This window comes from Mixophyes fleayi, chromosome 1 (assembly GCF_038048845.1).
Source record: "Mixophyes fleayi isolate aMixFle1 chromosome 1, aMixFle1.hap1, whole genome shotgun sequence".
Lineage (NCBI taxonomy): Eukaryota > Metazoa > Chordata > Amphibia > Anura > Limnodynastidae > Mixophyes > Mixophyes fleayi.
This window is the reverse complement of record NC_134402.1, coordinates 237,678,830-237,823,008: the sequence shown is the minus strand read 5'-3', so window position 1 is coordinate 237,823,008 and position 144,179 is coordinate 237,678,830.

Below are 144,179 nucleotides of genomic sequence, written 5' to 3'. Positions count from 1 at the left end.
CTTAAATAAACTGGAGGATTGGGCGGCTAAATGGAATATGAGGTTTAACACAGATAAATGTAAGGTTATGCATTCAGGGATCAAAAACAAGAACGCAATCTATAAATTAAATGGAATTAATTTAGGAGAATCTATAATGGAAAAGGATTTGGGAGTGCTCGTAGACAGTAGACTTAGCAATAGTGCTCAATGTCAAGCAGCAGCTGCAAGGGCAAACAAAGTATTGGCATGCATAAAAAGGGGCATGGATGCAAGGGAAGACAGTGTAATTTTGCCACTGTATAAATCGTTTGTAAGACCTCATCTTGAATATGCAGTACAGTTCTGGGCACCACTCTATAAAAAAGATAATTTGGAACTAGAAAGGGTTCAGAGAAGGGCGACAAAATTGATAAAAGGTATGGAGTCATTAAGTTATGAGGAAAGGTTAGCCAGTTTAGGCATGTTTACTTTAGAAAAGAGGCGTCTAAGGGGAGATATGATTACTATGTACAAATACATTAGGGGTCAATACGGAGAGCTTTCATGGGAACTTTTTACCCCAAGGACCATACACAGGACAGGTGGTCATCCCCTAAGGTTAGAGGAGAGGAAATTTCACAACCAGCAAAGGAAGGGGTTCTTTACAGTAAGGGCAGTCAAGATATGGAATTCATTGCCAGGGAAGGTTGTGATGGCAGATTCAATAGATATGTTTAAGAAAGGGTTAGACAAATTTTTAGCGGAAAGGTATATCCAGGGATACGACCGTTAATTTAAAATAAAGGATAGTAGTGGATATAGAGTAAAAATTGGATTGCAATATTGAGTCTGGGGGGATTTTCAAAATTGAAACAGATTGGCGGTTGCTTACTCTGGATTAATTTCAAATATAAGTGCAGGATCGCAGGAGATCCAAAATAGGTTGAACTTGATCGACTGGTGTCTTTTTTCAACCTCATCAACTATGTTAACTATGTTAATAGAAAGGTAAGTAAAGGGGGACAAAAAGAAGAATAATGGAGGGCACAGGCACAGTATTTTATACAGGGGTGGGAGGGGGGGACCAGAGGCACATGTTAAGGTGTGCAAATAATGGAGGGCACAGTGTCTGATACAGGGGCAGACCAGAAGCATGACAAAGGGGGACAAACAGGAGCATAATGGAGGGCACAATGTCTGATACGGGGCAGACCAGAAGCATGATGAAGGGGGACAAACAGGAGCATAATGGAGGGCACAATGTCTGATACTAGGGGAGACCAGAAGCATGATGAAGGGGGACAAACAGGAGCATGATGGAGGACACAGTGCGTGAAATAGGGGAGACACAATGGGGGACAAAAGCAGCTGATGTGGATGTAAGGGGCATATGGAGAGATCTGATGGGCATGCAAGGGGCATTTAGTTAGGTTTGATGGCATGTAGAGTGGTGTGATGGGTATGTTGGCCATTTATGACTTTTTTTTATCCCCACTTCAACAGTGCCCTCCACAGTGATTGTGAAGTACTGTGAAGAGACTATATGTAGCCCGTTGAACCCGCTTCTGCTGGATACAGCAGTGAGGTAAGAATTGTACAGCAAGATTTTTTAATGTTTAAACACTGATTTTGTTGCAGGTAACAATAAATATAAGCCTAATTTTATCCATAATGTACATTTTTATTCCTGTGAATGGTTGTGTAGGTAGGGCCCCGGGGACCGTAATGCTGTTAAGATGGCCCTGACTGCAGTGGAGGGGTCCTGTAGAGCTGCAATCTGGTTCCCACCACCCCTTATTAAGGTCTATATATTGGAAGAGGGGAGTTTAAATGACACTGTCAGTGTGCAGTCATGGCTCATATATGGTTGTTTATTCAGAGAATGTTTTTCTCTCCTGTTTTTTTTTAATCTAAGCCCTTCGCAGCCATGGTTGTAGAAAAGGAGGTTTCATAAAAAGTGGATTTTTAAAATCAAGGTTAGGTGGTCCTCCACTATTGAAAACATTACTGACATCAATTTAAATTTCAACCAATAAATGGGATATATGAAAGCTTAATTCTTGTAGCTCACTCTTCTATTTACCCCAAAGTCATCAAAGTAATTAGTTTATGATTAAATGTCATTGATCATAAAATGCCTTCTAGTTTACCAGCAAACTTCTTTCTGCTGCCGTAGACTAACAAATTACTTAGGGGTGCTACTCTGCACTAAAACAACTGGGTATGTGCACATAATTTTAAGTGCACTTATTTATTGTATATATTTTAATCATTAACACATATTAGTACAAAGTCACTCAGAGATTATTCAGAATTTATTTTATGGATTTAAAAAAGTTATATTAAAATTAGATTTGTAAATTCAACATTATTTATAAACTCTGTAGCTATATTTCGCTTCAAGACACTAACTAGTTCCAGACATTCATTTATGACCTAATTTGAAGCCTGTGGTAAAAAATATAATGAACTTCTAATGAGCTTATTAAAAAACAGCTTATTAAAAACACAGGCAAATGTTGTTTTTTTCTTATGATTGAGTAAATTTAATTTGTACACTGTTCATTTGCTGTTTATAACTTTATAGATCACATTGTTATTTTACACAAGCAAATCAATAATTCAACGTAATGAATTCATCAGTTATATGCCAAATTGGGGCTCAGATGAAAATTTCTTAGACTATATAGAGTTAGCATGTGATATGCAGCAGTAGCTTTAGAACTCAGCATCTCCCTTTATTAGAGATAATTGAAAAAGTGTGCCTCAAAGACTGTAATAATGTCTGTGTTGGGGCTTATATTCTGATTGCTAAACTATTATTGTGTTTTCCAAGCTACAGTATGTTCTCCTTTTAGTTTGTATATGTTTACTGCATTTAAGGGGTGAAAGGTTTATAGCTGCATATAATTTATGTACCTCTATTTCAAGGAAGTAGCAAAATAGTTTTAAAACAAAAAGAATACTGCAACCTCAACTTCTGAATTATATTCAAGTAAAAAGCAGATGTTTATGTGTATTTCATCCTCCCTCACTATCATTTGTAAAAAGAATATTCATGTATACTAGAAATACCAGTTTTAACATATACTTAGTGTATAGTAATTAAAGATTATGTTAAATATTTGGTAGAATTTTTTAAACATGGTTCTTTAATATAATTTATGTAATTTCAAAATACTAAATACATACAGAAAGAGCAACCCTGCAGTGCGAGCAAGTGGCAAGTGGGCCCAGTGAAACAGGGAAATGTTACATGTAGGCTAGGACCAAATATACCCATCCCTGAAAAGACATGACAGCATGACTAGAGAGACATTATTGAGCAAAGGACATCTTCTGGGTACTAAAATTCTGCTCTAGAAATTATCAAAGATCAGGCGGACTCCTCATGCCAGAGCCATTGGCTTATACAACACTTCAGGTCTTCACTTGTTGCTTAGTAACAGTAAAGTAGGCAGAGCATAAAGGAAACAGCAACTCAGAATTATTTGTTTAGGTAATTAGGAAATATATTGTGAGTATATAATGGTGTTTGGAGAACAGAATCTGAAAAAGTAGGTCATACTGCTTTGTTAAGACTTTTACTGTGTACAGGCTAGTTCAGCCATTTGAAATATATAGCTGCCAGCGATGAGCACCATGCTTGTATGCTTCTATGGGATCAAGCTCAGTGCTGGAGGCCCACAATCCTCTGCAATGTCTACTTTCTCACATTAATCCAATTTACATTTTGTAGTGTTGTTAATGTATTGTGTACCTCCGGCCAGATCTTTTTCCATGTTTTTTTTTTGTTTGCCAGTGTTAGCAACATTCAGTTCAGTAAGTCACTTTTTTGCCATGTCATGAAGTCATGTCGGATACAGGAAACATTTTCATTTATTTATTTATTTTTATAAACAATTATTTAACTATTATTTATAGCATTGAACTATGTTAAAAAAGAAGGATGGCATCAAGAAAATACATATTATGGGCCAGTGTTGTAAATTTGCATATGTTTCGCTGGGAAGGTAAGATGTACTAAACAGTAATTCTTTTAGCTGACATATCTATTCTATAAAATATTTATAGATGACACACTTGTGGTGTAGAATGAATGTGGATCCACTACAATTCCAGTTACAGATGACAAATGGGCAGTGCACAATCAACACTGAAAATTGCACATACCTATTCACTTATTGCAATCAGCACTTTGCTAAAGGTCAAATAATTTAGGATTAAGAGACCTCACCAGTATGCAACCTATATAAAAGCTTCACTCCTACCAATCTTTGCACAAGCAAAGATGGAATTTTGTTTCTTTGCTGGTACATGAAGAGTATTGTTTTGTTTGCCTGTTTATTTATTGTCTTTGGCTTCATCCCTTACAATTCTACATGATCTAACCCAATTAATTCAGCTTCTTCCATCATGATTCTACTCTCTCCATCCCACCAAAATCAGCTTTGTCTCTCTTGACCTGTCCTAATAGGATAAAGAGGCTTCCAAAGTCATGGTGTTTTTCTTATAACTACCTCAGCCAAGTGGCTCTCTCCTTGGAGTACCCAGCACCATCACAGAATAGTTCCTAACAAGAATTTGCGAATTCTATTCAGGAGAATAATACAGTCATGGTCAAACGTTTTGAGAATGACACTAATATTATTTTTCACAAAGTCTGCTGCCTCAGTTTTTATGATGACAATTTGCATACACTCCAGAATGTCATGAATAGTGACCAGATGAATTGCAATTAATTTCAAAGTTCCTCTTTGCCATGACAAAGAACTTTATCCAAAAACAACATTTCCACTGCATTTCAGCCCTGACACAAAAGGACTAGCTGACATCAGGTAAGTGATTCTCTCGTTAACACAGGTGAGAGTGTTGATGAGGACAAGGCTGGAGATCCCTCTGTCATGCTGATTGAGTTAGAATAAAAGACTGGAAGCTTTAAAAGGAGGGTGGTGCTTGAAATCATTGTTCTTCCTCTGTTAACCATGGTAATCTGCAGGGAAACACGTGCAATCATCATTGCTTTGCACAAAAAGGGCTTCACAGGCAAGGATATTGATGCTAGTAAGATTGCACCTAAATTAACCATTTATCGGATCATCAAGAACTTCAAAGAAAGAGGTTCAATAGTTGGGAAGAAGGCTTCAGGGAGCCCAAGAATGTCCAGCAAGTGCCACGACCATCTCCTAAAGTTGATTCAGCTGTGGGATTGAGGCACCACCAGTGCAGAGCTTGCTCAGAAAGGTCAGCAGGCAGGTGTAAGTGCATCTGCACGCACAGTGAGGCGAAGATTTTTGGAGGCTGTCCTGTTGTCAAGAAGGCCAGCAAAGAAGCCACTTCTCTCCAGGAAAAACACCAGGGACAGACTGATAGTCTGCAAAAGGTACAGGGATTGGACTGCTGAGGACTGGGGTAAAGTCTGTTTCTCTGATGAATCCCCTTTCAGATTGTTTGGGGCATCTGGAAAAATGCTTGTCCGTAGAAGGAAATTCGACCACTTCCATTAGTCCTGTGTCAAGCCAAAAGTAAAGCATTCTGAGACCATTCATTTGTGGGGTAGCTTCTCAGCCAAGTGAGTGGGCTCCATCACAATTTTGTTTAAGAACACAGCCATGAATAAAGAATGGTACTAAAACATCCTCCAAGAGCAACTTCTCCCAATCATCCAAGAACAATTTGGTGATGAACAATGCCTTTTTCAGCATGATAGAGCACCTTGCCATAAGACAAAAGTGATAACTAAGTGGCTCAGGATTCAAAACATCGAAATTTTGGGTCCATGGCTAGGAAACTCCCCAGAACTTGTGGTCAATCCTCAAGAGGTGGATGGACAAGCAAAAACCCACAAATCCTGACAAACTCCAAGCATTGATTAGGCAAAAATGCCATCAGTCAGTATGTGGCCCAGAAGTTGATTGACAGCATGCCAGGGCGAAGTTCTTCAAAAAGAAGGGTCAACACTGCAAATATTGACTCTTTGCATAAACTTAATGTAATTGTCAAGAAAAGCCTTTGACACTTATGAAATTGTGTAATTTTACTTCAGTATAATATAGCAACATCTGACAAAAAGGTATAAAACACTGAAGCGGCACACTTTGTGAAAACCAATACTTGTGTCATTCTCAAAACTTTTGGCCATGAATGTACTACTACATTTAATTTATAATGTACTTTTAATCATGGAGAAGATAAAATAGAATTGTTTGATTTAGTATTGGACACTACTTATTTTACTTTTCTCAGAAAGGAAAATTGATACATATAGTCATTTAACAGTGGTAATAGATAACTACAGTATTTGAGCTACCATCTAGGCAGCTGGAAAAATAATATTCCATTTTCTCAGTTCAGTAGATCGAAGCGAAAGTATGCCAGAGACCCAACACATTATATTCATGTAGAAAGACCATAGTGTTCAACTGAATAGCTATCCTTGTAACTAATGCAACATGTGTAAGTACTGTCTTATGAATGTAAAAACCTTTGCAGAGTCTGGTCATTTAAGAATGAAAGATATTAAATCCTTAATGGACTGTAATTTTGACATTTACATGATTGAATGCAAATGTGACTTTAAACACATTGGTAACATTAAAAAAATCTCTTAAAATACAAATTTAAGAGCATGCACCGAAGTTTAAAATAAAGTAGATAATCATTGCATACCAAGGAATAATAAGAAAATATAAATTTTACATGAAAAATCTCTAAAGTTTAAGGCATTCAAACATTAAAACAAGAAAAAAGAGGAGGTATATTGCAAAAAATAACAAAAAGAGAAACTTTTGGTATACTAAACCTAACCATTACATCCAAAAGGATTAATTGAGGGCTATGAAGGTAACCTATTATTAAAAATATTTGTCAGTGCTTGTCATTAACACTGGATATGTTGGTATATCTAGCACAAATGCCACTAAATTGTTAATATACAGTTTAGGGCATCTGATTTTAACTGCATTTCAATGGTGTTTGAATGCATATAGTTCACACTGAGATGCAGGCTTAAATGTTTTGATCAAAATATGAACCAAAACCTCATATCTTCATTTTGCTAGATACACACATATATGCATATATGCAGTGTTAAGGACAAGCGCTGTCACCAATTGTCTTTTTGCTTTTTTAAACATATAGGACATTAATATTGCCAAGCAGCTGGTACCATGTATAATATGGGATAAACGAATGCAGGCTTATTTCTTCTCTGATATTATCTTAAAAATATTTATTTATATATTTTAAATATTAAATATTCCCTCTTTTTTAGTTAATGTGCTTTAATATAAGTTAATCAGGTAATCAAAATTTGTATTTTATGTAGGTATTTTAGAAGTATTTTAAACATGTATTAAGACATTTATTAAAAAAATGCTTTGAGTTATTTACTTATATTTTTTGACTGGTATTAAAACTGCTAGTCTTGTACATTTGATTTTTTTATACCCTGAATAAAGTGTCATTTTTTTTAAACATTTATTTATTGAGTTAGTAAATAACAAGCATAATAACAATGGTAAAAGGGACTTATCGACAAGGGAATACATATAAAAAAAAACACCTTATTAAATTGAACATTATATAACAGAGGGGAAAATGGAAGAGAAGGTGGGGGAATCATGTGGCTAGACCATTAAAGAGTCAGGAGTGGAAAAGGAAGATGAATCAGAAGGAATGAAAATTGAAAGTTTGGACTCATAGAGATGGAGAGCGTGACTGGTAAAAGGACAGCCATGGCCCTCATGTCTTGTCAAGAGTTTTAGTTAAGTTTTTGACAATGCTAGCCATAAATTCCATAAACTGCATAACCTGGATGCTCTCTTGCTCTTTACTATAACCTTCTAATGTCATACTACATTTAATTTAACTTAACTAATAATAAAGGCATAGAGACTTATATAAATGGGCAGCACGGTGGCTAAGTGGTAAGCACTTCTGCCTTACAGCAGAAGTTCAAGAAGGTCATGAGTTCAATTCCCGACCATGACCTTATCTGTGTGGAGTTTGTATGTTCTCTCCGTTTTTGCGTGGGTTTCCCCTGAGTGCTCCGGTTTCCTCCCACACTCCAAAAAAAACCCATATTGGTAGGTTAATTGGCTGCTAACAAATTGACCCTAGTCTGTGTGTGTGTGTGTTAGGGAATTTAGACTGTAAGCCCCAATGGGGCAGGGACTGATGTGAGTGAGTTCTCTGTGCAGCACTGCGGAATTAGTTGAGCTATATAAATAAATGGTGATGATGATAAATGACTAAAGAAGATCAGAGTTTATTAATATTATTTTAGCGGTGGAGAAAGTGCACTGCGCGACAACTAAACCAAAGTGATTGCTGAACCAAGCATGGATGGCTAACAGGCCTGAATGTACCTGAAAACAGAAACAAATCCTTAACTGCTTGGCTGGCGCTAAATCTGGCGTCAGGGTGACTACACCCCCTCTCGACTAACAATGGCGATCCCTCACAAGCAAGCCAAGGGATCCTCCACACAGAGGACCACGAGTCACGTTCCTCGAAGGTGGAAGTGACCTGTGGCCAATCAGCAATAGCGCCGTATGAACCAGCCGCTGATCACAGTGAATTCCTACCAACTGTTTTTGCTCTGTGGCAATAGGAAAGAATCTGGTTAAAACACGTAAAGGCACAGAAGCAAGTGGTCCATCAACAGTTGCGGGTGGGTAGGATGTTGTGAAGAGAATGAGGCAGAACAGGTCCCTTTGTGTCACATGTTCTGCCTCATTAGATCCCCCTCCCAGGCTAGTTTGTGTGGATTGTCTGGCACAAAATCTGAGATTGTAAGCTCTGACGTCCACAAATGGAGAGATCAGTCCATTTGTGGATGTTTGCCAGAGGCAAAGCGCTTTAACAGTGTTTAAAGGTGAAGAAGAGAGACATTTTCTAACTTTACTGTGGAAGTGTCTTAATTGTTAATACTGATAAAAGTTTTAGGTGGGAATATTATTTTTTGTTTTGATATTTGTAAATACGAGGAAAGTATTGTTTCAGGATAGATTGTTCATATATCTTATCCCACTTGTCAGCCATGGGCCAAGTGAAGATGGTACAAGGCCTGTGGTCAATTCTGGCTTGTTGTAAAGCAAAATCCCTAGAGAAGGTTGGCGGGAAAAAACAAATCTATAATTAACATAGCTCCAGATCGCTACAGAGTGAGAATAAATGCTTGTTTGGAGCGATGGGCCTATGGGAACCAGAGAATGGAGGCAGGTGAAAGAATTCACAAACATTTGGCTTCCATGAAACGCCATATTCTGAATAAAAAAGGAAGAGTGGTCCATGTGCAGCGGTCACATTTCTTAGAAACTCTCTGCTTTCCTCCTCAGAATTCCTCCGCTCGAGAGGAGGTATAGGAGGACGCGATTCAGAGTTAGAGGCAGAGAAGAGGCAGTAAAAGAATATGCCAGGGTTCTCTGCCATACTTTTTCACCATTAAGCCACTAACTAGTAGTCGTTCCTTGCTTTTTTCCAGCTTGTTCCTGGTATTTGTTGGTTGTATCCGACAGCGTGTGAGGCGATAACAAATAGACATGCTCACTGTGCTTACCTGCGGTGCCCGTTTGTCATGTATGCTTTGGAAGCAGCAGTTTTGGTGCTGGGAGTTGGAACTTGAAAGGCTTGAAAAATCACTGAACGATGTTGTAAGGCGGTCAGCAGATTGAAATCATTAATGTTGTTATGTTGTGTCGCTGGAGGTCGAAAGAAAGCTGTGCTGAAATTAGTGGGTACTGTGGCTATACGCTTTGTTCCTGACTGTAAGAAATATTAATCCCAGCAAACCAATCCAAACAAACTCTGCAGTATGGCAGTTTTATACTCCAGTTACTCCCTAGTGAATCCAGTGTGTTATAGAGTATTTTTTTTTTTATAAATATATTTCTCTTTTTTTATATTTATCTTTTTATATTTCTCTTTTTAATCTTTTTTTGCCTTTTTTTCCTCTTTTTTATAACTATATATTTCCCTTTTCAGTGGTTTGTGTCAGATATATGACAACATTACCACTTGTGTTTTATCTCCAGTTTAATAGTTATTTTAATCAAGCAATTAAACAATTAAGAAGAAAGCCCTTCTAACAATGCAGCAGTATTCTTGACAAAGTCCCTAGTGGATGAAATGCGTTGAACTGACTGCATCTTTTGACCTATCCAGCACATCATAGTAGCAAGAACCACCGCTGAGAGAAGCTGCACAAACATTGTCGGAAACATACAGGAGACGTGTGTGCTGTTAAGCTCTGGAGGAACAACCTGGACACATCACCTACTGGCCTCACGGAAACATCAAGAGGTAGAGGAAGCAGTAGTGAGGTTGAGGGAGAGGTTTACTGGACACACGCGCTGGACTGCTCACAATTTCAAAGGAGTGTAAACATTGCCACTTTTCATCTATGTTTTTCTCTCCTTTGTTTGCCATTATATCCGCAGCTATTTGCGCTCCTTTTTCTGCCTTTATATTTGCCATCTAATATAGGAGCTGCAGTGCTATTGGAGAGAGCGATTACCTTTAACATTTTATCTCATCCTGTAAGTCTGGGAGTTGGAATTTTGGATTATTATTATTATTATTATTAATTTTTATTTATGGATCTGATGGAGATGATGCTGGGGCAGACTCCCGCGAGACTCAGCAATTCTGATGGGCCTTAGTGTTGCGACATTGTGTTGGTGATATAGGTGGTCACTCCACTGCCACATCTCAACTGTTTTACAACTCCAGGGGAAGGACTCTATCTGCTTAGGATCAGCTAAGAACAGCTAAGGATGCTTGTGGTAACAATTAAACGAATTGTATCATCACTCAGAGTTTTGGCTGACTAACCTATTATCCAGCTAGCTAATACTATTATATATAAGTTGCTGGCATATTGTACCATTATATATCACCAATATCAGGAACAAGAACAATATTCTTAAGGATCCAAATGCAACTTGGCAGTTTATCATTGGCTACCATTAAGTTGTTGGCTTTGTTAGCAAAAGTTGAAAGGAGAAAGGGAAACAAAGGAAAAAAATTCTTTATATAGCTTTATTTCTATTTCTTTCTTTCTTTTTTTATGTTTTTTTTTCTTTTTTTTGGATGCATTTGGAATATGTTTATTAATTCCCATGTACTTTCCTATTCGCTATTTATACTCTCTAAATGGGCATTGTGTGTTTGGAAGTATGTTGGTGATAGGCTTACAGCATGCTGACATTCTATTTTGAAGCTATAATTTGATATATGTTATTACCATTGCGATTGGAGGAAAGATGAGGGAGAAAAAGGAAAGGAAAGAGAAAGAAAAAGAGAGAGAAATACTTTTTTTGTTTTTTAATGTTTATGATTTGAATATCTTAAATTTAAGTGTTTATTTATTGTCTATTTCTTGTTGGATGAAACGTTATTTACAGAAGCCTGCTATTGTAAAAATGATCAAATCTAAACAGACCCAGTCTAATTCTCACTCATGTAAAAGTAATTCACCCTCTCCTATGCCCCCTTCTGAGAGAGAAGATACTACATCTGCCTCTGCATCTGCCTTATTGGCTGCTCCTTCAGCTTCTGAGATGTCACTAATTATTATGCCATTGCTCGAAACTTGGAGAGATTCAAGCCACGGTATCTAACTAAAAAAACGTCTCTGAATTTAATAATTGCTCGCTTAGACTCTAACGACAAACGTATGTCAGCTTTAGAACGTTGTTAGCGATGTAGAGGACTCTCATACAGACATCCTTGATGTCTCTTTGTCTCAAAAACAAGCTATACAATCTTTAACAGACAAGTTTGAAGACCTTGAAAATCACCATAGGCAAAACAATTTACATTTTATTGGCCTATCTGAGTCGTTAAAAAGCTCTGATCTTATGGACTTACCGCAGAAAATAAAATTCCTGAAATTTTGGGGATTAAAAAAGTTGACATCATTGTGGAACAAGCTCATAGAATTCAGCCCGATAGGGGAACTGAGGGAGTGAGGCCAAAGGTGGTTATTGCAAAATATCTGAACTTTTGCGATAAAGATGACATATTAAGAGCTTTTAGAAAGAGTGGACGTCTCACTTTAAAGAATGATAAAATCCTGATTTTTCAAGATTTCTCCATACAAGTTTCTCAAAGGAGCAGAGAATTTACTCCATTATGTAAACTTCTCTCTGATAATCATATTCGCTTTGCTTTATTGTTTCCAGAGAAAGTTAAAATTATACATGCAGGTCAAACATCTTTGATGATGTAAATAAAGCTAAGGAGTTTATTCAAAATCTGATCTTAGATGATTGACACATTAGATCATCATCTAATGTATATTATTTTGGTTATTGTTTTTTGACTTTTCCTTACCTTTTTACTTATCTTTTTGGTATTTATACCTAATATGGGCAAGACACTGCTAAGATATTTGCTGCGATCTACAACTTGTTTAATTTTTTTTTGTTGCAATACCTGGAGGGAAATTTGAAACATGTGATTCATGTTGGATTATTACTGATTTGTTTGTCTATTACTTTACCACTACTACTATTAGATTGGTGTTCTGGGCATTGCACTATGTATGGGATTTTTTTTTTTTGAGGACACTGTATTAGCTTGGTCTGCTGGCTGAGTGTAAATCCATTTATTTAGATTGATGTTTAATAATAATATGTTAAATATATCTCAGGCATCTACAATTTCAACTTTGTTTCGCATGGTTTCATGGAATGTTGGAGGATTCAATAGCCCATTGAAAAAACGCCGGGTCTCCTCCCATCTTAAATCTATTAAGCCAGATAAAGTATTTCTTCAAGAGACGCATTGGTTGATTAACCAGAGAGTTTCTATGCAAGACTCCTGGATTGATGATTGTATTTTGGCTTCTTATTCGCACAAAAAGCGAGGAGTGGCAATTATTCCTCGAAAAACCTCCAGTACAATATTTTGGATCGTTTTTGAGGATCCTGGTGGTAGATTTCACTATTTGGATATTAAAATTAATTCAGAGAAGGTTTACCTTTCAGTGTGGTTTGCAAAAGAAGTAGCAAGTATTGTGAAAGAAAAAAATATGGCCTTTAGGAAGACTCAGGATAATGAAGACAAAGAGGTGTATCTTGCTAGACAGAAGGAGGCTAAGAAGGTAATCAGGTGTGCAAAGGCACAAGCTAAGGAGAATGTGGCCCAGTTAGTAGGTAAAGGGGGCAAAACTTTTTTTGGGGTATAAAAGTGAAAGAAGAAAAACAAAAGGAGGAATAAAAAGACTAAAGACAGTGAAAGTCTTGTTGAGGGAGACAAGGTAATAGCAGTTCATCTTAATAATTATTTTTGCTCAGTGTTCACTTCAGAAAGAGCGGGGAAGGGACCACAGTTAAGTTGCAAGTATACTCATAAAAATGAGGTAAATACAAGTACATTTACAGAGAAGAAGGTCCTAACAGAGCTCTCAAAGTTGAAAGTGGGTAAATCAATGAGGCGAGATGGGATACATCCAAGGATACTAAAAGAGCTCAAAGGGGTGCTGGTAACACAATTAACATAATTATTTAATCAGTCACTAGCTACAGGAGTAATTCCAGAGGACTGGAAAAGAGTGAATGTAGTCCCAATACACAAAAGTGGAAGCAAGGAAGAGGCGAGAAACTACAGACCATTGAGCCTTACATCAGTAGTAGGAAAATTGATGGAAACACTCTTAAAATAAAGAATTGTAGAATATCTCAAATCCATTAACTTACAGGATCCTAAACAGCATGGATTTACTGAGGGGAGATCAGGTCAAACAAATTTTATTGACTTTTTTTACAGGGTGACTAAAGTAATAGATCAAGGAGTGGCTGTAGATATAGCTTATTGAGATTTTAGTAAGGCTTTTGACACTCTCCCACATCGCAGACTGTTAAATAAACTTGAAAGCTTGGGATTGGATTCAAAGATGATGGAATGGATAAGATCTTGGTTGCGAGATAGAAAACAAAGTTATAGTGGAGTACATTCACAGAAGGGAAAAGTTACCAGTGGATTACCCCAAGGATCGGTACTTGGACCAGTGCTTTTTAATATCTCTATTGGAGACATTGTAAATGGTATTGGAGGGAAAGTATGCCTTTTTGCAGATGACACAAATACATGCAACAGGGTAGACACACCAGGAGGGGTAAAACAAATGGTTGGTGATCTAAGTAGGCTAGAGGAGTGGTCAAGAGAGTGGAAACTACAGTTTAATGCCAAAAAATGCAAAATCATGCACTTGGGTCTCAAAAACCCAAAGGCTAAATATAATATTAATGGTACTATAATGGAAACTACTGAGGAGAAAAGGGATATAGGAGTCACTATTTCATGTGACTTAAAGGCAGGTAAGCAACGCAACAAAGCAATGAGGAAGACACGTCAGATACTTGGCTGCATAGGGAGAGGAATCAATAGCAGAAAGAAATAATTAATACTGCCACTGTATAGATCATTGATACGGCCTCATCTAGAATACTGTGTTCAATTCTGGAGGCCATATCTCCAGAAGGATATAAATACATTGGAAACTGTACAAAGAAGGGCCACTAAAATGGTGCATGGCCTACAGCACAAAACTTACCCGGAAAGAATAAAAAAACTTAATATGTATCATTTGACGCAGAGAAGGGAAAGGGGGGACATGATAGAAACTTTCAAATATAGCAAGCGTTTCAACAAGGTACATGAGGGAAACATTCTTCAAAGGAAAAGAAGTACTAGCTAGTAAAAGCTAATACATTAGAGCAGTTTAAACATGCTTGGGATATACATAAGAATATCCTTATAAAGCATAAGGGATCAAGTAAGGTTTAAGGTTACCATAGATTAATAAAACAATGGGCAGACTAGATGGGCCAAGCGGTTCTTATCTGCCATCAAATGCTATGTTTCTATGAATCTCTGTCCCAAACACTCCAATTCGGGATTTCCATGTATCTTTATCAGGTCTTTTGTTACAGCGTGATACTCCAAATCTTATAATTGGGTGGAGATTTCAATGCTGTTGCTGATTTGAATTTAGATAAATCTTATACTCCATCATATGCATCTAGTTCACAATGGTAACAGATTCAGGGCTTAAAACATAGACATTCTCTGACTGATCCATGGAGATTGCATAATCCTACGGATATGACATATACATACTATTCATCTGTTCACCGCACTTTTTTGAAGCTTGATTATTTTTCAGAGGCTGACCATCTATTGCCTAGGATACATTCTACTAATATTAATAGTATTTTGATTTCAGATCATGCCCCTATATCAGTTTCAGTATAGGCTTGCACTCATATTTATGGGAAAAGCTGGTGGAAATTCCCTTTTTATCTTTATCATTCGGAGGATTTTTGTAACTTTTTGACTACCAGGTGGTCTGAGTATGTAGATGATAATTTATCTCATTGGGATGATCCTATTTTATTTTGGGAAACTGCTAAAGCAGTGTTTAGAGGTCATGTTATTTCTTATTTGGCCAAGGGGAAGTGAGAGTATTGCGAAAAATACAACACTCTACATATGGCAATGCCTAATGCTTTTAATATCTATTTAAATAGTCCCTCGGAGGAGACTCTTTCTGTTTACAATTCAAAATGACAACCTTGAAAGTTTCTTAATTTCTAATGCTCATTTTAGATTGGACTATTCTAAGAATAAGTTTTATAGATGGGGCAATAAAGCTGGTAAACTTTTGGCACCTATGGTAAAATCAAAAGCAAAGAGCAATCAGATATCTGCAGTTAAAAATCTTGATACAGGGACTAGATACACAACGGACAAGATTATATCAGCCTTTCATTCATATTATGTACAATTCTATTCAGTCACTCCGACTGATTTAGTTTTTCATTCTAAGTTGATAGAGGCTGCCAATCTCCCAGAGCTTACAACAGAACAAAGAGAATTTTTAAATGCAGCTATTACTGAAGAGGAGATTAGTGACATTAATAAATCTCTAAATAATAATAAATCGTTGGGTCCTGACAGAGACACTGCAGAATTTTATAAAATGCTATGTTTACAGATTTACCCCTTTTCTAGGCACACTATTTTGAAAGCTTCACCGCACATAGAGAACTTGCAGTTATTTATAAGGGTTAACCTATCACATAATTGTGGGGAATAAGGCCGAAATCATAACTGAAGTGTAAATACGGTATATCAAATGAATCCATTTATAAATTGAGCTACTAAAGTGTAAAATGTGAAGCCAGAGAGTCTGTTGTGTGTGTATTTGGTGGCTCTGCACATCCCAATGTTAGAAGATAGCAGTGTCACCTGTAGCAGCTTCAAAGGCCCCTGCTGTGAGCTATATCCTGACACAAGTTAGTTTTTTGGACACCTGAATAGACTTTGTGCAGCCATTCACAGCTTGACATCTTTACAAACAAAGGCAGCATTTGAAAGCTGCCTATACAGGTATATAGAAATGTGTCTTCTTAGTTCATATTTTGGGAAATCTGTGTCCCACTCCCTACTAAGGAGCCGAAATCACACCAGAGTTGTGAATGACAGGTACTGGCAGTATCCAGGAACAACTATAATCACATGTCTTTGGGAAAGGTATGTCACATTATCATAATTCCATCATGTTTGGTATTTAAATGTGCGGGAGATTATGACCGGTTTATTGAAGGGGGAGTTATGACTCTAGGATATATCTGTAAAGCATGACCAAAGGTCAAAACTTTTGGAATATTTGTGAGCAAACTATAGTGACACCCAGGGGACATCCCTGCCCCCCTTTTAGCATTAACATTGCTCCTGTGAAGGCAGTCCCACTTCATTTTGCTTAAAAAACCTGTGTTGGGAATGGACAAATTGTCAGTCTTTTGGGAAAATCAATCCACATTGATAAGCTGTCCATCTTCCAAGCCAATTGCCCATGGCAAAGATTATACAACTCATGTAAGTTATACTCTGATTGTAATCCCTTTTATTTTCAACTGTTTTGCTTGTGTGTGTTATGCCAATTGTTTATTAATTGTTTTTTTTATATCTGAATGCCCTGTACCTATGTATATTAAATCTATAAATTGAATAAGGGGAGTCATTTATACTCTAACAAATCCATTAGCCTGTTAAGAAGAATATAGCTGGACCAAGTTAACACTTTGAATGCCGGTGTGATTTCTTAATGTGTGCTTGCAATTACATTTGTGTAACAGTCTGGAGGTGTGTCCAGTTAATCCTTTGATTGCTGGGGTGGGCCTTGGTAACCTGTGGGTAGCCAGAAGCTTTGAGTGCCAGTGTGGGACAGTATATCGGGGTCCTATTGCCCGTATTCAATAGGTGGTGGCAAACCTGAAATATGTGAGGGTGTGAGAGCGCTGTTGTGGGGCGATTCAGAAGGTCTATAAAGAGTGTGATAAGTAGAGAGAGACTTGAGTGCTGGAATCATGTGTAACCTAATACTGTAAACACCCAAAGTCCCGAAAGCTGGGAGCATGTTCGTGACACCCTGATTTAGTTACGTTTTCCAGACCTATTACTTTACTAAACCAGGATTATAAGATGTTGTCAAAAGTCATTACAAATAGGTTACAATTAATTCTTCTGCAAATCATTACATCTCATCAATTAGGTTTCACGAATGGCCAACACTGTGTTAAAGGAGTCAGGACCGCTATTTCGACTATTGTGGCGTTATCTCAAAGAGGTTGGGATAGTATTGCTGGAGATATGCTTTTGAGTATTGATACTGTGAAAGCATTCAATACTGTTTCTTGGACTCATCTTCAACAAGTATTTACACATCGGGCTTTTGGTTCTACATTCTCTCAATTTATTTGTTTTTTATATGATAAGCCGATCACTTTTTGCATCAATGGCCAGAGAAGTGCGCCTATAACTATGACAAGAGGAAACCACCAGGGGAGTCCATTATCTCCGTTATTATTTCATTTTGCCCTTGATTCCTTGCTATGTATTTAAGATGCTATGCCTAGATTTAAGGTAATTCAGTCTGGTACATCTGAAATCAAGATTACTGCATTTGCAGATGATTTAATGCTTTATATATCAAACCCATTAAGTTCCTTTAATTATGTCTTGGATACTATTACAGATTTTGGCTATGTATCTGACTTTAATATTAATAAAGACAAATCGATGGGTATGATTATTAATTCATTGTCAGGTCATCATTGTCTTAAAAAAAATGAAGCTCTGTTGGGCTGATGCAGCTATATTAAGGGGTAAACTTCCCAAAAATATTCAGCAATTATAATTTCTCAATATGAAACCACTTATCAAGCGAGTTTTGGATGAAATTCATAGTTGGTTGAAATTCCCTTTGTCATATTTGGGTCAAATTAATTTGTTAAAGATGATTGCTCTTCCCAAATAACTCTATCCCCTTCAAATTTTTCCTATAGTTTTGACTTCTTCTGATGAAACGCTTTTAAATAGGGAATTTCGGAAATTTATTTGGCAGAATAAACATTCACGAATTAGCTTTGTCAAACTTCAACAAAGCCTATCCATTGGGGGTGTTAACCTCCTGAATTTGAAATGATATAATCAGACTAGTATTATCTGCATTATTCGAGACTGGCTCCATTCTACAAATCTATATACTGATGCTCAATTAGAAAACTACTTTATGGTTAACGTTGATTTAATTCCATTTTTGCATTTACATAAAGCTGATTTATCTCAGGATATTCTAGATAATCTTCTACTGATGTCTACTTGGGTAACTTGGAAGGCAGTATGGAAATTTTTTACTTCAATAGTTCTAAATCGTTATTTTTTGCCATTTTTGAGGAATCCTGCCTTTCAACATGATAAAGCCTCTTACCCTTTTTCTTTGTGTAATAATTTGGAAATTTGCAATGTTCGATCTTTAATGAACTTATCAGAGTATAAACCCATGACGGTTACTCAGTGCAGATTTAAATATGGGATAATAATGACACATTGGTTTGCTATTTATCAAGCTCAACATTATGTCTCTACAATTGGGGCGCAATTATCATTACGTAATTAGTCTAACGAACTTGATGTATTGTTACAGCCTTTGGCTGTTCGTGGGGCTGTTTCTTTGCATTATCGACTTCTTCGTAAACCATTTGATGATATGGAAGCGCCCTCTGGTTTATCTGGATGGCATATGATATTCCTGGAACTTTCTATGGAGTGCCTTCTTAAAACTCTATTTTACTCTTATACTACAGTTTCAGCTAGTTCATATAGAGAGATGTTCCTAAATATCTTTCACCAGGGTTACTTATAGCCTAAACGTCAGTGCAGATCTCCTGGGAATTCTTTCGTGTGTGGGAATGTTCTCAAATTATTTCTCAAATTATTTATTTTTGGAGACAGGTTCATCAGTATGTTTTGGAATATCTTTTGAATTATAGCCCATTTACTGCAGAATGGGCGATACTTGGCGTGGTTGATTCTACTTTAAAAATGTCTTTAGGGAGCAGAAAGCTACTTATTACTATTTCAGCGGAAGCTAGAAAGTATATATTGATCAGCCCCTTTCTCTTACTTTATTTAAGATCAAATTTTTTTTGTGTTTAGGATGGACTGGCTGGAGACATCATTACATACAGGCCTGCTATAAAACTTTTGCTGTATTAGTTATGTTAGATGATTACTGCATGCCTAGAATCTAATTATTTTGTGGTATGTGTTTACTGTATTGTGGTAATATGTTATTCCAACAATAAAGAGAAATATGACAGAAAATCTATACTCTAGAGAATCTAGGGTTGTTCTAAATCATGCATTGAGCAAGTTGAGCTGTAGGTAGAATCATTTGAAATTTGAGATGCCCATACCACCACCTTGGGATGGTCTTTGTAAAACGTGGAACTTCACCGATCGGCGCTTGCCTGTCCATATAAAATGCCAAGTGTAATAATGTAGAAATTTGAAAATATATGGAGAGGGTTTGAGAAAGATCTAAAAGACTGGGTAAAATATTAATTTTAGTGGTGGTGATATAACCAGGAGATGAAGCAAGGATACCAAGAAGCACTTAATTTGAGAATGTAGGTGGGAGGAGTTGGAAAAGCTGATGATAGTGTTTTGTTATGTTCACTCCAAGGTACTTGGTTTTTTTGTAACTGCCAATTAAATGTCTATGTTTGTTCTAGGGAAACCTTCTGCTTTTTGGGGTGTATTTTATAAACTATAATATGACTAGATCAGTCAATTTATGGAAGTAGGGGAGAGACTGCCACTGTCAATATGACATCATCAGCATAGAGGGCCATTTTGTGTTCTGTAGTTCCCACCTGAATACCAGTTACCTCCCTATTTACATATATCCTAGCTGTAAGAGGTTCAATAACAAGTGCAAAAATAAGCAAACACTGAGGGCAACGCTGTTTCGTGCCATTGGCAAGCTCTAATGGTATCAAGTTTATTCCACATGCTGATACAGTAGCAGTGGCTATAGGGCCGATATCCCTTTCAGAAACTTCACGGAAAGTCCATCCACCCAAGCACTTTAAACATGAATGACCATTATGTACAGTTGAATGCTTTTCCAGCATCCAGGCCAATTCTATGCTAATAACCACTGGGGGGCAGCAGCATATCCAAATTACAGCAAGCAACATATGTAGAGGGATAACCATATCTGGCTATAAGAGAATTCATTAAAAGTCTATCGAAGGTAATTAACTCTCTGCAGGTAACTTCAAGTTTGTTACCCACATATGGTATAGAAAGAGGGGTCACACAGTCAAATCTACTGTGTACAAGTCAGGAGAAAAACTGAGTTATAGATTAACTGTTACTACACCTCTTTTCCCCATTTGGATCAATATACCTATAGCTCAGCAGTGTGTTCTTGGTTTCTGAAAATAGGGTGAAAACCGAAGCTGGTCCCTTGGAGTGGGTAGACTAGAATTCTTCTGAATAGGTCACATCCTGGTTAAACCCAGAGCAGCAGTTATGTAAGTTGCAAGATCAATTATCAGTACAAGCGCAGACTGTGTGAGACAGATTAGCTTCTTCTTATCCAGCCGATGCAGCAGACTGTGTTCTATTCTGGGGTCCGGTAAATAGATTATCATGGTTTTTTCTCAGGCCTGGTCTGGGTCTAGTGAGCCAGATGTTTCACCCCTCTTGATGATTGTGGGTGGCTCAGGTAGCCCAGAGATAATTAACCCAGCCACTCATGGTATATTCGATCCAGCATGCTGTGTAGCTTGCATAAAATTCGAACTGTTAGTTTCTGGTGTGTCAGATGCACAATTTTAAGTGTGGGAATGGGGCCCTTCTCACTAATGAAGAGTTTAAAAGTGGAAGATAATTGTTTGTTTGATCTAACTGCTTAAAGGGAAAAAAAATACATTTATTAGTTTAAGATTGATTACGCGACACAGATAACATGTTAGCTTGGAGTTTCATTACTGAACCCTCTGACCATAGTCAGCAGAGGGAAGTTTTTATACCATTTGAACAATGGAAACAGTTCACAAACATGCAGTGTTAAACAATGTTCCAAAAAGAAGTTAATTATAATATGCAATAACTTCTGTCTTTCTCTGGGCAGATGGAATGGTGTTTTTGCTTTTGGTCCTTCAGGCAATGTTGACATCTGGATCTTTGGTCAATTAATTACAGGTAAGTAGAAATATTACAATTAGTGAAGTCATATTTAGTCTTAAATTAATAAGGGCTTCACAACAGATCTGATAATTATATTTTCCTAGTCTCTTATACTTAATACTTATCTTAATATTAAGTTATTGAAGTAGATTTACAGTTAAAAATTACTTTTCACACATATGTGTTTATGTATGACTCGTGAATACAACAAAAGACTGTGTTTATACAAACTATATGTGCAAACCTAGTTTTTTATATATAAATTAAGAGTCACAAGTTTCATATGAGGCTCTAGTAACATTCAGAGTAGCTTAGGTGGTATTTATCTTACTTATTAAAGACAAAATATAGTGTCACAGTAAAATACAATGAACAGACAATTAAAGATACAATCATATCAATTCAATAAAAATGACACTTTAACAAGGATCAGTAGGCTTGATAGCCATTGGTGGGGTTTTAGAACCAGGGAAATGCCCTTTGTTTGCTGGTCGCAAGGGCTGTGCTCTGTTCCTACCTGCACTGGGTCCCAATCAAAGCAGCAGCTGGGATTCCTTGGTGGCTGTGGTTTGAAGAGAGTGTCCTGACAAGAATGGCTGTCATGAGCTGCTGGGTGGGTGGTCTCAAATATGGGTGGTACATATAATAAACAAATTTTGGGAGGCGATCTGACCTCCAGCAGCAGATATAAGTCCCTTGTTGTAGCACCAAAGTGGTAAGCAGTGGCGTACTGGGCTTCTCAGCAGGGTTATGAAGGTGGACAGTGGTTTAGTGCCATCCCTGGGCTCTGGGCAGGTCGCAGTATCTCTTGTGGGTTCCTTCTGCTCATAAAGATGGTCAGGAGCAGGTATTTTCATGTATTCTTGCTGGGACTGCAATTGGTAATGATGTTTGTGAAAGATATGAGTGGATGGCATGGCAAAGAATACAGCTCTCCCTAAAAGCACCTCGCAATATTGGCTCAATATAGAACAATAATTAATTATTGATCCATATTTTTATTTGGTGGATAACTACTCTGCCTTAAATATTTTAGTCTGTATTATATGTATCTCCTACAATTTCTTACTTTTTAATGACTAAAACTTATCTTTTTAATTGGCAGCAAATTTTATTGTTGACTGATTGGTCCATTTTTTGCAATAGACTGTTGGTAGTTGCATCTATATTGGGAGCTTTGTGATCTTTTACAGGTGATATGATACATCATTTATAGAATTTATTTGAAATTATTTTATACACTTGTGATTCTTTGTTCTGCATATATTTCAATAATAAATTGTTGATGTGTGTACTCTGAGTAATTGCATTTGTTATGAAGTGAATAGTGATCCTTATGAAATAATGTTCTCAACATTCATCAGCCGAGGAATGCATGCACAGGCGATGAGTTTCAGAACTGCAGACCCAATAGCAGTCCCGATATTTCTAATATATTTCCAAGTATAGTAAATCTTATTAATTTTCGTAGATTCACTCGTACATTGCACATACACTATATGAACAAAAGTATTTGTACGCTAGACCATTACACCAATAGGGACTGTAATGGCATTGTATTCAAATACATATATTTTATTATGGAAATGGTCCCCCTTTTGCAGCGATAACAGCTTCCACTCTTCTTGGAAGGCTTTCCACAAGATGTTGCTGTGTTTCTGTGGGAAATTGTGCCCATTCATTTTGTAGAGCATTTATGAGGTCAGGTCCTGATGTTGGACTAGAAAGCCTGGCTCGCAATCTCTGCTCCAGTTCATCCCAAAGTTGTTCGATGGGTTTGAGGTCAGGGCTCTGTGTGGGCCAGTCAAGTTCTTCCACACTGAACTCATCAAACCATGTCTTTGTAGTACTTGCTTTGTGCACTGGGGCACAGTCCTGTTGGAATAGAAAAGGGCCTTCCCTAAACTGTTGCCACAAACGTACTCCCAACATCCGCCAAACAGAGAATCGCCCATCTGACTGCCAAACAGAGAAGCGGGATTCGTCACTCCACAGAACACATTTCCATTGCTTCACACTCCAGTGTTGGTGTGCTTTACACCACTCCATCTGACTATTGCCATTGATCTTGGTGATGTGAGGTTCGCATGCACTTGCTTGGCCATGGAAATCCATTCCATTAAGCTCCAGCCGCACAGTTTTTTGTACTTACAATGCCAATGGAAGTTCAGAACTCTTCAGCTATGGAATCAGCAGAGCGTTGGTGACTTTTACGTACCATGCACATTAGCAGTCGTTGAACCCAGTCTGTGATTTTACGTGGTCTTTACGTGGAGTTGCTGTGGTTCCTAAATGGTTCCACCTTCTAATAATATCACTTCCAGTTGACTGTGGAATATCCAGCAGAGATTAAATTACATGAACAGTCTATTTGCAAAGGTGGCATCCTATCACAGTACCACGCTTGAAGTCACTGAGCTCTTCCAAACTACCCATTTTGTATCACAAATGTTGCAAATAAAGACTACATGGCTAGGTGCATGAGTTTATACACCTCTAGCAATGAGTCTCATTGAAACACCTCAATTCAATAATTAACAGGTGTGGCTTAATACTTTTGTCCTTGTAGTGTAGTTGCTTACTCTCCCGGAATGTCTGGAGACTCCCGGGAGAGCAGGGCAACCTCCCAGTTCCTGAACACTTCATTAGTTAATTTTAGTAATATAATTATGTTAAGGAATCCGTGTCTCCTTGCTGGAAATACTATGTAATTTATTGCTTTTCCAATTCTTCTGTTCTATTTCCTCATTACAACACAGTTTAACAGTTGTTGCCTCTTAATATTTCACTACATATTTTGTGTACAGACAATCAAACCTTCTTGACTAAAGCTATTAGGTCATCTCCTGTACACATATAGCAATTCACTAGCAGTCAGTTCATCTCTATCACCACTTCTTTTGTTCCTGGAATAGCCATGATCACATGACAGAGCTGTCTCTGCTTGTGGGGACTGCTGTGTTAAGCATATGCATGTATCTATGTAGGTCTAGAGATACATGCATATGCTGATAAGTTCAAATTAGAGTTACTTTAAAAATTTGACTGTTTTATGCTACAGTAATGTGCTGCCTGCAGAGCTAAACTTAATTTTCCACAAAAAAAAAAAAAAATTGGCGCAGAGTAATTATATAACAGAATAACAGTTAGAAGTCTAGGCAGTTATAATTTAAGGGTGCAAACCTCCACAACTGACAAAATTACGACAGAAAAACAGAAAACAATGCTAAGTCACCAAAATGTACTACAAACGATAAAGCCTCCCACAAATCATCAGTACTTTCTCAGATTCTCTGTTGTAATTTTCCAGAAAGAAGGATATAGATGCTGCTCTTCCACCTACATTGACACTGCCCTTGAAGTAGAATTTATGCATCTTGATTAACAAAATCTATATCTATAAACTAGAGATAAGCAAACCACCCATGTTTTGTTTTTGTTTCCAAAACCATCCCCATGTTTCTATCTATGTATCTAAATATTTATATATATATATATATATATATATATATATATATATATATATATATACTTTAAATTAATTTACACTACTTTACAGGCTCTTTTGTAACCTTACACTTATGAATATTGTGACGCCCAATAAGTAGTTGTGTTTCAGTTTCATGCCCACCCTTATGTTACACATTAAACAAAACATGCATAGTGCAACAAACCTGGCAATTCCGCCACAGGAGAGTTACTTTTTGGCAGAAGTGTTTGGTTTGTTTGGGCCTGCACAAAATGAAAATAGTCCCCAGCACACCAGCAACAGCTCTGCGATGACAATTTCAAGATCATAAACCAATAAAAGCTCATCACCATTGTAATAAACAATTACAAAGCTCAGCATTTCTTACTAGTACAAAGAAAAAATATTGGACCCAAATGAAACAGTGTAGTAAGGCAGCGGTTGGTATGGTGGTAGCTTAATAAAAGACACAAGAGAGCAGAGCCCATTTCTTAATAACATTACAAGGAGATGGCTACCCACTCTTATGATGTAGTCTAAACAGGTTCAGCACAAACAAACCAGGCAATACATATGTAGTGGTTAGATTGTTTGTGTCCCAACAAAATAACATATTATTTTGAACTATGGGTTCAGGATCAAAGCACCCATCCTTTTTCACTTACTCTTCATTCTCATCAGTATCAACACTAATGTCATTATCATGACCTACTATAAGCTCATCCTCACTGGAATGAACCAGTACAAAGTCCAGCATTTCTTACTATTACAAGGAGATGACATTGGAAATGTTTAATTGTAAATGAGACAAAGTCACAGGGCAGCAGCAGACAGTATGATGGTTTACATAACGATACATAAGACAAAAGCTAAGCATTTTATATAGCACAATGAATTAGCATTGTCCTTGAGATCTCCTACCCACACTTAAGTTGTAGATTAACAAGGCATGCACATATCAGGGACTTCAGTGACAGAATGTCTCCTTTGTGTCTAAAGTGCTTGGTTTGTTTGGGCCCCCACGAAACAAAAGATTGTAGATTTTGATCTATGGATTGGAGTTCAGGCTCATAGTAGTCATCCTTTGCTATTCATCCTCATCTTGTCATTGATATCAAGGTAATCACTCAAAAGCTCATCTCCATTGCAATCAACCATTACACATTCTCTCTCAATTTAATGGCAGCAGCACTATTCAAACAAGTTGTAGTTAATTTTGATGAATACCAGTTTTTCAACAATTTGGGAAGTAGCCTTCTGCAACAATCACTTACAATTTGCCACCTGTACTAAACACTCTTTCAGAGTACACACTGAAGGATGGGCAGCTTAGGTAAGCCATAGCTAGTCTGTACTATTGTGCGACAAGGAGACTGAGTGTTTAAAGGGACTGCTTCAGGTGCCAAATTCTACATTAAAATAATCTTCCACCAATTGAGCCAGAAAGAGTGATTCCGTTTGAGACATTATAAAGACATTATAAAGCCAACATGAAATCTACTCTTTTAAGTCTTACCAGATGCTAATATTTGCCATGTGTGAGCTCAGGTGATTCATCCTCAATATGATTATTCTTATTTTAATAAGTCAGTATTTTATTCAGGCAGATGATGAGAAAAGAAAAGACGAGAGGACATTCTCATGTCCTGTGAGGTGGTAGATATTGGATATTGTCCTTCATTTTCATCGGGATGCCTTGTATACATTACAGGATAGTTTTATATGGGAAAGTGTATTTTAGGTGTTGTAAAACCATTCATACATTTCTATTCTCAAGATTAGTTTAGGACTAAATTAGGCTTCATTGCACATAATTTTAGGAGAAAAAATGTAAAAGTGGAAATTGAGGGATTGGTCTTAATGTGGTAATAGCTAAGGCTTTAAAGCAGGGGTGTCCAACCTTTTAGCTTCCCTGGGCCACATTGGAAGACGACGAGTTGGTTTGGGCCGCACATAAGATACACTAACAATAACGATAGCTGATCATCCAAAAAACCATAGAAAACATAGTTAACATATATATGAGAAAAAAAGTGAGATATATATATATATCTTTTTTTTCAAATCCCCCTATACTTACCTTTCGATCGCCCTGTTCAAAAAATCCTCTCTAGTTATTATACTATAATCACTTTTTGTATTGTTTCGATGCAATATCAATAAAGTGCATTTAAGCCAGGCATTGTATATCAGGGTGCCCTGACCAGGCCTGCGGTACCTGACATATACATCACTGTGACCCCAAATTGTCACCTGTTTTGCTAATTACACCACTATGTTAGTTAAGGGATAACAACTTAGAATGGGCCAAAGAGAATAATATATAATGCCCCATTAGTATTACAAGTAGAAGTATGTAGCAGTGAGATAAGGTCCATGATGCTCCAGGACCAGGTGACTTTTATTCACTGGTCAGTGTCCCTTGAAATAATAAAAAAAATCCCCCTTAACTTACCTTTTAATCGGGTTGTTCTCCTGTCCTCTTCTCTTCTTTTCTCCAATTCTGTGCTGCTGATTGTTCTTCTCACGCGGGTGTCTCCTCTGTGCTGCGCTCCGCAATGGATGTTGGGCGTGATGTGACATTCACTGTGAGCACTGCACGGAGGAGGAGACAAGGGAGGGAGCCGGAGTACCAGCTGACGTGACCGTGTGACCGCAAGGTAAGTATTTTCTTTTCTTTTTTTTTGCAGGATTTTTTTTTCCATTAACAGTGCTGCCCCCTTGCCACAACCAAAACTCCTTCTGGGCCACATTTACAGGCGTGCTAGGCCGCATGCGGCCCGCAGGTTGGACACCCCTGCTTTAAAGTGAGGTTTTGTTCTTTTCACAATGCACATGTTCAGGTGGACTGCAAACCCGCAAATGTAGGCTCATTCTCCTTTTATATGGACTGTTCCAAGAACTAGTGAGTTGCCGCGCATTTTGAACTGCACAAAGTGGAAAAATAAGTGCATTTACACAAATAGAAAGCAGTGTTTGCAGTCTTTAAATGACTCTTTGTGGTATATTTACTAAACTGCGGGTTTTAAAAAGTCTATAGCAACCAATAGCAACCAATCAGATTCTAGTTATCATTTATTTAATACATTGGGCAGCACGGTGGCTAAGTGAATAGCACTTCAGCCTTACAGCAATGGGGTCATGAGTTCAATTCCAGACCATGGCCTTATCTGTGAGGAGTTTGTATGTTCTCCCCATGTTTGCGTGGGATTCCTCCGAGTGCTCCGGTTTCCTCTGACTCTCCAAAAACATACTAGTAGGTTAATTGGCTGTTAAAAAAGAATATAAAAAAAATTACCCTAGTCTGTGTGTGTGTGTGTGTGTGTGTGTTAGGGAATTTATGGAATTTAGACCAATTGGGCAGGGACTGATGTGAGTGAGTTCTCTGTACAGCGCTGCAGAATTAGTGGCGTTATATAAATAAATGGTGATGATGATGATGATGATTCTACAAAATAACAGCTATAACCTGATCGGTTGCAATAGGCAACATCTCCACTTTTTCAAACCCTCAATTTAGTAAATCTAGCCCTTAGTGTCCCAATGAAAGTAGCAGATAATAAAACATATCTGCAATGCAATGCAAAATAGGAAACATAGTATATAGCACAATTTAATATTTGCACACATAAATACATTTGTTTTTAACAGTTTAATTTTGCATTTAAGCACATAACTAGACACAGAAATATTGCATAGAATACACCATCATCCAGAGTAAAAAAAATGTCCCTGTGCCATATGTCTATGCAAATCCATAACCAGCAGCAGAATACCCAGCACAATGATCACAAAAGATTTTGTGTGATATCGCAACAAGGTAAAGGTTCCCTTTATTCTCAAAAGCACTGCACAGCCCTGCTATAAATGCACCCAGTGACATTTACTGATGGCTGATTTCTGAAACGTTAGTTTATAGTTTTTGCTGCTGTGGATTTCTGAGAATGACTTGACAGTAAAATAATAAACATTCAAATGTACTGCTTGGAACAAAAATCAAGTGTCAGATATGCCGGTAATATTCACGTAATCTGACAGGTGTTTGTTTAAACTATTAGCTACAAGCTGATTTGAAAGAATTTAACTACTAATACGTTTCTTCTGAACTTCTCTCAAACTGAAATTGTATCATGTTTTGTTCATAAATATAATCTCAATCCCATAAATTCCAACTTTCAATTCTTAAAGCACAAATTCTTCTGCATGTTTAATATGTAAATAAAATTTAATTATATGTTCTTTTATGTTTCACTGTAGTATGCAATGTAAAGGAAATAATTGCATTTCTTTTCTGTTCCCTTCTATTGATAATATGATAAATGGATAAATGTGTGTTGCCCTCACAGCACCCAAATGACAAGATATTTAGAGGACATTGGGCTTTCTAGAGGTATTCCTTGTTAGTGGGAGTTTTTATGGCTGGGACTTTATTAAGATCAATCTATAATGCAGTGGAATTCATAACCACTTAGGGGCCTTTTGGTTGTCGAGGTCACAATATTACGTAGACACTCAAATGATAATATGCCTGAATGGAGCAATGTTTGAAGGGTTTGAAGTGTAAGTATCAGATGCAGCCAGGTTCAGATCATGTATTTTACAGAGTAGCATTTAGAAGAAAGATGAAGAGAAATACGAAAAGAGATCTCATGTTACCAAAATACATTTTTACACTGTTTATGTCAAAGACCAACAATAAAAAGACAAGATGATATCTAAAACATTTGGGATTTGGCTTATTCCTATTTGCATTCACAAGCAGGGTTAAGGAAAATGAAAGCTTAAAGATTTAATTTAATTTTGTTATATTACTGATATATGAACAGTTTGCATTGAAAGGTCATAGATCCCATAGATCGCTGCGGAAATTAGTAGCGCTATATAAATAGCTGGTGAGGATGATGATCCCATAATTCTGAAAGAGAATACCCCAGCACCAATGTGACAAAACATTTCCAACAGAGGATTATCGTGCATCCAACTATTAGATTTATCTATCAAAGACAGAAGACAACATTTCTCACATTTTAATTTCTTTGATGTACGAATGTCAACAAAGGCGTTGGTCAGTGTAATCTTAGACATAGATGTCCAGAATGTATGGTGCTTAGAACTTTTCAAAATATTTCAAGAAAAGGAAATTGATAGCTTAAGATTTGACATTATATTAAATAGGGATGACTACAGTAAAAGTGCTTTATAAAAGAAGCAAAAATGTTTATGATATTACAATAAGAATTATACATTTTTCCTACAATAGTCCCAATGTCCCTTCATTCTCATAACCTATGAAGAATTATACATTTGTGACCCAAAATCTTCCATCCAAACCATACCTTTGATCCACCTGCTTAGATCTGTATACCTTGCCTACATTCCTGCAAAGCCCCACTTACTTCCAACAATGCTAAATTTGTCAAACTTTCAACTAATGGGAGATTTGAAGGATTCCAGATCATTACTATCTATATTATTAATATTTGATGCACAGAGGGCTCCTGAACTTAGTGGGATCAATTATATTAACCAAGTTTGTACAATACGTAAGTTATTGTTTTTGAGCCTTGTTACACTGTTTATTGAAATCTTAAATTGTGATTTTTGTGCTTTTGATTTAAGTATTTAATATTGCAGATGTTAGCATAATGGAGTCTTGCTGCAGCATCTGTAGGATTTTACCTTCATTGTTTAAACTAAACAGAACAGGTCCTGTAAGCAATAAGTATTATTTGGAATACTTGTCTTATCAATACTTTTCTCCAAAAAATCACATACACCTAGTTTAATGTACTGTTTTATAATTTCATACTTAATAAATCTCAATGTTTTATAGCTCAGATATAGAAAATACCTGTTATTGAGTATGACGACAGATCTGTTTACGTTACCACCTCTCATTCTTCCTTTGGTGGTAGATCTTAAAAAGGAGGACAGGCATATAAGTGGTTTTATTATGTTTGAGGAATGGTTATTGGAGCTGTATTTAAAGAGGTCAGTTGACCTTAGGTGTTTAGTGATGGTGAAACTGGTGTTTTTTTGGATTTTTTCAGTATAAAATAACCAGTGTTGTCATGTTACTTGTGGTACTCATTAGGACAATGACCAAGGAGTTGGTAAACATGTTTGTTTGGGACTAATACTTGTCATTTTTTTTTAAAAAACATTTTTATTGAAGATATCCAGTCATCAATTATGCAATACTGTTCGTTTCATAAAAGAAGAGAAAGATTCCATTGTAAATACAATCAATATACATGTACATGAATATTATTACATTTTTTCTGGGTTCCACTTGAGGAGGTTTGATGACACCATAATACAGACATTCTAAAATATGTGTGCCCGATATTAATATATTATAGCTTTGTAATACGAAACAAGGCAAAATTGCAATAATGAAAACATTAGTGGTGGAAATAAATATGCCATCATCTCCCAATGAAAGGAGCAGACATGACTAATACTTGTCATTTAATAAGCTGGAAAACTCAAAACTGGTTAAAACTATTTAGTGAACCTCGTTTGTACAATGCAGAAGCAACTGATTGCTTCTGCATTGCGATGGGAAGTCCAAGTGAAAAGATGTGATATTGCTAGAGGCAGAATCAGCTCATCCATGCAAGTTATAAGTAATAAATCCTTGCAGACATGGAACTTATGTAGTTAATAAAAGACCCATTGGTTATATCAATAATAATAATAATAATAATAATAATAATAATAATAATAATAAAATGAACCTATATGAGTTTCTGATGACTTCTTCCATTGTTAAAACTATAAAAGAAAAGAAGTAAAATTTAAAAATACCCCTAGATTGAAAGTACATGTATTTGGTATTCCAATATTTGGGTGAATTTAAATAAAAAATAGATAGAATTATCTAAGATCTAATTAAGTTAAAATAATCATGGGAAGAATTAAGGAAAAGTGTATTCTTTTTTAACATAGCTACTGCTAAAATTAAGAGCTGTCTGTGTCAATTTACTAGCAGAAAAAAATGTGGGTTGACAAAAAAAGAATACAAAATTATCATGGATAAACAACCAATCATGAAAATGTGTCTGGTTATACAGATAAAATGATCTTAAATGGATTCATATTTCAAATACAAAATGAAACTAGTGATGTGCAAAGTGAGTAGGGTTTCACCCCTATATTTCTATGACTGAGTATATGCGGTCTTTCATATAACTTTGGACCTGTACAACCATCATAAAAGTAAAGATGACAATGCAGCTGTGTTTTAGATAGAGAATGTATTTATATTAGTTATTTTTTGTATTATAACACATGGTCAACTAGATTTACTTTTAGCTTTCAAGAGTAATGTCTCAAGACAAGGTAGATGTGGCTAAGATTTTGTAGCACTTGAGTCCAATACATTTTAAGCAATTTATTTTTATATTTCTCTTTTATAAAGTTTGTAATGCAGATAAAAATGAAGTCTACTCAACTTTTGCTAATAAAACCATTAATTCTATGGATTATATAAAGTGTGGTTTTTGCAACTTTAATTGGTAATCTAAAATCACTAGCACTCTATTATTATTATGCTAGCTATGCAAATGACTCATTACTTAGGACTTTGCAAAGAAAAATCTTGATTGTTTTCAGACTGAAGTTTTAATAAAGCACGTTTTCAATTTAAGAACATTTTGCCTCTTAACTATTAAATAGGGATTGAAATGCAATGCAATTAATTTTTTTTTTTTTAATTTTAGACTTCATTATGTTTTCTGTAACATGTTTTAGCTGTCACACATATTTTCAATTATCATGTACTGTCAATAAATATGTATTGGGGCCAGATTTACTAAAGCTTCTAAAAACAAAAGTAGATGTGTTGCCCATAGCAACCAAATTCTAACTATCATTTTCTAGAATGCACTAGATAATTGATATCTAGAATTTGATGGTTACTAAGGGAAACAAATATTCTTTCCTTTTTAAAAGCTTTAGCAAAAATGCCCCTGGTCTCATTTTAAATTCGTACCAACCAATTAGATCACGAAAGGGTCAAAATGTGTCACATTCTAAAGTGTTGCAGGGCAAAAATTTGAATACTGTTTGTTTAATAACATCGCGCAAGCAGCAATGCTGAGCTGTAGTTCACCTCAACAAATCAGCTATCAGGAAATAACCCTTTTACTAAATGTGATTTAAATATTTTTTATAAATTTGGAAGCCCTCTCTCAAAATACCTGCACTTACACCTGACACCTCAGATTCTTGCCCAACTATTGCTGTTTACAGCACCAATCTCTACCTCTACACTACAAAATTAGAAACCTTTTCCCTTACAGAGGAGTAAAATTGTCAAAACTATGATGTGAAATATTGGCCGTGATATTTTGCATATTTTACTGTCAGGATTTAGTTTTAAGTGTTCCCAGTTCTGCTCCAACACTACCACACAGCATAATGAATTGATTATCATCAGCCTATTTCTGTTTAGAGACTATAAATACAGAATAAATAATTTATATATATATTACAATTGTATAAGGTTCCTTACAGATTAATCCATAAAATGCCATTCAGTACATTTGAGCTATTTTACTTAAACTTTAACATACTTTCCTGCAATCACTTGTATTTATTTATTGCCAGTTAGGATGCCAATTTTAGAAAACAGAAAGAAACTGGTATATGACCAAATTGAGATAATGTGTTTCAACAGGGTTTGTAATAGCCAGGCCAGTCAAAGATACAAAACAAAACTAATCTGAAATAACATCCCATCTGCATGTAGGACTTAAGCTAATTTGCAAGAAAGAGGTGTATTTAACTGGAGAAAGTGATTTTAAGGGGGCTTCATTTAGAAGGTAATAAAACATTCCTTGCACAATACATCATTTCTTTCAGGAGGTCTAATGGTAAGTTTCCCCATTTTTCTTAGGATTCAAACACTAGTTTCAGAAGACAGCTGTCAATAAAACAGTTCACAATGACACTATTAACACATTGCTAAGACCAGCAATATAACTAGTCACCGCACCTGGACTACTGCACAGCTGTCTTTCCTCTGCAATCAGCCCTTCAGTGAAAAGGTCAAGTCAATCAAGTCTTCTTCAAAGCACAAGCAGAAAAATCAAAAACACAATACTTTGCTCCAGCAAAGGTTTGGTAGAACTGAAGGACTTTATAAAGGCTACAAACAGGTAATTTATACTATTTTGCTTGACTGTACATCATGATTCTACCATATTAATTCCTTCATCGACATCATCATCAACATTTATTTATATAGCGCCAGCATATTCCGCAGTGCTTTACAATTGGGAACAAACAGTAATGAAACAATACTGGGTAATGCGTACATACGAAGAGGTAAGAAGGCCCTGCGCAAGCTTACAATCTATGGGACAATGGTTTGATACACAAGGGTAAGTGTTACATGATATTGAATATTTGTCCAGCTAGAATGCAAAGGTTACACAGTATTTAGTGGGGTGTATGCTCAGTCACACAACTATGTTGGTCAGAGGGTTTTTGTGTTGTGTTAGCTGAGTAGATGGTGGTAATGGGGTAACCTAGGGAGATTAAGAGGGTGGTAGAAGAATACCATAAGCTTACCTGAAGAGGTGGGTTTTCAGAGAACACTTGAAGGTTTGATGACTATAGGAAAGTCTTGTGGTGCGAGGGAGTGAATTCCATAAAGTGGGTGCAACCTGAAAAAAATCTTGTAACTGAGAATGGGAGGAAGTGATGAGAGTAGAAGAGAGACACAGATCTTGTGCAGAACGGAGGTGTCGAGTTGGAAGATATTTGGAGACAAGTGAGGAGATGTATGTTGGTGCAATTTTGTTGATGGCCTTGTATGCTAGTAGAAGAATTTTATATTGGATTCACAGCACAACCAATGTAGAGACTGACAGAGTGACTCAGCAGATGTAAAACAGTTTGCAAGGAAAATAAATCTAGCCGCTGCATGCACAATAGATTGTAGGGGCTCGAGTCTGATTTTGGGAAGACCAGTAAAGCGGGAATTACAATAGTCAATGCGGGAGATGATGAGTGCATGAATTCAAGTTTTTGCAGTGTCTTGTGTCAGATAACTACATATTCTGGAAATGTTTTTTAGATGTATGCAGCATGATGTAATAATATAGAGTTGATGTGGGAAACAAAGGATAGTTGCGAGTCAAGGATTACACCTAGACAGCGAGCTTGCGGGGTGGGATTTATGGTCATGTTATCAACAGAAATAGAAATGTCAGGCAGGAAGCTTCTATTGTTGGGTGGGAATATTATTAATTCTGTTTTTGAAATACTGAGTTTGAGTTGGCGAGAGGACATCCAAGATGAAATGGCAGAAAGACAGTCAGTAACGCGACACAACACAGATGGTGAGAGATCAGGAGAGGATAGATAAATTTGTGTATCATCCACATAGAGATGATACTGAAATCCAAAGGAACTTATTAGATTTCCTAGAGAAGTGGTGTAGATAGAGAACAGCATTGGACCTAGGACTGAGCCTTGTGTTACTCCAACTGATAAAGGAAATGGGGTGGAGGGTGTTCCAGAGAAATTAACACTGAACAAGCGATTAGTTAGGTAGAATGAGAACCAGGATAGGACAGTGTCTTGAAGACCTAGGGATTGTAGCGTCTGTATGAGGAGAGAGTGGTCAACAGTGTTGAATGCAGCAGAGAGATCTAGGAGAATTAGAAGACAATAATCACCTTTATTTTTAGCTGTGATAAGATCATTGACAACCTTGTTCAGCGCAGACTCTGTGGAGTGTTGAGAGCTAAAGTCTGATTGAAGAGGATGCAATAGGTTGTTTGCAGAAAGGAAATGTGTGAGGCGAGTGTAGGCTAGAGAAGTTAGAAGGGGCATGAGAGCTGAAAGATGGGGCAGTAATTTGAGGGGGAGTTTGGGTCAGAATTTTGTTTTTTTTAGAATAGGATCACTATTCAAGCACTGCGTGATGAATAGTGATGGAAAGATACCAGTAGAGAGAGATAGATTACAGATTTTAGTTAGTGGTGTTATGAGCACATGAGACAGGAACCTACCAATTTGTGAGGGTATGGGATCAAGAGGACAGGAAGTAGATTAGGAAGGGAAGAAGAAAGTAGAAACTTCCTCTTCATTTGTGAGATCAAATGAAGACACAGTGTCAGAGGATACTGGGAAGGAATTCAGCTGTTTGCTAGACGAGGGAGATGATACCATTTCAAGTCTCATTTTATCAGTCTTGTCCTTAAGATAGGAAGCAAGATCCTGGGCACTAAAGGTAGACTGAGGGTTTGGGGTGGGAGGATTGAGAAGAGATTTATGTTAAAAAGGTATTTGGTGTTAGAAACCTGAGCATAGGGATAAAGTCATGCATTTTGAAAATGATGCACACTTGTTTCAAAAATGAGAGTTCCATTTTAAGTATTGATGCTTCTCTGTTCCTTTCTCATTTTGCACATATTGCCTAATGTACACATATACATATATTGTACCTATGTGTTTTTCTACAGGTTTATTTATTTTTTGTGGATTTTCTGCTTGGTTTTAGTGTTTGTGAGAGATTTTCTGCTGTAAATATTGAGGGTTTTTTTAAATTTTTCTTTTGACTCAAAATATTTTATAGTTTTATAGTTACAATTATGATTAATGTATTCCTATTGAAATCTCTAGGTTGTGTAGAAAAAACAAATGTATGAGCTAGTAACACGAATTTGTTCGTAATTGGAATTTTTTGTTGCTTTCACAGTACATCATTTTTATGTTTACATGTTAAGTACTATTATATTTCAGTGTTGTGTTGGGTATACGCATTGTGGAAGTTGCACATAATGTTCTCTGGTGAGACTAGACTTCTTGCACTTATTGAACATACAAATAAGAGTAGACAAATTTGTTTGTTTTGTTCCTATGCAATAGCATGAAGAACTTGTAAATAAAACTAAATTAAATGTGTTATGCATTAATTATTTTGTTTGCATGCATTGAACAAAGATTTATATCATTGTTTAGAAAAAATAATTCTACCTCAAAAAAGGTGATGCACAATTGTGCGTCTTAATAAACACATGTAATGAAAGGAGGCAGTTGTGTGACATTTTGGCATTATATATTTACATAAGCGGCAGAATTTTAATAATTGTGAAGGAAACAGCACAGCTCACAGCTTTCTCTGACAGATTTCTTTGCACTATGCTTTTAACACTACTACAAAAAGCAATAGAAGGTAACTTTAAAAGTAATACATTTGTTTGTAAAATTACTATACTTTATGAAAATATCAATTTAAAATATTGATATCCCTTAATTTAGGCAACTGTTTTGTATTAAAAATATGTAGTAAGTGTGTTGCAATGTCAGGTGCTGTTTTTGTTTGGACCGCCAGTTGGGAAGTGACTTGGAGAAGCAGGGTCTCTTCACAGTCTTGCTATGGAGCCCAATGTTTTCTGTAAGCTTGAGGAGTAATCCAAGGGTTAATAAATAGTGACATACCAATTTTAGAAACATTCTGTAATGGGGCAATGCCTTTTAAAAGTGTAAATTATAATTACAATACAGCCAATGCCAAGGTTGATTAGGACATCAGAAGATTCTGCACAATGATCTCTTTCGTTGTCCCCATTGTTCCTAGGTGAAATTTTGATGCTGTATGCCAAAATACAGCATCGGGAATCCCTGTTTCTCTGACCAGTAAACACTCAAAAATAACCCCTCCTGCCCTCCAGGAACTCCCAGACATGGGCAATGTAAAGTTGGCAAGTATGATTTACTTCTGTTTTCTGCTTTGCTCCTAACTCAGCATCAGGCCCAAAATGTGTTTTCAAGTTACTAGAAAGCAAGAAAACAGTGTATATTAGGTTATGCTGACTGTTGTTTCATGTAGCACACAAATACTTGATAACTTTATTTGAACACTAAAATTTAAAGAACTAGAACATGCCTTGTCCCAATTACAAATCTGCCATCAATGTTTAAATTTCCCTCCCCCTGCAATGCAACATGGTTTTGCCAAGTTGCAAAGTTACTAATTGTTTTGCTCTCCTTTCCTTAATGAATCAGGCTCAATGTGTTTAGATTGGATACATGTGACTCAAAACAGAAAATGCATGTTTGCAAGACAAAAATATTGCATACAGGTGTGTCAAAGTCAGTTTGGAGGTTTGCATAAGCACGGCTGGAGTTAGCATCCTGAAAACAAAGCAGATTTTTTGCAAGGAGGAGATCTAACATTTATAAAGTACCTGTGTGCTATGACGGAGTAAGATCCTTTAAATGTGATGAGTCCCCAAGTGTTTCAGGGAATGAGACTTTTAAAGGAACATCAATCTAATCTTTGTGGTTAATTCAATAGCGTGGTGCAGGACTATGTGACAAAGGAAAAGTTAGATCATATGAACTGAGCTCCGCATGAAAGACTTATGTGGTATTTGGACGAATATCAAATCCTTGAAAAAGAAATATATGCAGCATTTAGAAAATAAAAATGTTACACAATTTACTGTTTTCCTTTAAAAATGTCATGTGGGCAAGAAGAAGAAATAAAAACACACTTAAAGAGAGTCTCTGGAAGCAAAATAGTGTGAAATTCAAGTTTTTAAAGAACGTGTTTTGCAGAGCCAACAAGAGAAAGAGTCATTGTTTTTAACCAAAAACGAAGAAAATAAATGGTTTAAAAATTGATGAGAAAGCCTGAGAGAAATAAACAAGGATAGCTTCTGAGGCACAGAACAAGTAACAGAATGAGTTTATGCCTCATGTGTTGCACCTGAGAATCTGTCTGTACCCAGACTGGGTGGTGTCTCTGGAGTTAGGCTGGTGACTAGATACACAAAGCTGGGTGGCCTGATTATGTTCCATTGCATGCAGGGCCGGATTAACGGAATGGAGGCCCCTGGGCTAAGGGGGCCCCCATTCCCCCATGAGGCCCCCCCCGTTAGCAGACTAGCCCCCCTGTTAGCTGACCGCCCCCCCCTCCTGTTAGCTGACCGCCCCCCCATTAGCTGACTGCCCCCCTAAGCGCTTACCTTCTCCTGTCACTGCAGTCCTCCTTCCGCAGCGCGCTGTAAGCTGCTTACTGAGGAGATCTCGTGACACTCTAGCGAGATCTCTACAATAAGGAGATTACTAAGCGCTGGAGAAGGAGGACTGCAGTGACAGAGCTCAGCATTGATCGGGCCGGGGGCGTCCCCGCCCCCATCCCGATCAGTAATTCTGCTGAGCTCTTTCAAGGGCCCCCTGGATGCCCGAGGCCCCTGGGCTGTAGCCCAGTTAGACCTCGGGTTAATCCGGCCCTGATTGCATGCAGTTGAAAGGACTGGTACAGGTGGTGATAGACTAGCAGAGGAGACCAGGCAGGAACCGGAATGTTGGAACCGGAATGTAACTAGAATGCTGGAACCGGAATTTAACTAGAATGCTGGAACCGGAATGTAACCGGAGTGATGCTGGAACCAGAATGTTGGAACTCCAAGAAAATTCACTAATCAGTTTAAAATGAAGGAATACTTGTGTCAGTAATTTGGCTCATTTGATGAACTACAGACATGCAAAATTTTTCAAACAAAAGATATACACAGGAACTTGGAAGATGAGATCACCGGAAAATAGAAGAACTTGGATGGTGGAAAAACTCTGAGGAGTTAGTGGTAGACGGACTTCAGTCTAAATGGCCTTGTCCCATAGGTTAAAGATTGTGAGTTGGGGAGGGTGATGTATGATAATTACAGGCTGGGCACTGCTAATTAGCCATCTGTTCAGACTTGGGAAGGTAGGATCCTTCACCACAACGTTTAAAAGAGGCATGACCTCACCTATATGTGGCCCAGAAGAGACCTGCAAGGAGCAGGTAAACAACCATGGGATAAAGCACAGGTGGGGCTCAGGAAACTGAGTACACACCTGCAGGAATAGGGGATCTTGGAAGGCTCAGGAAAGCCAAGTGATGAACCTATGTACTAAAAATGATGTTTGGTGGTGGTTTTAAACCATCACACATCGCCGGCAGTTTAGTGCTCCAAACCTCCACATTTACTATAGAGCTGTTTGAGTCTGCAATATAAAATGCCTGGTGATGTGTGGCGGATTGAAAACAGCTAAATTGCTGGTGGTTTAGTTAAAACCACTGGCATTTTGGTCAAAACCACCATCAAAATCACGATAAAAACCCAATTTTTTTATATCTGCTTCTGAATGGCTTGATAGCTCAAACATGCTGTTTCAGCTATCTTGCCATTGAGGACATAAGAGGAGGCATCATTGACTTATAAATTATAGGGGCAATCTTGCCTCTCACAACCACCTCTTTTTTCTGCCTGTTTTTCAGCCTGTTTTCCAGGCAGTTTGTCAAACAGCAACTTAGTAAATCTTGCTGTTTGTATTTTGATCAAGTTGAAAATCAAGATGGCGATTTATAAAGTGGTGGTTTGTAATACTGCAGTTTTCAGCCGATTACCTACCACTTAATAACGTATACTGTGAATAAATGCTTCTGCACATCTGGATTTAAATATGCCAACCTGCATTTGTTTTTGCAATAAAATTTATTTCCCGTATACATACATGTGTGCCACTGAATTTTATTTGTTTGGTGTAAAACATAACGTGAAAAAAGTAACAGATGAAACCATTGTAAGGAAGAATCAAATAGGAAATTGATGCTGTGAATAAATTACAAAGAATTGGACATGACCATGAAACAATGTTGCAATCTAAATTGGACAAAGGAACAAATTCTAATTCATGTGAAAGGCAATCATGGAAATTACAGTACTATTGTTTTTGTATTCAGGGAGCCTAACCAGCAATATCTATTTATCTTTAATATAAAACATGAGCTACATAATCTTATTCCAGGCAGGAATTGTCATGTCGTACTTCTCATCTCTTTTATAACATGCTGATCTACAAATCTCTGTTTCCTGAAATAATATATAGAGAAATTGCCATAGAAACATGCTGGGTAAATGGATTATACTTCATATAAAGAGAAAAAATATTGCTATAGACAGATCCATAAATATACAGTAAGAACAATTATATGTTGTATTGTGAGGCATAAGGAGTATTCATGTACCTCTTTACAGAAGGTGTGATATCTGTTCACCTTTCCTATTATACCTATGTGTTATTGCACCTTACTCATTCCCTATAGATCAAAAGCTTGATTATCTAATAGACTGGCTAGGCCACAGACTAGGATGCTAGGCTTTTGGTGGGGGAGCAAAATTTTGGGGATGCAATGGGGGAAGTATAAACTGAAATTCATTTTAAAATATAAGAGTCAAGTTGTTTTACAGTAAAAAGAATCATCATCATCATTTATTTATATAGCGCCAGCAGATTCCGTAGCGCTTTACAATTGGGAACAAACATTAATAAGACAATACTGGGTAATACAGAAAGAGAGGTAAGAGAACCCTGCTCGCAAGCTTACAATCTATAGTCTTGACATATTCCCATGGTAAAGGCTGCAGACAATGGGCCTGAGTCATTAAGGTGAGTAAAGCATAAAAAAGGAGTAAATGTTCTCTGGGACAAACCATGTTGCAATGCAAGGGGTGCAAATTAGTTTATTATTTTGCACATAAGATAAATATTGGCTGGTTTTTTTATGTAGCACACAAATACTTGAGAGCTATATTTTTACACTGACATTTAAAGTTGATCTAGGACATGCCTTACCCCAACTATAAATCTCTCCCCATATTTTACAATTACCTCCCCCTCCAATGCAACATGGTTTTGCCCAGGTGCAAAGTTTCAGCACCTTGCACAACACGGAAAGTATTCTCCACTGCGCTGGACTAAGGTACATTCCCCCTAAATTCTATTTTTCTTGCAGCTGCTGCATTCTGCTACATGCTGTTGCAGAATCGCGAAAATGACCCTAAATATTTTGGGACACTGACAGCATCTCCTGCACGTCCCTGTCATTTTTTTTAAAAAGTTCTGTATCACCAAGTTGATTTGTGTGAGCAAAACAGGGAATGTAATGGAATTTCCCCCACTGTAATGCTCTAACATTATTGGGGCGTTATCAGAATCACATATCCTCAGGAGTGTCCAAGCAGGATAAGCCATGTTGCAATGACATCCCTTAGTTTTTCAAACAGGTTGTCAGCGGTATTATCTCTGACCTGCGCCTTGTCTTGTCTCTGATAACCACCTCTCACTCCCGCTTTCAAGACTTCTCCCGTGCTGCTCCCCACTTATGGAATTCCCTACCACACTTTATCAGACTTTCCCACAGCCTTTAAATCTTTAGATGCTCTTTAAAAATCCATCTCTTTTTAGAGGTGACCTTATACTCGATAACACTATTCACACTAATGCACCATCACAACTATCCCAATCTCCACTCTGAGCCACACTTGCTCCTCCTGTTTCAGCTGTGCCCTCTTACCTTTAGAATGTAAGCTCCCTAATGAGCTCCATACCCTTTGTTCATGTCTCCATCCATTTTGTCTGTCTTGTCTGTTCTTTTTTTTACGTATGTCCCGTTTTATGTAGGGATGAGCGCACTCGGATTTATGAAATCCGAGCCCACCCGAACGTTGCGGATCCGAGTCGGATCCGAGACAGATCCGGGTATTGGCGCCAAATTCAAAAGTGAAACTGAGGCTCTGACTCATAATCCCGTTGTCGGATCTCGCGATACTCGGATCCTATAAATTCCCCGCTAGTCGCCGCCATCTTCACTCGGGCATTGATCAGGGTAGAGGGAGGGTGTGTTAGGTGGTCCTCTGTGCTGTTTAGTTCTGTGCTGTTTAGTTCTGTGCTGTTTAGTTCTGTGCTGTGCTGTGCTGTGCAGTGCTGTGCTGTGCTGTGTTCTGCAGTATCAGTCCAGTGGTGCTGTGTGCTGTGCTCTGTCCTTCTGAGGTCAGTGGTGCTGCTGGGTCCTGTGCTGTGTCCTGTTCAGTCCAGTGGTGCTGTGTCCTGTGCTCTGTGCTTCTAAGGGCATAGTTATTTCCCCAATATTCCCCTGTGTTTAAAAAAATAAAAAAAAGTTTTTTTAAAAAATACCAAAAACTACTTTAATATTTTTTAATTACCACAAAATTTGCACAACCAATCCTGCAGTATAAGCCCATTGGTACTGCAATATTACCAAGTTCACACATTCAGCAGTAAAAGTCCAGTGGTACTGCAATATTACAAAGTTTACACATTCTGCAGTATCAGTCCAGTGGTGCTGTGTCCTGTGCTCTGTCCTGCTGAGTTCCGTAGTGCTGCTGGGTCCTGTGCCGTGTCCTGTTCAGTCCAGTGGTGCTGTGTCCTGTGCTCTGTGCTTCTAAGGGCATAGTTATTTCCCCATTATTCCCAAGTTTTTAAAAAATAAAAAAAAAGTAAAAAAAAATAAAAAATTAAAAAAAAAAAAAATATATAATAATTATAACCAAATTTGCAAAACCAATCCAGCAGTATAAGTCCATTGGTACTGCAATATTACCAAGTTCACACATTCTGCAGTATCAGTCCAGTGGTGCTGTGTCCTGTGCTCTGTCCTGCTGAGTTCCGTAGTGCTGCTGGGTCCTGTGCCGTGTCCTGTTCAGTCCAGTGGTGCTGTGTCCTGTGCTCTGTGCTTCTAAGGGCATAGTTATTTCCCCACTATTCGCAAGTTTTTTAAAAATAAAAAAAAAGTAAAAAAAAATAAAAAATTTAAAAAAAAAAAATATATAATAATTATAACCAAATTTGCAAAACCAATCCAGCAGTATAAGTCCATTGGTACTGCAATATTACCAAGTTCACACATTCTGCAGTATCTTGTGCTACATATAATGGAGACCAAAAATTTGGAGGATAAAGTAGGGAAAGATCAAGACCCACTTCCTCCTAATGCTGAAGCTGCTGCCACTAGTCATGACATAGACGATGAAATGCCATCAACGTCGTCTTCCAAGCCCGATGCCCAATCTCGTAGTACCGGGCATGTAAAATCCAAAAAGCCCAAGTTAAGAAAAAGTAGCAAAAAGAGAAACTTAAAATCATCTGAGGAGAAACGTAAAGTTGCCAATATGCCATTTACGACACGGAGTGGCAAGGAACGGCTTAGGCCCTGGCCCGTGTTCATGACTAGTGGTTCAGCTTCACCCACGGATCTTAGCCCTCCTCCTCCTCCCCCCCCCTACAAAAAATTGAAGAGAGTTATGCTGTCAGCAACAAAACAGCAAACAACTCTGCCTTCTAAAGAGAAATTATCACAAATCCCCAAGGCGAGTCCAAGGGTGTTGGTGGTTGTCAAGCCTGACCTTCCCATCACTGTACGGGAAGAGGTGGCTCGGGAGGAGGCTATTGATGATGTAGCTGGCGCTGTGGAGGAACTTGATGATGAGGATGGTGATGTGGTTATTGTAAATGAGGCACCAGGGGGGGAAACAGCTGATGTCCATGGGATGAAAAAGCCCATCGTCATGCCTGGTCAGAAGACCAAAAAATGCACCTCTTCGGTCTGGAGTTATTTTTATCCAAATCCAGACAACCAATGTATGGCAATATGTAGCTTATGTAAAGCTCAAATAAGCAGGGGTAAGGATCTTGCCCACCTAGGAACATCCTCCCTTATACGTCACCTGAATAACCTTCATAGTTCAGTGGTTAGTTCAGGAACTGGGGCTAGGACCCTCATCGGTACAGGGACACCTAAATCCCGTGGTCCAGTTGGATACACACCAGCAACACCCTCCTCGTCAACTTCCTCCACAATCTCCATCAGATTCAGTCCTGCAGCCCAAGTCAGCAGCCAGACTGAGTCCTCCTCAATACGGGATTCATCCGAGGAATCCTGCAGCGGTACGCCTACTACTGCCACTGCTGCTGTTGCTGCTGTTAGTCGGTCATCTTCCCAGAGGGGAAGTCGTAAGACCGCTAAGTCTTTCACAAAACAATTGACCGTCCAACAGTCGTTTGCCATGACCACCAAATACGATAGTAGTCACCCTATTGCAAAGCGTATAACTGCGGCTGTAACTGCAATGTTGGTGTTAGACGTGCGCCCGGTGTCCGCCATCAGTGGAGTGGGATTTAGAGGGTTGATGGAGGTATTGTGTCCCCGGTACCAAATCCCCTCGAGATTCCACTTCACTAGGCAGGCGATACCAAAAATGTACAGAGAAGTACGATCAAGTGTCCTCAGTGCTCTTAAAAATGCGGTTGTACCCACTGTCCACTTAACCACGGACATGTGGACAAGTGGTTCTGGGCAAACGAAGGACTATATGACTGTGACAGCCCACTGGGTAGATGCATCCCCTTCCGCAGCAACAGCAACAGCTGCATCAGTAGCAGCATCTACAAAATGGCTGCTCATGCAAAGGCAGGCAACATTGTGCATTACAGGCTTTAATAAGAGGCACAACGCTGACAACATATTAGAGAAAATGAGGGAAATTATCTCCCAGTGGCTTACCCCACTTAGACTCTCATGGGGATTTGTGGTGTCAGACAATGCCAGTAACATTGTGCGGGCATTAAATATGGGCAATTTCCAGCACGTCCCATGTTTTGCCCACACCATTAATTTGGTGGTGCAGCATTACCTCAAGAGTGACAGGGGTGTGCAGGAGATGCTTGCGGTGGCGCGCAAAATTGCTGGACACTTTCGGCATTCAGCCAGTGCCTACCGCAGACTAGAGGCACATCAAAAAAGCATGAACCTGCCCTGCCATCACCTCAAACAAGAGGTTGTGACGCGCTGGAACTCCACCCTCTATATGCTGCAGAGGATGGAGGAGCAGCAAAAGGCCATTCAGGCCTACACAGCCACCTACGACATAGGCAAAGGAGTGGGGATGCGCCTCAGTCAAGCGCAGTGGAGACTGATTTCCGTGTTGTGCAAGGTTCTGCAGCCATTTGAACTTGCCACACGAGAAGTCAGTTCCGACACTGCCAGCTTGAGTCAGGTCATTCCCCTGATCAGGCTGTTGCAGAAGCAGCTGGAGAAAGTGAGGGAGGAGCTGGTAAGCCATTGCGATTACACCAAGCATGTAGCTCTTGTGGATGTAGCCCTTCGTACGCTTTGCCAGGATCCGAGGGTGGTCACTCTTTTAAAGTCAGAGGAATACATTCTGGCCACCGTGCTCGATCCTCGGTTTAAAGCGTATGTTGTGTCTCTGTTTCCGGCGGACACAAGTCTACAGCGGTGCAAAGACCTGCTGGTCAGGAGATTGTCCTCTGAAGAGGACCGTGACATGCCAACAGCTCCACCCTCATTTTCTTCCACATCTATGGCTGCGAGGAAAAAGCTCAGTTTTCCCAAAAGAGGCACTGGCGGGGATGCTGATAACATCTGGTCCGGACTGAAGGACCTGCCAACCATTGCAGACATGTCTACTCTCGCTGCATTGGATGCTGTCACAATAGAAAAAATTGTGGATGATTACTTTGCTGACACCATCCAAGTAGACATGTCAGACAGTCCATATTGTTACTGGCAGGAAAAAAAGGCAGTTTGGAAGCCCCTGTACAAACTGGCTCTATTTTACCTGAGTTGTCCCCCCTCCAGTGTGTACTCGGAAAGAGTTTTTAGTGCAGCGGGGAACCTGGTCAGTGAGCGGCGAAGGAGGTTGCTTCCTCACAACGTTGAAAAAATGATGTTTATAAAAATGAATAATCAATTCCTCAATGAAGTACAGCACTGCCCTCCAGATACTACAGAGGGACCTGTGGTTGTGGAGTCCAGCGGGGACGAATTGATAATGTGTGATGAGGAGGAAGTACACACTGTAGGGGGAGAGGAATCAGAGGTTGAGGATGAGGACGACATCTTGCCTCAGTAGAGCCTGTTTAGTCTGTACAGGGAGAGATGAATAGCTTTTTTGGTGTGGGGGCCCAAACAAACCAATCATTTCAGCCAAAGTTGTTTGGTAGGCCCTGTCGCTGAAATGATTGGTTTGTTAAAGTGTGCATGTCCTATTTCAACAACATAAGGGTGGGTGTGAGGGCCCAAGGACAATTCCATCTTGGAACTTTTTTTTTTGCATTATATGACCAAGCAACAGTCGTTTGCCATGTTCAAAAAGTAAAACCAAATGTAAAAAAATTCAAGAAATTAAACCAAAAGTAAAATGCCGTGTCATAATTTAAAACAAGAGTTTTTGACGTGCTCTAAAACTACTGTATTGTTGTTTATATTTTATAAACACTACACTTGAAAGCTTGAGTCTTTCAATAGAAAAGTAACTGTCCATTGCACGAATATTTGCAACAGGGACAATTTTAGGGTTAAGAAAGTCAACTAATAATAACACTTCGACGCTGTGTGTCTTTATAAACACTACACTTGGAAGTTGGAGGAGGTATTGTGGCCCCGGCACCAAATTTACTACCGGGGCCACTCCACTGTGCAGTCCATATTTAGGTGTATCAGATATTAAACAACGGTGACAGTTGATGCCCAATTTTTTAATTATATTGTGGCCTCGGTACCAAATTGTGTACCGGGGCCACCCCACTACGCAGTCCAGATACTTGTTTGGTGGAATTCAGACCAGTTGAGGGTTTTATTATTATATTGTGTGGACCACTCTATCTATACCACACTACAACTCTATACCACTCTATTTCCTACTTTAATTCTATTTCATACTTTAATTCTATTTCCTACTTTAATTCTATTACTAATTAATTACCATAAAGAGGAACAAAATAAACCAATTTTACCAAAAGTATAATATGACTTAGACTTACAAACACTACACTTTAAAGATCGTGCCTTTAAATGAAAAAGTCAGTCTTCATTGCACGACTATGTGCAACAGGGACATTTTTTTGGGTTTACAAAGTCAAACAATAACACTTCGACCCTGTCTGTCTGGGGTCTCTCAATGACGAATTGTCTGTACCATGTTTGGAGGAGGTATTGTGGCCCCGGTATCAAATTGGGTACCGGGGCCACCCCACTATGCAGTCCAGATACTTGTTTGGTGGAATTCAGACACGTGGAGGGTTTTTTAATTATATTGTGGCCTCGGTACCAAATTGTGTACCGGGGCCACCCCACTACGCAGTCCAGATACTTGTTTGGTGGAATTCAGACCAGTTGAGGGTTTTATTATTATATTGTGTGGACCACTCTATCTATACCACACTACAACTCTATACCACTCTATTTCCTACTTTAATTCTATTTCATACTTTAATTCTATTTCCTACTTTAATTCTATTACTAATTAATTACCATAAAGAGGAACAAAATAAACCAATTTTACCAAAAGTATAATATGACTTAGACTTACAAACACTACACTTTAAAGATCGTGCCTTTAAATGAAAAAGTCAGTCTTCATTGCACGACTATGTGCAACAGGGACATTTTTTTGGGTTTACAAAGTCAAACAATAACACTTCGACCCTGTCTGTCTGGGGTCTCTCAATGACGAATTGTCTGTACCATGTTTGGAGGAGGTATTGTGGCCCCGGTATCAAATTGGGTACCGGGGCCACCCCACTATGCAGTCCAGATACTTGTTTGGTGGAATTCAGACACGTGGAGGGTTTTTTAATTATATTGTGGCCTCGGTACCAAATTGTGTACCGGGGCCACCCCACTACGCAGTCCAGATACTTGTTTGGTGGAATTCAGACCAGTTGAGGGTTTTATTATTATATTGTGTGGACCACTCTATCTATACCACACTACAACTCTATACCACTCTATTTCCTACTTTAATTCTATTTCATACTTTAATTCTATTTCCTACTTTAATTCTATTACTAATTAATTACCATAAAGAGGAACAAAATAAACCAATTTTACCAAAAGTATAATATGACTTAGACTTACAAACACTACACTTTAAAGATCGTGCCTTTAAATGAAAAAGTCAGTCTTCATTGCACGACTATGTGCAACAGGGACATTTTTTTGGGTTTACAAAGTCAAACAATAACACTTCGACCCTGTCTGTCTGGGGTCTCTCAATGACGAATTGTCTGTACCATGTTTGGAGGAGGTATTGTGGCCCCGGTATCAAATTGGGTACCGGGGCCACCCCACTATGCAGTCCAGATACTTGTTTGGTGGAATTCAGACACGTGGAGGGTTTTTTAATTATATTGTGGCCTCGGTACCAAATTGTGTACCGGGGCCACCCCACTACGCAGTCCAGATACTTGTTTGGTGGAATTCAGACCAGTTGAGGGTTTTATTATTATATTGTGTGGACCACTCTATCTATACCACACTACAACTCTATACCACTCTATTTCCTACTTTAATTCTATTTCATACTTTAATTCTATTTCCTACTTTAATTCTATTACTAATTAATTACCATAAAGAGGAACAAAATAAACCAATTTTACCAAAAGTATAATATGACTTAGACTTACAAACACTACACTTTAAAGATCGTGCCTTTAAATGAAAAAGTCAGTCTTCATTGCACGACTATGTGCAACAGGGACATTTTTTTGGGTTTACAAAGTCAAACAATAACACTTCGACCCTGTCTGTCTGGGGTCTCTCAATGACGAATTGTCTGTACCATGTTTGGAGGAGGTATTGTGGCCCCGGTATCAAATTGGGTACCGGGGCCACCCCACTATGCAGTCCAGATACTTGTTTGGTGGAATTCAGACACGTGGAGGGTTTTTTAATTATATTGTGGCCTCGGTACCAAATTGTGTACCGGGGCCACCCCACTACGCAGTCCAGATACTTGTTTGGTGGAATTCAGACCAGTTGAGGGTTTTATTATTATATTGTGTGGACCACTCTATCTATACCACACTACAACTCTATACCACTCTATTTCCTACTTTAATTCTATTTCATACTTTAATTCTATTTTCTACTTTAATTCTATTACTAATTAATTACCATAAAGAGGAACAAAATAAACCAATTTTACCAAAAGTATAATATGACTTAGACTTACAAACACTACACTTTAAAGATCGTGCCTTTAAATGAAAAAGTCAGTCTTCATTGCACGACTATGTGCAACAGGGACATTTTTTTGGGTTTACAAAGTCAAACAATAACACTTCGACCCTGTCTGTCTGGGGTCTCTCAATGACGAATTGTCTGTACCATGTTTGGAGGAGGTATTGTGGCCCCGGTACCAAATTGTGTACCGGGGCCACCCCACTACGCAGTCCAGATACTTGTTTGGTGGAATTCAGACACGTGGAGGGTTTTTTAATTATATTGTGGCCTCGGTACCAAATTGTGTACCGGGGCCACCACACTACGCAGTCAAGATAGATAGATGCGTATTGCGTATCATAGATAAAGTACATTCAGTGGTGTGGGGCAAATTGAAAAATATTCAAAATGCACTGACATTATCAAAAACAAGAGGTTGTCACACGCTAAAACTCCAACATGTATATGATGGAGAGGATGGAGGAGCAGCCGTATGTGTAGTGTAATGCAGATCTGTTGAAGGTTTTTTATATATTTTATTGTGGTGCCCAGTGCCCACTCCTCTACGCAGTCCAGGTACAATTATTGGTGCGAATCATAAAAGTTCAGGGTTTTTAAGATATTGTGGTGACCCACTCCTCTACGCAGTCCAGGTACAATTATTGGTGCGAATCATAAAAGTTCAGGGTTTTTAAGATATTGTGGTGACCCACTCCTCTACGCAGTCCAGGTACATTTATTGGTGCGATTCATAAAAGTTCAGTGTTTTTAATATATATTGTGGTGACCCACTCCTCTACGCAGTCCAGGTACATTTATTGGTGCGAATCATACAAGTTGATGGTTTTCTTATTATATATATTGTGGGGACCCACTCCTCTATGCAGTCCAGGTACATTTATTGGTGCGAATCATAAAAGTTCAGGGTTTTTAAGATATTGTGGTGACCCACTCCTCTACGCAGTCCAGGTACAATTATTGGTGCGAATCATAAAAGTTCAGGGTTTTTAATATATTGTGGTGACCCACTCCTCTACGCAGTCCAGGTACAATTATTGGTGCGAATCATAAAAGTTCAGGGTTTTTAAGATATTGTGGTGACCCACTCCTCTACGCAGTCCAGGTACAATTATTGGTGCGAATCATAAAAGTTCAGGGTTTTTAATATATTGTGGTGACCCACTCCTCTACGCAGTCCAGGTACAATTATTGGTGCGAATCATAAAAGTTCAGGGTTTTTAATATATTGTGGTGACCCACTCCTCTACGCAGTCCAGGTACAATTATTGGTGCGAATCATAAAAGTTCAGGGTTTTTAATATATTGTGGTGACCCACTCCTCTACGCAGTCCAGGTACATTTATTGGTGCGAATCATAAAAGTTCAGGGTTTTTAAGATATTGTGGTGACCCACTCCTCTACGCAGTCCAGGTACAATTATTGGTGCGAATCATAAAAGTTCAGGGTTTTTAATATATTGTGGTGACCCACTCCTCTACGCAGTCCAGGTACAATTATTGGTGCGAATCATAAAAGTTCAGGGTTTTTAAGATATTGTGGTGACCCACTCCTCTACGCAGTCCAGGTACAATTATTGGTGCGAATCATAAAAGTTCAGGGTTTTTAATATATATTGTGGTGACCCACTCCTCTACGCAGTCCAGGTACAATTATTGGTGCGAATCATAAAAGTTCAGGGTTTATAATATATTGTGGTGACCCACTCCTCTACGCAGTCCAGAAAGATACCTTGTTGCAACGTTTTGGACTAATAACTATATTGTGAGGTGTTCAGAATACACTGTAAATTAGTGGAAATGCTTGTTATTGAATGTTATTGAGGTTAATAATAGCCTAGGAGTGAAAATAAGCCCAAAAACTTGATTTTTAAACTTTTTATGTTTTTTTCAAAAAAAATCCGAATCCAATACCTTAAATCCGAACCGAGACCTTTCGTCAAGTGTTTTGCGAGACAAATCCGAACCTCAAAAATAACGAAAATCCGGATCCAAAACACAAAACACGAGACCTCAAAAGTCGCCGGTGCACATCCCTAGTTTTATGTATGTCCTTGTCTTCCTTACTGTACGGCACTGTGGACCACTGTGGCGCCTTACAAATCTACGATAATAATAATATGCCTCTTAGTGAAGCAGATGATACACAGAGTAGCCGGCCTCTGAAAGATCTGGCGTGGTTTGTTAGATGCTGCTGCTGTTCCTGCTGCTGAAAGCGATTTACCAGCCCAGTGGGCTGTCACAGCCATATAATCTTTGGTGTTGAGATGGAATTTTGTAACGAGGACACAGGACCTCAATTAACTGCAAGAACATGCTGGTAGGTTAATTGGCTGCTAACAAATTGACCCGTGTGTGTTAGGGAATTTAGACTGTAAGCCCCAATGAGGCAGGGAATGATGTGAGTGAGTTCTCTGTACAGCGCTGCGGAATTAGCGGCACTATATAAATTGATGATGATGGTACATTTTGACTAGGAACAGAGTACAATCTTTATCTGCTACACCTATTTGTTTCCACCTTTGAAGTGGGCAGGATGAGAACAATCTCTACCTGATCAGATGATCAGAATATTCACAGCAGCAGAGATTTTCAGGAGATAGATGTATGCACTGATCAGTATTTATGCACTCACTCATTTAGTTTTCATTAAGCAGACCAGAGGTATGAACTAGAGATATTCACTGACTCCCTTGTTCTGGCTTTAGTTTTGGTTTTAGATCTGGATTAATTTCGTGTTTTGGTTTTGGCAAATCTGCTCTTGTGTGTTTTGATTTTGGATCCCTATTTTTTTCTAAAATCCCTATTTTTTTTTTGCTAAAATCACATAATTTTTCTCTTTTTTCCCTACATTATTATTAACCTCAATAACACCAATTTCAAGTCATTTGCAGTCAACTTGACCACCTCACAGGTCACAATATTATTTTTATTCACTTTCAAACAAAGACTGCAGCGACCTGCTGGATGCTAAGTGACAGAGCAATGACACAAACACACACCAGTTCTTAGCACATCTAGGAAACATTTCCACACAGCAGTGACAGAAAAGAAGTCATGCAAGATGGAATTGTCCTTGTGCCCTCCCACCAACCATTATCTAAGATATTGAAAAGGACATGTACAGTTTAACAAAGCAATCACTCCAGCGACAAGCAGTGACATTTTTGTGCCTGACGTGCTTGGTTTGTTTGGGCCCCCACAAAACAAGCTAATAATGGACTTAAAGCACCTAAGCAAACAGTGCTGTTAATGAACAAGTCATGCACCAGTGGAAGCAGTTTTTGCCAGTGATAAGACGAAGGCCATTGTCATGCCTGGGCATAAGAACAGTTGTCTAGCCATTTGTAGCATTGTAAAGCCACAGTCACTAGAGGTAGGGACCTTAACCATCTAGGAACCTCATCCATGTTACGCCATTTAAAGCGAGTTCATGGAAAGCTTTTGTGAAAATCATAAACTTATGCTAAAAAATAACAACAATAAGTCCAGCATCATCTACCTCTCTTCTCTCAGCTAGATCTCAGCACCTGCAATCTACACCCCAACACCTTCATCATCAATATCCTCACAAGTGATCGGAGTTAATCCTGCATCCAAGTTTCTAAGGGGAGATGACACCTCCCCTATCCAGGACTGCTTAGGAAAATCCTTGAGCATTTGGCCCACTGCTGCTGCTGCAGAAGCAGACCAAGAAGAAGACTACTACTAGTTTACAACAATTGACTGTTAAACAATCCTTTGCAAGAGGAAGCAAGTATGGCAACTCTCAACCAGTCGCAGAGTGGATCACAGGCGCCATGGCGACTATGCTAGTATTAGATCTGCGTCCAATATCCACCATTAATGCAGCCACCATGCTGTATCTTAAACACATACATAATCCATGTGAATAACAGTTGGAGTAATATATAGAAAGAGCAAGATTCACATGCCACCATGTATCTTCTTATTATTGTAACAACATATTAGTGCTGAGGGAATTATTATACAAAAAAATAAAAAAATTATACAAAAAAATTACGCACACGCACACACAAAACAATTAATTATTCAGCGCTCTAATCACCAATAAATATAAAACAAAATGTTAAATACATTACTAAAGTTATTAGAATAAAATCAACTAGCTGTGGTTTAATTTCTAAAATGAAATAAGGAACACAAAGGAAAGCGGTCATGTTGTAATATTTTAGAAACACAAAACTTCTGTATAGTACATTAAGACTGTATATTGTTCTACTGTCAATGTATGTCAATATGTTGCACTACTTATTAGGATGTGTAGAGGGTTACTGAGGAGGTGGGTGGATGTTCTTCAAAAGCCTGCCTAAGGCACCTTTCTTTTTTCTCTGTTTCTTAGCAAGACCAACCAAAACAACAGAATTATATTGAAGAATATGGAAGTGCTTTTATTTTAGAGCCTCTAAACTTTGCTTCTCTGAACATATACGGATATATGAAAAGGCTTCAGGAGCCTATCAGTACTATGATATTTGACATACGATTTGATTGTGAAAGAACACACTGCAGATTTGATATCTTTTATTTCCATTGAAGAACACTGCAGCCAGGGTTCCCTAGAGAGGCATATAACTGTAGCCTGCTCGAAAGGTCACCTCTCTACCGATCATGTGAGAAAAAGTCGAGAGGCAGTGATTGGTGCATCTAGACTCCTCTTATTAAGATCTGGAAATATTTCTCTCACATATATTGTTTTTTAAATGATTCCTTATATTTATATATTTTTATTTGTTACAAATCTATGATTAATCACAATTGCTGTTTAGATAACAAGGAAGAACAAGAGACTGTGATAGAAGTACCATGTTTGTAAAAAGTAGAAAAGCAATGTGAAAATTTCCATTTATTTTTTATGTGAGATGCTCAAACTGGCCACATATCATCTCTCAAACTGATTAGTCAAACAGTACAAAAATGTATCTAAAAAAAAGTATCTAAATTCTAAAAAGTTGAACAGGTTCAACAATGGTCAAGCCAATTTGTGTGTACGCGTGCCAGTGACCAATTCGTTTCTGGTTCAATTGGCGATTACAACACAAACATGTTTGTGGTCATCGAATTGGTTCAAAATTTTAACCGATTTAACATGTTCTAGCGCAGTGTTTCTCAAACCTGGTCCTCATGGCCCCATAACAGGGCAGGTTTGCCAATCTCCTTGCTGGAGCACAGGTGTATTCATTACTGATTGACACATTTTGAAAGACCCACAATTGGTAATAACTATTTCACTTGTGACCTGGAAAACCTGCACTGCGGACCATGAGAACTGGATTAGGTAAACATTGTTCTAGCATCTTTAAAGTCTACATATTGCGATTTAGAACTATTATATAGTGCCTGTTAAAAAGTGTTCTATTTCTCGGTGGTGATGTTGAGGGTATAGTAATGAGGCATTTATGCTAAATACGCTAAAGACCATTTAATAACTAATGTCATTAATAATCTCTACAAAAAGTTATTTTCCAGTTCAACCACAAGAAATACAATTCCTTTTCTGCTCCTAATTTGCATGAACAAATTTACTTATTCATATGAAAAAAGTTTGTCCACAATGTAAAACTTTATTTAGGATATTTTGTTTTCTTATTAACATATTCTCATTATAGCAATGTTACACATAATGTAAAACAGTTTAGCACAGATGGTATAAAACATCACCAATTTTTTTTTACTGTAATATATATGCATATATATTGATAGATAGATAGATAGATAGATAGATAGATACATTATATATCTCCACTATATGCACATTCGAACTTCAATATGCACAGTATAACTCCGATATGCACAATATAACTACAGAGTATGCAGTGCTATGTAACCGCATAAGGCCTCATTTAGAGTCAGACGCAAAGTCCGTTTCAGGAGCATCTTGCACGATTACACTGATGCGCATACTCAGTACACACCAATTCCCTCTGTGTTTCCGCCTGAAGTTACACTTGCGAAGGGTGGGACACGGAGTTATGTACCCGTGAACATATAAAATAAAGATACTATGGGCGTCTACTTGCAAAAACAACCCTAGATGCACTAAGACACAGACAAAACACACGTCAAAAAAGAGAGAAAAAGTGAGGCAGGAATGAGGTGCTGCAAGTAGTTAGCTAGCTGCGGGAACTGGCCGCAGCTCGGTAGGGTATTATGAGTAGGACGCAACTTGGATTGCATCCCACTCGTAATACCAGACCGAGCTGTGGCCATTTCCCGAAGCTGCTCCTGTGTTTGTATTTTAGACGAACATTGCATCTGACTCTAAATGAGGCCCATAGTGTGTAGAGCTAGTTTAGCATGCAAAGCAATTAATCCATGATAGTATGCAGAGCTATTAACCTCCAGTAATATGCAAATCCATTAACCCTCAAGTAGTATGTAGAAGCATTATCCACTGTGTGCTATTACTCCTTTGCACAGTGCTCCACAGTGAGGAAAAGGTCGGAGTTTAAAGAGAAAGTGGAAATATGGATGAAGTGGATGCACTGTGGATACCCAGAGAGGACTGGAGATACTTTCTTCCATGAGGATAAGGGAGAGAGAGTAGCTTTTATAAAGCACAGGCTTCCATGATGCTTTTGCGCTCTTATTGTCCAAGCGTGCTGGTCAAACACTCCTGCAATGCCATCATTGCAGGGGATATGTCAAAGCAGTGCCACAGATAAGCAAATATATATCTATGTGTCCAGCTGGCAAGGGAAAAAAAGTTTTGATTTTTGTAGATATTGATCAATTTTTAATGGTGGCTGTAAACTCAGCTACAGCACATCTGCTTGCAAATTTACCTTTAGTTTAGTCCAAGAGAAACACATACACGGAGGGCCTGATTCATTAGGGAACGTAAATGCTTTATGTATTTTGTATTAAATTGCACTGTGGATACCCAGAAACAAACGATACGCCGGAGAATGCAAGAACATCCAATTCATCTTCGAAAATGACACTTACTACTGCCTATGATTTCATGGGCGGAAAAGGGAGGGGAAGGGGTGTATGCATGTAGTCAATGCACAGCAAGGTCGTGCCAAACTCAACTTTGCTTTGAGCATCTTAAGGTGAATGTTTTTCAGTTGTATCACTTGCACCAGCTGCAGGTCAGGTGTTAGTGCTGAGTGATAGTGATGACGGTCGCGTATCGATGCTAGAACATGTGTTTGCAAGTAAGAGCATTTTTGGTTAGACATTAATAACATTCTGTTAAATGTATTTCATAAGGGGGTGGGGCAGATGAAAAAAAAAATCATTTGTTTTAATGTTTTTTCATTAATGACCATATGAACAATATTCCATATATATTGTACGTATCCATCAGAGTGTTGTATCTGCCTGCATATGTCAAGTGCCGTGGAGCCCATGTAACAATGTGTGCAAGCCTCATGGTAGCTCACCGCTGAAGGGGTATCTCCAGCCACCAGAGTGGATTTGGAAAGCCCAAATAGAGGTTAAACCAGCCACAAGAGGGGGCATGGTTAGCCCACGGAATATATTTTCTCTTTTCTACTTGTTAACTATTCTCTCTTCTGATATCTCCAGTATAGCCATGAAAGTGGTGCAGTAAGACCATCCTATAGCCTGGAAAGGGAGAATGGTGGTAGCAGAGGTACAGCAGCCGTGGATATATGGCAAAAGAGAGGAATAAAATATGTTTACAGGCGCAGTGGCAACCTGGGGTTACTGGCAGTGGGGAACAGTGTGGCAGCAGGGAGGGGAATGTGGCAGATGGAGTATCTGGAAGCAGGGAGAGAGAGTGTGGCAATTAGGGTGTCTGAATTGTAGAAGCTCAGCACACTTAGTTCTGAGTGCAGAGGCAGTGCAGACAGTGTATGTACCTACTGTAACATTCACTGGTGGTAGGGAGCAGGGGCCCTGGGTAAGTCACTGTCCCCATCAGTAACTCGCTGTACCAGTCTGACCCTGTGTTGATTATTCTAATGACAGAATTAGTAAACATCTTTAGTGTATGAAAAAAGATTACTTATAAAATAATAAATAAAAATAAATAAATTTAAAAAACAACATGCCTCTCCCCTAAATTAAGAAATCAGCAACAATGCTTTACTCTGACCTGGGTGCTGCTAAAGCATAAGTGTGGGGTCCCGCTACAAAAGTGACAAGCAGCATCATGCTATGCCAAGCTGGACTGGTCACATGATAGCCAGACGGTGGCTGCTAGAGCATACTAAAGCTTCTCTTGATGTAGTCACCTATTTACAGTATATTTTGAGTTGCACGCATATGGAGATTTATTACTTATGCCTAAATTTGGGCTGTAACAGTGGCTGGTGGGGCTGGTGGGGCTGGGGGCAAGGGGGCATCAGCCCCATGGGCTGGTCTCATAGTAGGCTACCTTAAGCTGGGTCACTGGGCTACATGCATTTTTTTACCTTTAAAATGTTCCTAATAGGCTGCTGAGCCGAGTCTTGCCCCCCACCTAAAATTTTCCAGACGATCTATGGGCTGCAAAATTACAACCTTTGTTCCTATATATACACATAAAGTCTTGTGTGAAGAGTTCTTACAATCAGTGTTGGTTCACACATGGGTGTTCTTATAAAATTCTATTAATTTTATTTAATAATATTTAATTTAAGAGTGCTGTTCTTTAATACAGGTCCATAATTATGGAAACACCCCTTTAAAATGGAAATGAGTAAGGAAATATTAATCCAGTGTCTACATTTAGTTATTTGACCTCATCGAAGCTACAGTAAAGGGTTTGGTCTTGGCAGAGCACATATCCATGAGGACTATTCACTGAGTGCCAGTAAAGAAGCTTCACTTCAACACGTTGCATACATTTTATATGTTTTAGGAATAAAATGAAACTCCAGCTTACTTATCAGAAAATGGAGGGGATCTGCCCCTACTTGCTGCATGATTTGCCTCCTGAAGAGCTTTACATGCTGTAGTTGCAGTTGGCAAGTCAGTGAACTAGAGCCATACATAAGTTTCTGTAAAGTAAGGTGTGTTTGCTATGTGTAGCAGTTTTAATTGGTCTGAACAACCTACATTGGTCACTAAACAGCAGTGCTGTACTGTTGATGCCCCTTAATCAATAAATAATCAATGCCCCAATAATTTATATGTCAATGGTGCCTCCTATTATGTTCTGAATGGGCAGATAGCTCAAACACAAACATGCTAATTGAACTATCAAGCCAATCAGCATCAGGTATAATAATCGCAGCCTCTAACCGCCCTATAGTAAATGCGGTGGTTTGGAGCACTAAACCTCCGGTGAAAACCACCACCAAACACGATTCATAGTAAATTTACCCCCTGAAGTTGAAATGGAAATGCCCACGGTATTTGCAGTTATGTTGCCTGAGGATTCTTGGATGTCCCCTGCATTTTTGGAGGGTGGAAGGGGTAAAATTGAACTTGCATATCTTGGAAGTCACTGATATCACTATTTCTATTTGCGGCCAGAATTTTTTCTTTTGTCTGGAAATATCAGAGGTGGACACAAATATCTATTGGGCTTTGTTCAGCTGTCAGTTTGGTTCTAAATGCCTTGTGCACCCTTTGCATAGGAGCTTTCTATGTGGTAGGTCCTAGGTCTCGAAGAAAATGTTCAATGAAATACTTGACAAAATCCTGCAGGGAGAAGCTTGGCACAAATTCTAGAAATTATTTATCCTTAAATTATTTATATCCAATCTGTTCTCAAAATTGTCTTGGTTTTCTTTGATTATTTTTACTTCTTATAGGAGCATAGCATGCTCTCTATCCAGAATCTTTTGTGAGTGGCACAGTTCATCTTTCTTGAACCCTAGAGAGACTATTTTGAATTTGAATTCACTGACATGATTAGATTACATGAAGCAGTGCTAAAGATTGGTACAGGTTATGGTAACTGTCTGTACGTGGGGCAGCACGGTAGCTTAGTGTTTAGCATTTCTCCCTCACAGCACTGAGGTCATGAGTTCAATACATGACCATGGCCTTATCTGTGAGGAGTTTGTATGTTCTCCCTGTGTTTGCGTGAGTTTCCTCCGGGTGCTGCGGTTTCCTCACACACTCCAAAAACATACTTGTAGGTTAATTGGCTGCTAACAAATTGACCCGTGTGTGTGTTAGGGAAATTAGACTGTAAGCCCCAATGGGGCAGGAACTGATGTGAGCGAGTTCTCTGTACAGCGCTGTGGAATTAGTGGTGCTATATAAATAAGTGATAACGATGATGGTACATTTTGACTAGGAACAGAGTACATTTTGTTTATAATCTTCATCTGCTACACCTAATTGTCTCCACCTCTGTAATGGGAGGGATGGGAACAATCTATACCTGATCAGATTATCATAATATTCACAGCAGCAGAGATTTTCAGGAGATAGATGTATGCACTGATCAGGATTTATGCACTTTGTCACTCATTAAGTTTTCATTAAGCAGAACAGAGGTATGAACTAAAGATGTTCACTGACCCCCGTGATCTGGTTTTCGATCTGGATTAACTTTGTGTTTTGGCAAAACCGCCCTTGCGTCTTTTGGTTTTGGTTCCAATTTTTTTCTAAAATCCCTATTTTTTTTGCTAAAATCACATAATTTTGCTATTTTTCCCCCTACATTATTATTAACCTCAATAACTAGTAAGTTAATTGGCTGCTCTTAGTCTTTCTCGGTCTGTGTGTGTGTGTATGTATGTTAGGAAATTTAAATGCTCTATTGGGCAGCTCTGATGCGTAAGTTCTCATCCCCCATCAGGGACAGCTTTGATGTGAGTTCTCACTGTTATCAGAGCATCTCACTAACTCACATCAGTCCCTGATGTGAGAACTCACTCATGGAATTAGTGGCCCTATATAAATAGATGATGACAATGATGTATCCCTGAGAATTTATTGCCATTCCTGTCATTTGCTTTTATAAGATCCTTACGAGTGTCTTCCACTCTGCACAAGAGTGGAAATAAAACCAAACATATTTTTTTGAAGTAAATGGTAGTTGACATGTCTCCTCCGTTTGAATTACACTTTGGATCGTGTAGAACGCAAACTAGAAATAGGATGTGCATTAATGCCTGAAACAGATATAACATAATTAGGGATGTGCACCGGCGACTTTTGAGGTCTCGTGTTTTGTGTTTTGGATCCGGATTTTCGCTATTTTTGGGGTTCGGATTTGTCTCGCAAAACACTTGACGAAAGGTCTCGGTTCGGATTTAAGGTTTTGGATTCGGATTTTTTTTGAAAAAAACATAAAAAGTTTAAAAATCAAGTTTTTGGGCTTATTTTCACTCCTAGGCTATTATTAACCTCAATAACATTCAATAACAAGCATTTCCACTAATTTACAGTGTATTCTGAACACCTCACAATATAGTTATTAGTCCAAAACGTTGCAACAAGGTATCTTTCTGGACTGCGTAGAGGAGTGGGTCACCACAATATATATTAAAAACCCTGAACTTTTATGATTCGCACCAATAAATGTACCTGGACTGCGTAGAGGAGTGGGTCACCACAATATATATTAAAAACCCTGAACTTTTATGAATCGCACCAATAAATGTACCTGGACTGCGTAGAGGAGTGGGTCACCACAATATATTAAAAACCCTGAACTTTTATGAATCGCACCAATAAATGTACCTGGACTGCGTAGAGGAGTGGGTCACCACAATATATATAATAAGAAAACCATCAACTTGTTTGATTCGCACCAATAAATGTACCTGGACTGCGTAGAGGAGTGGGTCACCACAATATATTAAAAACCCTGAACTTTTATGAATCGCACCAATAAATGTACCTGGACTGCGTAGAGGAGTGGGTCACCACAATATATATAATAAGAAAACCATCAACTTGTTTGATTCGCACCAATAAATGTACCTGGACTGCGTAGAGGAGTGGGTCACCACAATATATTAAAAACCCTGAACTTTTATGAATCGCACCAATAAATGTACCTGGACTGCCTAGAGGAGTGGGTCACCACAATATATATAATAAGAAAACCATCAACTTGTTTGATTCGCACCAATAAATGTACCTGGACTGCGTAGAGGAGTGGGTCACCACAATATATATAATAAGAAAACCATCAACTAGTTTGATTCGCACCAATAAATGTACCTGGACTGCGTAGAGGAGTGGGTCACCACAATATATTAAAAACCCTGAACTTTTATGAATCGCACCAATAAATGTACCTGGACTGCGTAGAGAAGTGGGTCACCACAATATATATAATAAGAAAACCATCAACTTGTTTGATTCGCACCAATAAATGTACCTGGACTGCGTAGAGGAGTGGGTCACCACAATATATTAAAAACCCTGAACTTTTATGAATCGCACCAATAAATGTACCTGGACTGCGTAGAGGAGTGGGTCACCACAATATATATAATAAGAAAACCATCAACTTGTTTGATTCGCACCAATAAATGTACCTGGACTGCGTAGAGGAGTGGGTCACCACAATATATATAATAAGAAAACCATCAACTAGTTTGATTCGCACCAATAAATGTACCTGGACTGCCTAGAGGAGTGGGCACTGGGCACCACAATAAAATATATAAAAAACCTTCAACAGGTCTGCATTACACTACACATACGGCTGCTCCTCCATCCTCTCCATCATATACATGTTGGAGTTTTAGCGTGTGACAACCTCTTGTTTTTGATAATGTCAGTGCATTTTGAATATTTTTCAATTTGCCCCACACCACTGAATGTACTTTATCTATGATACGCATCTATCTATCTTGACTGCGTAGTGTGGTGGCCCCGGTACACAATTTGGTACCGAGGCCACAATATAATTAAAAAACCCTCCACGTGTCAGAATTCCACCAAACAAGTATCTGGACTGCGTAGTGGGGTGGCCCCGGTACCCAATTTGATACCAGGGCCACAATAAAATAAATACACCCTCCACGTGTCAGAATTCCACCAAACAAGTATCTGGACTGCGTAGTGGGGTGGCCACGGTACCCAATTTGATACCGGGGCCACAATACCTCCTCCAAACATGGTACAGACAATTCGTCATTGAGATCCCATCAAGTATGTTAAAGACAGACAGGGTCCAAGTGTTATTGGTTGACTTTGTAAACCAAAAAACTGTCCCTGTTGCACATAGTCGTGCAATGAAGACTGACTTTTTCATTTAAAGGCACCATCTTTCAAGTGTAGTGTTTGTAAGTCTAAGTCATATTATACTTTTGGTAAAATTGGTTTATTTTGTTCCTCTTTATGGTAACTACTAATAGAATTAAAGTATTAAATAGAAGCGGCAGTTCCTCTTTATGGTAATTAGTAATAGAATTAAAGTATTAAATAGAATTAAAGTATGAAATAGAATTAAAGTATTAAATAGAATTAAAGTATGAAATAGAATTAAAGTATTAAATAGAATTAAAGTATGAAATAGAGTGGTATAGAGTTGTAGTGTGGTATAGATAGAGTGGTCCCCACAATATAATAATAAAACCCTCAACTGGTCTGAATTCCACCAAACAAGTATCTGGACTGCGTAGTGTGGTGGCCCCGGTACACAATTTGGTACCGAGGCCACAATATAATTAAAAAATTGGGCATCAACTGTCACCGTTGTTTAATATCTGATACACCTAAATATGGACTGCACAGTGGAGTGGCCCCGGTAGTAAATTTGGTGCCGGGGCCACAATACCTCCTCCAACTTCCAAGTGTAGTGTTTATAAAGACAGACAGCGTCGAAGTGTTATTAGTTGGCTTTCTTAACCCTAAAATTGTCCCTGTTGCAAATATTCGTGCAATGGACAGTTACTTTTTTATTGAAAGACTCAAGCTTTCAAGTGTAGTGTTTATAAAATATAAACAACAATACAGTAGTTTTAGAGCACGTCAATACCTCTTGTTTTAAATTATGACACGGCATTTTACTTTTGGTTTAATTTCTTGAATTTTTTCAAATTTGGTTTTACTTTTTGAACATGGCAAACGACTGTTGATTGGTCATATAATGCCAAAAAAAAAGTTCCAAGATGGAATTGTCCTTGGGCCCTCACACCCACCCTTATGTTGTTGAAATAGGACATGCACACTTTAACAAACCAATCATTTCAGCGACAGGGCCTACCAAACAACTTTGGCTGAAATGATTGGTTTGTTTGGGCCCCCACACCAAAAAAGCTATTCATCTCTCCCTGTACAGACTAAACAGGCTCTACTGAGGCAAGATGTCGTCCTCATCCTCAACCTCTGATTCCTCTCCCCCTACAGTGTGTACTTCCTCCTCATCACACATTATCAATTCGTCCCCGCTGGACTCCACAACCACAGGTCCCTCTGTAGTATCTGGAGGGCAGTGCTGTACTTCATTGAGGAATTGATTATTCATTTTTATAAACATCATTTTTTCAACGTTGTGAGGAAGCAACCTCCTTCGCCGCTCACTGACCAGGTTCCCCGCTGCACTAAAAACTCTTTCCGAGTACGCACTGGAGGGGGGACAACTCAGGTAAAATAGAGCCAGTTTGTACAGGGGCTTCCAAACTGCCTTTTTTTCCTGCCAGTAACAATATGGACTGTCTGACATGTCTACTTGGATGGTGTCAGCAAAGTAATCATCCACAATTTTTTCTATTGTGACAGCATCCAATGCAGCGAGAGTAGACATGTCTGCAATGGTTGGCAGGTCCTTCAGTCCGGACCAGATGTTATCAGCATCCCCGCCAGTGCCTCTTTTGGGAAAACTGAGCTTTTCCCTCGCAGCCATAGATGTGGAAGAAAATGAGGGTGGAGCTGTTGGCATGTCACGGTCCTCTTCAGAGGACAATCTCCTGACCAGCAGGTCTTTGCACCGCTGTAGACTTGTGTCCGCCGGAAACAGAGACACAACATACGCTTTAAACCGAGGATCGAGCACGGTGGCCAGAATGTATTCCTCTGACTTTAAAAGAGTGACCACCCTCGGATCCTGGCAAAGCGTACGAAGGGCTACATCCACAAGAGCTACATGCTTGGTGTAATCGCAATGGCTTACCAGCTCCTCCCTCACTTTCTCCAGCTGCTTCTGCAACAGCCTGATCAGGGGAATGACCTGACTCAAGCTGGCAGTGTCGGAACTGACTTCTCGTGTGGCAAGTTCAAATGGCTGCAGAACCTTGCACAACACGGAAATCAGTCTCCACTGCGCTTGACTGAGGCGCATCCCCACTCCTTTGCCTATGTCGTAGGTGGCTGTGTAGGCCTGAATGGCCTTTTGCTGCTCCTCCATCCTCTGCAGCATATAGAGGGTGGAGTTCCAGCGCGTCACAACCTCTTGTTTGAGGTGATGGCAGGGCAGGTTCATGCGTTTTTGATGTGCCTCTAGTCTGCGGTAGGCACTGGCTGAATGCCGAAAGTGTCCAGCAATTTTGCGCGCCACCGCAAGCATCTCCTGCACACCCCTGTCACTCTTGAGGTAATGCTGCACCACCAAATTAATGGTGTGGGCAAAACATGGGACGTGCTGGAAATTGCCCATATTTAATGCCCGCACAATGTTACTGGCATTGTCTGACACCACAAATCCCCATGAGAGTCTAAGTGGGGTAAGCCACTGGGAGATAATTTCCCTCATTTTCTCTAATATGTTGTCAGCGTTGTGCCTCTTATTAAAGCCTGTAATACACAATGTTGCCTGCCTTTGCATGAGCAGCCATTTTGTAGATGCTGCTACTGATGCAGCTGTTGCTGTTGCTGCGGAAGGGGATGCATCTACCCAGTGGGCTGTCACAGTCATATAGTCCTTCGTTTGCCCAGAACCACTTGTCCACATGTCCGTGGTTAAGTGGACAGTGGGTACAACCGCATTTTTAAGAGCACTGAGGACACTTGATCGTACTTCTCTGTACATTTTTGGTATCGCCTGCCTAGTGAAGTGGAATCTCGAGGGGATTTGGTACCGGGGACACAATACCTCCATCAACCCTCTAAATCCCACTCCACTGATGGCGGACACCGGGCGCACGTCTAACACCAACATTGCAGTTACAGCCGCAGTCATACGCTTTGCAATAGGGTGACTACTATCGTATTTTGTGGTCATGGCAAACGACTGTTGGACGGTCAATTGTTTTGTGAAAGACTTAGCGGTCTTACGACTTCCCCTCTGGGAAGATGACCGACTAACAGCAGCAACAGCAGCAGTGGCAGTAGTAGGCGTACCGCTGCAGGATTCCTCGGATGAATCCCGTATTGAGGAGGACTCAGTCTGGCTGCTGACTTGGGCTGCAGGACTGAATCTGATGGAGATTGTGGAGGAAGTTGACGAGGAGGGTGTTGCTGGTGTGTATCCAACTGGACCACGGGATTTAGGTGTCCCTGTACCGATGAGGGTCCTAGCCCCAGTTCCTGAACTAACCACTGAACTATGAAGGTTATTCAGGTGACGTATAAGGGAGGATGTTCCTAGGTGGGCAAGATCCTTACCCCTGCTTATTTGAGCTTTACATAAGCTACATATGGCCATACATTTGTTGTCTGGATTTGGATAAAAATAACTCCAGACCGAAGAGGTGCATTTTTTGGTCTTCTGACCAGGCATGACGATGGGCTTTTTCATCCCATGGACATCAGCTGTTTCCCCCCCTGGTGCCTCATTTACAATAACCACATCACCATCCTCATCATCAAGTTCCTCCACAGCGCCAGCTACATCATCAATAGCCTCCTCCCGAGCCACCTCTTCCCGTACAGTGATGGGAAGGTCAGGCTTGACAACCACCAACATCCTCGGACTCGCCTTGTGGATTTGTGATAATTTCTCTTTAGAAGGCAGAGTTGTTTGCTGTTTTGTTGCTGACAGCATAACTCTCTTCAATTTTTTGTAGGGGGGGGGAGGAGGAGGAGGGCTAAGATCCGTGGGTGAAGCTGAACCACTAGTCATGAACACGGGCCAGGGCCTAAGCCGTTCCTTGCCACTCCGTGTCGTAAATGGCATATTGCCAACTTTACGTTTCTCCTCAGATGATTTTAAGTTTCTCTTTTTGCTACTTTTTCTTAACTTGGGCTTTTTGGATTTTACATGCCCGGTACTACGAGATTGGGCATCGGGCTTGGAAGACGACGTTGATGGCATTTCATCGTCTATGTCATGACTAGTGGCAGCAGCTTCAGCATTAGGAGGAAGTGGGTCTTGATCTTTCCCTACTTTATCCTCCAAATTTTTGGTCTCCATTATATGTAGCACAAGATACTGCAGAATGTGTGAACTTGGTAATATTGCAGTACCAATGGACTTATACTGCTGGATTGGTTTTGCAAATTTGGTTATAATTATTATATATTTTTTTTTTTTTAAATTTTTTATTTTTTTTTACTTTTTTTTTATTTTTAAAAAACTTGGGAATAGTGGGGAAATAACTATGCCCTTAGAAGCACAGAGCACAGGACACAGCACCACTGGACTGAACAGGACACGGCACAGGACCCAGCAGCACTACGGAACTCAGCAGGACAGAGCACAGGACACAGCACCACTGGACTGATACTGCAGAATGTGTGAACTTTGTAATATTGCAGTACCAATGGACTTATACTGCTGGATTGGTTTTGCAAATTTGGTTATAATTATTATATTTATTTATTTATTTTTTTAATTTTTAATTTTTTTTTACTTTTTTTTATTTTTTAAAAACTTGGGAATAATGGGGAAATAACTATGCCCTTAGAAGCACAGAGCACAGGACACAGCACCACTGGACTGAACAGGACACAGCACAGGTTCCAGCAGCACTACGGACCTCAGCCGGACAGAGCACAGGACACAGCACCACTGGACTGATACTGCAGAATGTGTGAACTTTGTAATATTGCAGTACCAATGGACTTATACTGCTGGATTGGTTTTGCAAATTTGGTTATAATTATTATATATTTTTTTTTTTTTTAAATTTTTTTATTTTTTTTTACTTTTTTTTTATTTTTTAAAAACTTGGGAATAATGGGGAAATAACTATGCCCTTAGAAGCACAGAGCACAGGACACAGCACCACTGGACTGAACAGGACATGGCACAGGACCCAGCAGCACTACGGAACTCAGCAGGACAGAGCACAGGACACAGCACCACTGGACTGATACTGCAGAATGTGTGAACTTTGTAATATTGCAGTACCAATGGACTTATACTGCTGGATTGGTTTTGCAAATTTGGTTATAATTATTATATTTATTTATTTATTTTTTAATTTTTAATTTTTTTTTACTTTTTTTTATTTTTTAAAAACTTGGGAATAATGGGGAAATAACTATGCCCTTAGAAGCACAGAGCACAGGACACAGCACCACTGGACTGAACAGGACACAGCACAGGTTCCAGCAGCACTACGGACCTCAGCCGGACAGAGCACAGGACACAGCACCACTGGACTGATACTGCAGAATGTGTGAACTTTGTAATATTGCAGTACCAATGGACTTATACTGCTGGATTGGTTTTGCAAATTTGGTTATAATTATTATATATTTTATTTTTTTTTTTAAATTTTTTTATTTTTTTTTACTTTTTTTTTATTTTTTAAAAACTTGGGAATAATGGGGAAATAACTATGCCCTTAGAAGCACAGAGCACAGGACACAGCACCACTGGACTGAACAGGACACGGCACAGGACCCAGCAGCACTACGGAACTCAGCAGGACAGAGCACAGGACACAGCACCACTGGACTGATACTGCAGAATGTGTAAACTTTGTAATATTGCAGTACCACTGGACTTTTACTGCTGAATGTGTGAACTTGGTAATATTGCAGTACCAATGGGCTTATACTGCCGGATTGGTTGTGCAAATTTTGTGGTAATTAAAATAAATTTAAGTAGTTTTTGGTATTTTTTAAAAAAACTTTTTTTTATTTTTTTAAACACAGGGGAATATTGGGGAAATAACTATGCCCTTAGAAGCACAGAGCACAGGACACAGCACCACTGGACTGAACAGGACACAGCACAGGACCCAGCAGCACCACTGACCTCAGAAGGACAGAGCACAGCACACAGCACCACTGGACTGATACTGCAGAACACAGCACAGCACAGCACAGCACAGAACTAAACAGCACAGCACAGAACTAAACAGCACAGCACGAGATCTACCAGGACAGAGGACCACCTAACACACCCTCCCTCTACCCTGATCAATGCCCGAGTGAAGATGGAGGCGACTAGCGGGGAATTTATAGGATCCGAGTATCGCGAGATCCGACAACGGGATTATGAGTCAGAGCCTCAGTTTCACATTTGAATTTGGCGCCAATACCCGGATCTGTCTCGGATCCGACTCGGATCCGCAACGTTCGGGTGGGCTCGGATTTCATAAATCCGAGTGCGCTCATTCCTAAACATAATATATGTGTTGTTTGGTTGGCTCCATTGATGAGAGAAATTAGGAGGGTTAATGGGAAATGGGGATGTGATACCAATCGTTACATATAGTAGATACTTTGCCCCATTCCCATAGAACATTTTTAGTAGTGAAGTGAGGTTTGGAACGCAATGAGGAAATAACTCACAACATGCTACAGATGGCATGCATTCCAACAATCCAGAAGCCTGCTCATATTGACCTCAGAGTTCTAATTACTTGCTCCCACATTTTATCTATGGCCAGGGTTTATTGTTATCTTTTTTATATAATGTTCATGTTAGTAAATATAGAGTTACTATATATTTTTTTATCTTTGTGATTGGTCAATGGAACTTTAAAAGATGGTGTTTTTGCATATCCCCTTAAGCCTAGAGGAAGACCATTGTTTGTGACCCAATTGTCCAATAGACTACCTCATGTACTTTGATAAGGATACCAGGACCTCATCTTAACAATTATTTCTCTCTACATGCTGTATACACCATGGTAGGAATGATTGCCTAACCTTGGGAGGGGACTTAAGAGCTTTTTCTATATAAATATATGCTTGATATTCATGTTTTTATTAATTGAGTATTTATAAGTCATTTTTTTACCAAATTTTGGATGTTAAGGAGGCAATCCACCAGAAGTTGTCTCTTCTCTTCCATTCCACATGATAAATTACATCAGGTAGTCCGTTGCATGAAACATTAAAAAATTGGAATTTAAGAAACAGTGTGTCACGAACGTCCAGCCTGTCCCAGATACAGCAATCTGAACAGCTGGCAGTGACTGGTGTTACTTTAGTTAATTAACAATGAATACACCTTTTCTGCCACCATGAAGGATTTATTATGGTGTCCTTACGTTTACCAGAACCACTTATTAATATTTCACACTTAAAACACATAAACCTGTAGCATGAGCCTCACTGGCCGTTGTAAGTTTATAAAGAATCACGGAGATTACGATAGATAAAAAATGGTTTCATCTGAAAAATGTTTCCAAGGCTTATTTACAAAAAGGTAATAAACAGACATACAATAAGTACACAAATGAGTTTCAGAAAATAAAATAGGAAATAAAATCAGAATCCCTACTATTAAGTTTCAGGAATTGGCGTGTGAGGAGAACATATTGAGTAATGGCACATTTCAGTCTTAACAGTCTCTCCTCAAGAAATGGACACTGTCCTATTGGTACAAGGGATTATTAAACAATTTTCTTGCTGGCTTCTTAACCCCCACCTTAATAATTTTCACTTTCAATTAAGTCATATTGATTCCCAAAAGGGACACAGAATTTTCGGAGAAAATTATCTATCACTAAGATATATGTTTGGACATCCCAGAGGATCTCTCATCTCTGTTCTGCTTAAGTGGACACAGGATTTACCACTTTGGGCCTCAAAACTCCCCTGAGACCCTTATCTATCTGGCTAGTTTCAAAAGACTCTTAATTGCACTGGTCACCTAGGTCAGTCAGCAGAACATACTTTGAGAGGTTACATAAAACATACATTGTCATACAGGAATTCAACAGAATATAACAATCAGCCCTTAGATATACTATGTAATCATTACACCGTGATATGCATCTCTTGAGGTTTCATTGCTAAGCAGTGTGAAGGCTAAAGATCTAGCAAGTGTAACCACAAGAGGATGTTGGTCATTGGATGGATTTAACCTGTGGTACACACTATTCTGACAACTAGATTCTTTTCCATTTCATTATTTCATTCATGTGTTAAGGGTGTACTTAAGCTTATTTAAATTTGCTACACTATATTTTTATTCTCTTTTATATGTATACACCGATTGAGAAGATTAACTGGACATATATACACATTAAAAAATATTATGACAGCACAAAGAATTGTAGTTCTGACTTTGTACCTTGATAATTTAACATAAGAAATGTGAGAACCAATATGTTGGTGAGAACCAACATATTGTTGGTGCCATGAAATATATATATAATTTTTAATGTCTGAGTCTTGATTTACAGTGAGGTAACTAGAGATGAGCGCACTCGGATTTATGAAATCCGAGCCCACCCGAACGTTGCCGATCCGAGTCGGATCCGAGACAGATCCGGGTATTGGCGCCAAATTCAAATCTGAAACCGAGGCTCTGACTCATAATCCCGTTGTCGGATCTCGCGATACTCGGATCCTATAAATTCCCCGCTAGTCGCCGCCATCTTCACTCGGGCATTGATCAGGGTAGAGGGAGGGAGTGTTAGGTGGTCCTCTGTCCTGCTATATCTCGTGCTGTTCAGTTCAGTGCTGTGCTGTGCTGTGCTGTGCTCAGTCCAGTGGTGCTGTGTCCTGTGCTCTGTCCTTCTGAGGTCAGTGGTGCTGCTGGGTCCTGTGCTGTGTCCTGATCAGTCCAGTGGTGCTGTGTCCTGTGCTCTGTGCTTCTAAGGGCATAGTTATTTCCCCAATATTCCCCTGTGTTTAAAAAAATAAAAAAAAGTTATTTAAAAAAATACCAAAAACTAATTTAATTTTTTTTTAATTACCACAAAATTTGCACAACCAATCCTGCAGTATAAGCCCATTGGTACTGCAATATTACCAAGTTCACACATTCAGCAGTAAAAGTCCAGTGGTACTGCAATATTACAAAGTTCACACATTCTGCAGTATCAGTCCAGTGGTGCTGTGTCCTGTGCTCTGTCCTGCTGAGTTCCGTAGTGCTGCTGGGTCCTGTGCTGTGTCCTGTTCAGTCCAGTGGTGCTGTGTCCTGTGCTCTGTGCTTCTAAGGGCATAGTTATTTCCCCATTATTCCCAAGTTTTTAAAAAATAAAAAAAAAGTTATAAAAAATATTAAAATAATTTTTTTTTTTAAAAAAAGTAATTATAATCAAATTTGCAAAACCAATCTAGCAGTATAAGTCCATTGGTACTGCAATATTACCAAGTTCACACATTCTGCAGTATCTTGTGCTACATATAATGGAGACCAAAAATTTGGAGGATAAAGTAGGGAAAGATCAAGACCCACTTCCTACTAATGCTGAAGCTGCTGCCACTAGTCATGACATAGACGATGAAATGCCATCAACGTCGTCTTCCAAGCCCGATGCCCAATCTCGTAGTACCGGGTGTGTAAAATCCAAAAAGCCCAAGTTAAGAAAAAGTAGCAAAAAGAGAAATTTAAAATCATCTGAGGAGAAACGTAAAGTTGCCAATATGCCATTTACGACACGGAGTGGCAAGGAACGGCTTAGGCCCTGGCCCGTGTTCATGACTAGTGGTTCATCTTCACCCACGGATCTTATCCCTCCTCCTCCTCCCCCCTACAAAAAATTGAAGAGAGTTATCCTGTCAGCAACAAAACAGCAAACAACTCTGCCTTCTAAAGAGAAATTATCACAAATCCTCAAGGCGAGTCCAAGGGTGTTGGTGGTTATCAAGCCTGACCTTCCCATCACTGTACGGGAGGAGGTGGCTCGGGAGGAACCTATTGATGATGTAGCTGGCACTGTGGAGGAACTTGAAGATGAGGATGGTGATGTGGTTATTGTAAATGAGGCATCAGGGGGGGAAACAGCTGATGTCCATGAGATGAAAAAGCCCATCGTCATGCCTGGTCAGAAGACCAAAAAATGCACCTCTTCGGTCTGGAGTTATTTTTATCCAAATCCAGACAACCAATGTATGGCCATATGTAGCTTATGTAAAGCTCAAATAAGCAGGGGTAAGGATCTTGCCCACCTAGGAACATCCTCCCTTATACGTCACCTGAATAACCTTCATAGTTCAGTGGTTAGTTCAGGAACTGGGGCTAGGACCCTCATCGGTACAGGGACACCTAAATCCCGTGGTCCAGGTGGATACACACCAGCAACACCCTCCTCGTCAACTTCCTCCACAATCTCCATCAGATTCAGTCCTGCAGCCCATGTCAGCAGCCAGACTGAGTCCTCCTCAATACGGGATTCATCTGAGGAATCCTGCAGTGGTACGCCTACTACTGCCACTGCTGCTGTTGCTGCTGTTAGTCGGTCATCTTCCCAGAGGGGAAGTCGTAAGACCGCTAAGTCTTTCACAAAACAATTGACCATCCAACAGTCGTTTGCCATGACCACAAAATACGATAGTAGTCACCCTATTGCATTACCAAAAATGTACAGAGAAGTACGATCAAGTGTCCTCTGTGCTCTAAAAAATGCGGTTGTACCCACTGTCCACTTAACCACGGACATGTGGACAAGTGGTTCTGGGAAAACGAAGGACTATATGACTGTGACAGCCCACTGGGTAGATGCATCCCCTTCCGCAGCAACAGCAACAGCTGCATCAGTAGCAGCATCTACAAAATGGCTGCTCATGCAAAGGCAGGCAACATTGTGTATTACAGGCTTTAATAAGAGGCACAACGCTGACAACATATTAGAGAAACTGAGGGAAATTATCTCCCAGTGGCTTACCCCACTTAGACTCTCATGGGGATTTGTGGTGTCAGACAATGCCAGTAACATTGTGCGGGCATTAAATATGGGCAATTTCCAGCACGTCCCATGTTTTGCCCACACCATTAATTTGGTGGTGCAGCATTACCTCAAGAGTGACAGGGGTGTGCAGGAGATGCTTGCGGTGGCGCGCAAAATTGCTGGACACTTTCGGCATTCAGCCAGTGCCTACCGAAGACTAGAGGCACATCAAAAAAGCATGAACCTGCCCTGCCATCACCTCAAACAAGAGGTTGTGATGCGCTGGAACTCCACCCTCTATATGCTGCAGAGGATGGAGGAGCAGCAAAAGGCCATTCAGGCCTACACAGCCACCTACGACATAGGCAAAGGAGTGGGGATGCGCCTCAGTCAAGCGCAGTGGAGACTGATTTCCGTGTTGTGCAAGGTTCTGCAGCCATTTGAACTTGCCACACGAGAAGTCAGTTCCGACACTGCCAGCTTGAGTCAGGTCATTCCCCTGATCAGGCTGTTGCAGAAGCAGCTGGAGAAAGTGAGGGAGGAGCTGGTAAGCCATTGCGATTACACCAAGCATGTAGCTCTTGTGGATGTAGCCCTTCGTACGCTTTGCCAGGATCCGAAGGTGGTCACTCTTTTAAAGTCAGAGGAATACATTCTGGCCACCGTGCTCGATCCTTGGTTTAAAGAGTATGTTGTGTCTCTGTTTTCGGCGGACATAAGTCTACAGCGGTGCAAAGACCTGCTGGTCAGGAGATTGTTCTCTGAAGAGAACCGTGACATGCCAACAGCTCCACCCTCATTTTCTTTCACATCTATGGCTGCGAGGAAAAAGCTCAGTTTTCCCAAAAGAGGCTCTGGCGGGGATGCTGATAACATCTGGTCCGGACTGAAGGACCTGCCAACCATTGCAGACATGTCTACTCTCGCTGCATTGGATGTTGTCACAATAGAAAAAATTGTGGATGATTACTTTGCTGACACCATCCAAGTAGACATGTCAGACAGTCCATATTGTTACTGGCAGGAAAAAAAGGCAGTTTGGAAGCCCCTGTACAAACTGGCTCTATTTTACCTGAGTTGTCCCCCCCTCCAGTGTGTACTCGGAAAGAGTTTTTAGTGCAGCGGGGAACCTGGTCAGTGAGCGGCGAAGGAGGTTGCTTCCTCATAACGTTGAAAAAATGATGTTTATAAAAATGAATAATCAATTCCTCAATGAAGTACAGCACTGCCCTCCAGATACTACAGAGGGACCTGTGGTTGTGGAGTCCAGCGGGGACGAATTGATAATGTGTGATGAGGAGGAAGTACACACTGTAGGGGGAGAGGAATCAGAGGTTGAGGATGAGGACGACATCTTGCCTCAGTAGAGCCTGTTTAGTCTGTACAGGGAGAGATGAATAGCTTTTTTGGTGTGGGGGCCCAAACAAACCAATCATTTCAGCCAAAGTTGTTTGGTAGGCCCTGTCGCTGAAATGATTGGTTTGTTAAAGTGTGCATGTCCTATTTCAACAACATAAGGGTGGGTGTGAGGGCCCAAGGACAATTCCATCTTGGAACTTTTTTTTTGCATTATATGACCAATCAACAGTCGTTTGCCATGTTCAAAAAGTAAAACCAAATTTAAACAAATTCAAGAAATTAAACCAAAAGTAAAATGCCCTGTCATAATTTAAAACAAGAGGTATTGACGTGCTCTAAAACTACTGTATTGTTATTTATATTTTATAAACACTACACTTGAAAGCTTGAGTCTTTCAATGAAAAAGTAACTGTCCATTGCACGAATATTTGCAACAGAGACAATTTTAGGGTTAAGAAAGTCAACTAATAACACTTCGACGCTGTCTGTCTTTATAAACACTACACTTGGAAGTTGGAGGAGGTATTGTGGCCCCGGCACCAAATTTACTACCGGGGCCACTCCACTGTGCAGTCCATATTTAGGTGTATCAGATATTAAACAACGGTGACAGTTGATGCCCAATTTTTTAATTATATTGTTGGCGCTGTAAAAAATTGTGTTCCGGGCACACCACACTATGCAGTCCATACCCTTTTTTGGTGGAATTCTGACCCGTGGAGGGTTTTTTAATTATATTGTGGCCTCGGTACCAAATTGTGTACCGGGGCCACCACACTACGCAGTCAAGATAGATAGATGCGTATCATAGATAAAGTACATTCAGTGGTGTGGGGCAAATTGAAAAATATTCAAAATGCACTGACATTATCAAAAACAAGAGGTTTTCACACGCTGAAACTCCAACATGTATATAATGGAGAGGATGGAGGAGCAGCCGTATGTGCAGTGTAATGCAGACCTGTTGAAGGTTTTTTATATATTTTATTGTGGTGCCCAGTGCCCACTACTCTACGCAGTCCAGATACTATTTTTGGGTGTAATTCTGACCTGTTGAAGGTTTTCTATATATTATATTGTGGTGGCCAGTGGCCAGTCCTCTACGCAGTCCAGATACTATTTTTGGGTGTAATTCAGACCTGTTGAAGGTTTTCTATATATTTTTTATTGTGGTGCCCAGTGCCCACTACTCTACGCAGTCCAGATACTATTTTTTGGTGTAATTCAGACCTGTTGAAGGTTTTCTATATATTATATTGTGGTGGCCAGTGGCCAGTCCTCTACGCAGTCCAGATACTATTTTTGGGTGTAATTCAGACCTGTTGAAGGTTTTCCATATATTTTTTATTGTGGTGCCCAGTGCCCACTACTCTACGCAGTCCAGATACTATTTTTGGGTGTAATTCTGACCTGTTGAAGGTTTTCTATATATTATATTGTGGTGGCCAGTGGCCAGTCCTCTACGCAGTCCAGATACTATTTTTGGGTGTAATTCAGACCTGTTGAAGGTTTTCTATATATTATATTGTGGTGGCCAGTGGCCAGTCCTCTACGCAGTCCAGATACTATTTTTGGGTGTAATTCAGACCAGTTGATGGGTTTTTATTTTTTTATGGGTATTGTGGGGAACACTCCTCTACGCAGTCCAGAAAGATACCTCGTTGCAACGTTTTGTACCAGGTAACACTGTTTGGGTGCGCTTGTGATTGTTATATATTTTGTTTTCAAACTTTTCCTATGCATGTATTTTCTGAATGTGTATTTAGCACTGCTGGTGAAATTGTAAATTGCAGTTAGTTATCCCAAAAATGTGGAAATACTGGATAACCTTAAATTCACCTATGTAAGATTTATAAGAACAATAAGTATTCTACTGTATATTAATACATTTTCTCCAATACATCAAAGACTAGATTTTATAACATATTAAGCTGTAAGAACAATTTTTTGGTCTTCATTTTTTCCAGCACAACCTTCAAGATATGTTGCTTTTTAAACGTATTGGAAATTTATCGCTTAAGCTATGCTAAATTAAGTATCAATCAATTATGTTTACATGCTAACATTAGCTAGATGTAAGCATGCATGTGTTAACACTGTAAAAGGAGCAGAAGCACACCTGAAATAACCAAGAACTTACATATAAGCTCAAATAAGGATGTATAGAAAACCTGCAATATTATCTCACCTTTGTTCTGTCCACTCCAGTTCCTTTTTCACCACATCCTTCTGTTCTCTGGTTCTTTATCGTCAACACTCACCATTCTGCAGCAGATTAAAAAAACTGAATAATGAGGTTGAATTTGGGTGAATGGTTTCAAAGCGAATTTTGGGTGATTATTATCATCATCATCATCACCATTTATTTATATAGCACCACTGATTCCGCAGCGCTGTACAGAGAACTCATTCACATCAGTCCCTGCCCCATTGGAGCTTACAGTCTAAATTCCCTAACACACACACACACACACACACACACACACACAGACTGGGGTCAATTTTGATAGCAGCCAATTAACCTACAAGTATGTTTTTATGACATCTTATCGTAAGGATCAAGCACAAATATTTTTTTTAATAATCCCAAGCATGATAATAATCATTATCACAATAATAATAATGCTTTGCAAAAAGTTAGACCAGACTGCCTGCAGCAATAAACAATATATGCTAGTAAAGGATCTTTAAACCTTAACGACCTAAAACCTAAATTTATATTCTGTACTGATGAGATCTAATAAGGTAAAAACAGCTGTCTATGAGTTAAAAATTACGATACTGCAACCTTGCTATGCAATTTAACAACAATAGCTGTGGTGTTTAATCAGTCTGCACATGAATTATGCACGTGAAAGGTGAAAAGGTGATTGTTTTTAAGTGCCTACCCACAATGCCTTGGATCAGGCCTTTCATACTGTGTTCTTTTTTTCTTTATATAAATGCTGGTCGTGCACTGGTTATGCAGACTAAACACTGCAGCAATATTAGTATAGATACAAACTAAAATACAAAGGAATATTGTACGTCTCAATCTTCATGTCTGAAGGATACAGAAAACGGATCTCTTAAATCTGAATTAACGTAATTGTTCTGCAAATATTGGGCTGATGTACAGGTGATCGCAATTCACACCAAAAATGCAGGTGTAAATTTCACCTGGAAAACAAAAACAATTTACTTAGCATGCAGAGTTGAAGGTATCCTAAGACTCCTGTGAGCCTGCACATTGTAAAATGCGTAACATTAGTATGTTATGCTGAAAATTTATAATATGCTAAAAGCATATGATAATCTGAAAGTGTATGATTTTAAGCATGTCATGCGGTTGAGATGGCAATCATCATTATCAGGTTGATGATGATGACTGCTGTCTGAATTGTAGTATTTTTAAAAAATAAATTAATAATTAAAATAAAAAAATGTATAACACCCCCCATCCCCAAATGTACTGCCAGTACTAGCGTTGACAGCTAGACTAGTATTGGAAAAAAACCCAAAAAGTGCAGGGCCCCCCGAAAATGCTGATACCAGTATTACGCTATGTGGTGGCAGAATAGTAGGGATACCCACAATGTGGTTCTCCCTGCCTAGTGAGAACCAGCCCTAGGCCTCTCAGCATAGCACTAAATTCCTTAAGTGGAATGGGCCAGTAAAAATATGCACCCCCACACCAGGGAAATTAAGCCTCATGCTGAAAGCGCTATGGATCATCCAACACCCCTGGTGCAGTGGCTATGGGGTAATAAAATAAGTAAAAGGTATAGATCAGCATTTTTACATAGTAAACTACTGATACCAGCAATCTCTGACATCTTTAAAGTGAGTATGCTGATGCTTGTAGTACTACATGTGCCAGCATACCAAACTGTTGGGACCTGTAATACACCAAGTCAAAGTGCTGTAAAAACAACACAAACACTGATAAAAAAATAACTAATTAGAAATTAAAACTAGAGATGAGCGCACTCGGATTTCTGAAATCCGAGCCCACCCGAACGTTGCCGATCCGAGTCGGATCCGAGACAGATCCGGGTATTGGCGCCAAATTCAAATCTGAAACTGAGGCTCTGACTCATAATCCCGTTGTCGGATCTCGCGATACTCGGATCCTATAAATTCCCCGCTAGTCGCCGCCATCTTCACTCGGGCATTGATCAGGGTAGAGGGAGGGTGTGTTAGGTGGTCCTCTGTCCTGGTAGATCTCGTGCTGTGCTGTTTAGTTCTGTGCTGTGCTGTTTAGTTCTGTGCTGTGCTGTGCTGTGTTCTGCAGTATCAGTCCAGTGGTGCTGTGTGCTGTGCTCTGTCCTTCTGAGGTCAGTGGTGCTGCTGGGTCCTGTGCTGTGTCCTGTTCAGTCCAGTGGTGCTGTGTCCTGTGCTCTGTGCTTCTAAGGGCATAGTTATTTCCCCAATATTCCCCTGTGTTTAAAAAAATAAAAAAAAGTTATTTAAAAAAATACCAAAAACTAATTTAATTTTTTTTAATTACCACAAAATTTGCACAACCAATCCTGCAGTATAAGCCCATTGGTACTGCAATATTACCAAGTTCACACATTCAGCAGTAAAAGTCCAGTGGTACTGCAATATTACAAAGTTCACACATTCTGCAGTATCAGTCCAGTGGTGCTGTGTCCTGTGCTCTGTCCTGCTGAGTTCCGTAGTGCTGCTGGGTCCTGTGCCGTGTCCTGTTCAGTCCAGTGGTGCTGTGTCCTGTGCTCTGTGCTTCTAAGGGCATAGTTATTTCCCCATTATTCCCAAGTTTTTAAAAAATAAAAAAAAAGTAAAAAAAAATTAAAAATTAAAAATTAAAAAAAATATATATAATTATAACCAAATTTGCAAAACCAATCCAGCAGTATAAGTCCATTGGTACTGCAATATTACCAAGTTCACACATTCTGCAGTATCTTGTGCTACATATAATGGAGACCAAAAATTTGGAGGATAAAGTAGGGAAAGATCAAGACCCACTTCCTCCTAATGCTGAAGCTGCTGCCACTAGTCATGACATAGACGATGAAATGCCATCAACGTCGTCTGGCAAGCCTGATGCCCAATCTCCTAGTACAGGGCATGTAAAATCCAAAAAGCCCAAGTTCTCAAAAAATAGCAAAAAGAGAAACTTAAAATCATCTGAGGAGAAACGTAAAGTTGGCAATATGCCATTTACGACACGTAGTGGCAAGGAACGGCTTAGGCCCTGGCCCGTGTTCATGACTAGTGGTCCAGCTTCACCCAAGGATCTAAGCCCTCCTCCTCCCCCCCCTACAAAAAATTTAAGAGAGTTATGCTGTCAGCAACAACAACAAAACAGCAAAGAACTCTGCCTTCTAAACAGATGACATCACAAATCCCCAAGGCGAGTCCAAGGGTGTTGTTGGTTGTGAACCCTGACCTTCCCATCACTGTACGGGAAAAGGTGACTCCATCCAGCATTTGCAGCACGCCCTCTGCATATGCTGGAAGGATCACCCACAGTCCAGTTACAGATTTGGCTAATGAAGGTGTGAATGTTGTACACCGGGAGGAGGATATTGATGTAGCTGGCGCTGAGGAGGATGTTGATGATTATGATGCAGACAGATACCAAATTGCCTTTCTCAATTTCTATTTATATTCTAGATTATATAACGGCTGAAAAGTTTTCTGTTTTACTCCTAGTGGAGAGGGGATCTGATGCAGACAGATACCAAACTGCCTTTGTCCATTTCTTTGTATATTTGAATTTCTAGTTCTACAGTCTATGCAGGCTGCTTTATTTATATTCAACTACAAGTGTAGGGTGGGGGGGGGGCATAGATAGCCACCAAAGTAACGTGGTCCATTTAATTTAACTTTCTAGCTCCACAGTCTGTGCAGCCTGCTTTTTTTATCTTCAAAGTATTTATATTTACAAGCCTTGCAATCTAAATTCACTAGAGGTAGTGACGTGGTAGAACTCCAAAAGGCAGTTTGGAGGCCCCTGTACAAACTGGCTCTATGTTTTAACTGAGTTGTCCCCCCTCCAGTGTGTACTCGGAAAGAGTTTTTAGTGCAGCGGGGAACCTGGTCAGTGAGCGGCGAAGGAGGTTGCTTCCTCACAACGTTGAAAAAATGATGTTTATAAAAATGAATAATCAATTCCTCAATGAAGTACAGCACTGCCCTCCAGATACTACAGAGGGACCTGTGGTTGTGGAGTCCAGCGGGGACGAATTGATAATGTGTGATGAGGAGGAAGTACACACTGTAGGGGGAGAGGAATCAGAGGTTGAGGATGAGGATGACATCTTGCCTCAGTAGAGCCCGTTTAGTCTGTACAGGGAGAGATGAATAGCTTTTTTGGTGTGGGGGCCCAAACAAACCAATCATTTCAGCCAAAGTTTCTTGGTAGGCCCTGTCGCTGAAATGATTGGTTTGTTAAAGTGTGCATGTCCTATTTCAACAACATAAGGGTGGGTGTGAGGGCCCAAGGACAATTCCATCTTGGAACTCTTTTTTTTGCATTATATGACCAATCAACAGTCGTTTGCCATGTTCAAAAAGTAAAACCAAATTTAAACAAATTCAAGAAATTAAACCAAAAGTAAAATGCCCTGTCATAATTTAAAACAAGAGGTATTGACGTGCTCTAAAACTACTGTATTGTTGTTTATATTTTATAAACACTACACTTGAAAGCTTGAGTCTTTCAATAAAAAAGTAACTGTCCATTGCACGAATATTTGCAACAGGGACAATTTTAGGGTTAAGAAAGTCAACTAATAACACTTCGACGCTGTCTGTCTTTATAAACACTACACTTGGAAGTTGGAGGAGGTATTGTGGCCCCGGCACCAAATTTACTACCGGGGCCACTCCACTGTGCAGTCCATATTTAGGTGTATCAGATAATAAACAACGGTGACAGTTGATGCCCAATTTTTTAATTATATTGTGGCCTCGGTACCAAATTGTGTACCGGGGCCACCACACTACGCAGTCAAGATAGATAGATGCGTATCATAGATAAAGTACATTCAGTGGTGTGGGGCAAATTGAAAAATATTCAAAATGCACTGACATTATCAAAAACAAGAGGTTGTCACACGCTAAAACTCCAACATGTATATGATGGAGAGGATGGAGGAGCAGCCGTATGTGCAGTGTAATGCAGACCTGTTGAAGGTTTTTTATATATTTTATTGTGGTGCCCAGTGCCCACTCCTCTACGCAGTCCAGATACATTTATTGGTGCGAATCATAAAAGTTCAGGGTTTTTAATATATATTGTGGTGACCCACTCCTCTACGCAGTCCAGGTACATTTATTGGTGCGAATCATACAAGTTCAGGGTTTTTAATATATATTGTGGTGACCCACTCCTCTACGCAGTCCAGGTACATTTATTGGTGCGAATCATACAAGTTGATGGTTTTCTTATTATATATATTGTGGTGACCCACTCCTCTACGCAGTCCAGGTACATTTATTTCTGCGAATCATACAAGTTGATGGTTTTCTTATTATATATATTGTGGTGACCCACTCCTCTACGCAGTCCAGATACATTTATTGGTGCGAATCATAAAAGTTCAGGGTTTTTAATATATATTGTGGTGACCCACTCCTCTACGCAGTCCAGGTACATTTATTGGTGCGAATCATACAAGTTCAGGGTTTTCTTATTATATATATTGTGGTGACCCACTCTTCTACGCAGTCCAGAAAGATACCTCGTTGCAACGTTTTGGACTAATAACTATATTTTGAGGTGTTCAGAATACACTTTAAATTAGTGGAAATGCTTGTTATTGAATGTTATTGAGGTTAATAATAGCGTAGGAGTGAAAATAAGCCCAAAAACTTGATTTTTAAACTTTTTATGTTTTTTTCAAAAAAAAATCCGAATCCAAAACCTTAAATCCGAACCGAGACCTTTCGTCAAGTGTTTTGCGAGACAAATCCGAACCCCAAAAATAATGAAAATCCGGATCCAAAACACAAAACACGAGACCTCAAAAGTCGCCGGTGCACATCCCTAATTAAAACACCCCAACACAAACCCTCATTTACCATTTATTGCTCACCTAATTCCTGGTGTAAACTCTGGGTGTGCACCGGGCACTTTTAGTGTTTTGTGTTTTGTGTTTTGGGTTCTGATTAGCTTGAGGTTTTGGGTTCTGATTTGTTTTGCCAAAACACCTGACGAAAGGTTTTGGTTCTGATTTAGGGTTTTGGGTTCTGATTTATTTTTAAAAAAGCATAAAAAGCGCTAAAATCCAGTTTCTTTGTTTTTTTACACTCCTACGCTATTATTAACCTCAATAACATTCAATAACAATCATTTCCACTAATTTCCAGTCTATTCTGAACACCTCACACCTCACAATATTGTTTTTAGTCCAAAACGTTGCACCGAGGTAGCTTTCTGGACTGCGTAGTGGAGTGGCCCCGTAACCCAATTTGGTACCGGGGCCACAATACCTCCTCCAACTGGTCTGAATTCCACTACACAGATGTCTGCTCCTACCTCCTCCAACTGGTCTGAATTCCACTGCACAGAAGGCTGCTCCTACATCCTCCAACTGGTCTGAATTCCACTGCACAGATGGCGGACACGGGATGCACGTCAAACACCAACATAGCTGTTAAGGCCGCAGTTATTTTTGGGTACAGCAGCAACAGTGAACGTAGTTTGACTTTTAAATAGCAGTACCTAGTATTTTTTGGTACAGCATCAACAGTGAACGTAGTTTGACTTTGAAATATCAGTACCTATTTTTTTAAACTAATCTTTTTATGTTTTTTTTCAATTATTTTGTATAATTTTTTATACTTTTTTTGTATAAGTTTTTTATAATTATTTTTTAAATTTTTTATAACTTTTGAAAAAATTTGAAATAACTATGCCCTTAGCAGAACAGAGCACAGGACACAGGCAGCACCACTGGACTCAGCAGGACAGAGCACAGGACACAGCACCACTGGATTAAGCAGGACAGAGCACAGGACAAAAGCACCACTGGACTCAGCTAGACAGAGCACTGGACAAAGCACACCTTGACTCAGTAGGACAGAGCACTGGACAAAGCACAAAGAACAACTAAACTGATCAGGAGCTCCCTAACTACAACCTCCCTCATGAGTGATCACAGCCAGAATGAAGATGACGCCCGCAAGGTGAGTATTTATGACATCCGAGTCTCGTGAGATCCGACGCGAGACTTGGATGTCATAGCCGAACAGTGCTCGGATCGGCCTCGGATCCGCACTGTTCGGGTGGGCTCGGATTGCGAGAATCCGAGTCCGCTCATCCCTAGTGTAAACTAACATTAGTTTTAGTGATTCTTTAAGAAAGTTCTTCCCTCCTTCCAATGTACTGTATGAATAGAAACAGAGTAAGGTGCAGATAATTATTGCAGAACAAAAAACTACACAATATTGATCTGTGTTCTATCCGTCAGAGGGAAAGTAGTATTTTAAGTCTAAATCAGTAAATGTATATTAGATTGCATCTGAAACAATATTTCCATTGCTACTTACTTGGGATCTACACTACATGAACATATTGTAATGTACATTAGCAATGTTTTTCTTTAGCAGAATGCTATAAAGCTATATACAATTGTTTTTTGTAAGCAATTTTATATTGCGAACTTGTTTGAAAATTGACTTAAAATAATTGTAAGATGAAAGATTTGTGCTAATTTATTTGATGATTATAGTGTATCCATTTTAGTTTTGAAAAAAATAGCTTTCTGCATTTTAATGCAATCAAGTATTCTTGTTTTAAAAATAACATTCTTAGAAAACATTTCTCTAATGAATTACTTTTGTATTTTAATCTGCTATCCCCAAGCAGTATTTTCTCATGTACTTTTGTGTTAGACTTTCAAAACACATATATTCTGCAGGTGCAGTAAACAAGATACATGTGCTGCATTTGTTAGTATTGTCAGGAATATAAATTTTAATAATTTATCACAATGTATACAATGTATTCTGCAATTGTGATCATTCACTGGTGGTTTCTTCAAAGATGTCACATGCCACCAAGGTTGCCCCCTTACCAGCATTTTATTGGTCAAGTAAAAATGGAATTTGATGCCTATATCACCTCTTTGTCTGTTTTACCCAGTTTGTTTATTAGTTTCCTATGTTTGTCCACAATTGTAAAGCGCTACGGAATACGTTGGCGCTATATAAATAAATGATGATGATGATGATTATATATTACCGGTATTTATAGTGCACAAATATAACAGTCATAGGAAGACTGAAATTTTTTTTTCATAAAAAGTTACAGTTCGTGATATCTCTAACCTTTGGGTGGTGAATATATGGTGTTAAAGGTAGCTTTATCTATACTTTCATATATTTTTTGTCTTATTTATCTTTATCTTTTATCATCTTTTATTTTTCTAAACTCAGCATATTGGGTATACCTGTAGGCCTACAAAATAACAGACTTTGTTATTTATCACCCAGGAGAATGTTCAGTTACTGCCAAAAAACATTTATTTATAATGTAAGTTCTCTCTACCCTATGTAGAGACTGAACTATGCCAGAGGACCAGACCAAATATGTCTCTATTCGTCTACCTTGTACACCCCTAATATCATGTCTGATGCTGAATTTGTAGCAATGTCTGTGCTAGCTGTAATTGTTAGCTCATGGCTATCCATGTTTGTCTTATGATGATTAAATATATTCATGAATCTACTATTTTGTTTATTAGTGTGCATTATGTGTATTCATATATCTCATATTTGTACAATGATTGTACAGTGTTATATTTTATTTGAAAAATTATATCCATATATTTACAGCTTGTCCATAGCCAATGTAAAAATGATGGGTTACCAAAACTGGTGTTGCTTTGTACGCTAACACAAGTTAAATGAATGGAAGCTATAGGCTTCACAAAAGGAAACACAGAAGAAAATAATTTTACTATTTATTATATTTTGCTAGCTAGGCTTTAAGTTACTACAAATCTGTGTTACATACAATTTGATTTAACTATAATGTCAATATTATTTTATACTTTAACTTTAACCCTTTAACTTTTGGCCTACACAATAATGCAATTTTACTAAAACATATAGTAAATCTATTAATTAGAGCAATATATTTTACTGTTTAAGTCACCAGCACAAAATATTAAGCAATATTTCTAATGATAATTTCAGATACCTACGGAATCTCTCATTCAGCTCCATTGTGTCTGTTGTTTGCTGGATTAAATGTTTTGATCAAATATGAATTAAAATTTTTGTATTTTTCTATGTAGACAGATATAGTCAGTGGTAAGCACAAGCAGTGACAAAACTGTCTTTTCTTTTGAAGGGAAGACTTATATTAAGAAAGGCAAAGCAATGAGAAAAGGAGTAAGAACGGCTTGAATATTGGATAGACTCTGGAGACTTTTAGTGGGTGAACATAGATAGATCATATTTTATCGTAAGTAACATTTAAAAAATATAGATGTCTCTACCATGGTGGTTGCACTTATTGAAGGAAGTGTCTCTTTTTTAGCTTTCTATCATGTTTAAGAGTTTAAGTTCAGCAAATCTCAATGAAATTGGTCCCAACACCCAACAAGAGTATCTGGATCTTAGACTGTTCTATTTTTAAATTGGCAATGTTTCTCTAGTGTACACTCCTGAAACTTTGAGTCCCTATATGATGTTGCATATCAAACACATTGTAGACTGGTAACTGATGTAGAGAGTTCAGTTCCAAAGGTTTTAGCTAGCTTTTAACCTGCAAGGAATTTTAAGCAAGAGTGGGGTTTACACAACAGTCAACACTTATTTGTACAGCCAATTATATATTGTGTACTTTAAATCCTGATCCTGGACCTGATGGTACTCCCGATAGTCCAGAAGGGATCATGTAGATATTTCTCAGACAGACAGATAACTGTAGTAGTCTTCCTCAGGAATCTATCCATAAATCTATAGGGCATGAATTTGTTTCTCAAGTCCCTCTATGTTACATTTAGTTCCCATGTTGATCTAATAATATCCCCCATGTGACTATACTCCACACTAACACCTCTGTCTTCTTGTTATTTGCTGTTTCTAAGCAAAATTCTATTTTTCACTCCACCTGTTATTATCTGCTGATCTTTCGCCTCAGTACCCATTCAGCTTTTATACTAAGTTCCAGTAATCTGTTATACAATGAATTCTGGGTATTACTTCCTTCTATTCTCCCTAATTAAATCTCTATATACTTCCCTGTCCCTTATTTCTAGAGTCTGATCCCTCTCCACTTCTAAAACCATGTTAGAGTTCACTAACTTCTCTTTATTTCCCTTCTACTCTTTTCAGTTACTCTTTATCACTCCCGTATGTGTTCTCTTTTTCCATCTCTTTCAACCAGTTTTGTCTCCTTCTTCCCAACTTTGCCCTCAAACTTTATCATGCCCGTTACCACCTTATTTACTCTGCACACCTTCTTTCTCTCACTAATTCCCTTCTTTCATCTTTTCACAATTTGCTTGTATCTCCTCTTTTCTCTCTTCATCTATTGTACCTTACCACTCCATTCCTTCATTTGTTACATTTGTTTACTCTCTCTTCCCAGTTGTCTGGTCCTGTGAGTCACTATGTCCCTAGCTGCAGTTCTGTTCTTGCTCTCTCCATTCTCCTTTCAGCTCTTTCTAGTCAGTGCAGAGTCCACTTCCATTTAAAACCTAAGCAGTTTGAGCTAGCTGAAAAATGTTTCCACTTTTAAATTCTGGATTTCCTGATTAAAAACTCAAAATTCCTATAAATACCTGGTCAAAATTACTGGTAAAATCCCCTACTAAAATATGTAGCTACAATGCCAGGATATATATGTTATTTTTTTTTTGCACAATAAATTATGGCACTCAATACAATATTGAAAATAAATAATGTAAGACCAAAAAACACTGCCCTCTTCAAAAGGCAGCTGCCTTCCTTCAAAATGACGGCTGGTATAATAGTGTAGTATTTTCAGAGATTAATCCTGAAAATTTGTAAGCGATAACTATAAGTGTACCAGACATAATTCTCTTTAAGTTCATGAACACATGAATCCTTGGTACTACAGGAAGAACAATATACTTGGGGCTAGATTTACTAAACTGCGGGTTTGGAAAAGTGGAGATGTTGTCTATAGCAACCAATCAGATTCTAGCTTTCATTTATTTACTGCATTCTACAATATGACAGCTAGAATCTGATTGGTTGCTATAGGCAACATCTCCACTTTTTCAAACCCGCAGTTTAGTAAATATACCCCTTGGTCTTTAAACATGTGTGCCCATAGAAACAAGACAATACTGTAACTGTGTATCTTTGTGATGTCACTGCTTTTTACAACTGTGCAGTGCATAAATTGTTCACCTCTGGCTTTGGAAACCAGAGCGTTCTGATGAAAGCTTGTGCTAACAGCACAAGCGTATGCATGCCAAAGTTTCCCTTGTAATACTAATAAAGTTTTGTGCTTTGGAACCACAGCGATCACATTGGAGAATCTTTATTGCAAAAGATAGATACGAACGTAACAATATGCATATACAATTATACATTTTTTGTTTTTCTTTCAGCCTGCAATATTTTTAGTGACTAGTGTGTCACATAAACTACATTATAAGTTTTAAACATATGTTTTTATGTGTGATATGTATTAAAGTATAGTTTTTAAACAATATCACGCTAGAAATATCTCTTTTCTTCCATATACATTATATTGATAAATATATAAATATAAAATATGTCAGTGAATTTCTGCAAAGAAAAACCAAACGTATTATGAGATACAACGCTTGATCTTTTTCTGCATTTGGTAAGTGTAATCACAAGAGGGTGATTGGTGGAGGAAGAATTTATTTTCTAAGAGAAGAAATAGAAATACAGATATATATCTAAAAGGTGCTCGATATATTCACATCTTGTAAGTGGACCCCCATTGGGGAACAGGATCACAAGATTACTCACTTAGATGGAAAAAGTTAACAGATCCATTCACTTTGATTATATATAAAAAGATTGTCGTGGTTAAATAAAATTACGCTATGTCTAAAAAATGTTCTTTTTTTCACATGTAATATGCACAATTGAACATTGTGACTGAAAATTATTCTTGGTCTGAAGAAGGGATCAAAGATCTCTCTGAATATAAGTATATTCTATTTATCTGTCATTGTATAATTACCCTATTTGTGTATAACAACCTTTAGCGCTGGAAACTCTAATATTGTGATATATTGTTTCTTTAAGGATATGCATGTTCCCTTTAGAGTAGTACAGGAGCCATTGGTAGGAGCGCAGTTCATTGTTTGAGTCATTGATGGATTTGCCTAGTGCAATAAACATCATTACCACCTACCCTTTACAAATCACTTTGGTTGTTTTTGAATAGAATATATTTATACTATTGCCTTGTGGTAAGCAGTATTGAAATAGTCATATAATTTTTTCATATTTTATTCCCTCCCGTTGAGGGGCTAGAAGACTTAAAATTTATGGGCAGCACGGTGGCTAAGTGGTTAGCACTTCTGCCTTACAGCACTGGGGTCATGAGTTAAAGTCCCGACCATGGCCTTATCTGTGAGGAGTTTGTATGTTCTCCCCGTGTTTGCATCGGTTTCCTCTGGGTGCTCCGGTTTCCTCCCACACTCCAAAAACATACTGGTAGGTTAATTGGCTGCTAACACATTGACCCTAGTCTCTCTTCCTGTGTGTATGTGTGTGTATGTTGAATTTAGACTGTAAGCCCCAATGGGGCAGGAACTGATGTGAGTGAGTTCTCTGTACAGCGCTGCGGAATTAGTGGTGCTATATAAATAATTGGTAATAATACCATTATTGTGCCAACGAATGGTAGCAGACACCACAGGGTTAATACCCCTATAACTTAGTGGTCTTAACTCAGCAACAACTTTCACCTCCCCTTTACCTCTTCTGTCTTAATGACTTTTGGAAGCTGGTGTACAGAGAGGGAATTACGTATGATGCCATGTCACAACACAAGAATGAAAATGTTCCTATTTTCCTCATGCACGTGATGCTGAAAGTCTCAGAAGCCAGTTGTGGTCATGTTTGTTTTGTATTTTAAATTCAAGTTACACATAAAACATTAAAATAAGTTAGAATTATCATTATTTTCTGAAAATGGTTAGTGGAAACACTGCAGCTGAAACTCAAGCTGTTTTCTGAGTCGCTCTCATGGAAAAAACTATGGGAGGCTACTTCCATTTAAGTTTATCTTCTCTGCTGCATGTTAGCTGCAAATATACATCCAACACACAAACTTATTACCAAAACATTTACTAATCAGATTTAATTCCCCTCATTATTTGAACACGCAGAAAACTTGCTGTAAAAATCATCTTAGTGTCATCCACTTACCTTAGAAGTCCTTCATTCATCATCAGACATCACCAACACAATAGCAAAAAGTGAAAGCTGTCTGCCTGATGCTAAGAGACTTTTTTGTTGGTTATTTTATCTTTATCATATTTTGTTGAATAACTTTGTGATTATTTGCAAATTACAGAACCATTTTTTCCTTGAGACACCTCATTTAAATATATGACCTATACATATACTTAAGACTAATTAAAGAAAAATAATTCCAAGAAGAACCTATTTTTTTTTACATTGGCTCTTCTTATTCTGTATTATACTTTTACAATGCTAAAGGTCTTCCGCAGAGGAAATTTATAATTCAGTCAATGCAGACAAATAGCAAAGGGTTATATTGCAGAGCGTGAATAACTGCATCTGCACTACAGATTACAAATCATTAGTTCTGTGTCTGTGTTTTTAACTCATCACTGATTAATGTTTGAAGGGCGGCAGCTGCAGTCTCTCAGTGGTGTGCACTGCTCGCTCTCTGAATGCTGGACCTTTCATGAAAGGCTCCCTTTGCTACACATATTTTTTTTTATCTCAAAAGTGTCAATCAGATTATTCATGGAACATGGGAACTCTTTGTTTCACTGGACACTTGCTTATTTTCCATTTTGCTTATTGCTCCTCATCAGCCTCTGGCTGAACTAACACACCCCAGGCATTTTCTGTGCTGCCTTTCAAAAAGCTCCTTAAAAAAAACAGCAAGTGCAAGTAGTTATCAATAGATATCATGTGCAAATGAGTCCGCTTGTTACTGAGTCACTTAACACAATCTGTATTACTCTAATTATATTTTGCAAGAAAAAAATAAATGGGTGGTAAAAAGACAATGGTAAGGGAGAGCACTTGAGAGAGAGCGAGATGGGCCAATACCAATGATAATAGCCCAGAAACTAAATCAACATATGTATCTTGCATGTCTAAAACCTTATAGGACACTTCCCAAAGTCCATATCGCCTAAATTTTGGTGGACAGTCTTTGCATATGAAACTTACTTTTTGTTGACATCATAGATAAACCCAAATATATGTACACTTTAAATGCAAACTATGTATTTTGAGTTGCATAATAATTAAAGCAGTAGAAGGAGTATTGTAATATGTTTATGCAGCTTTACTGATTTACATTAAGAAGATCTGCTCTGGTTAATATGTGATATACAAATGTGCCCCCACCACAAAGAGATTATATTAATGCTTTGTAATAGGAATTTAAAATAAAGGAAGTGATTGGCAGTCCATTTTCCACCACCAACTCACTTGTGAATTAAATTGCTGTATGAAACCAGCTTGTAATACTAAATTCTAATTATGGCCAAATGAAGGAAATTTACAGATGGCATGGTGTGAACTAGGAATGAGGGAGTTTATCATGTTGTAACAACATATGGCAAAGTAAGATAAGAAACAATTTACTTTAAATCTGCTTCTTATTTTCACTGTGTAGCATTCTGTTACTTAGATAGGGCTATACTTAGTTACCTACTGTAGTTACATAATTAGTGAACTTGAAAAAGGCATATGTTTTTAAATTCAACCTTTTCTAAATTCTGAATTAGTAAAACCATCAAAACTAGATTTGTGTATATATATATATATATTAGGAGTCCTTCCACTGTTGAATTTCATTGGAGCATAAATAAAAATACTATATACAAATTTTTATGTAAATGCATCAAAGTTGGAGGGGAAAATGTAAAGTAAAATAGATTTCATGATGTAAACTGATTAACTAGTGATAAGGGGAGAAAAGTAAATGTTTATCTTTTTCAGAGATATGCGCTGACTCTCTTGTTTTGGTATTGGATGTGGCTTTGGTTCTAAAACGGCTTCATGTTTTGGTTTTGTTGCAGGTCTTGCCCAAAAATCATGAAAGGTTTTGGTTTTGGAGCTGGATTTCCATATCTCAATTTATAACTTATCATTTCGGTCCTACATTTGGACCTTGGTCAAGACAACCACATAGAACAACAGAAATGACAGCAAAAAAACATGTAGTTACCTTAATTCTTATTCATTTCCAGATTTTCTTCAGTTGCAACTCATGATTCATCAAAAGGTAATAGTCTGCATATCACTGCAAAATATATGAGGCATTGGCTCCTATGTATTCTTTTTGAGGCACTCCAACACTGCAAAGCAATGTATATTGCATTCCACCCTGGAACATGTAAATCGGAAGTACACAAACGTGTTTTCACTATAACAACCACACACAGCGGTTCCTAGGTGAGTCAGTGGAGACCTGCCTAGCAGGTGTGTATTTCCCATGAGTACCTAAGACATGTACCAAATGCACACAGTATGCATTCCAGCTTGGAACACATTAACTGGAAGTGCAATGCCGCGCTTCCTGTATAACAAGTGGTTTGTGCCATATTTTCCTAAAATTATGTTTTGCCTCTTGTTCAGATCCAAGATTGGCACGAAGAATTGAGTCATGTTTTGTACTTACTCTGAACCCCAAATCTCGAATCTGTCGGATTCGGGAAGAATCCGAACTGCTCATCTCTAATTGTTCTATTTAATTATTAATATTCATTTATATAGTTGCCATACTGCTTGACTGCGCACATTTGAGAACAAACACAGTAGCGATACATGACTGGGTATTAATAAACAAAGAACTTAGCGGGCACTGCATGCAAACTTTCAATCTATAAAAAAGAAGTTTGATACATGAGGTTAAGTGCCACAGACTGCATATTAGTCTACTCAGATTGCAATGGGGAAAAAATGCATATGGAAAGAGAATACATGTAAGTTTGGTGTGAACATTGTTGAGGGGTAGCAATCAGGTATAATAGTCTAGGGAAACTAACTAAAATCTGTAATCTCTCAATCTCTACTGGCATCTTTCCATCACTATACAAGCACGCAGTGATTACTCCTATTATAAAAAAAACAAATTCCGACCCAAACTCTCTCTCAAATTACCATCCCATCTCTCAGCTCTGTTGCCCCTCCAAGCTTCTAGAGAGACTTGCCTACACTCGCCTCACACACTTTCTTTCCGCAAACAGCCTGTTGGATCCTCTTCAGTCTGGCTTTCGTTCTCAACACTCCAAAGAGACTGCATTGACTAAGGTTGTCAATGATCTGGTCACTGCTAAAACTGAACGCCATTACTCTCTCCTAATTCTCCTGGATCTCTCGGCTGCATTTGACACCGTTGACCACTGTCTTCTCATACAAACGCTGCAATCCCTAGGTCTTCAAGAGACTGTTCTATCCTGGTTCTCATCCTACCTCTCTAATCGCTCTTTCACTGTTAATTACTCTGGAGCCACCTCTGCTCCGCTTCCGCTATCAGTTGGAGTACCACAAGGCTCAGTGCTAGGTCCTCTGCTGTTCTCTATCTATACTGCTTCTCTTGACAATCTAATAAGTTCCATTGGCTTTCAGTATCATCTCTATGCGGATGATACCCAAATCTATCTATCCTCTCCTGATCTCTCGACATCTGTGTTGTCCCGTGTAACTGACTGTCTTTCTGCCATCTCATCTTGGATGTCCTCTCGCCAACTCAAACTTAATCTTTCTAAAACAGAGTTAATAATATTCTCACCCACCAACAAGAGCATACCTGACATTTCTATCTCTGTTGATAACATGACCATAAATCCCACCCCACAAGCTCACTGCCTAGGTGTAATCCTTGACTCACACCTATCCTTTGTTCCCCACATTGACTCTATATCTAAATCATGTTATATACATCTAAAGAACATTTCCATAATTCGCACATATTTTACGCAAGACACTGCAAAAACCTTAATTCATGCACTTATCATCTCCCGCATTGACTATTGCAATTCCCTCCTTATTGGTCTTCCTAAAAACAGACTCAAACCCCTACAATCTATTTTGCACGCTGCGGCAAGACTGATTTTTCTTGCAAATCGTTATTCCTCTGTTGAATCACTCTGTTTGTCTCTACACTGGCTGCCTGTTTTCTACCGAATCCAATATAAAATACTTTTACTAACCTACAAGGCTATCAACAAAGCTGCACCAACATACATCCCCTCTCTTGTCTCAAAGTATATCCCAACTCAGCAACTCCGTTCTACACAAGATCTGCGTCTCTCATCCACCCTCATTACATCCTCCCATTCCCGGTTACAGGACTTTTTTCGGGCTGCACCCACTCTATGGAATTCTCTCCCTCGCACAATAAGACTCTCCTCTGGTCTACAAACTCTCAAGCGTTCTTTGAAAACCTACCTCTTCAGACAAGCTTATAATATTCCTCAGCTACCCTCTTAACCTCACTACCTTAGCCTATTACCACCTGTTACACAATTTCACACAATACAACTACCCCCTGACCAACATTGTTGTGTGACAGGATAATTTAGCCTATGAGTCACTTTTACCTTTGCAGCCTGGCTAGGCCAAAATGCAAAATGTAGACTTAACCTCATGTGTCAATCTCCCATTGTCCCATAGATTGTAAGCTTGCGAGCAGGGCCTTCTCACCTCTTTGTCTGTTTTACCCAGTTTGTTTATTAGTCTATTATGTTTGTCCCCAATTGTAAAGTGCTACGGAATATGTTGGCGCTATATAAATAAATGATGATGATGATGATGATGATGATGAAGGTGGGTGGGTTGTGAATTTGAAAAGCTTGTCAAGGTGAGTTTTATTTTGGCGCCATTAGCAAAGGTTTCTCTTTTGGTGTTTATGGTGCTTAATGTTATAATTATGTAATAAAAGTTTGTTATATTTCACATGGTTTCACAGATTCATATTTGGTAAGCTGTGTTTTCAATTTCCAATGCTGTAATTTCTTTTATCCAAGTTTTTTTTTACTTTAGAACACACAGGTTCTTTACAGCTGCAGGGATAGAGCAACCAGCTTTCCAATTATTCTAGTACTTATTCTTTCAGCGCCAGGAATCTCTTTCCTTTTTTCTTCTTATTAATGGCATTCCAATAAATGTATTTCATGGAAAAAAAAACTATTTGTGTTAAAATGTTTTGTCATTAATGAGAATATTATTAACAGGTGACGTTAATTGAACAGGTTTTTTTTCTGTGCATTCTACATATATATTGAATGTATCATTTAGTGTGTTGTCTGTTAGTGCAGAGCAGACCTAGACCCATATTCTTCAACAGATGTATCTTTACATCTGCTCCCTGTTGAATACGGATGTTCATATGCCTGATTTATGTGCATTTTTTTGGGTTTTCTTTTAAAAAAAAACAAAAACACAATACTTTCATTTTGCGTGCCTTAATAAATCAGGCTTTAAAATGCATTCTCTAACAATTCTTAGGGCAGAAGAAACTAAATCGGGCAACATATTTTCACAGTATATTTTGTATAAAGTGTGGGCCCATCATTGCTTTTATTTTCCAGAACTCAGGACATCATACAGGGGGAATTAAAGTGTTTATTTACTTCTCAGTTAAGTGGTTCCTGCAAAGGTGCTTATTCAACCAGAGTGTTGTATATCCCATTGGGAAAAACATCTCTAGCATATTATATCAACAGAATAGCTAAAGAATGTTCTGTGGGAGAGTGAAACATATATTTATTGTCACAAATCAGTGTCTTAGTCCTATGTACACCACTCGACGGTACCATACCACCGTACATCTCCCTTTTGGTCGAAGGCAGCATTCTACCCTGGGACAAGCGTGACTTCTGTCTGCAGTACTGGAAGCATCCATCTTGGGTGAGACATTTGCTAAACATCCTGCTTTTGTCTGAACACCTGATCTCCGAGTCTTCCCAGTCCCCGTTGTAGTACTATATTCCTCTGAGTTCTTGGTGGTATTGAGTCTCTGGTCAAAGGGTCAGGTCCTCACTGTTCCCACATCCAGGTTCCAGTCCATCAGGTCCAGATTCCAGTCATTTATTCCAGTACGGAGTCCAGTCCAGCATTCCTCCTCCTAATGTCTGGTATACAGGAATAGAGGTGCCCCTATGAGCAAAACACTCATCCGGCCTTCAAGTTTCCACTACATCCCTGCCACAGCTAGCCCCAAGGGTCCCGAGACAGATCCCAGAAACCCTATTGCCAAGACATTTATGTTCTGCAAAGGACCACAACTTGAGTCACTCAATTACCTGCAAATAGAAACTTCTCACTTAATTGAAAGAAAATATGGAAGGTATTATTGTATTTTACATTTAACCTTTATTGACAGGTATTAACTTGTGCATGTAAATATATATAATTTCAGGGCACAAACTCACACACATAGCACTATAAGATAAATTTTCAGTTTAGGACTACTATAATTATACACAAAATCCAAACAATACTATTACACAAGTACACTCATACTACAGTTTGAAAAGTGGCTGGGGGAGTACCAGGGTCTGCTCCAGGGTACAGTCCACCCTAGGCTAATATGCTCGTAGTGGTAGGTAAAAACAAATGCCCTCTCAATTTAAAATCTTCCTTCCCCCCCAACAAATGTTTATGTTCCCTTGGTTTTTAGAAACTCAGCTCTATTTTGTTTTCAGTAAAATTTAAATTTTATATGCACCTTGAGAAAGACCATTCCAGGTCGAAACATGTTGGAGCTTGTTGACTGATGATTCTATCTCCTCCACTCCTTTGATGTTCTGTTTTGGCTGTTCTACATTGTCACCTACTTGGAAGCTTTGTGAACTTATACCAACTGCCTGAACACATCATTTGTCTGGTAGGAGTAGATATACTTTGTTTTATTGTTTTATATTATATCTTTGTGAATATATGAAAAAATAATTTTTTTTAAAGCAATATCACACTAGATATATTTTATTATTATTTTTCTGGTGAAACTCATATGATGATTTACAATGGAGTTGACTTACGGACCAAGATCCTATGAAAAGTAAAGAAAAGAAAAACTACAACTTGATGGGCTTATATTTCATCTAATTCTCGTGAGTACCCCACTAAAGGGGGCGTCTACAGATTAAAGAAGATTTTCTGTTTCAATTTGAAATTCTAGTCCAATTTGTCATATTTGATAAATGTTTTTTTTGTGATTGTATTACACTATTCTGCTCTTCTCTCTTTGTCCTATGAATATATGAACAATCTGAGAGAAATAAGAATTGGAGGATTACCATCATATGATTTAAGTATTCTTCCATTCTATACTTTATAGAGAATATGTATTAGCGCCTGTAGGTTTTCTACATATCATTGTTGACATTAAATTTTATAGGGGAACGGAGGTGCTACTGAGTGTAAAGATATGAAGGGGGGGTGCTATTGGACCTGCACCTTTTGCTATCCTAATCTCTCCTACTTGCTCATTGTCAAGCACCCGCCCAAGGATGACTTATTGCCTTCAGCCTTTGACATAGTCTATGTTTAGCATACGTCAAGATTAAAACCTTACTACATTTTTCTTTCTACAGTTTTTTATTCTTTTATATTTTAGAATGAATTTCAGTGCATACCTCTCTCTGTCCCAAATTTTGCAATACCAAAATTTTGCTGTCCCTCCAAAAGCCATGCGCCCTAAACTGCAGCCTAATCAGCCTACTGGATAATCAGGCCCTGGGGAGTAAATCTGTGAAGCATGACACAGCACACAGGTTACAGGCAAAGTAGCATGTCCCAGGCTGCATGGAGAGAAAGGGGGAGGTAACACTGGGCTGCAGCTAAAGCTGCTTAAGTTGAATTTTGAGGTGGTGGACAGGGTTGGAGGTTAATGTGCAGTCTATGAGATCTGGGTTGTCCCTACTTGGGCTGCTCTTTTGCTGCAGAATGAGCACTCAGCTTACCAGGAGGTGAATAGTACCCACCTCTTTTTCCAAACAGGGACCAAATATTTCAGAATCCAGACATACAACAACTGAGTTTGAGACACCTGACTTGTAGTTCCACAACTGTTGAAGCATTTTGGGATGAGGGATGTACTCTTTGGAAATATGATCAAATAGTACTGTGAGAGCCATGGAGCAGCAGTGAATTAATTTCTGTTTAAGCAAGGTAAGTTTTGTTGTGGCTCTTTCAAATAGTATCTCGCAGTGCAACCCTTGGACTAAAATAGATTATGCACACCTGTTATTGAAGCAGCTCTTTTAAAACTAGTTTACATCCTTTAGTGATTGGAAAATGAGATAAATAAACAATCTAGGGTTTTCCATAGAAAAATAATAATAAAAAATAAAAACATCCCTTTATAGCACTAACACTCCTTCAAATTTAAAATAAACTAAAAATACTAGGTATCAGTATGTTCAGAAAAATGTTTAGTTTGATTAATTGTCTTGCATTAACGGTAAAAAAGGTAAAAAAGCAGAATTTTGAAAAGTTAACTTTTTCTAAGTACTTAATGGACTTTAATCGAGTATGCTAGCAAATAAATTCTTAAATTCCCTAAGAAAAATAATGTAAAATTCACATTGCCAGACTAAAGATAGAAAGCTAAAATTCTGCTTGGTCATAAAGGTGCGATCTTCCAGCCATAAAGTGGTTAAAATAAACACCATTATTTTTCATTAGCTGTCTCGCACATTATTTTATGTGTTTGTGAATACTGCTGACATGGTGGTACTACCGTGTCAAAATTTCTCAAAGTTTTTATTAGATTGGCTATTCAATCACTAGCCTCCTTTGTTCTCTCTCTCTTTTGTTGAGTTGATTATAGTTTCTATGGAAACCAAACATGATCCCGTAATAATGAATTTGTCAACCTTTGGATTTATATATAATCAGACTTGTTTTGAAAGCAAATACACCTAAGATGTTATGAGCATTTATTCAATACAATGCTTCTCTTTATATAACAATACCACATGTATAACCATGTAAATTCTTTACACTAAAGTATACAAAAATGCATTTATTTTGTTATGTACCAAACTTTTTACAATGCCACTCTCTATGTAATGCCAGATTTAGCCTGTCATTTAACTTAGCTAGGATAGGTTCACTGCGGATGAAGGAGAAGGGGAGAGCAACTACATGGAGCTAAGACAGGAGAGGGGGAAAGCAGATGTGAGCAATGTGAACAGGGGCCTGATTCATTAAGGATCTTAACTTAAGAAACTTCTTATTTCAGTCTCCTGAACAAAACCATATTACAATGCAAGGGGTGCAAATTAGTATTCTGTTTTGCACATAAGTTAAATACTGACTGTTTTTTCACGTAGCACACAAACATTTGATAGCTTATTTGTACACTGAAATTTAAAGTTGATATTTGTGTGCTACATGAAAAAACAGTCAGTATTTAACTTTTGTGCAAAACAGAATACTAATTTGCACCCCTTGCATTGTAACATGGTTTTGTCCAGGAGACTGAAATAAGAAGTTTTTTGAGTTCTTGATTTCTTGAGATCCTTAATGAATCAGGCCCCAGGAGAGGGAGTGATCAACTGTAGGGAAGAGAGACAGAAAAGACTGGTGTGAGGCTGTAAAGAGCAGAGACAAGAAAAGAGAAGAGGCTATGCAGATGAGAACAATAAAAGGGAGAGTGGCTCTGCTGAGTGGCAGCGAGAGAAAGGACAGTGTCTGTATGTTAGAGAGTACAAGTGGGGCAAGTGGACAGCAAGCACTGTCAAGGAGCTAGTGCAAAGGGGAGTATCAGTGGGGAGGTGTGGGTTTAAATGAATCTGTGATATCAAGGAGATGGTCATGTCTACTACCAGCTATCTAATGTAATGTGTGTGGATATTAATATAATGTGGGGCTATTTGTGCAATGTAGAAATGGGGGCTATTAATTTAAATTTGGAAAATAATAATGTAATGTGGGTTTGATGGGTGTTATTAATATATTTGTAGGGGTTAATAAAGCAATTTGGGGTCCCTGTATTTAATGTCAGGGTTGGCTGGGCGGAGTGTTCACTCGCTGCTCGGCTTCCAGGAAGTGAATAGTAAATATCTCTTATCCAAATAGGGCTCCAACAGTCCAGGACAGGGATAAGCAGCAACAAAGCTTAAAACACCAATGGCAGCAGTTATTTAAAACTGAAAGAACAGATAGGAGAAATCAGCACAGTCTGCCTACTGTCCCTATTTTGGCAGGAAAGTCCTATTTTGGAGACAGACATATTCTGCCAGGGCATTTAGAAGGTATGCACCATTTGACGCTAATTTGCTTCAGCAGTGGAAATTACCAGCACTCTGCACAGGGTTCCTTCCCTCATGAAGGTGCAGTGGTGACTGCTACTGACAGTAAGAACACAAACCTCCTCCACCATACACCTCAGCAGGTAGGAACCTGTCTGGTAGAGGTTAGGGCTTGGATCGCACATAACAATGTGAGAATGGTGGAGGAGCATATATGACAATGATAAAATAAGGGACATATGTGACAAGTGGACAGTGGGTGCCCATGGTGTATGTAGAGACCAGGGACCTGGATCATCTTAATCCATCGCTAGAGCAGCAGACACTTTTTTTTAGATGAGGAAACTACGTTGTGTATTCCATCCCTATAAATTAATTTAACTATGTGTATATATAAGCATAAGCAACAATATTAGTAAACAGCCTGCTTTTGATGCCTGGTATATTTACAGACAGAATAATTTTTTGCAGCTTCAAAGGATATAAGCCAATAAAATGAAACACAATTAAGTAAATAAATTAATGTATTATCACCTCCTCCTATTATAATCACATGTGGACAGCACAATTGTTCTGTAAACCTGTATTCACAAAGGGACTCATTCACTATCACCAAGGCTTTGCAAAAATTGGCAACAATCCCCAGCTTGCTTGCTGCAGAAAGCAGAGCTACCCTGCATCAGGACTCCTCTGGTTTTGTCCCATACATTATTACCCCAATGCCTAAATTTTAGTATAGATTTATGCAAGTGGGTGGTGCTCGCCTAATACAATGTCTTCTCATCCTTTGGTGCTATGGCTGCTGTTGCTGAAGCTGAAATTATTTTACAGCCATGAACATTTAAGAAGTATAAGCATATTGACAAGAGAGGCCATAAGCTGAGCACACTTAAACGGATGTGTTTGTGCAAGTGTCATGTGTTCACCTATTTGGGGTTAAGTTTATCTGCAATTTCCAGTCAATAGTATACATTGGGAGGGCTTCTGGCTTCTCAATACTGTATATTCTCCTCGTTTTTTGCTGCAGGAAATTGTGGAGCATAGATTGACTCAGATTTAGTATTGTTTTCCTTTTGGAATTTACAGTTTTTGTATTGTTCTGCTGCCTTCTACTTGTTTTTTTTTAATTACTTGTTATTATTTACTATAAATATTATTGCTAGCATTTATTTTATTCTTTTTCATTTCTCATTCCCACTTCCCCTGTCTCTTCTCATCCTCTCTCTATTTCATTTCTCTCCATTGGTGCCCCCAGCTGTGTACCACCATAATATGTGCTCTCCCCCTGCCTGCTGGTTCGGGTTGGCTCCCATGCCCACCCAGGGAGCCATCCTTCATTGCCTGTGCCTATGACCCCCATGTGTGCTGTTCTTAGCCAGTAATCACCGCCAGAGAAGCGTACAGGCAATCCCTACCTTCCACTTCAACTCCTCCAACATTAACAGAGCTCCATCGTAACTCAGACCGCCACGTCCAGTGCTTGGCAGGTGGTAGTTGCTGACAGTTCAGGAAATTACTAAGTATTAGTGGCATAGGAGACTGGCAGGAAGTCAAGAGTAGCAAGATGGTGATCAGATTAGCAAAGAAGACTGGAATGCTGAGACCGGAATGGAACCGGAATGCTGGGACTGGAACCGGAATGCTGGAACTGGAACCGGAATGCTGGAACCGGTACAGAACCGGAATGCTGGAACTGGAACTGGAATGCTGGAACGGTACAGAACCGGAATGCTGGAACTGGAACGGAACTGAAATGCTGGAACCGGAAAAAAACGGAATACTGGACCCGCAATACTGGAACCAAACTGGAATGCTGGAACTAGAACAGAACCAGAATGCGTCTGAGTAATCAACGTTGTACTGGCAACAAGTTAGGACTCCAGGTAGTCCTTTTTTCTTCTGATTGGGGGCTGCGGTCAACTGAGGTGAAGCAGCACTCTGACTGGCTGAGAAGTATCAGGTGATTGGATCCAAGATGGCGGCACCCAGACACTGGTTTTGGAGGGAACTCTTAGACTGCTATCCTCTGATTGGAGGCTGCGGTCTAGAGCAGCATTCTAACTGGCTGATAGAGAGCAGGAGACTGAATCCAAGATGGCAGGACCCATGCAGTGAGTTTGGACGGATCTCTGGAGTTGAGACAGACTAGGCAGAATCCTACAGTTAGATCTGAGACCAGCAGAGCCTGCGACTGCAGGGGCAGTTTAGAAAGACAGCAGAGAGTAAGTAAAAGGACCTGAGATCCTGGTGCGTGACAGGCGGTTAGTAATAAACTGCCAGACAGTGCTAGCTGCCATGAGTCACAGGCTCGACACGGGATGGTGTCAGGGTTAAGAAGACTATTGCATCAATGATGCTGGTTATTGGGTTAGTGCCTTATAAGTCATGCCACACTTGGCTGGCAGGCCTCAGCTGTTTACATAGAATCTGACCCATGGCTGGCTAGAACTTGCTTAGTTATCACCATATTGGAAGTGAAAATTTTATCTATGGGGAGAAATCAGTATAGCGTCCATATGACAACCATTTTCTAATTGAGCTCAGGGGCCAACCTAGCTTACTGCTGGGTTGTAAAGAGGTAGAAATCTGGTTGGCTTTGATAAACCAGGCAGAGTCACCATGGTCACAAGCAATTGGACGATATTTCCCACACAGGAGTGGGGACTTGGCATGCTTCTCCAGGCATAATGTGGGCTTCGCCTAGCTACAACTCTGTACCTCCATGCCATCAAGATTGTATTACAGCTCTTACTGATAGAGAGGATGGTGATGGAGTCCATGATGCTATGGACCAAGAGCTATCTGGAGGCAGTAATGGGAGTAATGGACTATATGGGGCACCTCAAAGAGTTTTGCATTGTGCACAGATCAGGCATGTGGCAATGAACTCCTTAAAATCTGGCAAAGGGTAGGTGTGACTGGATCATTTATGGTATAAATTTATTTAAATGAAATAGTGCAGGGTGCTTATTTATATAATTGCAAATGTACATATTTTTGATATTGTGTGTATTTTGGTAAAGGAAATATCTTTATCTCTGAGACCAGAGGAGGAAATTAGTTTTATTTTTAACTTTGCTAGATGAAATGCATTATTTCTGAGGTATATATCTAATGCAATAAGCATTTGTTGAGGAAGCCTTTTGTGTAAAACGTAACCTCTCTAATGAGCAGGGTCCTTCATACCTTTTGTTTCCATGTCTGCTTTTATTTTGTCTACATTGTATGTCACTGTTTTATGTATGTGCTACTTTCCTTACTGTACGGCGCTGTGAAGCACTGTGGCGCCTTACAAATCTACTATAATAATAATAATTAGGTGCAGTTTTGTCTTAGGAAAATAATCGAATAGAGAATCTGGTATTGTATTTGAGTCAATACTTCGAGGGAACAAAAATATTCAATCATAGAGAAGGCATGGGCCACAGAAGCTCTGCGCTATTATCTTCTAGGCAGAGAAATCTCATTAATAACAGATCATGCACCACTGTGGTGATGGCAGAACAATCGGGAGAAAAATGCCAAGGTAATTTGATGATTCTTATCACGGAAATTTGCACTCCTCACGAAATCCTCTAGGGGAGAGATATGTGACAAACGGAGTGGTTTGCCACATTCCTCTAAGAGAGAAGTTCGGTTTTAAACTGACAGTCTGCAGGGCAAAGCTGCAGACAGAGTTACATATTTTACAGCAGTGCACCTAATTTAAGGATACACAGGTAGTGGTAATATGTCTGAAAAACTAATAGTATAGAGTTTGATTTAACTTACATATTTTGAAGTAGTTTAGTGTAATTTCTTTCTACAGTAAACAGCAGCTGGCAGGGTGTGACTGCAGTGAGGCTAATCAAGCAAGAGCACCTCATGAGAACTCCTCTATAAAGACAAGGTGGGAGTGGTCATCTGTCCATCAAGCTAGGGCTGTGGGAGGAGTTGCTCATTATGTTAGTATTACCGATGTTGAACATGTTGGCCGGTGTCCAGGGAGTTGCTTTCTGTATAATTTAGCATTAGGGTCACAAGAAAGTGTGTGGTACTTTGCCATCCTGACAAATAAAGCAAAGTACAAAGCAAGTTGTACATTTGTGCATTACCAGAAGGGTGCTTGTGCCACAATATATATAGAGGGGGTTTTGCCTTAATGTGGGAGCATTGCTGTAATATGTGGGGTATTGCTGTAACTTGGATGGGTATTGACATAATGACCATAGGGGTCCAATTTCACCTGCTCCAATACAAATTGCAAATTTTATCTCACTAGTACTGAAATCCCCCATGAGTGTGTCCAGTAAACTGAATGGTAGGCCCATCCAACCCATGATTTCTTAAGGGCCAGAGCTCGCCTCCCACCAATTGAGTCTCCACCAAGCACGCTATATCAGGATTATATTTTTTCAACTGTGCAAGAACCAAGGACCATTTTATGCATTCATTAAGACCCCTAACATTCTATGAGAGAAATCTTGGTCCCGCAACCCTTACTCCACTCAAAGCCATGAGCCATGATGTAACTGTGGGTAGGTGGCAATCTGTGTAGATCACAATTGGATATATATAGCAAAAAAAAACTTGTAATAACTAATGCATCTCAAGAAAATATATGTTAGAGAATTAAGATACTCAAAAACCATATGTTGCAAAAATAGATAGTATTTCAACAGTGTATTTGAAAACAAGATGGAATGCAGCATAATAACAGATAGGAACATTGGAACTGCATCTAACAATCTAATGCCTAACCCCTCTCTACCCCATTCCGTATACCTAAAACTAACTATCTCATAACTAACCCTTACTTAACCTACCTAACTACCTAACTAACCAAGATATATTCTACTTCTATCTTGTAGCAGGAGGCTCTTCAAACATATTATCTCCACACACTGTAAATAAACATTTGCATTAATCTATTGTTAAATTGTTTATTGGTAGAGTTCGTTATTATCTTACTTGTGAGCCACACAAGGTCTGCTGTCCAACCAGTCCGAGGCCTCTAGCGGGGTAGAGAAGAAATGCATGCAACCATCTGCCACCACTCTTAGTCTCGCAGGAAACATCATCGCATACAACAACTGAAAGTCCCGGAGTCTACGCTTCACCTGGGCAAATAGGGCTCTTTTGAACTTAATCGCTGAAGTCAGGGAAGACTGAGACAATATGGTTGTCGTATTTCAGAGGGCCCTTGATCCGGGCCAAGCGAAGCACAGCATCTCTGTCTCGATAGTGTAACATCTTGGCTATGAATGTGCAGGCCGGAGCCCCAGGCTGTGGAGGAAGGAGATGAGCCCGTTCAACTGCAAATTGTGTGGTGAAGGTATCCCTGAAAAAAACATGTTGGATGAAGATTTTTGAGTGTTGAGGCTGTAAGTAACTTTGGAAGAGCATAGTGAGCCATTTAGTAAGATAATCTACTGAGTTACACTAAAAGGGAAGTAAATCAGTTATAAAGTTCATTGAGCTCTGTGTCCAAGGTTGTGTGGGCATTAAAAGGTGTTGGAGTAGTTCATTAGTACGTGACCAATATGCTGTCTTAGGATAGGCCTCCAGAGATAATGGGAAATGAGAACCAAGGTTTTAATAACTATAATGTGACCGGTTACTTTCTGATATAAAATTGGCACAGCTCTGCATGCCAAAGGTTAGGAGGTACATAAAGATGGGTTGGGTGTTCTTGATAAGTCTCCAGAGATGTGATTATGCATTCAGGTGACATAATGGTGGTAAGCTTCATCATTGTGGAAGAAAGTTCTGGATAGCTGTTACATTTGAGTGTTTCTGCTTAAAAATGGTGGGCTCTGGGATGATAAGTTATTATAAAACTAAAGCGTTAAAAGAATAGGGACCAGACAGATATATGGTCTCTTTGCAGACATCAGGAGCTCAAGATTTTTGTGATCTGTAAAGATTTTGATGGAGTGTAAGACTCCCTACAGATAATTGTCCCCATTTTTGCAAAGTCAATTTGATGGCTAATAGCTCTAGTATCGTAGTTTAGTCTGCAAGGTAAACTTTCTGGAGAAGTAAGCACAATATAGCAGCTAATACGAAGTTATTGAATCTATTGTTTTTACTTCAGAAACTTGCTTGATGAAATGGCAGTAATAGTTGGTGAATCCTATGAAGCATTGAATAGCATCTAAAGTGGTGGCCTTGCTGTACTGGTCGCTACAGCCTGCCTAGTATGTCAACAGAGGTTTATGAAAGGTGGCCCCAGAGTGAAAGCAGCACCTGGCATGTCACCACAAGGTGACCCACTTGCCTGAATGTTTAAAGCAAGGTGAATTTATGGTAAACTATAGGAGCAAGTCCCTTGAGTAACAGATGTGAGTAAAACACTTAAAATTATTAGATATTAGTTAATTAATCACACCTTTATAGTCTTTTGTGACAGTAATGTAGGCAACCTAAATGTAGCAATGGTGAACGGAAAGTACATCTGAAATTACAATAAGATGACATTGAGCAATTGCAACAGTTTAAGCAGGATGAACATTGTGATACAATAGAACTGTGCTGTGATAATCATCCTCAGAGGGTTGATGCTCTCACCCCATTCAAACTTGAAAACTTACTACCAAGTGATAGGCCTAAACCTGGTGCAGGCAATAAAGAGCAAATGTATTGAGACGTAAAAGAAGCAATGTAAGTTCCATTGACAATGAAACAAAGAAAAGTAGTGCTGCTGTATCCTCATCCTCATCCTTAGTACTTAATAGAATCTGATATGCAATATGTTGGAAAAACAATAGTAGGGATACATGTCACAAATATCAAGAAAGGATTCAAAGCCCTTCAAAGAACAACACAGATGGACCCCTGCAGGTTTGATTTCCATTCCCAGTGGCCTCAATATAGATCTTGAAATGCAGTCTATAATCACTTGACTTGCCCTGTCCTTACATTTTATGCTATTCATATGGCATAGCATATTTAAGTAGATTAGACCATCTTGTCCATATGAAAAGACCAAATCAGGATTCCTATTACTAACTTCTAACACAGAATATTAGCACAATAAGGTTCAATAATCTAGTAACCTTTTTATGGATTAACATTTTCATACACGTGTCTAACCTCCCCTAAAATGAGAGAGATCAAACAGTAGGCAATTAAATACAATTAAGTCCATCCACCTAGATTTCAGTATAAACCACATGTTAAGGAGCACCTTTGAGAGAACATCCCTCAGCAAGAGTTATGAAATTAAATCAACAGATTACAGTGCCCCATGTCATATTATTTCTTTTCAATTATCTGTATTCACCACCAGTACTGTATGTAGGAGACAATAGACTGATATTTGTCATCTGCATTTCCATCTTATCTCTCCATTGCACCTGCCAATTTAGTGATCACATAGTAACAATACTAACATATGGATCTGGCTATTATTAGCATCATTTTAACAGATCCCTCCGGTATATTTGCTACTGTAGCGATCTCACACATTAACCCATAAATCAATAGAAGTGCACCAAGGTCCCCAACACCATTTACTGGTGTTAGGGACACTGGCATGCATGCTGGCATTAATACTGGCATGCATTTTCATTCAAAAAGCTGAAGTGAACCCCCCAATATATGCACCATACTAGCGACTGTACATACCGTTCTCTCACACTGATGCTACTCATTGCAGCCATCAACTCTACCAGCTCCGATAGGTGTGAATGCACTATTATTACATTCCCCTATATATCATCTACAATCTTTATTTCCTACACAGACTTCTCTGCATTCTACTGTGGAACCTATATAGACACTTTTAGAATGTAGGACTTTGCTGAGTGAGATTTATGCCACTCTAACTCTGCATCAAACCTAAATGTTGTGTTTAATTTAATGCTCAATATTCTAATGAATTCATTTTTTATTATGGTCATGATCAAATGAAGTAGTTTAGTTGAATTTAACTATCTACCTTGATTTTGGATTATTCCACGCTTGCCTGCGTACAGGGATACAAAGAAAACGCTACAGTGGAGGAAGAGCTGTCCAGAAACCATCCCAGTGTGAGTATTGTTATTATTTATTTATTTTTCTGGCTTTATTTGAGACAATACTAGTGGATAAAGTGGACAAGCTGTTACAAACATCTCCTTACTTTCTAATGTGGACCAGTTGTATTGGAAATTCTGCATATTACAATATGTGAACTATTGGGGCTTTAAGGATACTAACTGGATATCAGTCATATCCATTTTTATTATCCGAAGACAGTGACAACTATAAGAACATTTTTTGTGACTTCACAATCACACTGTGATTATACACACATCATTGAGATATTTCACATAGATGTTATGTGCAGCGCTGGTAGGCAGTTCATAATTATTCTTTTCGGAGTTTGGACGCTTACATTTACAGCTGCTTCCAAGTCACTAAGCCACAATTATTAGGAAATACCAGGGCACATTTAACCTGTACAAGGCCACTGTGCCAATCGAGCATTCTCAGTCTGAAGAAACTTCTATAAATGCATATGGGACTAGGTCCGCTCTTCTCTAACAGACAATACACTGCCGGATACGTTCAATACATATGAGGAACATAAAGTCACAAAAGAACGCACATCACTAGTAACCGGCTCTTGCACCAGACCTGTAGCTGGTGGAAGTGATACGACTGAAAAGCACATATCTTTGAGATGCCCAAAGCTTGAATCGCACACTGCTGTGTGCATTCAAACTTGGCATGCCCTTACTGTAAATTGATTATGTGCATACACCCATTGCTCTCTCATGTTCCGCCCCTGAAATCGTAGGCTGTAGTAAGGGTTTTTTGCGCTCAAAGATGAATTGCACATTGTTACTTCTCTGGCATACAGTTTGTTTCTGGGCATGCGCAGTGCGGTTTTATGCAAAATGCGACATGTATCAGTATTTGCACAGTATTAAAATTCAGATATTATGCAAACAAAAAAGAGATGTACATCAATCTCTATATGTCCCTACAAGTGCATATATAGGAAACAGTATTTTTCTTCACATGGAATAGATAACTAAAAGGAAGATTAATCACCAAGTCATGAACCTCTTTTTATGTGACTGTAATATGACAGACTACCTCGCATATGAAAAGAGAAGGAGATGAGGAAAGGGATTAATGTACATAGAGAAATGAATAATAAATAATAAAAGACACAAAAACAAAATCATATTAGCAGACGCAGACAGAAACACAGGCAGTGTTGGATTTATCACCACTGCAGGCAGTGTGGCAACTAAGGGGTCTGGAGGTGAGTGGTGCCCAGCAATGTCGGCTCACATTCCCGAGGCCCTCACTTTCCTTTCAGAAGAGCAGAGGTTTCTTCGGAGCATGCACTGATTTGTGTGTTGGCAGGTCTGAAGGAGTGCTGGAATTAGTAGACAGTACATTTATATAGCAAGAGCCTCTGTTAGGGTCTGATTCATTAAGAAAAGTACTCATTTTTTTACTTAAGTTTTCTCCTGAACAAAACCATGTTACTATGCAAGGGTGCAAATTATTTCATTATTTTGCACATAAGTTAAATACTGGTTGTTTTTTCATGTAGCACACAGATACTTGATAGCTTTAGTTTTACACTGAAATTTAAAGTTTATCTGGGACACGTCCTACCGCAACTATAAATCTGTTCCCACATTTTAAATTTACCTTTACCTTCACCTCCAATGCAACATGGTTTTACTTTACTAACTTACTTACTTTTGCTTAAATTTCCTTAATGAATCATGCCCTATGTGTCTACCATTTCAAAAATGTTGCATCCAGTAACCCTCATTGGCAGCCAGTGGGCTAGCTGGTGTGAGTGGCATAGAATGGTGTAGGTGGTATTGTCTCTTTGAGTGTCATCAAAATCCCTCAGCATCATCCCAGCCTGTTTTGATCCCATTACACCCATTTTTATTAGTAGAATCCTAGTAATTGCTTACTAATTCACCTATATTAAACAAAAAATGCATATTGTTCGGCACTTAGTATAATCGAGCCATTATATAAATTATCACATAAATATATAGCTTAGACAAACTATTTTCTAATGAAATTGCCAAGCATAAAAACAATTTGGTTTATGATTTACAACATGTGTAATTACAACCTTAGTTTCCAAGAAATCATTATAATTAAGATCAAGGAATAAAAATAGTTATATAAATAGATCACAGTGAGAAAGAACAGCAGTGTGAGGCAGGCATATGGAAGCATATTAGTTTGTTTGTGCCAAAGGTAAATTAGTTGATGCACCAATGCTTGTGGTTTCTAAACTTCTTGAATTGAGAATGATGTATAAAAAGTATCAAATAAATGTGTTGAAAGGCCAAAATTGCACAAGCCCAAATGTAAGATCAACTTGACTGTCAGAATGTATTCTTAACTAAAACAATCACAGAGCATAATATCAGAGATTAAACGTTAAGTAGATTCCCTGGGAAAAACCAGCAGGAGCAATAGTTTAGTTGTTTCAATGAGGGTTATAAGTAAAGAGTAAAGAGGAAGTTATAAGTGAAAGTGGGACCTTTTACTAATAAGTAGGTAATGGAGACTTATGGGTGTTTTATTTATTTTACTGTGTGTGTGTGTGTGTGTGTGTGTGTGTGTGTGTGTGTGTGTGTGTGTGTGTGTGTGTGTGTGTGTGAGTTTGTGTCCTTCACCATCTATGACATGGGTTAAGGGTGACCAGTTCATGCAACTAAGTCTGACAATCAGATGATTATGAAGTTTCTTGGGGATTGCCAGGGGTCCCAAATTTTATGGAAAATTTTAACTGAGTCATGTTGGAGACTAGTTATGTACTCCATTGATGCTAAGTACCAGATTATATTGATAATGACATTCATGGATGGTTGTGATGCTTTCTTCTAGTCTGTGGCAAACTGAAATTTGGATGCATTACAGATGTGGCGAACCAACTTGTCTGAGGATTTATTGATAGATCTAACTGGCTTTGATAGTAGGATCAGTGGGCCCTTTCATAAGAGAATATCAGTATTTTGTGTGTTCCAATTTGAGGAGTAATGGAGATCCAGTGCTCTGTTCTAAAAGCTCTTTTGTTCCAGGGTTTTTCCAATAGCATGTACATTTTCCAGCATATCGATTGGAGCCATCTAAGGAAAGGGGCTTGGATTTATTGGTATGGTTTAAAATAAGTAGAGCAGCTAGGGCAGAACATTTATTTTATGGTATGGATCCTCCCGAACCATGAGATGTAAGGGGGCTTCAATTGTGTAAGTCATGTTTGATGTTAGATAGTAAAGTAGGGTAATTGGCTAGTAAGAATTAATTATAATTATTGGTGAGTAACATGCCTAAGTAGCTGATTGATAGATGTCTCCTGGGTGGTGAAGGGGGTGTTTGGCTAGTGCTTCTGATTTTGTACTATTCACCTTGTATCCAGTAAGGGAGCAATATTTTTGTAACTTCACAAATGAAATGGGGAGGACACTTCAGGCATGGCCGGAGTTAATAATATGTTATCTGTGAATAGTAAGATATAATAATGTTTATCATGGATTTGAATTATCCCTACATCTGGGTTCAGTCTGATTGTAGCGGCCAGTTGTTCAATGCATAGAGCATATGTTAAAATAGATAGGGGGCAGCTATGTCTTTTACCAAACCCCGTTGAACTTAGTCAAAACTGTAGATATAGGGTTGTAATACAGCGTGTGGATGGCTTGAAAGAATTTCAGAAACTGGTTCTTCAAAGTCTGCTACATAAACAACCAGGAGATCATCATCATCATCATCATCATCATAATCATTTATTTATATAGCGCCACTAATTCCGCAGCGCTGTACAGAGAACTCATTCATATCAGTCCCTGCGCCATTGGAGCTTACGGTCTAAATTCCCTACTATAGACTCACACTCACACACAGACAGACAGAGAGGGAGACAGACAGAGAGAGAGAGACTAGGGTCAATTTTGATTGCAGCCAATTAACCTACCAGTATGTTTTTGGAGTGTGGGAGGAAACCGGAGCACCCGGAGGAAACCCACGCAAACACAGGGAGAATATACAAACTCCACACAGATAAGACCATGGTCGGAAATCGAACTCATGACCCCAGTGCTGTGAGGCAGAAGTGCTAACCACTAGGCCACTGTGCTGCCCACTGACTCCTATCAAAGGCTTCCTCAGCATCTAGCATCTAGCGCCTAAACAACTGAAGAGATTTTTAATTTGTTTGCCTGATAGATCAGATTTACAGTTCTGGCGTTATCTGGATTTTGTGTTGTAGGGACGAAAGGGTCTGTTTCTATCAATTGGGTCAAAGAGTTGTTGAATCAATATGGCAAAGCTTTAGCAAAGAGCTTGATGTCCATGGTTAGCAGAGAAATGGACTTATAACTGAAGCATTTGCTGCGGTTTCTGGATTGGAGAATATTATAATGTTATAGCGTGTAGTATCCACGTGGAACTTCATTAATTTTAGAACATAATTGAAATTCGAGACCTGATGCGTTATTTAAATGTGCGAGAAAGTTTTGTAATATGATATGATGAAGTCATCAGGGCCAAGTGGATTTCTGAGCTTTGATTACCTCTTTTACCTCCTCCTCTGTTATATCCATATTGAGTTTGCCGGCTGAGTTTCTGGTTAATTTAGGTAAATCCCAGCTAATTTTGAATAATAGAGGAGTTAGGGTGGTAGGGGGTAAATCGAAGTCTCCGTTTGTAAATTGTAGATAGATTTGTAAAATTGATTAAACAAATTATTTGTTACATCTGGTTCATAGCTGAGATTCCTCTTTTTTTCCTTTCTGCAATGCTTTTTTGGTTCTCAGTTTGTTTCCTAACATAAGTCCTGATTCAGAGCAAGAAGTATACCCATTTGCGTAGCATATCTTTGCATTTTTTGCACTGTGCTATTCAAGCCTGCAGGTTTTTGGATCTTACAATTTCATATGCCTGCAGAGTTGTGGCATGGGAGGAAGGGGCTTCCTAACATAGGCAATGTGCATTAAGGTCGTGTTTAAGCAACTAAGTAGGGATTTTGAATGGGACATAGTAGCAGATAAAAAGCAGTTTTGTTTGCGTGCGGTCAGGGGCAGGTGTAAGTAGCAGATGATGATGACGTACACTAGAATTAGAGAACTGCTTGTAAGAGTTTTGCAAATCATTCACAGACACTTATTGATATTTTGGTATAGATTAGGATTTGCCATACGTGTTGTAGCAAAGATTAAAATAAATGTATACATGTTGGGAAATTTAAGTGACGCCACATTGCAATTGCATTTGTAACATAAAATAAAATGTAAAATAAAAGGTTTTGTACATATTAGCAAGTTGGACGTAAATGTCTGATGAGTGTATCTGTTGTGAACCTAATGCATCTGGTACTTATTCAGATCTGGACGTATCTACAACACTGAATACAGTGTATATACACATACACTTGAGTTCGACTTTTTGAGTCGCAAGTTACGCTTACGCTTATGTTCCACTCAAAATTAGGCCCAAAGTATCTGATTTATTACTATATCATAAACATTTCTATTTGAGTCAGTGAAGGGCTTTTTCTGTTTTTATTTTTTCTGCCAAAATTGATGTATTTAGAATTTGTTTGTAGACAAACTCAGAGAGGCTATTATATTGAGTTTCACAAGCTGCTGTAATCTGGAATTAAGAGAGTCTAGTGTTAGTGCTGCTATTTTTTTTATGTAGAACTTAATGACTGCACCTTTAATAACTGATTTATGGGCTTTCCACACAGTTGGGAGTTGGATGTCTGAGTTTAAATTTAAATGAAATTATTCTTGTTATTTTAAGTAAGGTTTTGTTGAGCTTCCAGGAAAAGCGACACCAGGTTTGGAACCAAAGTTCTCTATGTATCTGGCCCTCTAGGTTCACAGATCACACAGGTAAGGAGGCAAAAGAGAGATAATAACCTCTTTATTTATCAAATGTATACACATAAAGTAAATGCAACAGTTATCCCCGAGGAGAATTGTACATCCTAACAAATATAATATATCAGTAACTTCACTAGTGTCAGTAAAACCCCCAACAAAGTCCCCAGCAGGTAACTTCACAGCTTACAGTCTCAACAGTCACAAACTCCAGACAGCAAAGTCCCAAGTTGAACAATCAAGGTGGACCAGTGGGCCAGAGGTTTCGATCCTGTTGGTGGGTCTGTGTACTTGCTGATACTGGCTGTTTGGCCAACTCTCCACCAACTTGATGAAACTCTGGGTATCAGTCTCCATACAGATGTACGCTCACCAATTCCCAAGAATCTATAAGTTTCTTCTGATGGAGGGATGACAAATCAGTGGCCAAAGATACAGCACCTGATCTGACTGAGCAGGTTCCTGGTTCAAACAATTTCCTCTGGCACTGATAGAGTATGACTATTCAACATCAGTCCAAGTCCTTCTCTAAGGAAATCCCACAGCAACAACCACAATGTACATCTAGGGTCCCCTTTTTCTCCCATCCAAATCTCTACATCCGTCCCTCCCTCCATAGGCCAACCCTCCAGGCCACAATCCCTTTTCATTGGTGGTGGCTGGACTCGGGGTGGTAACATGGGTGGAGGTAGAATATGAACTCAGCAGTAGCCTACCTGCTGTTTCCCTGCCATCAAGTCTGGTTTCGTAATGTGCTTGGACAATGGTAAGTCAATAATCAAATCCCACCTCCTGTTCTTAGATAGAGTCTAGACCATCCTGTTCTTAACCTCCATTTCACTACTTTGTGATGTGTCTAGGTTCCCAGCTGTTCCATGCTTCCTGTGGGCGGCCTCCTCCTCCTCCTTTGGTCACAAAACAATGCTTGATCCGGCCACAGGGCAGCATTTATTAAATTGGGTAGGCTGATGTAACCCAATTGGCACGCTGTCTGGCAGACCGGGTTGGCCGATTTTGTCACAGGTGTCCCGTGGTTTGTTTAAAAAATTGCATGAAGCCCAGGAAGTAGTCTCTGGTATCTAGTATCTATGGGGCCTCTGAAAAAATGGTATAGTCCCTTTATGTCGATCAGCCCCAGCCATATGTTTGAGACGTGCCTTGGAGTTCACAAAGTGGGGCAATATGTGTCTAGGGCCTGATCTGTCTAGGTGTGCATATAGTATAGTGTTAAAGTCCCCACCTATGAAGAGTAGGCCTTTTTGTAATTTCTGAAGTTCTACAAAGAAAGTGTTAAAGAAGCCTACTTGGCCCAAGCTGGGAGCATAAATGTTAGCCAGTGTAATCTTCTCATGGCCTATCTTACCCACCCCATTAAAATAAAACAGCTTTCATGACCCAATTTGGAGTCAGTTAGTTGAAAGGGCACTCAGATGTCGATCATAATATTATACATATCATTATCCCTCAATTTTATTGGTGGTCTGAGAAGCATACTCAACCAGAGACCAGAGAAGGAAGGTCACTCTTCTTACAGCGCGTTTCTTGTAGAAATATAAAATCACCATTTTGATTCTTAATTTTTCTTGGTAAAAATAACCTTTATTGTGGAGTGGATATTTTTATCTATGGTATAGAATATAGGGCAGGTTTCTGCCTGCCACATAGCAGGCATATACCTGATGATGGTGACTTGTCATAAATCAGGGTTATATACTGCTGATGCTGAGAGGATGCATCTCAAAATGTGAACAGCTCTGCATAAGGTCAGAAATACGTTATTTTTCCTGTGCTTTTGTTAATATCAAATTATTCCCAAAACTCAAACTAGTGATGTAAACCTCTGGTACTGGCTTCCAAGTCTAAAAATCTACACTGCATTGTCAAGTGAGGTGCTCCATAAGGGGGTAAGGGGTATAATGTTTAAAATAAGCACCATTCAAATGAATTGGGCATCTGTTAAATACATTGAGCTTCTGTTTATGTCCATAATTGTATACTTCGCTGGCATTTAATTACACTAATATTTGGAGGGAATTAGGAATATCATCTGAATTATTTACTAGGTAGGTGAGGACTATTACATATTAATTGATTTGTTATGTTATGACAGGCGTTGAATATGTAAGAAACTCTGTCCATCTTGCCATAAAACATGTTCTCTGTTAGGTGGTTTCATTATCTCCAAATGTAATACCTACATATAATTCAACAATTTACATCCACATATACCCTATTACAGCTATGATAATGGATACTGGTTGAGGGTCAGTAGACGAGTATACAACTTAATCACCAAAATGTAAAATAAAAATAAAAAAACATTGCAACCAATTGCAAATTTGATTTCATTGCCAAACTGTAGCACTAGACAGGCAAGAACAAATAGCTGACTGATTGCCATAATTTAGTTCCTACTTGAGCAGTGCTACAAAATAACCCTCAGTATACAGTATATTGGTCAGGGTGTCACTGAGACCCCTGACCAACATAATCTCAACTACAAATAGTAAAGAAATACCTCCTCTATTAAATAATAGTCAAGGGGATACCAGATACATTGTTATACACTTTGCTTAAATGATTCTACATACTTATAAAAGTTCTAGAGAAGAATTGTTATTTGCTAAATATTTGATGAATTGAATTTCAGAATAATTTCTATATGTGAATGCATGCATAAAAAATCACCATAGGAATGCAATCTATAGTACAATAGAGAATATTCTTAGTACATATAACTGATGGTGAATTTTGCACTTGTTTAATGATTTACATTTGAGATGGTAGATTTTGAGCCAATCATATTTCGTGACAGATGATACAAATGGTATATGTCACAGTTAACTTTAAGCTAGAGATAAGCAATACACGTAACTACTTTAAAATGATAGCATATTACAAAATGAAGCTATGTAATTTATTTAAAAGTTTAACAATTAATAATTTACAAATATAATGTTTTCTTACAACTTATTTTTATTTTGGTTGTCTGTATTTTTTTAATCCTGCTTGCTTTTAATATACTGTTCATTTTCGATTTCAGTTGTCTATTTATAGTATAAAATATGATATTGGCTCCCATATTGATTATTCACCAGATTGAATTTCTTTGGCTATCTACAAGCTACATCTGTTACCTTTGAAGGGCCATCTGGCATTGATGAACATAAATGTGGGGTTCTTTTTACAAACTAAAATACATTGCTTTTCAAGTTATTATAACACACTGTATTTTAATTTCATTTTAATTCACTTTTCTGAAATAATATTTTTTATATTATCATATACTTTTCAATTCCAAAACTATGCTTCAAGATGGATGAATGGATGGATTGATGAATAAATCCAACATATCTATAATCAGGGACACTGAGCACACAATAATAAAAAAAATAGAAACACACAATGAAGGAAACACTGACGTGCTGGAGGCATATGTACATAAATACAGTATATGTGAACTCTATCAAGTGCTGAGCATTGCTAAATGGGCCAGTCATCCAGCTAGTTTCTGTATATGAACAAAAATAAAGTATATTGAGCAGCTGGTATAGAGCTATTTGTTGAGAACAGAGATGGTGTAGGCAGTAGGTGTTTTGTGTTTTTAGAGGAACACTCCCAGAGAATAGGTATATTATGAGTGAAGTCTTGGAGGTGCAAGTCGAATGTGGTAATAAGCATAGAGGCTTGAAATAGGTAAGCTATATTGACACTAAGAAGCGGTACTGCATAAAAGAAAGATAGAAAGGTATAGAGAGCTTTTTCAGTAAGTGCAATGTAAGGTGGGAGGTGAGCAAATTTATGAAAACTGGTGCATAAGAAAATATACCATTACCCATAACAATCAGTCAGATGTCTGCTGTCAGTTTCTATACCGCACTAGAAAAAAATATTTAGGGATAGATTTATTAAAAATTGTGTTCATATGGAAAATTTATGCATTTCATACCAAAAATTATAAACAAAGTCTTAAAAATAAAACAAAAACAAAAAACAAATTGTGTTTGCCTGCAGTTTTTATTTGCTGCTCATCGCCACAATTTTCCTGCAGTTCAGTGGTCCAAACTACCACATTTATTAAAAGGCAGCTTGAGACCCAAATAGCAAACCACTGTCATTTCCTTCCAAACCACTGGCAGTTTATATTAAAAGTGCTTCTATTGGTTTAATGTTGGCTAACTCAAATCACAAATGATTTTGACTCCATTATAGAATTATTACAGACAATCAAAGGTCAATTCCAGGTCAGACAATCAGAATTTATGGAAATCCAAACATGGCATATGGGGCAAATTGTGCAAGAAATGAAGCATGGTTTTCACACTAAGGGCCTGAGGGGTATATTTACTAAAGTGCGGTTTTAAAAAAGTGGAGAACTTGCCTATAGCAACCAATCAGATTTTAGCTGTCATTTTGTAGAATGCACTAAATAAATGAAAGCTAGAATCTGAGTGGAGTCAAAATATACCTCTAAGTCATTAAGGAAAGTTAGGCAAAAAAGAGAGTAAATGTTCTCCGGGGCAAACCATGTTGCAATGCAAGGGGTGCAAATTAGTTTATTATTTTTCATGTAAGAAAAAAACTGGCTATTTTTTCATCTAATACACAATTACTTCATAGATTTTTACACTGAAATGTAAAGTTGATCTAGAACATGCCCTAACCCAACTATAAATCTGTCCCCACATTTTAAATCCCCCCCCCCCTCCAAAGCAACATGGTTTTGCCCAGGTGCAAAGTTACTCCTTTTTTATGCTTTACTCTCCTAAATGCCCTAACAGTGCTTTCAACTATTAAATCTTAATACTTAGGTTCACAGATCACACAGGTAAGGTAGATAGGAAAGACATAACAGTATTTTTTATTGCACAACACAATGATATATAATACAAAACAGTAACAAAATTATATACACACTTATCAATTGCCATATGAGTCACCAACCCCTTTTAGGTTGTACTGTTCTGTCTTCACTATAATCTTCTCTTCAGCCTGAATATAATCAGACAGACAGCATAACCACTCCTACTTCAATGATGTTTATTCAAGTAGTTAAGAAAGTTATAATTCAAGTGGTAAAACTGTAATACAGAAAAAAGGAAATACATTCACAACATGAACAAATGTATTGTAATGCAAACATGAAAACACATGGCAAAGGTGCATAACTAGGGAGCAATCTTACCACATACTTACCAACTTTTTTAAGTTGGTGTCCGGGAGACTCTCTGCAGCAGGTGGGCGTGCGGGGCGGGGCGCCGAAATTGCGTCATTTTGGCCCCGCCCCCGCGATGTAATGACGCACATCGCGTCATTTGACAGTGGGGGGCGGGGCTAAACGCTGCGATTCACCGGGAATCGCAGCGTTTGGGATCTAATTCTGCCCACTTCACTAGGAAGTGGGGCACTTCCTAGTGAAGTGGGCAGAATTCGGGAGATTGCCACACTCGCCCGGGAGTCCGGGAGACTGTCACAAAATGCGGGAGTCTCCCGGACATTCCGGGAGAGTTGGCAAGTATGTCTTACCATTGATGCTGTGCTAAGGGGAGAGATATACTGTACCTCTTGCTTCTAGCATGTAATATCTAAAATGGAGACCTGTAGCTACCCATAGTGCATTGGTAATTAAACTACAGAGGCTCTGAGAGATCAATTTTAGTTAATAGCAGGCTGACCACTAGATGGAGTTTACACAGAATACATACATATGTAAATACATAACTGCTGAAGGCATAACATGTACCGTTACTCATACAGTTTCTGAATAATGCAGCTTCACTAATGACAGCAATACAGTCCTTATGAGCAATATATGACGTCCATGTATTGCACAACCAATCCTCCCAAGCCCACTTGTTGATCCCAGCTTTTCGGCCAAATCACCCTCTGCCAGCTTGGAAGGGAACTGACACCCAGTCACGCTACTCCTGTAGGCACACCAGGCTATCAGAGCCACAAGATTTTCCAAATGGAGACCACAGGATCAAAAATTTATGCATGGCTTTATTAAAGAAGGTATTCATTACAATACTTTCAGCAGAGTTGGTGGAAATGTAACTGAAAAAGCAGCTGTTCTGGGCTTCTTGTCTTGGAGAAAAGGAAAAACCTAGAGGTATTCAATATCACATTTGAACTTTTTGTTTAGGATGTACAAAGATTTCAAAGGAAGTGTATGTCCATATAAAGAGATTCTGATACTTTCAGCAAATCCTACCGGGCTATATTTAATCAACAATAATAATGCAAATCTCTTAGAGAAACAACACCTATTTAAACACAATGGATACCAATAATTAACATGCTACAAGTTGACATATTGAAACACTTTATCACAGACTGATCCACTGAGAAACAATGGCATATTCATTCACAATATATATATATATATATATATATATATATATATATATATATATACACACATGTACACACACACACACACACACACATATATATATATATATATATATATATATATATAAAACAAAATAAGTAGGAGGGGGCGCCACATAGTATAATACTGTATTCAACAATACAGATAGGTGTACCGCAAGCCAGAATTTAAATCACCAAGTGGGCATAGGCACTCAGGTATTAGAAGTGAATCAGTAAGGATAAAAACACACAGAGGAGGAAATATTTCCAAGACCACCAACACCATACCAATATGCGTACCAGATAAAAGAACTTTAAAGCTTATCTGTAGGTATAGTCGGTCCCTTCATAGATAGAGTAGCTTTGATTCCCCTTCAGGTTGGTGGAGTGTTATTCTCAACACTTACAGGAGCATGAACAGACACTTCAGATATCCTCAGTGGTAGCCACATTTATATAGAGGAAAAAAGTGGGAAGACTCTCATAGTGTAATACCATATGGTTACACATTTATTGCAGAGTAAAATACAGATGTACACTTACATTAAAAAATTAAGATATATGCTTATCTGGGTATCTTTGAGCTGGAACAGGACAGCAGGATTCAGTAACTATCACGCTACCACATTGCCAAAGATCCAGATCACTGAGTCCTTAGGAAATAATCCTCAGCCAAGTTCAACACAGAATGCGCTGCCACGATGATTTAAAAGCTGCTTCCTCTCAGCAAACAGACAGGGTGGGTCTGATAGTCTATTTAGACTATCAGACCCACCCTGTCTGTTTGCTGAGAGGAAGCAGCTTTTAAATCATCGTGGCAGCGCATTCTGTGTTGAACTTGGCTGAGGATTATTTCCTAAGGACTCAGTGATCTGGATCTTTGGCAATGTGGTAGCGTGATAGTTACTGAATCCTGCTGTCCTGTTCCAGCTCAAAGATACCCAGATAAGCATATATCTTAATTTTTTAATGTAAGTGTACATCTGTATTTTACTCTGCAATAAATGTGTAACCATATGGTATTACACTATGAGAGTCTTCCCACTTTTTTCCTCTATATAAATGTGGCTACCACTGAGGATATCTGAAGTGTCTGTTCATGCTCCTGTAAGTGTTGAGAATAACACTCCACCAACCTGAAGGGGAATCAAAGCTACTCTATCTATGAAGGGACCGACTATACCTACAGATAAGCTTTAAAGTTCTTTTATCTGGTACGCATATTGGTATGGTGTTGGTGGTCTTGGAAATATTTCCTCCTCTGTGTGTTTTTATCCTTACTGATTCACTTCTAATACCTGAGTGCCTATGCCCACTTGGTGATTTAAATTCTGGCTTGCGGTACACCTATCTGTATTGTTGAATACAGTATTATACTATGTGGCGCCCCCTCCTACTTATTTTGTTTTAGATTATTCCAGTCCACCAACTGGCTTTGTGGGAACTTTGGCAGCCCCCTGAACATAGGATATCCACTTCTTCCAAAGGACAATATTTGAATTGGAACTTGTTTATCTTCTCAGAGTTACGCGCTGTACTATCTATTGTATTTGTTTATATATATATATATATATATGTATATGTACATATATATATATGTTCATATATATATATATATATATATATATATATATATTATTATTCATTTTTATTTATAGGGCGCCACTAGGTATCCGTAGCGCCGTACAGGGACAGACAGAAACACGATACAGGGTGAGACAGCACGGTACAGTTAACAAAAAGCACTGTAACTCAGAAGCTCAATGTACAGCTAGATGAGAGGTGAGAGCCCCCAGCGGGGTAGAGAGGGGTAGAAGGGCAGGAGGACCTAACGGAAGAGACAAGGAGCTGGAGAACAGAATTAAGGTGGTGGAGAACAGAAGGAGAGGAGAACAGAGAGGAGAAGGAGTGTATATATATATACACCAAGGGGATTAAATGAAGCCTTTGAGTTGGCTGCTTTTATATGACATAATTTGGAATACTAATTGTTGTTTTTTCTGTTTCTTTTCTCTTTTTTCTTATTGTTTATTTGACAGGGGGATTATGTACCTTGCAAGTGTTATATATTAACTGATATGTGTGGGTATATTATATACTGTATTATATATCCTGTATATGTAATCTATATATGTAATTTGATCTGTTGTTATTTTTTGGTCGGATTGTATATGAATTGATGTTAATGGATATGTGAAGACATATTTTGTATGGGGTGTTATACATCTTTCATATCTAATTTATGTATGCAATTTGAATTGTTTACTCTTGGTTAGATTGTTTATAACCTGATATTTGTAGATATCAGCATATACTGCTAAATACCATATTAATAAGGAGGGGATCTACTTGGAAATGGCGTTGGTATGGCTAAGGGTTATAATCCACGAGAAAATGGCGCTCTCCACTGTTCAAAAATGAGGACAAGTTTATGAATGTTCTGTTGATAAGTATAAGGAGGCTCGTTTTTTTCGAGAAAGTTATTATGTTTTAGTGTTGCATATCTATAAAGCTATGTTATAGTTATAACATGGAAACAAATAATGTATATCTAATAATGAAATAAGGTTTCTGCATTGTTAAATGATAGATCTTCCGATACCGGAAGTGATAGAGGGTCCGTTACCGGAAGTGAGGTCACATCACTCAGTCCGGCCGGATCTTTGGATAATGACTGTTACAGGTGTTTGTGCTTTATGGGACCATATAAACTGGACATTTGGACTAACATACCATACTACATACCCAGAATCCTCTTGAAAAAGTCGAGTGACGAAACGCGTTGAGGGGGATAAGGCGTTTTCTGTGTGTTGTTTTCCGTGGATCACCACATCTACCCCGGCCAGGTGGTTTTGAGAGATCCGTGATTACCATCAGGAAAGACTGCAGATAAGCCTATATTTGTTTTATATGATGTACGGGCGCATTTTATATATATTAAGGATTTTATCTTTGTAATAAAACACTTTTATGGATCATAATGTTATGAGCTTGTGTTGGTACCCAGCTTTGAGGAATTGTTGATAGCCTTAATTGGCATACTACACCATAATAGTTTTGCTCTGAGTCCATAGTGATCTGAACTTCTGGAACCATAAGGACTGGACATCAAGGAGTCTATATAGGATGTCGGGAATCTAATTACAGATAAGCTGTTTATTATTTGTCTTTTGGTACGAGGCCAATTCACTTGTTTGCCACATTGAGAAGACTAATTGTTGGTCATTTAATACACTATGCGTGGCGCTTCTCTTTTTTTGTCTTTTAGAATTATTTGAGCACTTGCAAATGAGTGCTTGTTTTTTGAGGAGCTGCCGGCCTGCGTAAATTTGTATGTTTTTTATATTTATGTGGTGTATGAGGTACACACATATATATGTAAATCATTGTCACACAATTTGGTGTTTTTCTAATACTGCACTAAGCGCCTTTTGCTTATTATCTTTCTATATATACATATGTGTACACATTTGTGTATATATGTGTGTGTGTATATATATATATATATATGTGTGTGTGTGTGTGCACATGTGTGTGTGTGTATGTGTATATGTGTGTGTGTGTATATATGTGTATATGTAAGTGTGTGTGTGTGTGTGTTTGTGTATATGTGTGTGTGTGTGTATATAGATATATATATATATATAAATATAGAATGAAAAATAAATGAACATTATATAGTTCCCTGTGCCCGGGGGATCTGGTGAACATCAAAAAGCTATAAAAGTATCATTCTTTAGTCCATATTTTGTGAGCAATGGGATACAGAGTAAAGTGAGTTTATGAGTTTTTGAAACTTAATTTGTATTTTGTAGAAAACATGTAAAAACGTAAAGCAAGTTGCAGGGCTGTATATACATGTTAATGGAGAGAAGTTATCTCAATGTAGAGAGCTGATTTTACATGTTAATCGAGCTGAAAATTCTATAGATGCAGTGAATGCACTTATACTTGTACACTCCCCTCCGCTTTTATCTAAATTTAAATATCTAGCACTACAAAGTTATTTTTTTTGTACCTACCATGCATTTAGCTAGGGACTTCCCAATCGACCCAGTTCCTCCATCAGAAAATATATTTACCTACAGGTGCTGCTATCTTTCCTTGAAGGTCCATTTGCTTTATTAAAGAATAGGTATGCCTGCACAAAAATAGTAGCATGCTGTCATATATGGCTTATGCTTCTTATGCTCACTTTCGTAAATTACCCTGACACTGAATATTGAAGTAATGTGTTTATTCTGGTTTTAGTTCTGTGTGAAATTAACTATGCTCCAGAAAATGAATTGACCCCTGGGCCATTAATAGTGGTAGCACCTTGTCTCCTTTAAGTAATTTTATTGTTTTCCAATAAGCATTGTCTAAGCAATATCTTGTGGGTCCAAAGCACAATCAATTTAATTAGCAGAAGCAAAAGTTTTAACAGTTCAATACATAATTATAATACAGTACAGCCGATACCAAATAAATACATACATACGCTGTGCCCTCTGCTGAATCCAGCTAGAACAGTCCTTCAATCTAGAAGACTGTGGTCAGTGATGACTGCCCTAGCTGGTCCCAGGGAGCTTGTATATATACACTCAGTGTAACAGAGAAAACAATACAGATGATGTAGCTTGCTTCTATAGGTCCAGGCTTCAGGAGGGTCCAGTGTAATGCAGGTCATAGGCTAGTTCAAACAACCCCCTCCAAGGGTGGCGGTCAACATTCCAAGGGTGGGGGTTTGATTCTCCCGCCCAGAAACCAGTTTAAGCTAGTCTATTTACAATACACAGTCAGTAACATTTTAAACATTTATTCCCTAACATTGCTAACTAGAGTATGCAATGTGCGATCCCTTCGGCGAATGAACTGGACAACTGTGGACACATGGGGGATTAAAATGATACTAAACATGACATGTTTCCTGTAACCTGAACCTTAAATATCACTAAAGTGTACATATAACCTTAATATATATAACTATAAACTGCAGAATGGAACCATTATAAATATGAAGTATTTAAATAAATGAATGTGAAAGAGCGCCTGTATGTGTGCGTATTTTATTGCGCGATCACGCTGTGCCATGTGTTACGTGGCGTACTGATTGCAATTGCACGGTAAAACAATATTAACCAATATACATTTTGTTCATCCAATTATACGACTTCGACACCTTGTTCATAGGATTTGTATATACCTTCAAATGGATGAGGAGTTTGGGCACATGATCACAAATGCGAGTCTAAGGGTTCCTTACCGATAAAGAGAAAATCCAAATTTATAGTTGTCACCATTAAAGTTTGCACTTTATGACACGTGTGTGGAAATAGATATTTGAGACAATCATTTTTTTTTTAATGCTCAATAGGCAGGAAATGCAGTTGTTCTTCATTAATTACTTGTCAAGGAGATAGGAGAGAAGTGAACACCAATGTGTTCAAAGTTTTATCCACCAAAAATATAACCAATAGAAAGGACATGCAACACTCTAGTCCATCACAGAGAACCCCAGAACAGAAATTTTAAGGATCAATGTGCCTAAATTAGTTTGCACACATGACATCCATGTTGGAGTATATTCTCCCTGTTTTTACCAGTCTCTGAGATTTTTTTTCCATGAAAAATATAAACTGGTTGATTAATTTGCAAAAACAAATTTGGGTCTAGTGTGTCCATTTGTGTGCCCATGGTTGGGAAATTAGGATGATCTAAAGGACAATAGAAAACTGTTCCCCACATAGATGAGCCAAAAGAGGAATTTACTGGTGTAAATGAAAAATTATATGTTTGAAATAAAACAAACATTGCAACAAAATAATTGATCCCAGTCATGAAGAATGTTGATGGGAGTATTACAGTTTGATCCTAGGTTCATAACTCACATGGTATGCAGTTACAGATGGAGTGATGTCTTCTAGATTTTATTAACAAATTGAAACATATACCAATATGAACCCTTGGCACACAGGTAAGTCTACAAGAGAATGGCAGAGAAAAAAAGAAATGCCAAGTTTTGGAATGGTAAAATAGATATCAATGGTAAAATAGATGTCAAATAGATGCCTTAATCTAATTAATATTGTGGTCTGACATGAACTGATAATATCATACATGACAGCCCCAAAAAAATCTGTTAGTTGCAGAAGTTCTGTAAAGAAATATGGAGCAAAACACATCCAAGTTGGTGTCCACTGATCAACAGGAAAAATAATGTTTTATTCATATTTGCTTATTGAGTTGATGTCACTAACTAAATTGTATATATATTTCTAAAAACAATGAATGCTGACTCAATGGGGCACATTTATAAAGGGCAAAACAGCCCTTCTGCTGTGCTAATAGAGATCTGAAATTGCTATGTGCCTCAGTTTGCATAAATGTGCATGGATTTTCACACTAATTTAGAGCTGCAGAGATTGTGTCTAATCCTATGAATTATGTGAGACAAAACACCACCCATACAATTCGCACTGTGAAATAAAAATATGTAAAGAAATAACTTAAAAATTGCTGTATACCCACCCAAATCTGCAACCATCCTCAGATGATGAAAGCTGAGTTTTTTCCATGTTGGTCATTTGTTATTGGCTTGCAGTGTATGGGAGTCCTGAGTACTTTTGGCTTTGATGATTAAGCTTCTACATCCAAGGAGATGAAGCATAAATCTTGATGTGTGCTGGATGGACCACTGAGGCACACAGGTGCAATTAATAGGTGTCTTGTGGCGTGCATTAGGTGTGCTTCGTCCAGCATAACTGTCCAGGCTTGTGCCATCTTGCGGTGAAAAAAACTACTTCCGCCAATGAATATAAAGTGCCTGAAAGGATGGCACCCACTTGTCAAATAGCCTGTTCTGAGGCAAACCCACCTGAAATAAAACCACTGCCACAAATCAAAATAGCATGCCTGCTGGGATGACATCTGCCTGGCATAACGAATCAGGCAGGTGACATTTCACCTGAAAGCCTGCTGCCTCCAATAATTATATATTGTTTGCAGAAGAGGCATTTGAGTCTCCTCTAGTTGCTTCGCCAAAATTCCCATTCGCTAAACCCCACTATTTCCACAAGTGGATCGGTGAGCATTTTAATTGAATTAGTAGATACTTACACACCAAGACACATAAAGCATAAATTTGATCACAAGGGTGTGTGACAAGTTATATAAGCCCCATATGTGATTTTTCTTGTCGTATATGCAAGCTTGCAAGCATAAGTAAATGACCCATTAAGTAACAGTCCAAGCCATCCATTCATTTCTGCCTAGTAACTATTAAGAATTATTTGCTTAAGCTCTTATAGTCGAGAGAGTAGTAGTGTCGGACTGGGATACCAAGGATCCACCTGGAAAATTATGCAGATGTCCCTCTTCACTTATAATCATAAATGCTTATGCAAAACTACTCTCACAGTGTCCTCTATTGCATTAGGCACTGATAAACTATATAGTCACATCGGGTTTGTAATGTTTGCATGTGTATTTATAAACAAAATAAAATAAAACTTATATAATTATAATAAGTAATCCACAGGGCTGCCATCAGAGATTGTAGGGCCCAGTACAAATAAAACAGGCAGCGCTCCCCTCCCTACTTATCGACCCCCATCTCCCTGGGTCTCGTGGATGTAGAGGAATAACATGGAGCCATGGTACCTGGAGCAAGTGCATGCTACACCCCTCCCTCTGTACTGAAGTGCACTGGAGGGGAGTGTGGCCAAAATGTGTGGACAATTTAAAGTGGAAAAAAATAATAATTAATCTCTTCACAGACATCAGATGAAAGAAAATAAAGTTTTCACTTACAGGAAAATTAATGGCTGGTCTCTGCTCTTTGTACCTCAAGCTGTTTCTCACTGTCCTTTAAGTCTATGGAGGTTAAGATTAGAGAGCATGAGGAAGAGTGAAGATGGCAGGGAGCAGGTGAGTAAGATGGAAGGTAGTTGGATAGCACATTGAGAAAGAAAAGAGATAGAGGACAACAAGGGAGAGGGGGAGAAAATAGCAAAAGAGAGACAGAAAGTGAGAGAGAGTGTATAAGAAAGATTAGGGAAAAAAATAGGAGTGCTAAAGAACAAGGCTGTTGATGGACTTGCCTAGATCCTGGAATGCTGGGGCCTGTTTGAAAAATGTATAGGTACATGAAATATGGAAAAACGAGTAATAAATGAACACATTATTTAACAAATATCATGCAGTATATAAGATATACATACAGCTTTAAAAATGGTCACAGATTATTAATTATTATTAATTTTGAGAATGGAAAAACAGCCAGAAAACTGCCTAGGTGCAACCACATCACTCATCCCAAAATGTCCCCAAATTCCACTTATTTGGACCAAAATTCTATTACATGTCACTAAGACCACCCAAATGCTTCAAAATAGCACTATATGCCATCAGACCTCCCCATCTACCTCAAAATGGACCCACATGCCCTCAGACTCATATCCCACAGCTCTTTACATACTACTTAGACCTCTCCACATGCCATAAAACCTCCCCATATTCCCTTTACATTTCCATCACACCTCTGCATATGCCACTCAGACCTCAACATATATCCCTTACATGGCATCATACTTCCCTTCATGCCACCCAGGCTTAGACATGTCCCTGACAATATATCAATTTCAATTCGTTACTTTAAAGGGTTAGCGGTGCTCCCAGATCAGTGGCTTCCACTTTGTCCACTGCCAATATAACACAACCAATAAATGATTCAGGGCTACATACCATACAGACAGTCAAAGTTGAAGTTTTTTGTGCTCATTCAAAGTACACCTCCCACTTTCTTCAGGTGTATGCTAATTAACAACTTGATATTCACTATAAGAATATGTACTTAAACTAAGCAATTAATTACTGCACTCTTATAACATAAATTTAAGTCTTAGGGCCTGATTCATTAAGGAACTTACATTAAGTAGTTTCTTATTTAAGTCTCCTGGACAAAAGCATGTTACAATGCAAGGGGTGAAAATTAGTTTTCTGTTTTGCACATAAGTTAAATACTGACTGTTTTTTCATGTAGCACACAAATACTTGATAGCTTATTTGTACACTGAATTTAAAGTTGATATCTGTGTGCTACAGGAAAAAAAACTCCGTATTTAACTTATGTGCAAAACAGAATACTAATTTGCACCCCTTGCATTGTAACATGGTTTTGTCCAGGAGACTTAAATAAGAAACTTCTTCATTTAAGTTCCCTAATGAATCAGGCCCTTAATGCATAAAAATACTAAACATATAATTTCAATATTACATTTGGATGTGCTTAAATATATCTTATTTTTAGATTTGACAAATCATTATATTAAAGGACAAATATAGTGACAAATTAGATTATGCTTTTTATTATAAACATATAAGCAACAGGTCGAATATGCTTGAATCTCTTCAACTGCTGAAGGGATAAAGTGGGTACTGGCATATTAATATTATTATTTATTTATCAGCTTACATGTTCAATTCATTTACGTATTAAATATATTGCTCTGCATGTTCATTAACATTCTGACAAACATACTGGAAATTTTAAACCCAATTTGCCATTCTAGCTATATTACATCTAATTGCTAACTTAATATAAATAAGTCATAATTTTGTGAACACATAACATTTCAAGGATAACATCAAGTTACTATTTAAATAAATGATCTAATGTAAAATATCTTATATTAAGCAAGAACCTCATCCCAATACATAATATTCATACAATATAGCACTTAGGAAGTTTCAGGCACCAGTGGAACCAGATAGAGGAAACGAGAAGATAATATGTACTTACACCACAATTGGATTGGCTAAAAGACATAAAGAGTAAATTAAGACAGCTGTAATCTCGAAAAAGAAAAGTATGTAAAAGAAGTACCCAAATCTACAGTTTTGGAATATGCCAGTGCCTCTACGAAACCCAGAGGCTTAAGGAAATATTTAAAGCAATTTTTGGTCCATCAAATGCTGCATTTACAACTAAATGGACTAAAAGAATGCTTGCAAAACACTATTTGGAAGGAAGAGTCTACACTAGGAGTAAAGAGAGATCTAAGTTTCTGAAATATAAACAAGAAAATAAAGGAATAATCAAAGTATGTCAGTACGATCAGATATTTCAAGTGTGGAAAGAGACATGGTTAAACAAAGAGAGGTAGATGAATTGGTAATATACGCCTTCACATGAATTGTTCCAGACTGAGCATGTAATAATGCAGAAAGGGTTTGGTTTTGTCCCCACTGATTAGGGTAATAGTTTTTAGACTAAAATAGAACAAATTTCTTTCGAACTGTAAAAAGAAAACTTTTTTTGCTATTAAAGATAGATCTAATGAGACAAATGTAGAATGTACCAATACTACTGTTAATATTTTAAAATGAAGGGCGTAAGCCTTAAAAGACCTAGTACATTTAACCATCCTTCATCCTTTCAGTTTAAACATTTATTAATATGGTTGAACTTGATGATGAGAATATTTGTTGGCACAAAAGTAAACAAAAATCTAATTTTAGGTATAAAGAGAAACATGTTTTAAAATCTTTCAAATCAAATAATCAAATTGTAGAGAAGAAAGTAAATAAGGACGCAGTCACAGTGATATAGGAATGTATAATGAAGCACATACCATACTTAGTAATATAGAACAATATAAGGATGTTAACTGTGATCCAACTAACGAGATAAATAAGAAAATAAATATGTTTCATCTACAGGCTTTGGAAGAAGGATACTTTCAATTTCTGAATGAAAGACAATATAAGAATGTCTTGTATTTCACCCTAAGGTCCATAAGAGAAGATTTGAGGATCCCCTTGACAGACTTATTCACTACAGCAACCATTAGGCAAATTACTTGAAGATTATTTAAAACCTTAGGCACAGTTGATTTTCAAAATAAGGTTAGTCCCATTTATGATATACAAACAGGTGGCCTTTTAGTTAATAAGAATGTTGTTGATTTGCTTACCTCATGGTAAAGGCTTAGAATGTGTGACAGAAAGGTTGTAAAACAGAACTATGTGATAGAAATATAAAACATTTTTCATGTGATTCCTGGCTATATTTAATTTCCTTTTTTTTATATTTTTAATATATTATTTTTTAGAACACTGGAGTAGAGAAATTACAAATATATTGTCAAGAACCAGGAAGTATCCACTTGGGATGAAAAAGTTTGGGTGGTTCATTAAATTATAGGGTGATATAATTAGGATGGCCTCTTAGAGTGTTTAAAAAAAAAAAAAATTACAGTCAGAATATCTCCGTATGAGAACCTTATCCCTTCAACAGTTGAAGAGGTTCATGTGTACCAGATCTGCCACTGATATGTATACAAAAAACAGTATTAACCTATTTCCTATTTTGTAGGGTTATTCTAATGGTTTTTGTTTAGAACAGGAGGAAGAGAATATGTTTTATTTGATAGAGAAAAAGGAAATAACTAGGGGGATCTTTTTTTATCTCTGAAGGAAATAACTTTGTATACTCATAAAATGAAACCTCATATCTTGCCTAGTAAGATCCTGTAGAAAGAAAGATGGTAAAGATTACACTATTTCAAATGATGTTCAGGGCAATATGGCATGTGATCCTCTACTATTAGAACTGCGTTCCAATATGTTCCCCTTTAGCAGCCGTTTCCGAGGAAATATATATGTTCCACTATACTCAGTTGTCCCCAGGACTTAATCTTGGGTAGCTGTAGTTGTTGATTTCACTATTGTCAAGTAGAATGGACAGAACATAGTAGGAGGTAGTGAGTAACCTAGATGGTAACAGCAGAGTAAACTGAGAATCAGACTGGCAAGGGTTATTGCAGAGTAATAGACAAGTCCAGGTCAGGAGCAGGAGAGAACAGCAGTCCCTTTAAAAAGACAGGGGCCATGGCAGGTAGAGATATATGTGCAGATACGGTTAACAAGCAAATGTCAGGAGCAGGGGGGTCCAGCAATTCATTTAAGCAAGAGAAGGGTCAGGGCATGTAGAGATATATATGCAAATCCATTTTACAAATCACGGACAGGAGCTGGAGAACATAGAGAATCCTTTAAAAACAATCCCAGTCAAACACTGAGGACACTTATGAATTGCTATGAGTGCTGCTGCATGGGAGGAGTGGACACGACTATTCTTAGGCAACTAGTACAGAGCATACACAATTCTTAGTACAATTCAATGCCCCCTAATAATGAAAAATGCTGGTAACAGATATGGTAGGTGATGGTGTTCACCATACATTTGGTACATCGGAGTATTAAGATTTTATTGATACAAAAACACTCTTATGGAAACTTACTATTAAAAATCTTTTCCTCGCTAAGAATATGAATCAAATGCAGGAAAAGGATGGTAGCTTATCCCTTAGTGAAAAGAATATGATGCTAATGAAAATTAAAGTTTTAAAGGAAATCGGCATTCTTTGTTAAAATGAATTATGGATGACTTTAATACATTGAAAGATAAACAGTAGAGGGAATTCAAGAGGTCTAAAAAAGAGAATCCTTCTAGACTAATTGTAATATTGTAATTATATTATCAGTAGTGAAACTACTTTATACATATTCCATTCAAACACAGCATTATCCACCCTCTTAAACTCACCCATACACTGCATGTAAACTCCATTACTTACAGTCTACAATCTGCAAAGTGGGGAATGAAAGAGGAAGGAGGAGCAAGGGTGATAAGTACAGAGAAAGAGCATTATACTTACATGCCGAGCTGTGTTGGCTTCAACGTTTATAAGAAAGCTATGAGTCATGTGAAATTATATTCAAATCTTTGGCCTGGGCTGAACAAGTCCTGCCGCAGGAAAAAACACAATCCCTGTATTTCTTTGTCTGAAGTGAATCAGGACATTTGATATGTTAATGGATACTGCTTTTTCAGCCTAACACTGGCTTTGCTAATAATCTGTAATAAAGCCAGGCATGGCTGATTCTGAAACTGAGGCCAATGTGTCAATAAATGGCATATAATTATTTTCGTCTCTGGGGCAAACATTTGAAAAAAACAATAAAAAATGTTCCGTTGATTTTCAAAAATTAATGAAGTTTTCAAGTATGTATTTTAAAAATAAAAATGATTCATAATCAATTGCCCTTTTTTAATTAATGCTACTGTGCAAATACGTGGTTCCCAAATCACTGAGATACAGTATCAGAGGAAAAATAGAAGGATGATTTATTCTGGAGATTAGAATTAAATACAGCACGGCCCCGTGATAATAGCAGATCCAACAGGTGAGGAAATCAGTTCAAATAAATCCAGTGATATATGTTTCACAGCGCAACTCTGGCAGACCATCACCTGTTGGCCAAAAGTTAGTCACACATGTCCAGCTCCCAGGGTAGCCTCTTTTATCACCTCCTAATATCACTTTGGGAACTGCCTGCCCAGGGGAGTTGCAAAAGGTCTCGATTGGTGGCCCGCTTACACTTTCCAACCCCCTCCCCTACCTCCCCAGGTGTCTTCCCTCAGGTGACCCCTGCTGGGTCAGGCTCCTGGCTGGCTGTAGAGCTCACTAATGGACAATAGGGAGCAAACAGAAATAACAATGGTAGCTTCATTGACTCAACTCCTGAGTGTTCCCTCTGGAGGTGGAATTTAATCCCTGAAGTACTTTTCCAAGGAGATGTTATAGTTACATGACTGATACTTCCTGATAACAACATGGCTAAAAAGTGCAGTTCAGGTATAGATTAGATAAACGGGTTGTAATACCATATACCATGCCCGTTGCTTTAGAGCTACATATTTAAGCAGAGTACAGTGTCTATAAAAAAGCATCATACCATGTCAAAATCATTACATTTTGTCACATTACACCATGGAAATTGAAATAAATTAAAACAAACTTTTTCCAGCTGTAATTACACATTATAACCCTCAACATGGTAGTGAAAATAACATTTACAAAAATTCTTAACAATTAATATAATTTAATTACTTAAGTACTTGGTTTGGATAAGTGATCATACCCCCTTAGAGTAATTATTAAAAACTTGCTGAGGTACAACTAATGTGGCCACCACCTGACTTCAATTGTAGTAGTTTAGATTTCTTCAGAATAAAACCAGCTGATCCTTGAGGACTCCATTAATTGTAGTGCAAGGTAAGGCAAATTCACCATAGTTGGAAAGGTGCTTTCAAAAGGGCTCTGTGATAAAGTTTTGGAAAGGCACAAGTTACAAAAAGATTTCAAAGGCTTTTAATCTCCCTCTGAGTACCGTTCAAAGCATTATTAAAAATCGGAAAGCGTATTACACCACTGACCTTTTGTCTGGAATGGGCCTTCTCTCAAACTGGATGATAGAGCCAGGAGGATATAGATCAGGAAAGCTACCAATAGGCCAATGGTAACTTTGAAGGACTTACAAAGGACTTGGTCTGTGCATGTGACAACTATTTCACAAGCTTTACACAAAGCTGTCCTGTATGGCAGAGTGGCAAGAAAGAAGACTCTTCTGAAAAAATGCCATACTCAGTCTCATTTGTGCTTTGCAAATAAAACATTGGAAGATTCTGATACCATGTTGCAAATGATTGTATGGTCAGATGAGACCACAATAGAACTTTTTGGACTGAACTTTAAATGCTACAATTGACGCAAACCAAACACAGCCACCACCCAAAACACACCAAACCTACTGTGAAGCATGGTGGTGGCAGCATTATGTTGTTGGGGTGTTTCTCAGAGACTAGGCAATTGGTCAGGATTGAAGGGAAGATGGATGCCTCCAAGTACACACAAATTCTTGTGGAAAACCTCCAGTCCTCTGCTAGACAGCTGAAGATGGGCAGGTGGTTCACCTTCCAGCGTGACAACAACTCTAAACATACTGCCAAGAATACACTGCAGTGGCTTAAGGATTGGAAGGTGAATGTTCTTGACTGGCCAAATCAGAGCCCTGAACTAAATCCTGTAGAAAATCTGTGGATGGACTTGAAGAGAGCAGTCCATCGCCACGCATGAAATTTGACTGCACTTGAACATTCTGCAAAAAGAATGGGCAACTATTCTCCAATATAAGTGCACAAAGCTGGTAGAAACAGAGTCAAACAGACTCATGACTGTAATTTTAGCAAAAGGAGGCTCTACAAAGTATTAAATCAAGGAACTGATCAGTTTTCCAACCCTGTTATTCTATTTTTTCATTTTTTTTAAATTTTCAGAACTGTTGCCTTTTTTTTCGTTAGTTGAATGTTGAAAGGCGAAATGTGCAAAAAATCTCTGATGAAGTTACCTGATGGTAATGAAACGTGTAAGATGGTTTTGAAAGGTTTCTGTGATCGCTACTAATCTAGGAATCATGCAGTTTTTGTATATCTTGTCGGCACGGACATCTGTGTGTTTTTTATCATCTAATACTTCCTGAGGATTTCACTACAAACATTTCTATCCTATTATCGGATGAATTTATTACTGATTATCTGGAATTTACCTTCAGACCTAGGGCGGGTAAGACGCCGCCTTCTACACAGAGACTTTAGACATCTAACCACTTGCTATTTAAATCGAAGCGCCTGGGATTTTTTACCAACATCTCACTCATTGTCAATCTGAGAAGTTGCTGCGAAAACAGAAGGTCAGAAATGCCATCTAATATCCAGGGATCTGGTAAGAGACTATGGGGTATATTTAAGAAAGCACGGTAGTGCACTATCGTGCACTTACCGTGTAAATTAGGCCAGGATGTGCTCTCCGCAAATTCATTAAAGGTGCATCGCAGCAGATATCATTGATATCTGCTGCTTTGCACTCCTGATCGTTTTTGCGTGCAGTCACCATTCAACAGAATGGTGACTGCTCCTGGCCGCAATCTAATAAGTCCCGAAAAAATGTTTTTTTCGGGAACTTGTTGTGTTAATGAAGCTGAAGCTGGCGTACATCATAGGAAATGCTGGTAAAACTTCTGTTCTTCGGTATGTCCAGCTCTGCTCCGGAGAGCAGAGCTGGACAGCGCATGCGCAGGGAGTGATCTTGTGATCCCTCCCTGTCACAGCCTCAAGTTCTCCGGTCGGCACATGCGCAGTAGCATGAAGACGAGAAAGTGCACCGAAGAGGAGGAGATCCGGAGCCAGCGCGACCGAAGAGGCAGTGGTGAGTATGGTTTTTTTTTTATCACAGAAACAGCAGTTTTTCGGAACTGCTGTTTCTGAGTTCCATTTTTAATAAATTTGAGAAATACATCAATCCTTATCCATGCGATAAGGATTGATAAGTATTTCTAGTTTTGTCCGATACATGATAAATGTGCCCCTATTTTACTGTTGCAGCTTATTTACTATTATCCCAGCTTCTACTTTTCACCTGGCTACAGGCTAAAGACTGCCTTTTTTCACACTCCGTGGAACTACTATTCTATTATCTAGAGAATTCATTTACTCAGTCTCACAAACCCTAATATCTCAGGAGCTCAACTGCTGTATACTCAACATCGGAATAGAATTGAGTATAAGAATTGATATGATCTTACATATCACAACACCCTGCTGTCAGAACAATTACTAACTGACTTAAAATGATTAATTAGAATGTGAGAATCATTAATATAGGTGCACCTATCTATTCTTGTGAATCTTTTTATCTCCGTCACTGCAGTGAACTCAGTACTGTGTGATATTTTTTTGCGTTATCACAGTCTATATGTGTTTTATACATGTGGTTTTTTTTATATATTTAATACATTTATTTGAATTTTGTTGCTCCATGGTGAAATATAGTATGTGAAGAATTTATCAACAATTCTAAATATGTGTTTGAGAAATTACATGTGTATGAATTATTTACAAATACATATCAGCATAATTGTGATGCAGCATGTATTATATGGACAAGTATACATAATTGATCCAAATGTAAAATAAATGTACTAAGGTTTAGATAATCAGCTGTTAGATGTTTGGATGTTTCACAATTGGTATATTTAGTTTATATTTAGATCTCCCTTGCATGCAACATTAATGTCATCCTCCTAAATATTTGTTTGAGTCTGGAGTGATTCTAAAACACCATCTACTATCAGGAAGCTGGTCTATTTTGCCTGATTTGATGTCAGATGGGATATTGCTTAAACACACATACCTGCCTTGGCGTAGGGTTCTGCACTCTAACTTGAGCATAGAAGTTCCAGGGTAATGCTAAAATACACCACCTCGACAGTGGAGTTTTGTTTACGAGCCTCACTTGGAGCAATGTGTGGTTGAGCATCAGGGGAGGGCTGGCAAATATTAGCCTGGAGGGCAAGACTCAATTCAGCAGCCTGTTAGGAACATTGTAGAGAAAAAAAATGCAGGTGGCCCAGTTGCCCAGCCCAATGTAGTACACTAAGGAACCGGCCCAACAGGGGAGACAAATGCCTCCCTGCCCCCCAGCCCAGCCTGCCCCAGTTAAGCATACACAGTCCCCTGTTACATCAAAGAGCAAAGTAGAGATGGATATTAATATGGGTTTGTGGAGATGGATCTAATAAAATGTAACTTGGATTTATTATCATACAAATATCACCATAATAGCCAATATTACTAAATTATGCATAGCCATCACTCTTACTAACAAACTAAGCAATTAGAACTTATAGGAATAAACTCAGAACTAAAAGGAAAAGATATATATTGTCTAGGGTTGTACTTAACAAACCTAGACAATTTACGGTTGTACTTAAAACCCTAGACAATTTGGGTAAACTTAGAGGAAACATTACAAGCCATGTGCAGGTATAACATCTAACAATGTAGTGAATATGGCTTATATAATTATAAGAACCATGAAAAAGAAGTCATGCTATAATTCATATTTCAATCATGAAAGCATCTTTTCATGGATTGAAATTCTAGTTACAATCCATTTTTTTAACATCATTTAAATCCGTCTATGCTGTGACCAGAATTTAACTAATCTTATAATTAACATCATTAGTATTTTTCAGTCAAGGAGTATCGTTTTTTTCAAAATAATTTGCCAAATGTTTTACTAAAAGATTGTAGAGCAATGACTTAATTTCAAACAAACATAGTTTTTCACTATATAGTACCTACAAATTAACCCTAAATAACAACTAATAATAAACTTTTAGTAAATTAGTAAAAGAATGTAGCACTGGTATAATCCTAGGTTAAGTAAAATAAAAATAAAAATTTACAAACTTACTGAACAATATTGCAATATGTCAGTTTTTATTTTACGTTAATAACAGAAAATATGCTTACAAGAGGGAATAAGTTAAATCAAAATAGTGACAATCTGTTCTAAGCAAAGTTGTCACATTAATATAAGTGCTTATGCTTTTACGATTAGCATGCAGTTAAATGCTAATTTTCAAGCCTCACTTTGAGATCAAAGGAAAAGCCTCTCTCAAAAGCATTCAGGACATGTAAACAGCTAATCAAATGTGAAAATAATATTAAACGGCATTTAAAAGCAAGGCAGTCTGCAACTCATAGCTCACCTAAATTAGTTGGTTGCAGTTATGTATTATGTATACAGAAATATAATAAACATGAAAACAGGTGAGTTAAAATGTGTTCATCTTTGCAGGAAGACTCATTTGTGGTCTATGGCAAATTGAAACTCCCATTTATTTCAACATGTGCAAATAAACCACTTTGCCCAGCCAGCTCATACATATGTGTGCAACCAAATTCTACTTTTGGGATCAACCCCCAGAAAATCCATTTGTATCTACATTTGAGTTCAGATTCAGCTGGCTATATGCAGGGTGGAAAGTAAATATATCAACCTTACTATCATTTTAAGGCAACCTTCTTTATTATTATAAATTGTCAAGTAGATCACCAGGCCCCATAGCAACATTTTCTTAGTAACGATCTAGCCACTTCTGAGCATGTATGGTCCTGTGCATATGGCCACTGTGCCCAAGGCGGATGAGTTGGCTCAGAAGAGTCCTCTGCTCTTTTGAGTACAGAGCAGAGGCTGCACCTCCAGTAAATTGTATTTTTTTCTCGTAAAATATAGGTACATCGAGCCTGGCCACATCTTCGTATTAACCATTAGAATGAGTAGATATTAGGACTATGTCAGAACCCTCAGTTGCTACAAGTTTGACTTTATTGGAGCCAAAGTCTGAGGCATGTCCAGCCAAATCCTGGAAGTATTCTTGCCTGGCATGTGAATGGAAATAAGAGACTTCATAGTATAGTATAGGCACATAGCCAAATTATTATGACTGTATGCCAGTACTCCTGGATTCCATATTGCTGCCCCGTGTGTGACCGTGGTTTGCTCAGATTCTTTAGCTGGCTTTGACTCCTTGGCATATTTGATACATTCACCCACAAAACATGACAAACTTCCCTTAAGGCCCTTTCATAACAGTCACAGGAAAGATAAAGAGATGAAGGGATTATTGTTCATTTCCAACCAGGGCATTACCAGGATGTTTGTATGTTTTAACCGTTTTTGTGGATTATCACCAGTTGCTTCAGTTTATTCCCACAGTCCAAAGACATGCTGGTAGATTAACTGTTTTTTGACAGAAATTGGATAATGGGGCAGGAATTATGTGAATGATTCAATATTCTCTGGTAAGCACTGAGTGATATTATGGCACTATATAACTAAACAATAATACATAAATAAATGCATATTTTTGCATGGCCTTGATGACAACAGAAATCCAAACATGAAAAACAAAAATTATATTGGAAATAATAATGTGATATTGTAAAGAGAGCCAAATTTAAAAAAAATTATTATTGTAATGAGTGATCCACTTTATCCAGCCACCACACGGTTCCCTCCTTGTGCTTGAACTTACAAAACCATAACATGTAAATCACACATCAACATATGTGAATCTGTGAACTACATTCCATAGTGTAGATCACCTCAAGGTAATGCACTTGCTAAATATATTCTTGAGGTTCAGAAGAAATCATAGAGAAGGTGGTCTCAAAGCAGACATGGCCATGTGAAATTAAAAATAAAACAGAATCTAGTGCAATATGTTTTGTAATAAAAACATACAAATTTTATTAAACACTAGAACAAATAAAATTCAACTCCATAAAAATGGGCAGGTATTCCTACCAGAAAGATGTAAATAGTGAGCATATCACAGATGCTAAGCAGATCCCGGGATAGATGACAGCTGGCAATATTTAAACAATCGTGGTAGTAGCTCCTGCTTCAAATAACCAGTAAACCTGACGCGTTTCGACCCTGAACATAAGGGGTCTTTATCAAGGCAGGCTCTGCCACTGCTCCAGACACCCTTACAGAATACAAATTAACAACTGAAAGCATGGGACTGATTTCACCAGCAAAGAAGATTTGAACAACTATCGGTAATTATAAAGCGGATTTTTCATGGGATATAAGAGTGGCATGTTTGGGCTGAAACTTTTTCTTGTGTCCTTTTTATACAAGCTAGTTTTATCCTTTATAAAACATGAAAAAACAGTCAGTATTTAACTTATGTGCAAAACAGAATACTAATTTTCACCCCTTGCATTGTAATATGGTTTTGTCCAGGAGACTGAAATAAGAAGCTTCTTAAGTTAAGATCCTTAATGAATCAGGCCCTAAAACTCTATTTATAGAATACAAATTTTGCAAGATTCTTTATGTTCCATTGCACTATGATTGGCTTGATGCTCCATATGTGTCAATTGATTATACTGTATATTTGCATAAAATTATTATTATTATTTTGTATATAATATATGCAGTACAATCATTTTAAATTTGATGATTCTTATCATTTACATATATAGTGCAATTTATATTATGCAGCTTTGTAAAGAGAACACTAGGGTCCATATTGTAAGAAGCCAATTAACCTATCAGTATGCTTTTTTTATTGTGGGAAATTAATGTGAATGGGAATTATGTGAATGATTCAATATTCTCTAGTAAGCACTGAGTGATATTATGGCACCATATAACTAAACAATAATACATATAGTGCAATTTATATTATGCAGCTCTGTACAGAGAACACTAGGGTCCATTATGTAAGAAGCCAATTAATCTATCAGTCTGATTTTTTTATTGTGTGAAAAAAACAGAGCACCCACAGGAAGCCTATGCAAATTAAGTAAATTGATCTTGGTGTCCCCTAAATCTGGTATTCTTTATGCATTGCTAGTCCTACATTCACATTTAATTGATCCAAATCTCCATTTTCAGGAGACAAGTTCTATGCAGTTCAGCTATGTTCATACTCATCTAGTAAATTTCAGCAGTTGAGTAGCATGAAAAACTATTGAAGCTAATCGGTTCAAACTTAATGATGTAAGGTTGTACTGGCCCCTTAAAAGTGGATAATAGTACCCATAGAGTACTAATTAGATGCACTCTATTATAGAATGTATTCAATCAATGATATAGGTTTGAGGTTATATTTGCAAAATAACCTGTGCTGCTGAACGTCTCTAGAGGAAATCTCCCAGGCCAAATTCCTTCACTTCAAAATTATCCACTCTACCTATAGCTTTCCACTCTTCCTCGCTAAACAATACTTTTTTAAGTTCTTCTCAGTCCTCCAATCCCCACTGCCTCTTTGCCATGTTCAACTCTCTCCTCTCCCCCATTCCATCCTGTTTCCACTCTCCGTCACAGACTTTGCCTCCTTTTTCTCCTCCAAAATTGAGGCAATCAGACTTGATATCTCCTCCTCACATCATATTCCTGCCAACCCCCATCGCTCCACCATCCTCTTCCTCCAGGAACAAACTCTAGTGCTCCTTCAGCCCTTCTTTGGGTGAAGAAGTCCACTCCCTCATTCTTTCCTTTCCCTGTCTACCTGCCACCTGGATCCCATCCCCTCTCAACTCCTTCACTCCCTCTCCTCCACCGCCTACTTCACACACCTCTTCAACCTGTCAATCTCCACTAACATTGTCCCTTCATGCTTTAAACATATCCATATGTCTCCCCTTCACAAAAAAACAATCTTGACCCCACCTCACTCTCTAACTACCACCACATTTTGCTTTTCCCCTATGCCTCTACATTAGCCGAGTGGGTTATCTGCAACCACCTCACCAGGTATCTCTCGGACAGCTCCCTCATTGATCTGGCTTCCACCTCCTTCACTCTATTGAAACTGCCCTTGCCAAAGTTACCATTGTTCTGCTCTCGGCTAAATTCAGGAGTCACTTCTCCTTGCTCATCCTTCTGGACCTCTTTGTGACCTTCAACATTATGGACCACCCCATCCTGCTGCAGATCCTTCTTTCCTTTTGCCTTTCTGGCTTTATCCTTGCATGAATCCCCTCATATTTTCTCAACGGCACCTTCTCTGTGTCCACTTTAGGACACAGCGAACTGTAGGCGTTCCTCAGGGCTCTGTTCTTGTCCCTCTGCTCTTTTCTCTGCGTTCACCCATCTCCCTAGGTGAACTCATCACTTCCTTCTGTCTCTAGTATCACCTATACGATAATGACATTCAACTCTATGCCACTTCTCCTGATCTTTTCCCTTTCCTCCTCCCTCATGTATCTGATTGCCTTTCCACCATCTCCTCTTGGATGTCCTCATGTTTTCTCAAAATTAATATAGCCAAAACCGAAGTCATTTTCATCTCTCCTTCTAGATCTTCATCTCACCTTGAACCCTCTATTACTGTTACTAATGCCACTATCTTATCTGTTCCCCAACTCCGCTGCCTGGGCATCACACTCGACACCCACATTCAATCTCTTACCCAATCCTGTTGCTTTCAACTACGCAACTTCACTCGCATCCGCCCTTCCTATCCCAGGATGCCACTAAAACTATTATTCACATACTTTTCATTTCCTGTCTTGACTATGGTAATCTTCTCCTCATTGTGCCTGCTGTCTGCTTGCCATCCGTATAGAATGTAAGCACTTACAAGCAGGTCCCTATTCCCTCCTGTCTCTATAACTACTCTTCTGCTCCAAATACACTGGTACTAGCTGTGCTTGGAGCTTTTGAAGTCTTCATATTTCTCATTTATTGTTCTGTGCTGTTATATTCTGTATGGTCTACTGTTTGTATTCTGAACGGCACTATGGAAATCTTGCTGCACCTTATAAATAAAGGATAATAATAATAATAATAATAATAATAATAATAATAATAATATTATTAACACATGTTGGGTCTATTTTGCAAAATTAATCCCTAAAAAGTCCACAAAGATGTATTTATCCTTTAATATTTTCCATTTAGTGCATGGCCAAAATGAGAATTATTTCCTATGTTCATTAGTGCTTAATATTCTCTGTTATGGTATTCTTTGGACAGGTCTCTGTAGTCATTTTACTTTGTTTATGCTAAGATTTAGTTGTAATTTTTTTATTAGTGTTATTTTCAAAACTCAAAAATTTATTTGTCAAAATATAGATCAAAGTGAGACTACCCATCTATTTATTATTTTAAAAATCAGATATTTCTGAAATAAATACAGAATCATTAATACTTTGCCTTTATTACTTTTTAATATCATAGTGTGTGCAGCACAGCATGATTTTATAATATTGCTAATTCACAGTTCAGTAATGTATTCTAGCAGACTACATACCTCTAAGATGAGCTCTAAATGAGCCTAAAAATCCCAGATATTCTTTAATATTTGAAAGCTATTTAGGGCTTC